The sequence below is a fragment of the Abramis brama genome, assembly GCF_963993115.1.
Source record: "Abramis brama genome assembly, chromosome: 3".
Taxonomy (NCBI): Eukaryota; Metazoa; Chordata; class Actinopteri; order Cypriniformes; family Leuciscidae; genus Abramis; species Abramis brama.
The window spans coordinates 34,229,351-34,373,529 of record NC_139965.1 but is presented as its reverse complement, the minus strand read 5'-3'; the positions used below and the strand labels follow the sequence as shown (position 1 = coordinate 34,373,529).

The 144,179-nt window shown below is 38.3% G+C and overlaps 1 protein-coding gene across 2 annotated transcripts; it reads left to right on the top strand.

Moving 5' to 3' along the window:
* Positions 1 to 42,762: 42,762 nt before the first annotated feature.
* On the top strand, positions 42,763 to 134,140 carry cdh8 (cadherin 8). 2 transcript variants are annotated; one of them, XM_084109454.1, is made up of 12 exons: positions 42,763 to 43,055; positions 44,547 to 45,038; positions 77,211 to 77,505; positions 109,459 to 109,578; positions 112,176 to 112,343; positions 112,973 to 113,160; positions 118,092 to 118,339; positions 123,045 to 123,181; positions 124,801 to 124,922; positions 125,510 to 125,621; positions 131,566 to 131,817; positions 131,981 to 134,140. In XM_084109454.1, the coding sequence occupies exons 2-12, from the start codon at positions 44,781 to 44,783 to the stop codon at positions 132,472 to 132,474; spliced, it is 2,394 nt and encodes a 797-aa protein (XP_083965580.1). In that variant the 5' UTR covers positions 42,763 to 43,055; positions 44,547 to 44,780; the 3' UTR covers positions 132,475 to 134,140. The 2 variants fall into 2 exon arrangements, with proteins under 2 accessions (XP_083965580.1, XP_083965581.1); XM_084109455.1 differs by lacking the exons at positions 42,763 to 43,055; positions 44,547 to 45,038 and adding an exon at positions 105,465 to 105,586 and having other exon boundaries at positions 77,393 to 77,505.
* Positions 134,141 to 144,179: the final 10,039 nt, after the last annotated feature.

Below are 144,179 nucleotides of genomic sequence, written 5' to 3'. Positions count from 1 at the left end.
CCTATTGTTTTCGGTAGGATTATTAGGGCCCAAGCCCTGAAGGGGCGAAGGCCCTATTGTTTTCGTTAGGATTATTAGGGCCCAAGCCCTGAAAGGGCGAAGGCCCTATTGTTTTCGGTAGGATTATTTATTATTATTATTTTTTTGTCAACCTTTCGGGCACTTTTGGGGCCCTTAACATGCTCGAAAACTCTTGAAACTTTGCACACGGGTCAGAACCCGCGGCCATCAGGGCCGGGCTGAAGCTGGTACCCGGGCGTGGCAGGGGGGCTCAACAGCGCCCCCTTGAACGAAGTCCGAAAACTTGGTCCATGAATCAGACACGCTTGCATGTAATAATATGAAACTCAGTACACATATAGATCTCATCGGGCGGAACAACTTTCGTACTTTTACTTTTTACGCCAGCCCAACAGGAAGTCGGCTATTATGGGTTGTTTGGAAACGCATGCTGTGGATTTTGATGTACTCCTTCTAGGAAATTCATCCATTCGCCTCCAAACTCGGTCAGCATGAAGTCAAGACATTGAGGATGCTAAATTGCGAACGGATTTTTGATATCTCGAACGGTTTGGCCGTGGCGAGGAAACGAATTTATGGCGAATAATGGAAACAGGAAGTGTGTTATAACTTCTGCATACATTAACTGATCTTGATGAAACTTCAGCAGTGTGTTCGTTGTAAGAGGCCGATCACATGGATGTGACTATTGTGAGTCAAAGTTATAGCGCCACCAACTGGCAGCAGGAAGTTTGTCACTTTCAAAATGCTTTGAAATCACTCTCTTATTTTTACCCGATTTGCTTCAAACTTTATGTGTATAATGTAGACACACGGCAGATGTAGACCTGTGAAAGGATTATTGATATCTTAGATACTGTTGCCGTGGCAATGCTTCAAACTTTAATATTCTTTTTTTAAGCTTTTGAGACTCTTAACATACTTGAAATTGCATGAAACTCGACAGACACATCACATTTATTAGCCCGTAGACATGTGCAAAGTTTCAGAAACGGGCGTGGTGAGGGGCTCAGTAGCGCCACCTTTAGTCATAAGTGGGGGGGTTAGTTTTATCAACAGCAACAAAACTTGGTATGTGTATTGTTCTCATCAAGACGGACAACTTTCTAATTGACATTAACTATCTCCGACCAACGGGAAGAGAGATATTTTGGTTTGAATGTGGATTTTCTGAAGAATTTTCTCTCCCTCTTTCTGTGTCTCTGTGTGTGTGAGGGGAGGGGGGGATTTGACTATTGCTTTTATATTGTTAATCAAGGTTTCAGGGGCTTTTGGGGTCCTTAACGTACTCAAAAACTCTTGAAACTTTGCACACAAGTCAGAACCCCCTGCCATCAGGGACGGGCAGAAGCTGGTACCCGGGCGTGGCTGGGGGGCTCAACAGCGCCCCCTTGAACAGGGTTCTAAAACTTGGTCCATATATCAAACACGCTTGCATGAATTAATATGAAACTCGGTACACATATAGATCTCATCGTGCCGAACAACTTTCCCCCGGTCAAGTTTTACGCCAGCCCAACAGGAAGTCGGCTATTATGGGTTGTTTGGAAAACGCTCGCTGTGGAATGCGAAGTACTCCTCCTAGAGAATTCATCCAATCCCCACCAAACTCGGTGTGCATGAAGTCAAGACATTGAGGATGCTAAATTGCGGACGGATTTTTGATATCTCGAACGGTTTGGCCGTGGCGAGGAAACGAATTTATGGCGAGAAAAGAGAAACACGAAGTGGTATAACTTCTGCATACATTAACTGATCTTGATGAAACTTCACCAGTGTGTTCGTGGTAAGAGGCCGATCAGATGGATGTAACTATTGTGAGTCAAAGTTATAGCGCCACCAACTGGCAGCAGGAAGTGTGTCACTTTCAACATGCTTTTGACAAAAGTGGGGGGGTTAGTTTTAACTACAGTAAAAAAAAAATAGTTTGTATATTGTTCTCATCGAGCCGGACAACTTTCTAATTTACATTCATTAGCTCCGGCCATGAGGAAGTCAGATATTTTGGTCTGAATGTGGATTTTTTTGCAAAATCAGCCTCTGAATTTTTAGCCACTCCTCTTAAAATATTTATTTTATTCCCACCAAACTTTTTCAACATGATGAAAATACATTAAAGATGCTAAATTGTGAACGGATATTGAATATCTCAAACGGTTTTGCTATGGCGAGGGATTAAATTAATGTCAAAAAGGAAGCAGGAAACATCTCATAACTTCTAAAAATGTAATTATGCACCATTTATTTTTATATAAAATTATACAAATATTAGAACTAAACCCATTTTATTCTGTTTTTGCAATTCAAGAAGTATGAAAAAGTTATGAACAGGCTATTTAGTGCTATTTGGTTCAACAAAAAAAGCAAACATAGGGCTATACTGCCCTCTTGTGTCCAAAAGGATATCAAAATAGTATATAAAACGTTTTACTAGGTAGGCCTATTGTATTTAAATATAAATTTATTAGGTATATGACTGTGAGGATATTTTCCCATTGGTTAATCGATGTGTGACACGAGCGGGTGCTTTTAAATCGCTAATATAAAAGTGAAAGTAAAGACATCCGCACAGACATTGATAATGGTGCATACACGTTGGAAAGAATGATACTTTTAAACATAACACTAAACCGCCATTAGGTGTCGCCAGGCGATCGTCTTAATGAGCGAGTCATTAATTCATTCGTTCAAACGATTCGTTCGAATGACTGAGTCATTCATGATTGAGACAGATGTTTATGGATTGGTCATTGAATCTTTGAGTCAACCGATTCGTTCAAAATGCTGAATCATTCAGTAATGAGAAAACAAGTTGCTGTGAGATGCGCGATGGTTCTGCTGTGATCTTTGTTTAACTATTTTTGCTGCTGAAACAGAACAAAAACAGTCAATATTGCATCTAAAATGTAAGTGACTTAATTGTAACTGTTTATTAACCTGTTGTATGAAATCAATGTCACAGTTTCAATCGTGATTGTATTCAGGAAATAGTTGCCTACTTGTCAAGTGAGGTTGCTTAACTCTATCATATGTTATAAAATATATAAAAACTCCATATTTGTAATTTTTATAGTCAGTATGTTGTTAACTGGGTTGCTTTTTTGTGTGCTGCGCTCATTTGTTTACAATTCTCCTGGAGAAGCTGCATGAGCCTCAGCAGTGCAACCTTGTTACCATTGATCAGTAATACATTTATTATTAACTGCTGATTGCAACTTAAAATGAATGCAATGAAATTAGAATAATCTCTCGTTTTAGTGATTCCCAAGTTATTTTTTTGTTATTGACGTTCTAATCAGGATATACTCTGGTCGGGCAAGTAAAATTCTCTTTCAGGTAGGCCTATTGTATTTATATATAAATATATTAGGGATGTGACTGTGATCAAATTTTCCCACCGGTTAATCGACGTATGACACCGCTGAGGGCTTTTAAATCGCTAACTATAGTATACTATATACTAGTAAAATACAGACGTCCGCACAGACATTGATAATGGTGCGGAGTAGAGCGAGCATTTTCAATGTATTCCTATGGATGTAGGAATTAACTAAAACATTTTATTTATGTTTTTGTGTCCACTGTTCAACCGCAACCGCGTTACACACACACACACATTCCAGAATTGCAATCTTGACATCGCAGCCTGTTTATTATAGCCCTAATACAATATAATAATAAAAATAGTCAACCTAACATAAACGAATTACACTGCTCTGTTTAAAGTCAGTAGTACAATTTGTACCATTCACAGTAAGCAGAGCTCCACTGTGATGTTTCCAAGCACATTTTTGCGCGTGTGAAGAGGATGATTTTTTTCCATCGATATTGGAACACGAGTGAAGTACAAAGCCTATAATAAAGAATAGTTTAGCATCCAAATACATCGCAAATATTGAAACTTTTTGATTCTAATGAGAGGGTTACGTGAGACCAACACTGCTTACTTTTGTTTTTATTTTTACATTAAATTTAAAGGATTTGTTGTGGAATATTTTGAGTGTATCATAAAATCAGAATAAGGTAAGACAAGTAATATTTTCTGTCTTATATATATATATATATGTGTGTGTGTGTGTGTGTGTGTGTATATATATATATATATATATATATATATATATATGTGTGTGTGTGTGTGTGTGTGTATATATATATATATATATATATATATATATAAAAATATAGCTGCGAGCAGCGATGGAGGGCCAAAGCCGGCGGCACCGCCATCCCCGGTGCCACCGGCTTGGGCCCGTAATCGCTGCTCGCAGCTATATTTATTATTATTATTATTATTTTGTCAACCTTTCGGGCACTTTTGGGGCCCTAAACATGCTCGAAAACTCTTGAAACTTTGCACACAGGTCAGAACCCGCGGCCATCAGGGCCGGGCTGAGGCTGGTACTCGGGCGTGGCAGGGGGGCTCGACAGCGCCCCCTGGAACGGGATCCGAACACGTGTCCATAAATCAAACACGCTTGCATGTAATAATATGAAACTCGGTACACATATAGATCTCATCGGGCCGAACAACTTTCGTGCTCTAAGTTTTACGCCAGCCCAACAGGAAGTCGGCTATTTAGGGTTGTTTGGAAACGCATGCTGTGGAATTTAATGTACTCCTCCTAGAGAATTCATCCAATCTCCTCCAAACTCGGTCAGCATGAAGTCAAGACATTGAGGATGCTAAATTGCGGACGGATTTTTGATATCTCGAACGGTTTGGCCGTGGCGAGGAAACAAATTTATGGCGAAAAAATGAAACAGGAAGTGTGTTATAACTTCTGCATACATTAACTGATCTTGATGAAACTTCCGCAGTGTGTTCGTTGTAAGAGGCCGATCACATGGATGTGACTATTGTGAGTCAAAGTTATAGCGCCACCAACTGGCAGCAGGAAGTGTGTCACTTTCAAAATGCTTTGAAATCACCCTCTTATTTTTACCCGATTTGCTTCAAACTTTATGTGTATAATGTAGACACACGGCAGATGTAGACCTGTGAAAGGTTTATTGATATCTTAAATACTGTTGCCGTGGCAACGCATCAAACTTTAATATTCTTTTCAGATGCTTTTGAGACTCTTAACATTCTTGAAATTCGATGAAACTCGACAGACACATCACATTTATTATCCAGTAGACATGTGCAAAGTTTCAGAAACGGGCGTGGTGAGGGGCTCAGTAGCGCCACCTTTAGTCAAAAATGGGGGCTTAGTTTTAAGTAGAGTCACAAAAATCGTTATTTATATTGTTCTCATCAAGCCGGACAACTTTCTAATTTATAGTCATAAGCTGTGACCAACAGGAAGTGAGATATTTTGGTTTGAATGTGATTTTTTGGAGAATTCTCTCCCTCTCTCTCTCTGCCTCTACGTCTCTGTGTGTGTGAGGGGTGGGGGGATTTGTCTTTTGAGTGAGATTTGTTTAAAATTCCTGTTTTTCAAGGTTTCAGGGGCTTTTGGGGCCTTTAACGTGCTCGAAAACTCTTGAAACTTTGCACACAGGTCAGAACCCGCGGCCATCAGGGCCGGGCTGAAGCTGGTACCCGGGCGTGGCAGGGGGGCTCAACAGCGCCCCCTGGAACTGGATCCGAACACTTGTCCATAAATCAAACACACTTGCATGTAATGATATGAAACTCGGTACACATATAGATCTCATCGGGCCGAACAACTTTCGTGCTCTAAATTTTACGCCAGCCCAACAGGAAGTCGGCAATTATGGGTTGTTTGGAGAACGCTTGCTGTGGAATTTGAAACACTTCTCCTAGAGAATTAATTAAATCGCCACCAAACTCGGTGTGCATGAAGTCAAGACATTGAGGATGCTAAATTGCAGACGGATTTTTGATATCTCAAACGGTTTGGCCGTGGCGAGGACACGAATTTATGGCGAGAAAAGAGAAACACGAAGTGTTATAACTTCTGCACACATTAACTGATCTTGATGAAACTTCAGCAGTGTGTTCGTGGTAAGAGGCCGATCAGATGGATGTGACTATTGTGAGTCAAAGTTATAGCGCCACCAACTGGCAGCAGGAAGTGTGTCACTTTCAAAATGTTTTTGACAAAAGTGGGGGGGTTAGTTTTACCCACAATTACAAAAATCAGTACGTATATTGGTCTCATCATGCCGGACAACTTTCTAATTTACAGGCATTAGCTGCAACCAACAGGAAGTCAGATATTTTGGTCTGAATATGGATTTTTTGTTAAATCAGCCTCTGAGTTTTTAGTTACTCCTCCTAAAAGGTTTATTTTATTCCCACCAAACTTTTTCAACATGATAAAAATATATTAATGATGCTAAATTGTAAATGGATATTGAATATCTCAAACGGTTTTGCTATGGCGAGGGATTAAATTAATGTCAAAAAGGAAGCAGGAAACATCTCATAACTTCTAAAAATGTAATTATACACCATTTATTTTTATATAAAATTATACAAATATTAGAACTAAACCTATTTTATTCTGTTTTTGCAATTCAAGAAGTATGAAAAAGTTAAAAACAGGCTATTTAGTGCTATTTGGTTCAACAAAAAAGCAAACATAGGGCTATACTGCCCTCTTGTGTCCAAAAGGATATCAAAATAGTATATAAAACGTTTTACTAGGTAGGCCTATTGTATTTAAATATAAATTTATTAGGTATATGACTGTGAGGATATTTTCCCATCGGTTAATCGACGTGTGACACGAGCGGGTGCTTTTAAATCGCTAACTATAGTATACTATATACTAGTAAAATACAGACGTCCGCACAGACATTGATAATGGTGCGGAGTAGAGCGAGCATTTTCAATGTATTCCTATGGATGTAGGAATTAACTAAAACATTTTATTTATGTTTTTGTGTCCACTGTTCAACCGCAACCGCGTCACACACACACACACACACATTCCAGAATTGCAATCTTGACATCGCAGCCTGTTCATTATAGCCCTAATACAATATAATAATAAAAATAGTCAACCTAATAAAACGAATTACACTGCTCTGTTTAAATAGTCAGTAGTACAATTTGTACCATTCACAGAAAGCAGAGCTCCACTGTGATGTTTCCAAGCACATTTTTGCACGTGTGAAGAGGATGATTTTTTCCATCGATATTGGAACACGAGTGAAGTACAAAGCCTATAATAAAGAATAGTTTAGCATCCAAATACATCGCAAATATTGAAACATTTTGATTCTAATGAGAGGGTTACGTGAGACCAACACTGCTTACTTTCGGTTTTATTTTTACATTAAATTTAAAGGATTTGTTGTGGAATATTTTGAGTGTATCATAAAATCAGAATAAGGTAAGACAAGTAATATTTTCTGTCTTATATATATATATATATACGTGTATATATATATATATATATATATATATATATATATATATATATATATGTATATGTATGTGTGTGTGTGTGTATAAATATATATATATATATATATATAAGACAGAAAATATTACTTGTCTTACCTTATTCTGATTTTATGATACACTCAAAATATTCCACAACAAATATATGTATATGTATGTGTGTGTGTGTGTGTATTAGGGGTGGAGCCGAACCCGAATACGGTATTCGGAAAGGCACAAATAGTGTGTTTTTTACGAATACTTATTTCGAACAAATACTTTAAAAATATTTGTATTCGGGAACAAGAAAAACTTTATATCAAAAAGCTGCGTTTCCTCATGAGACATGGCGACCGGCGGTGCTGCTGATGTGGTGGCTGTCCACTTGTTGATAAGAAAGGAGGAAAGAGCCACATATGGAAATATTTCGCTCACATAGCGCGTTTTTTGCGCGTGCAGATTTCAAATGTAGGCGCGCGGCAAGCGAGCAGAGCGCTCGTTTTTCCAGGCGCGCCTATGTTCACGGTTGCATAGCAACGACAAACGCCACGAGAGAACAAGCGCTTGTGGAAAGGAGAAAGCGGTGCAAACTGCGCTCTCCGTGATGACGAGGAAGTATCAGCAAAGAATTAATTGATTTCTAGCCCTTGCATTAGCTTTAGATATATTTATGGAGATGAGAAATGAAATAAAAAGCCGTCATTATGTCATTAATATCAGTCCGTCAGAAAAGCAGTTCTAGGCTTATTATTGGCTGGATAACTCTTAGCAGGTTTAAAAAGCCATTTTAAAATTAAATATGAATGCAGTTTTGAAAAAAATATTTTACACATTGCATATCTATATTTATTATAATAGATATAATTAAAGAATACTTACACTATAATGTAAATTAGAAGTGTAACGCAAAAAAACTGGATTTTTACACCTATTTTGAATTTTACTCGAATACAAATACAAATACAAATACTTTTCCCCCCTCAACAAATACAAATACAGATACAAATACCGGCTGCTTTGCACACCCCTAGTGTGTATATATATATATATAGATAGATAGATAGATAGATAGATAGATATTTATATACACATATATATATATATATATATATATATATATATATATATATATATATATATATATATATATATATATATATATATATATATATATATAAATATAGCTGCGAGCAGCGATGGAGGGCCAAAGCCGGCGGCACCGCCATCCCCGGTGCCTTTAGGTAACTAAAGGCTCCGGGGTTGCGGTGCCACCGGCTTGGGCCCGTAATCGCTGCTCGCAGCTATATTTTTTTTTGTTTTTTTTTTTGCTTGTAGCCTACTATGTGTATTTAAATATCAGAAACATAAAATAAACCTTAGGCTATATGGTTGAAAACAATGAACTGTTGTGATCTATGGTTGTGATTCATGACAGGTGAGAAGTTTAGCGCCAACCAAAGCGCAAATTTAGCAGTTGATGATGTGCCGCACGGATTGTTCTAATCACACCCGTGTGATCGTATTATGGTATCAAATATAAATATAGCCTATAAGCAATATCACACTCGTAGCCATGCGATATGGCTCTATATCAGCACGGCTGTGATTCGGCTGAACGCAATGTATGATATGGCGTTTAAACAGTTCGATGGCACAAGTGTGTCAATAAATAAGAAACAACAACAGAGTGTCTTTAAAATCACCACCATGGATTTAAATCTCAAGTTGACAGTTTAACAGTTGAGCCCAAGCATCCATTACTAATTCGAAAACGTCACTTTAGAACTAATAATGCATGAATGTTGAGTTGCTTCAATGAAGCTTATTGTAGTATGTAGAGTATTATGAAAGAGAGATTGACAAAACGAGTGCATTATACCTGCATCTAGCTGATATTCTTCAGGACAATCTTAAATTCATAATCACAAAATCACTGAAACCTTGTTTCAGTCCCTTTCAATATAAAAGTCTTTGCTACTGACTCACTTATAAAGATCTAATGGTGTAATAATGTAACTTTCACTAAAGTCGAAATCACAATCACGAAAGGATCCTTTCTCAATAACAATTACAGCATGTTATTTATATAAAAAATACTATTATTGAAAAGTAATATTTAAATACACTTTATTAGCCTTTATAAAAGTTTAAGTTTTTTTACAATAGGAAATAAACTCAAGCAAACATGTTCAGTTGAAAGTACAAAAGCAGCGCTAGTTATTACAGGTTATATCAGTTAAATAAAAATGTATGAAAAGTAATGAAACTTAACTTTGCCCTTGGCCAAATCGTTTTTCTCTGGAACAAGTTATAGATAAATAAGACCAAATATCGCCTGATAGATATACCTAAAATGAATTATACCTCAAACACTATCTATGTAAGAGCCAGCGGCAAATTCCTGAAGGACTGGCCGAGATAAAGCTGATCTCGGTGGGTACATGAGCGCTGAATGGCCGCTGATAGCCTGAAGCTTGCATATGTATATAGTATATACTAATTAGTGGTCGACCGATATTGTTTTTTTGATGGCCGATGCCGATATCTTAGAGAGCAGGATGGCCGATGGCCGATATAAAGCCGATATTTTTATTATATACTTTATATTTATTTTAATCAACATTTTATAAATTTTAAATAAATTAGAAAACAAATCTTTAAAATAAACATGCTTATTACTTTAGATGGCAACTTCTTGAATCTGCAATCCTATTACAGTATTTTTCACAAATAAAGTAATTGTTTAAAATTATATGAATTTGTGAATAAAAAGGAAGTACACTGTAACATTGCACTCAGTAATCTGGTAATATTGTGCGCACTGGTAATCATCTTTTTTCAAATAAAGGTAACGCTAATATTACATACAGCACACAGTGAAAACGATATGAATATGACACAGTGGGCAACTGGATATAGCACAGCATATTTTAAAATGAAGGATTTAAAGTTTTTCGATCGCGTCTCCTGAAGCTGATCTTCTGTTCGCGTTCACTCACTTCGCACGGACCGACCGTCACAGTAATGTGTTTATGCAGGCTACAAATGCACACTTCACAAGATATCAAAGCTGGATTCAATTAAATCTGCAAGGTTTGTGAAATTACATGTTTATTAGATATTCAGAGATTTGTTTAAATGATGTAGATGCGCATTTGCTGAATGTTGACAGTAAATGAGAAAGTATTTTACAGGGTTCCCGCGGGGTCTTAAAAAGCCTTAAAAGCATTGAATTTATTAATGTGGAAATAATACCTTAAAAAGTCTTTAAAAAGTCTTGAATTTTGATGTCTGGGTCTTAAAAATTGTGCTGTATGTAACTTCTCCGTATTGTATTTTTCCTCAAAAGTTTCATTTGTCAACCACGATTATTTTGATTAAATAACGTAGTATATATAAAGAGTGGCGGAACCTATAATTGAGAATGCAACTCAGCCCCGGGTCACAGTGCACAGGACTGTGAACACGTGATGCCTTCAACACAACACAAGTTAGCCTACAAAGCGGAGCTCGCTCGCGTGCTACCAGTAGCCCGGGGCTTGATATGAGGTCGCTCGCCAACAGGCAGTTCACATACCGCGTCTTTTTGCGTGCTCAAGTTTATTAAAATGTGGGCACGCGGCACGCGGCAAGCGCTATTGAAGCAGCGCGCAATTTTTTTCCACCCGCAGCCAGATGGACAACATCTTCCTTGTTGCTGTGGAGAGTGCGTTGTATGGTTGCTTAGCAACGACAGACGCCACAGGAAAATCAGACCAAATGTTATTAATAATATTAGATAAGCGGATGTGCATTGTACATGTAAGTAATTAATCTTTTTTGACTCATTCTTTTTATAAAAAAATATTTAAAGGCTGAAATATGTGAGGTTTATCTTTTTATAAAACCATTTTTGTAAAAACTTTATTTGAACTTGTACATATTAGTAGATAACATGCTGCAAGACACTCCTTTAAAATCTGGCCATCATTTTTAATAGTATTTTGATGTTTATGTAAACAAAACTTGCATATTGATAATTTTATTTGTTATTTGCGGGGTTTCGACAAACTCTGTAAATTGATTTCATAATAATCGTGAAAATAAATGTTCATGCCATTTCATCTCTAGTTATGATCAACTAAAATAAGCTATAATTATTTGTTTTTAGAGTATATTATGCAAACTACAATTTTCTAAAATAATCTCTGAGCCTGTTCAATCTCTATTAGGCTATTAATATGCTGCTTCGTAATGTAAATAAATATGAGATGAAATATATTCTATTAGAGGGCAAGTTTGTTTTAGCTTATTTTCATTTTAGGCCTAAGGTTTTGGGCATTTGGCATGTTGTTGGGTGTGGAAGGTTACTAATGTGATTGCTTTGTCTGTAAATTAAATTAATGCTTTTTCAATTACTGAATTCATTGAAATAAAAATATTTTTCTCAGAATTCTTTTAATTAAATTTTTTTTGGTTATGCGCCGTGTAGGTCTTAAATTTCAATCTTTTTGGTCTTAAAATGTCTTAAAAAGGTCTTAAATTTGACTTACTGAAACCTGTAGGAACCCTGATTTTAGCCTAATTGTTTGCCTTTTCTGTAACAAATAATATAAAAGCAACACTTTACTTTTTCGCATACCATTTACTTTCTTTGTTTAAAAATTCTGTCTAACAAAGTATTAGATATGACTGACAGAGATCGTAAACTAATGAAGACGGAGAATGTGAGTGAGCGCTGTGTGAAAATATCGGCCGATATACCTGCCTTGGCGATATATCGGTCGACCACTAATACTATTTTTTGTCTTTTGGAAGCTGCATTCAAAAATATGAGGGGCCCCTTCTGTTTGAATGGGCATGATGCCTCTGGGAATACTCTTAATTTTGTTTTCCAAAAGACACAGCTGTTTCATATTCTCATTGGTTGGTGAATGGCTTCGTCAGAGCGTACAGCAAAAGTCAAAACTTTTGGTTGCTTGATAGATCATTATTTTTACAGACCCTTACATTTTTCCTTTAGGCACATTGAAATGGGTTTGCATTGTTTTTTGACAGTGTGTAAACTAATGCGTAGTCCCTTGTGTGGGAATGCTTTCAATTTTCAACAAGATATATACTGTTTTAGAGGTTTGTGGAGCCTATGATTCTTTTCAGTGAGTAAACGTGTGCCACTACTGATTTGGGCTAATAGAAATGTACATACTTTTTTTTTTTTTTTTTCAGATAAAATACTGTGGAAAAGTATATGTATAATTCAATTTGTTTCAGGCCGTAATTGGAGTTCTCTGTCTTTTGTAATCTGGCAAGTTTTGCTGAGTTAACACGGGTTATCATCCTTTCATTAATAAGCTACTTGTGATTGTTGGGACTTTTTGTTTGGTTCAGAAACTTTCTGCAGTTTGGAAAAATGACTTTTATTTTGACAGCAAGAGCACCTTGAATCAGGAAGGCCTACTGGAGTCTAAAAGCCAAGCCATGAAGTAGCACAGCAGCATGCATGTTAGGAGATCCTGTTTGAACCAAGCGGAACATTTGGGGGATTACCTGTTTCAGAGGAGTACCTGTTTTTGAGGAGTGTTTTCAGATTTAGTTTTTTTGGTCTTCTTGAAGTCGTTTATTGATTATTTGCCAATCAAAAGTCATAGTTATTATTAGTGATGGGAAACGTCTCAGTTATGTATGTAACCCTCGTTCCTTGAAGGAAAGAACGGGAGACGTTATGTTGACGTGACACCGTAATTGGGATAACTTCAGGGAGCCCTATCATCTTCGATTGTCTACAGAACGAGCCAATGAACGTTGGCGTGCATGAAACGCGTCACACGTACCTTTGTTTTTCGCTGAGGAGCCGAGGTCATGACGGCCGTGCAACGATGGTCAGCAACTTCAGGGAACGAGGGTTACATACGTAACCCTTTCCAGAAGAGAGGGACGCTGCAATGCCCCCGAAGGGAGGTATCGTGGAGATTACACATATGGACTGGACGGTTGGGGGCAGTACAACATATTGGAGTGCCACTGGGGTGGCTCCAGCCTGAGAAGGGGGAGACTACACCGGACAGTGATGGTAGAGCGGGCTCTGCCAAGGGAAAGACACAGGCTCACTGTAGGGAGCTGATCGTGGAAGAATACACATATGTGATTGCTGAAGGGATCACAACATATGGAACCCAGCCTAGCACAAGTTACACAAGCATATGAGCACTAGGCCCTGCTACGCTCTGCTACTTCCGACTGCCGAAGGGTGCGGAAGAACTCTACAGGGTTTGCCTATGCGCACGTATCCGTTCCATGTGGAGGGGAGTGGCGCAGCAAGCCAACACTAGAGCGGGAACTTCGGTGTTACCGGCTGGTTGAAGCGAGCACACGGGAAGAAACCTAGCGAACGTGTTAGGTGTCGCCCCGCCCACAGCTCTACAGATATCTGTCAGCGAGGCACCATGTGCCAGCGCCCAGGAAGAAGCGACACTCCTAGCGACAGAGTGGGCTCTCAACTTGAGTGGGCAAGGCACGCCTTGGGCTTCATAAGCCAAGGCGATGGCATCCACTATCCAGTGGGCCATCCTCTGCTTGGAGACAGCCTTTACCTTCTGCTGGCCTTCGTAACAGACGAAGAGCTGGTCTGAGATCCTGAGGCTCTGCGTTCTGTCCACGTATAAGCGCAGACCATGAACGGAACAGAGAAAAGCCAGGGCTGCGTCTGCCTCCTCCGAAGGCAGCGCTTGCAGATTCACCACCTGGTCCCAGAAGGGAGTGGAAGGAACCTTGGGTATGTATCCGGGGTGGGGTCTCAGGATCACGTGAGAGTTAGCCGGGCAGAATTCTAGGCACGATTCGTTGACCGAAAATGCATGCAGGTCCCCTACCCTCTTGATATAGGCCAATGCCACCAGGAGTACTGTCTTAAAGGACAGAATTTTTAACTCTGCTGATTGCAGAGGCTCAAAGGGTGGTCTCTGAAGTGCCGAAAGGACCAGAGACAAATCCCAAGAGGGTATCGAGAGCGGGTGAGGCGGAGGCGGAGGGAGACTAGCGGAAGTGATTATGTCAACTACCACCTGGGGAAGGTCACCTAGAACCTCCGCGTCCCGTCCAGGGACCAGACATGGAGTTTCCAGAGATCTGGACCATAAGGTGCCCCATCTCTGAGAGAGCAGGTCCTCTCTCAGAGGAATGGGCCAGGGAGGGACTGTCACGAGGAGCACTAGTTCGGGTAACCAGGTCTGGTTGGGCCAATACAGCGCAACTGACAAGGCCTGTGCCCGGTTGCATAAAGCACCTTAAGGGTAATTTTCCCTTAAGTTCGCCCTTATGTTTCCCTTAAACCTAAGGGTGTTGCAGAAAAAAAACCTTAAGTGTTACTTAAGGGTTTCTTTAAGTGAAACGTCATAAACACTTAGAATTTCCCTTAAATGCTGTTTTTTCACTTAAGTAATCCCTTAAAAAGCGTAAAGTGTTGCATAAAACCCCTTAACGGTCATTTCCCTAAGTATAACTTAAGGTTTGGAAATCGTAACCTTAAGAGTAACGCAGACAAAAATAAGACGACATGGCTGAATTTATGGAACCAGCTGAAGATCATTATGTGCCAAGAAGAATTTTTAGGGATAGGGAGAACCCTTTGGACCATCTTAGCGATGAAAAATTGTTGCAAGTATACCGATTTGATCGACGTGCAATATTTGACATCGCTAACAAACTAGACGGCGACCTTGACCATTGTCACACATTGCAACCACTCTTTACCTGCGGTGTTACAACTGCTTATAGCACTGCGTTTTTTTTGCAACTGGGAGTTTTCAGTAGTGGGAGATGTTTTCCACGTGCATAAATCGTCTGTCAGCAGAGTGGTTCACCGGGTTGCGGGGGCTCTTTCCCATAATTTAAACGCAAAATTGTTTTTCTTTTATCATATTCGTCAAGAAGAATGCATTTCTCCTCCTCTGTCTAATTAGGCTTTCTTTTTTTGTTTTCTTTATCCATTCCGATATCTTAGCCTACTTTATTTGATGAAACTGCAAAATTGCTAGTGTTAGTGTTTTGCGTATCTATGGCAACAACAGACTTTTATAACGTGAATCCAGGATCGCTGTCGTGAAACACTTAAATGTTTCCCTTACCTAAGAGAACCGTTTAAGAGATTATATGCAATACCCTTAAGTTATTTTCTTAGGTAAGGGGAAATCGCCCCTTAAGTATCATACTTAAGGGAAAAACTTAAGGTGCTTTATGCAACTGGGCACTGCTCCTCATCCTCCCTGACTTTGCTCAGGGTCTGTGCTAGAATGCTCACTGTGGGAAACGCATACTTGCATAGGCCCCGGGGCCAGCTGTGTGCCAGTGTGTCCATACTGAGGGTGCCCTCAGTCAGGAAGTAGAACAACTGGTAGTAGGATGTGTCCGGGGTGGCAAACTGATCTACCTGTGCGGTCCCGAAGCGCCTCCATAACAGCTGGACCACCTGGGGATGGAGTCGCCATTCTCCCGGTAGCACCTGCTGCCGTGAGAGCTTGTCGGCTGCATGGTTGAGCAGACCCGGAATATGAATGGCACAAAGCGACCTCAGATGCTTCTGACTCCAAAGGAGGAGATGGCGGGCAAGTTGTGACATGCAGCGGGAGCGTAGACCACCTTGGCGGTTGATGTATGCAACGGCCGCAGTGCTGACCATACGGACCAGTACATGCTTGCCTAGTAGCGGCGTTTTGAAGTGGCCAAGTGCAAGGTGTACTGCTAACAACTCGAGGCAGTTGATGTGCCAATGCAGTTGAGGCCCCGTCCACAGACCTGAAGCTGCATGCCCGTTGTACGTGGCCCCCCAGCCGATGGCAGAGGCATCTGTGGAAACCACAACATGCCTGGACACGTTCTAGGGGAACACCTGCCGAGGAAACGAAGGGTCCGAACACGGGCTGAGAGTTTGGCGACAGTGCAGAGTGATAGAAACTCGGCACAAGCCCCTCTGCCACACCCATCTCGGGTCTCGATCGTGGAGCCAGTGTTGAAGTGGCCTCATATGAAGCAATCCGAGCGGCGTCACTGCAGCTGCAGATGCCATATGCCCCAGGAGCCTCTGAAATAGTTTCAGTGGTGCCCACTGTCCTGCGTCTGAGCCAGTGTTCATTTCGTTAACGAAAACTATGATGAAAAATGTTCGTTGACAACCTTTTTTTCCCTGACTAAGATAAGACGATGAGAGACGACACCCACGTAATTAAACAATAACTGTGACTATATCAACACATGCAATATTGTTGACGAAAAAAGACGAGACTAAAATGTGTTTAAAAAAATAAACACATTTTCTACACTGTTTCTACACTGCTGAAGAAGCGCGGATGATCTGAAAACACAAACAAGTAAGCTTGAGTTCAGCGATCTTCATTTGAGATTTTCTATTTAAATTAAAGTGTAGTTCAGTCACGTGTTCTGTCATGAGCCGCTTGTGCTCTTTTTGCGACTAAATCTGCGATAAAAATGCAGGCTGATATCCAGCAGTGTTTTTAATGTTTATCATATTATACAAACAAGAATGCAATGTTTCCTGAATATCCACACAATTTCAAATGTGACATTGATTTTATACAACAGTTCAAAAACAAAAGTGTAGCATCAAGTTATATACTAAATTTGTGATAGACAAATTGCTGTTTAACCCTTATGTTATGTTCGGGGTCTCTGAGACCCCAGTTATAAAACATTATTAAGTGCAATAGAGGTGTGACGTGCATTCAGTTTCTGCTCTCTCAAAATAGAGTCGTTTACGTGTCTTGATCTCCTACTGACAGCCCTCGAAGTGACAGGATAATCATTTCCCTTTTGTGCATCAGGTGGGGTTTTAAATTTTGTTGCATGACGTTTGAAGCTTCAAACGTCATCAGTCACGTGGTATTGTCATTTTGATACAAGCATCAGTACAGTGTGTGATACAATAGTGCTTTGAAAACTGCGTCGGAGAATCGGAGCCCCGACATCAACCATCCCATCGCTAGTTATTATATCAAGTTATTTTTGGTGCCATTGGTCTTTTAGCATATTTGGTTGATTGGATGATGGTTCATACACATGGACTGTTTGATCAAGAACCCTAGGTTAAGTGTTTTTTTTTCTTTTTCTGATTTGAGTTATCAATATACTTTGTGTGTATACTTTGTTAACCTGCTTATGCCTGACTTTCCTTTCTTTCAAGCATTTATGCAGCTTTCTTACCATTCATTCAAGAATTGTGAACACAGTAATTACTGGTTTACAAAAGCTGCATGCCAAGTTTGTTACCTTTTAATGTTTATTTATTTATGTATTTATTAAATGTATTAGTTGTTGTTGTTGTTTTTTTGTTTTGTTTTTTCTTATCCAGTTGATGATTTTTAGATTAACATAGCAAATATGCACAGTACCCAGATAAAAGTTTGCATAGTAGCTGCCCTGCCTTGGTATTTGCAATTATTTTTCCATTCTGTACTGTAATTTCTAACATTGAATCTTTTTAAAATATGATATTATGATAAAAGTAGATATTTGGGAACTTCTGGAACTCCTGTCATGTCAGGGCCATTATTAGCAGTAGTTTGCAGGCAAGACTAATGCAGTATATATTGAGCCATAATAATAATGTTTATATTAGGTAATTTAATTGAACATTTATACTTATTCTTCACATTTGCCTTTTGTTCTTTTATAATATTATGATGACATTTTCGTATAACTCATGTATGATACCCTGATTATAGGATGTTTAAAATGGTGTGCCTCAGCAGAACTATAAAGTAGAATAATCCTTACAAGATAGTCTTTTATATGAAATGTCACACATCAGGGTTTTACATTAGGAACAGGAAAGTGGAGAAAACCAGTGTGAAGTTTAGTATTTCAGCTCCCCATTTCACTTTTTTCTTATTTCACTTTCTTTCTCCTTATTTTTGGTCTTAAAATTAGGGACAAAAATGGACTGCAATGTAACATGCTTTTAAGGGAGAGTTGAAAGTCAGCGGGCGGCTAGTGTTTGCTGTGGGAATGCAAAAACAATAAAGGCTCCTCAAATCATCCACTGCTTCAGTGACAAAAGAGGCTCATGATTTTCTGTTTCTTGATATGTAGTTTCACCACACACTGCGCATCTGACTTTGATGAGCTTAAAAAAAAAAAAAAAAGTATAAACTCAGGGCACGTCCTGGGGAACTCTGAGACATTTAATCTGTGGTGGAACTGATCGCAGTTGACCAAATAATCTGCCAATTCCCTTCACCGGACTGCAACGGCAACAGAGGCTAAGTCCCTGGCCCTCTCATCCCAGAGAGCTTGCTCAGCACTATAAAGAAGTATTAAATCCCATGAAGAAAAAAATGCGAGGTTTCAAAGTAAGAAGATGATGAGTGGACATATACGTTGAGGCAAGGTTTTCTATCTGGATATATTATAGCTGTCATAAACTTTCTCCCAATCTCTCGGGGAGAATATTTGGCAGTTTTTTAGGTTACGTATTTGACATTTGGGCACTGGGCTAGTATGATTGTGATGATGATGATGATGATGATAAGAAGTACATGGGAGGTTGTATTGGGAAATATGTACAGTACATATCATCTACAGCTGATGACAGCTAAAACACTTGTTACATGTTGCCAGGTCAGGGAGAAAGTTGAATAACGGGGATGATAACTGCTGCTCACCCCATAATATGGATTATAAGTGTTTTAATTAGTGGTTTTCTAATTAATTTAGAGTGAAAATGAAAGCAAGACAACAGTGTAGACATACTGTAGGTGTGGAGCTATTTCTCCTTCCTCCTCCTCCTCTCTCTGTTAATTTTAATATGCACAAATACTTAAAACACAAATATCCAAATATCCACAAGCAGCACACACTCATAGGCCACATTTATAGAGTGAGACATTCTTGCCAGAAGCAATGACAATGTAGTCCATATGGAGTTATTTCACTCTACTAAATAATGACAAATTTAATGTGAGTTTTATTTTAATAGGGATTTATGTTTGTTGAAGGGTTTATGTTTGATAGTTTTATGTTTGTTGAAGGGAACTATCATGTATTATTTAAATTTAAACATTATTATTTTGTTTTGTGGACTATATGTAAACACATATTATGTGAAATAGCTTATTCAGGAACAGTAGCAGATATAAAAAATAAAAATAAAAAAAAATAATAATTTTGATTATTCCTCATATTTTGTTAAAATTATTAATATTCTGCCAATTCTGCATGTTGCAAATATTTGTAAGTGCATGTCTCTCAAGGTCATATATAACGTATTTTGAATTACCTAGATAGACAAGGTACAAGTTTTGTACAAGTTAGTGTTTTTTTTTTGTTTTTTTTTGTGTCCTTCCCTCCTTCATGAAGTGGTACTTGAGTTGTGTAGCTACATGTATTAAATTGACTGAACAAAGACTCCCCACTCAGCTGCCTGCCACAGGGTAAGTCATTCAATCCAAAACGGAGACATTGTGTTTCCTGGATTTTGTTGTCATCACACACATGTTCTAGAGGTAGCTGTACTGGTTTCTCTGAGACTTTGTCACTTCTCCTCTCTTACTGTGCTGGCAGTTGGAGTGGGACAGCAGGCACAAGCTGGGAATCATTCCAGGAGCCTTTCTCATGCTGAATATTCATCTTCATTAGGGCATCATCACCCCACCACACTCCAGTGCTGATTCCTTTTAACACTGAGTGAATGTGCAAAACGGGTGCTGGGCGAGGTGACATGATGGGAATGAGGCTCAAAGAAAGGTGGAATATTGAATGAGTGACAGAGCTGGGGAGGACAGGGCGAGCTTGAACAAGATTATGAAGGACACGCTGATCTCACAGTTCAGCTTCGGCATTGTGCCCCTTGAACTGATACTGCCAAACTAAAAAAATCCTAAAAAATGTCCTAGTGTTTAGTTCCTAGACGATTAATGAATGGGCTGATCATTTATAGGTTTTCTTGACACAGATTAATGTGCACCTCTAAGTGAGTTACTATATATATACAGTATATATTATATATACTCATATTACTTTATTTTATTATTATTATTATTATTATTTCAATTTAGATAAATTTGAGTGCAGAATCTTCTGTCTCTTCTGTTTTGTTTTTTTTCAGTGAAAAAACTTTCTTTCAATGAAGTCAAGTAATCATTTATGAGAAACATGGCTTGAAGCAAACTCTATAGCTGTGTTTTACATTAACTGATACATATTAATAATACTAATGATGCATTTTCATCTATCTCATTCATTCAAAGCTGATTGTGTTTACTCTCTTGATAATGAGTTTGCGCATTGGTGAATTGGTGTGAATTTTCTAGATGCTTAAAATACAATTCAATTTACAACCTCAATACGTATGCTTCATACACATTATACTATCAATCCCATGTTCCATTTTACTTGATTTCTAATTCATGCTTCCTGGGTTTCTACTGAAATTGATGTATATGACAGAGAAAGATTTGTGCTAAACATGCAGATGTATTGGTAATGGTGACCTAGGTTGGAGGATGTAGATTCCACTCTTTTCTTTAGGATTGAGAGACATTCTATTGAGTTATTAGTGGAGCTTTTTGAGACCGAGCCGAAAGTGAATACAAAAACAGATAATCTGGGGCACTGGGTATTAAAAATCAGCATTACCAGCCAATTACAGCACTACATTATGGCTTGTGGGCTTTGGGATTCCATGCTGTAATCAGTGATGCCTGTCAGATCCTGTCTAAAATGTTAGAAAACCTTCCAGAAGGGTATACATTAAAGCTTTGTTTATAGTTTTCTACTCCTGCATTTGCTACTAAATATCCTGTATGTGTCATGAGACATGTTCTTGTATGTATTAATGTGAATAAAACTTAAGAGTATTTGGAGAGGAAATTGGCATGGTATGAAATACTCATAGTTAATTTGATTTTGACATGAACAGTAGTACACCTCTACTTTTGCTGCCGTGTCTTTGTCTTTGAAGTCTTTGAATAGAAAGTTCAAAATAACAGCATTTATTTGAAATAGAAATGCTTTAAATGAAATATAACATTACAAATGCATTTACTGTCCTTTCTGAACAATGTGATGTGTGCTTTCCAAATAAAAGTATTAATGTCTTACAAAAAAAAAAAAAAAAAATACTTTGCATGGTAGTGTATAATTGTAATTTCATCTGTGTATAGCTTCTTTCTAATTGTTAAACTGATGGTTTTACACAGCCGTGCCTGCTCTCCCCAGGGGGAATTTTTTTAATGTTTAACCTGCAAAAATCGACCTATAAATGGCTCACTTATAATTTGTCCACAATTAGCAGGGGAAGAAAAAAGTATTTTAACATTGAAAAAAATCACCTTTAACATTTAAACATTTATGCTTTGAGGAATATGTATATAGAACTGAAACAACTGATCCTGCAGTGCATTTATTTTAAAAGCCAACACCATTATGAAGTCAGGAAGAGTTCAGGCAGCACCTTCTGTCGCTCCCTCTGTTTGTCTACCTCCCTTGTGTTTAATATCACTCCATCACTACGGGCATATATCACCAGTCCAGTCAGGCCATGATGCTGTGATAAGCAGCCAGCCTCCCTCATCAGGTCATGAATTTCTGGAGCTGGATTTCTTCAAGTGTCCATATTATCATAGCACTGAATCTGATATTATCATAGCCCTCAAAACTGTGTTTTTCACCTGTCACATGTCATCAATGTGATGTTGGCACTGACTGAAGCAGATCCTGTCCTGATGAATTCAGTTCATGGTACACGTCTTGTATAGTGCCGTTTAAGATGAGGGTCATAATTTGAAACCATAAACATCAGTCAGAAGAAATATTCACAGTCAGTCTTGTCTATGACAGAGTCATGGGATTCTCATGAGCTCCAGTCAGGTGGTGTTTTATGGGTTGTGGGGAACCCTTAGGGAATACTTAATAAACAGCCATAAAACTGACCAATAAACATGCTTGACTAGTCTCCCAATGGGCCAGTGGCATTCCTGTAAGGGGGAAATACTTGAGGGGATGATGTTGTAAAGTTATTTTCTGGTTTCAAAACAAGAGGAGAAAATAAAATATCTGAAAAAAAAAAAAAAAATGCTTTATGGCTGTGCTTTCATTTTATGATGGATGGTTGGAGACATCATGCGCTCGGCTTAGCTGTAGGATAATGTAAGATGTCAGTTTTACCTTTTGGACCGGGCTTGTTTTGAATGTGTTACACAGACTGCTGGTTTCATAAACCTCCCCTGAAATCATTTGCAAGTCAGTAATATCTGGACACACCATGCTTTCTTTCTCAATTTGTTGCTGTTGTGTCCAGTGTTTGTGGTTCTGCTTTAGCTGCCAGAATTCATTATCTGCCCTGCTAAAAATATTATAGATTTGTCCTGAGAACGGGTATCAGAGGGGCAGAGAATGGCCAAAAAAAAAAAAAAAAAAAAAAACTGGCACAGTATACAACTGTCCAGGCAAAATGAATAACCTCATACCCAGATTACCCCTAGTCAAACGAAAAGCAGCAAAGGCTTAATAAATAACTCACTGTCCACAGGCTCACTGCTTGCATTGATGTGAAGCAAACTATCAGGTTTGTTTGAAGCCACAACAAACTTCTCACTGTACTATTGAAATGTATAAGCTCACTGGAAAATGTGCCTCTACCTTAATTTTTGCAAAACTCAAAAAAAATAAACGTACATATACACATCACTGCAGTTTCCACTACACTAGTGCCAATACAACAACGAGATTATGTTTACAGGTGCAAATTACTAATGAATAAAGACTTATTTTCGCATGGTTCCTTGCAGGATAGGGTACAACAGGGCTAAAGGCGTACCGGTGTAAAAGGCACATTTTATTATCTTAACCACTAGATGGTGCAAAACCTTTCCGCAGCACTTTCCTAAATATTCGCTTTGCAAGATGCACATGGAAATTTGGCCAATCGCGGGCAGCAGCACAAAGTTAATTCTGCACTAAGTGATCTAATATTTAATGTTTTTTTTTATTTATTTTTTTTTTATGTACATTTAAGCAGCAAATGAGAATCAATAAAATCGTTTAAAAAAATATATTTTGAGTCAAAGGTCTTGTTAATGATTTTCAGTTTTGTTCCTGGTAAGTAAAGCAACAGTTTTGCAATAATGGAAGAATATGTAAAAGTATAGTATTTTGGGTAACATCTGCTGTTGGGGCTAAAGGCACAATAATTAACATGATAATAATAATCTGGCTGACTTTTCCATTTGTTGACATGACTCAGATGGTAAATATCATATTAATTTGGGTGTCCACCTTATAGATAATCAACATATTTATAATTAATCCATCATATTTAGAAATGTGATATTTATCATATTATATAATACAATATTGTTACTATTGTAATGCTCAGTATGTTTCAGAATGTTTACTTTTTAAAATAATTGTATTTAAATTATATATACATATTATACATATGATATATTTTTATGTCAGTGTATGTATTGAATACATTTTTTTATTTTTTTTTATTAATCAAAATAAACAGAAAATGGTACTAACTTTGCTTAAGTGATTTGTTTTGAACAACTATTAACTTTGTTTGTTTTTTTATTTTTTTATTAGCTAAACTATATCAATATTTTGTGCTGTTTGCCCCATGCTGGTGAGCCTTTTACCCCGTGTGTGGGTATATATAAATATATATATTTTCACACAAAATCTGTTACTCCATCAATGTTCAATAAAAACATTCATATTTTTTCTGTTGCCATACATTATGGGCGTAGTGAAAAGCACATTTTTCTTAAGGTGTGCCTTTACCCCCGTTGTACGCCATGACCTCAAAACAGAGCATTGCGTTACAGAGACTCAAGCTAGAATGGCATGGTGGCGTCAGCAAATGCGTTTTTATCTAACGTTTGCTTTTGTTGCCTATTGGTTAGGTTTAGCGTTGGGTTTAGTGTAGGTGGTACGTTATTTTCAAAAGCGATAGAGAATTAAACCTTTAGCGGCACTCGCCGGGCATTTCATTTCTGAACCAACATAATAAAACATTGCCAGATTCAGGTTCATCTGTTGTGGAGAAAACTGAAAGTGATTTTGCCACTCACTGGATATCTCACTTTTAAAGTGTCCCAAAACATGCAAGCAGCAACATATTGTTTTGGTAGAGATATTTTCATCATTTTCATTGAGGTTGAAAATACTTAAGTAGCTACTGTATGCTCCTTTTGACGTTTCCTCACCCGTATGTACAGAGTTAAGTCATGCTGATCTGGATCTCAACAGGGATTTTAAAAAGGTAGGAGTTCATAATGAGGCATAAGTTGTGGTTGTTAGATATGTTATGCTCAATCAGCGAATATGGCCTCTAGAGCCTCTACATCCCCCCCAGGCACTCTCCCCCACTTCTGACAGATCGCCACAGCCTCAGATACTCTTCTCTTTACAATTAAAGATTAATGGGAGAAAGGGATTTCAGATCACAGAGATTAATTGCATCCTCTTTTTCTTTTCGTCTTTTTACAACTCTCTCCCATCATTTTGCACCCACACATAAAACTAGTGGTGATTTTTTGTCAACATGAACACTGAGAAATGAATAGACCATTTAGTTAGATTCCTGTGGGATCTTGCCACAGTGCTGAAAGGGGACAGGTTCAGGCTGAGTTGGGCTATTTTATCATTCAAACCTTCTTTCTTCTTCCATTTGCCTGCTTTACTCTATTATTTTCACTTCTTTTTAACTTTGTAGCCTGGCAAAAAGTCTCTTGTCGACTAAAGGGGTCAGTCCCTTGTAGGGGTGTCACAATATATCGCAATACAAAAATGCAACTATGTATCGTGGATAGTGACTATATATATTGAGTATAGTTCACCCAAAATAAAACTTACTGTGTGAGAAAAAAATTTTTTATCAGAGTTTTAGTGTCAGTACTACTTTAAACTACTATATATAATGTTGAATAATGTAAAATAGTGCAATTGTGGAATATTTTTTTTGATAATGCCAAATGTCTTATGTTACCAGTACAAAGCAGCCTACATTATTTTAAATATATCTAGCCAGTGACAGAGTTCAAGCATATTCCTCTAAAATAATTTTGTATTTTCAGCTTCAGAATCATGAATATTTTTTATTCTGGTGTCACTATTGCCCTGTGCATTGGGTTTCCAGCACTAAGACCAAGCCTATTAATTTACACTCCCAGTGTAATATATAAAAAATAAATAAATAGCATTTTAATCAACAGTACATTTTTTGTTAACTTTTTATCATATGTCTTGGAGTATCGCAATAATATCGCATTGTGAGTTCAGTATCATGTATCGAATCGTGACATGAGGGTATCGTTACACCCCAGTCCCTTGTACTGATGAGAGAATTATCTGGCCACTAAAGCTTGAAAAATTGTGCACCGTCTTGTATGAATAAATCATTATATACACTATAGATCCTTCAGAAATCATTCTAATATACTGATTTGGTGCTCAAGAAACATTTATTATTAATGTTGAAAGCGGTTGTGCTGCTTAATGTTTGTGGGGTGGGGTGGGGTGGGGGGTAGTTTATGGTAGTTTTTCCAGGAATCTTTGATAAATAGGTATTTGGGCTTATATTATTGAGCAAGATACAAACACCTGAGAACAGCTCATGCTGCTGATTTAATAGTGTAACGATCACCAGTGAGAGTGCCCGGGATAACCATCAGGCACGCCAACCCGGACAATCACCACACATCCACAGACTCCATTCCCCATAATCCTTTGTCCAGACCATCATCCATTATCACATTCACCTGTGTCTCATTATCTTGTTTACTCACCCTATATAAGCCTGGTTCTTTCTGTCATTACCTGTGAAGTCTTGTTTAGTGCTTCTACTGTAATCCTGAGCATTCTCTCTGTTCTTCCCGTGTTATTGGGTTTTGATCTTTGCCTGTTTCTTGGATTCCCCTTTTTGCTTGTGTCCCCTGCCTTTTTTGTTTGTTTGGACTGCTTATTTTGTGTGTATGATCTCTTGCCTCTAATCGGGATTATGTTTTTGGATTACCCTTTAAAATAAATACTGCATTTGGATCCTCAACCTTTGTGTCTAAGAGCAGTGTGTGGCAAAGAGTTTCTAAAATTAAATAATACTAATATAATTCACTTCATGACCTCATATAGTACCAGTTTACAGCAGCTTCAGCAACCAAGTCTTGAAACATAATTTATATACACTCTCAGAAAAAAAGGTACAAAAGCTGTCACTGGGACAGTACCCTTCAAAAGGGTTCTAATATGTACCATTTAGGTACTAATATGTACACTTTTGGTACCAATATGTACCTTTGAGGGACTAAAATGCACTCTTTAGGTACAAAGGTGTACCTTTTAAAAAGGTACCGCCACAGTGACAGCTTTTGTACCTTTTATTCTGAGAGTGTATAGGCCACTTTCTAATAATGTAAAGTGCAAGGCAATAGTAAGAGGCTTCAGTTCATCATGTCCTGCACTGTAGAGTTTGTGCTACAATGCATGCTTTGAATCATGTTCTGCAAGAGTCTTGAATTCTGCAGTAGCATTTAAAGGGTTTCTGCTGCTTTTGATACCTTGTAATATTAAGAACTCTTACTTTCACTCAGCTCTGTGTGGCAAGTACAGACTGGCAGTTTGTGTTTTGATTGGTTCCTGTTTTCCTTTGTTCTTTTCCCGCCACTCCTTCGTTTCTATGGTTACTGTCAATAGCCGCGTTTCCATTACCCTTCAAATTGCGCAAATTGAAATTGCGAAATAAAAATACGCTCAATGGAAACACGTCAATTTCGCAAAAACTCCCGTTTATCGCAAAAAAGTTTTTACGCTCTCATGAGGTGGTTTTTCAGGCAATTCGAAAAAGGAATATTTCGCAAAACTGCAATGGAAACAGTTTTTGCGCATTTACAGTCACCTGACTTAGAAGACGCGGTGTGTTTGAGGTCTATGTATAGCTACGCAAATAGGCCTAATAATTATTTTATATTATTTTCTTTTAACATTTAATAGGCTATATTTAGAAGACGCTTTTATGCAAAAAAAGAACAAAGCTGAGTGTGGAGCGCGCACTGCATGGCACGGAGGCGCGGGCGCATCAACAGTGGAAACAACTTAAAAATACTCTATCATTTCTGGTCATACAGAAAATAATAATACATTATTCTCAACTACTTTTATTTGTGTAAACTCACAATAACAAAATAAAACGTTGTGCTTTTGTAAAGTAAAAGAAAACAATCAGACGCACTTTCATGATCTCCGTAAACTGGAGCGTGAGAACTGAAACAAAATATAGGCTAAAGCTTGAAATGTTCACTTTAAAACGAACAAATTCGAGTCGAAGGCTAATACCTTCTGATTTTGTAATTCGTATGAAAGGTGCATTTCTCTCTAAAAGCGCATCTGCCAGCGGAGCGGAGATGGAGATGTGATTTTAGCCAAAACAATAGTTTATTAATAATATTAATGGCTCTTTTCATTCAGCACTGCGGGAAAACATCAATTCCAGGTTCTAATTTGGTCTTAGAAAACCAGTAAAATCGACATGTTTTCCATATTAATTTGTGACTATTTTAAATGTTAAGGGGCAAAAAGAAAATCTGAAAATTCGTCGATATTTACTTTTTTGCGCAGCAGCTGGTGTAGCCAGTTCAAATTAAAATTTTGGTGTTCAACTTTGCGTTTTAAAAAGACAACCGTTAATTTTCGTTTTTCAATTACGGGTTAAAAAAGGAAAAACGAATGGACACAAAATAGCCTACATGGATCGTTTGGACAGAATACGAGACAGAGTTCTTTATTAAATTCATTAAAAAATAAATAATTAGACTAGGAATACTGGATTCTAAATCTCAAAGAAATGCCACAATTAAAACCTCGGAGCAGAAATGAGGGCGAAACACCCAGAAACTCCATGTGTCGTTCGCATTATAAGGGTCTTTCCCTGCCATTAATGCTTGGATAACACGCCACGTGTTAATAATGTTCCATTAATAATAATAATAATGTCTAATGCGGTGGCTGTGATATTATATAAACCAACGTCAGTTGCCGTGATTTTTGGAATGACTTATCGCGAGAGAAAAAAGGACGTTTTAGTCGCATAACATCGGTTAATGGAAACGCCGTCATTTCGCAATAGTTTTTTATCGATATTTAGATAATAGCGCAAAACATTTGCGCAAATCTCTAATGGAAACGCGGCTATTGTCAGTTCAGTTGTATCACCTGTTTAGTCTATCATCGTTATCTGTATCACCTGTGTTCTGTTAATCAGTGTCATCTGTGTTTGTATTTAAGTTCCGTCTGTCATCGTCCGATCTCAGTTACATTTAGTTTGTGTTGCTATCTGTTCTGTGTTTAATTACATTAAACCGTCGCTTTGGAAAATATATTCTTGTCTCCGTCTGCCTTCCTCAAACCACCCGTGACACATATACTTTAAAAAATCCTCAATGGTGATCTTTTTGGGAATTGTAGGTATTGGCATGTAACGTTTACACTGGCATTTTGACATTCACTGAATATGAAAATATTGACAAAACCTTTAGAAAAGTACAAATCTTTATGAATCATTTTGTATTGTTTATATTTATTTTGGATGGCATTGGACATTTAATGTATGAAAATAAAATATATTTACTTGCTTATTAACAACTACATCAGTCCAAGCTCAGGGCAGCTAAATGGAAAGGGAGCAATTCTAAAAATGCTGGTGATTTGAGTAAGTATCAGTTTTTGTCAACTTTACCACTGCCAATGCCGCACCATGACAAGATCGACATGACTTTGAAATCCCACCACCTGTTCAAGACATCCAATTCTCTTCTCTGCCCTCCACCATCATCACCACCTTACTGAATGTTGAGGACTTTTAATGTGATACATTTGTAACAAACAGCAGCCACTTTTCACACATTGACAAACTCCACAAACAACTGCTTTTCTTCAACCCCAAATCCACTTCTAAAAGGCAACCGTCCTCTCAGCAATCGCACAAATCTGCAACACATCACTTGACACTGGCATCTTTCCCAGCACATTTAAGCAGGCTCGGCTAGCCTTACTACTCAAAAACTAGTGGAAGATTACAGACCAACTCCTGGGGCCCGTTCTTCGTACGTTGCTTAAAACATCCGAGATCAAATGAGACATCCAAGATGATAGCATCGTGCTTATCATGATCCGGCTAATTAGGTTCTTCGAACACACTTGCAGGATATGATTAGTATAGCTGGATTGAGTTATCTGAGATAATTGCGCGTTCATGCGAAGTTTAAAAGGGGATATGTATCGATAGTAGAAACATTGATCAGCAACGCTGCTATTGGCTGCTCAGCGTGGCCAAAGAGCGCGCTCAGTTTTTCTCCTCAGCAGAGCATGAACTAATAGTCGAAGTTTATTCTGGAATTTTAATGTTTAATCAAAACGCCAGGGAACACCTCAAAGTCTGCAAAAGCCAGGAGAGAGGGCTGGCAAAAAGTAGCAGACAATTTAAATCCGTTAGAATTGGCCATGTTAGATGTTTTTATCACTCATTAGCCTATATATTTGTATTTTAATAATTGAATAATTACTTTGTTCATTGTAATGTCAGAGTCACCACACGAGAACATGGGAACAAATAAAAGTGAAGTACAAAAATATTCTACATAATGGTAATTTTTAGTTATAGTGTCTTCTATAAAAGGCACTGTTAAATAAATGGTTGTCTGTTTATAAAAGCAACCAAGAAAAAGGCTGAAAAAAAGAAAAGATCTTAGTAGCCTACACTGTAAAATATTTTTTGCTGCATTAAATTAAGGCCGTATAGTCATTTCAACTGTTAAATCTTGAGTAATGATGAATTGCTTTGACTTGTGAAAGTGAAAACTGATAAACTTATGTTAATGTAAAAATATTTTGCTATGAGTTATTGATCACATTTTCCCGAGTGTAGTTCATTGTAATGACATTGTGTTTTCCTCTTTTGTGCACTTTTACATACACCAACACTTGTATCTGTTCCAAAGAAAGTGGTGGCTGAAATATGTGCAGTAAGTGGACATTTTCTAACTTTCCAAAGGAAAGAAAGTATAAGACTTTGTAATGTCTATTTGTTTCCATTGCACTGGACAGTGAATAAACCCTCTCAGATAACTGTCATATGGAGGAACTAGCCTACCTGCAAGTGCATAAATAAATTTACTTAATTTATACTTGTATGCTTTATGGCTGCAATATAAGTTTCAGGATTCCACATCTACAGAAAGGCCTACAGAAGAGTCTGCACAGACAGAGGAGACATAGGCCTACAGGTGGGCAGTGTATAGCCAACTTTTCCTTTTTATTTGTTGCATGAGGCATGTGTCTAATATCTCATGTTGCAGGCACTTGACCACTGGCTTTTCTTTACAAAGAACAATTGAAATAAAACTCAAGGAACTAAGCATATTTGTCTTTTATTAAACATTTAATGAAAAGTGTTTTTTTTTTTTGTTGTTTTTTTTTGCAGTGTTGTGTAATATGGCACATGCAACAATGACACAGGCCCTGTCAGGTGTGCAACCCTCAGACTTTTCAGACACTGAAATCTTCCCTTTAGTTAGCCAAAGTTCATTTCATTGTGTGCCCTTGCCCTGGCTAGAGCTGCATTGTAACTGGTTTGGGTCAGGGAATGGGGTCATAAAACACCTGTCTGCAGGCAGGAGCATGTCATAATCACCTATGAAAAAATGCAGTTCTGTTAGGATCAGCATAAGTGTATGTAATACAGTGAGCTTGATATTTAATTGTGGAACTTTTCTTACCACTTTCAAATAATGTGCATAAATGTGAATCTCTGAAAATTCTTAAGTCATGCACAGATCCTGGCCATTTTGCTTTCACATTTGTGATATGGAAGATTTTAGTCAACTGTCTTTTTTTTTTTTTTGATATAATATTATTAATCTGGAATATTAAGAATCCCAATAGTAACTGGGCTGCACATTTACATTGTGAACCCCCTTTCTGTTCACATAATCCCCTTAATTGAGGCCTTGATGGCAGTCTATGGTAGCCTATAGTCTATGGTACCAATCACGTTAGTGAAGCCTGAGTGACACATACTGTAATCGGCATGGTCATGACTGCATGATCTTCATAAAAAAATATGATAGCCTTAAAAAAAAAAAAAAGACTTCTTTAAAAAAAAAATGCTTTACAACATTGGGTCTTAAGTGGCTTGGAAATGCCACAAAAAAATCTAAAACTGTTTTTTTTTTTTATCTAAAAGCGCCAGGTAAACTCCGAATGACACGACAGATAGCACTTTCCATCAAGTTCTCCGCATCTCCAATAGTGTAAAGGAAAGAGCCACTCGCAAATAATCTTAGGGCAATGCAAACAGTTTGTGCTGTAGTTAAAGCCCGACTCCGACAAGTCGAAAATAAATGTGCGTTTCCAACAATTTAATAATGTAAACGACAATCTCACGAGTCACGAGAAAAAATATATATCTCAGAAAGTGCACTATCGCGCTGCGCTGGACTTCCCGTATCAGCTCCGCTTATGAAGCCGGGATCTAATCCTGTTTACATGAAATAAGCCTGCTCCCGAGCAGGATTAAGCTTACGGACCTGTTGCTATGACAGCAAGTCCAGGATGAGCTTCGAAGAACCAAACAATCCAAGATCATGCCAAATCGTCAACAATCAAATCCAGCTAACTGAGTTAGCGACGTACGAAGAACGGGCCCCTGTTCTTGGCAAAACAAAAACACTTGAACAAATTATTGTTAGTAAGGTCTCTCGTTTTCTTTCTTTGAACAACCTGCTGGATGACAAACAATCGGGACTCAAAATTGCCCATTTCGTAGAGCTCTTGGTGAAAAACCCTTTGAGTGGTGAGAAGTGCTCCCAAATCATCTGTCCACACTCAGCTGGACCTGTCTGCCATCTGAGCAGTACATCAGTGTATGACCCTGTCTACTCTTGAATAAATCACAGGAACCGCACTTGGTTTGAAACCTACCTCAGATGTCGATCCTGTCAAGGTAACTTGACCGTTTGTTTCAGAACCTGGTCCATTTTCTCCCTTAGTTCATTTAATTTAGGCATATATGAACACAGCAATTGCGCACGGATCCACACCAAAACAATCGCTCCAAAATCGCCTGAATAAGGGGGTCTCGGCCCGATTAAAAATTAACTCGGGGGTAGTTCGGATGAGGTGAGAAAGGAATACGACCCAACAGATCAAGCGTTATCATAATTGATAACGGTAAATGTGTTATAGGAAAAAAACAGCAAAAAAAAACACCAATGTCTGATTCTGATGAGCACATTAGTTATTGCAGTTTATAACAAAGAGCACCTCTTCATCTTAAAATGTTGTGTATATATATATATATATATATATATATATATATATATATATATATATATATATATATATATATATACAACATTTTTATTTTAAATATAATTGAATGTAGCTCACGGAGTGAATTTGTCAATCCATCTTGATGGGAACTCTGACCAATAAGAGTAGTTTACTCACATGTGTAACAAATTAAGTCCATTTTTTTGGAACAAAGCAAACGATCTACAGGTCTGAAAACTTCTAACCACTTTAGCGGTTGGCCTCCTTCTCTCAATTTATCCAACCTCACTCGGTCCAACCATTCAGACACACTGATTGTCCACCTATAGGCTGATGACATGTAGACCTACCTGTCATTTCAGTCTGACAATCACAAAGTGTCTGTAGGGGCAGAGTCACAACTCTCTTTGTCTTGCTCCACTGGATTCTAGTAGCTGCCTGCATCAATTTCAAAGTATTGGTGCTTCTGTACGGCCACAGAATGTGTATACTACACTTACTGAGGCTGATGGGCTCCTATTCCTTTTCCTCTTCATTTTCTTTCAGTGGTAGAACTTTCCTTAAAAGTTCATAATCTTCAAGAAACTGAAAACAGTTCTGCATGCTCTTGATCTGGAATCACTTAACACTTTTTTCTATATATATATTTATTATCCTTTAAAATTTAGTATTTGCAACTTGAACAATGATGAATATAATGCAGAAAATCTCCACCTTCAACCTCAGCAAATTATTTGAATGTACTAAAGAGACTAAAGAGTTGAAGAGACTAACTGATATCTGGGCATTTAAAATCCCACACTGAGATACATTCTGCTATCAAAGATACAAAATCTATTTTTTTATAAAAGAGGATTATAAATAAATAAAGCAATAAAGTACTTATAAATATAAATAAAGCAAATTTAGTACTTTACTAACTATGAGCAACTATGAGCAACTAGAAGGAACAGTGATGGGCATGCTATATAACTAACAACTATGGGCTAATCTGACTAGTAGTTTCACATGCCCTCTGACAAACCTTCCCTTATTTTAGCATCAGCCTCTCATCTGGTTATGTGGCCTTTTACACAAATTGTTGCACTGTGTTTGAATGTCAAGGGTTGTTGCAGGCATTTTGAATCTGCACTGATGGATATTGGCAAACAGTTTGCTTTTGTGAGTAAGGATAACCTTCCATTTGATCAATCTTGCACCTGTCACAAAGACTATCCCCCCCAATAAATCAATAACTCACGTTTGTTTGTCCCAATGCTTTATATTCCTTTCTCACCCTCTTTCTGCTTATCTGTCTTTCTCTCTCCTCTTTTGTTCTCCCACTTTGTCTAGTGATAATTCACAGCATATACACTTACCATTTTATTATGTAATTTAGGCTGTCACTGAGGTTGATAGAAACAAGAACATTTTGATGTTTAGTACATGCTAATTATTACTTCATCCTTATCCTTATAAAATGAAGGGGTGAATTAACACAATAACTTTTCATGCAGCCTAATAATCTAGACTGGTTTCCTAATGACTTTCACAATCAGACTCAGAAATACCTGGCATATAAAGTGTTTCTTTGGAGAATAAATAAATGAATTTAAAGGCATATTATAAACCAAATATCGCATCCATTAGTAAGAGAAGCTCTTAATGCATCTGTTGTATTGTTCTTGGTTTTCTTACTTTCTGTACTCTTTTCTTGCATACAACCTTATGACACACAACCAAATGTGTGTCATTCTAAAACATCCCTTTCCAAATCTATGCATGCCTGCCGGATTTTTTGCCCACAAATTTTGCATTCATTCAGAGATGTTTAGTTATTGGGGGAAAGGGAACTGTGCACATATGAACTGTTTTCGTCTGATTGCTGAATTTAGGATACACATAAATGGTGCTTTTGGAATCTGCAAATGGATTGGATTGATTTCAGATGGAAGAAAAATCTGTGCATGCAAACCACCTATAATAGATAAAAATCACACTTCTGAATGTTCATCCCACGTAGAGTATAAAGGAAATTGGTTGTCTCTGCAGAACGGCCTACACTGTCCTTCAGAGAAAATGTTTATGGAATCTCCCTATGGATGGTGGCACTGCATATATCTGGAGTATCTGGATGTGTCTGACAATGTAGACCAATGGGAGTTTTAATCACCAAACAATTGCAATTAACTTTAAAGCTGAGCAGGACTCCTTGCTTGACAAAAAAATTGTTCCGTTAAGATTATCTCAGCTCACAAAAAAGTTATTTCCTTTTAATTTCATGTTCAAACTGAGTCATTATGTTGTAATGCTCACAGGAACAAGTCTGTAGATTGTGCAATTACATTTCTAGAACAAAACGCTTTTGGTGCAGTGGTGCATTCCCAGAGGCGTCCCGAGATCCTTGGTTGCAATGTTAGAAGGGGCTGTTCTAACGTCTTTTGTACCAATCTTATTGGGTGTAGACCACATAAACCACTTATTAATTAGAAGATAGGAATCCCACTGTGGACTTTTTTTTTTTTTTTTTTTTGTGAACGTGAGGAGCCTCAATCCCCATCTGCACGGAAAAGTCCCGCTTAAAGCTTTGTGTAAGCACAGCAAGCAATCTCCGCACATGGCTGAATCCTCAGTGTGGGGGGTTCACAGGATAATATTCTCAGGGTGACTGTCATAGAGGATTAGATGTTCAAAATGGTGGCACTGCAGTGTTTCCAAGGTAGTTGTTTCTTCTCTGCAAATCTGCAGTCCTACAGAGTATGTCTCATGTTTTTTGTTTTTTTTTTTTCTTGTTTTTTCTTGAATGCTTAGAAATGGCTGAGCTGTCCAGCAGAGTTGATCTAAATATGTTAATATTTAGCACAGAGAAAGATTGATAGATCCACTTCAGTCTCTGTTACAAAACAACAGCTCATAGTCTGTGTGTCTGTCAAAAATAAAACTTCCACAAAAAAAAAAAAACACATGAGCAGGAGGCAACAACACTGTTTACACTGTCAGATGAATAACTGTCTTTGAGCATGTCAGCTTGACGTGTTTGTGGCTTCAGCCGAACAATGACATTTGATAAAAAATGTGCTTGTCCTAAAATAAACTAAGTGCCAAGGCTTTTGCACTTGCAATATAATTAAAATGCAGGTCTCCTTTTAAGTAATGTAGTGTAATGTATATAAATAAACATGCTAACACTTTAAAGTAAGGTTCATTTTAACATTAGTTGATGCATTAGGTGTTAATGAACACTATTTCACCTATCCTTGTTTATTTATCCATGGTTAATATTAATTTATTCATAAACTTTTTAACATTTTCAAGTTGTATAAATTCACATTAGATGATATATTATTGAACTTTATTGTACTGTGTTGTGTTAATATTAATGTTGATGTTAATTGTATGAACACATACAGAGATCATTATATTTTTAAATTCTGTTTCAATATTTGAAAGGTCCACAGTGCAATTTTGTTTGTCGGTGCATCTGGTAAAAGGTTGTTGTTAAAATCTTTTTTTTTTTTTTTTATAATGAGACGATTTATTAATTGACTTAAGTTATTTAAAACATTCTAATTTCATCTGAGGATAACTGCATATTTCATAAAGCTTGCCATTTTTAATGACACACACATCAATGAATGTCTGATCTAAAAATAGTCCCTGCTAATCTCTTTGCTATAGACAATCCATAAACTTAAGTCATCATTTCAAGTTTATTCATTCGTTTTAACACATGCCACTGCAATCGTCTTGTTAGTTGTCTTGCAATACTTGCCCAAACACCCACCCACCCACACACACACACACACACACACACACACACACACACATACATTCACACACACTCTTTAGAGTCTGAGTTGTGCATGCGGAGTGATCATAATGAGCCTCCTCTCATCTCCTCCCAAATGGAGAAGGTGTCAGTCTTAATGAGCGCTATTAAAGGTAACTTGTGCCATTATCACGCCACCTCTGTTATTTATGGCAACCATCAGAGCCTACTTTTAGAAGCCCAGCTCAAATTGGATCATGTTAAATGGTTGTTCATGTCCAGTTGCTTCCTTTCATGATGGGAGGTCTGCTACTGTATCCTATTCTAATCAACTTGTACAACTTATTAAGACAGGTAGACGGAGCAGCTTTGCCCCGAGGAGCGCTTCATTCAGCCGCATGACAGTTTATGAATCTTGGTGCCAAAGAATGAGCACTTGGCTCATGGCTAAATGTGAGTGAGGCTTGTGGCCCACCGTATGCTCATACTAATTTGGTTCACATCATATCACATTCTAGTGAAGTTCACTGCCAAGATATCATCATGTGCAAAATGCACGTTTGTACCTGGTATTCCCAGCAACCTATTTGACACGGGTCCATTTGTGTGCTTTAAGTTTTGGAATTATCGGAGGACAATTTGGGTAAATGTAAGTGGGGAATAATCTCAGTAAATGTAAGTGGATGTAAATAAATAAATAAATAAATAAGTTAAGTGTAATTAATTGGAGGGCCAATATGAAACCCATGATAATCAAATCTGGTGTGTTTTTCAATTTGCGTGATTAAGATCTTAGTAGGGTTGTTCGTTTAGAATCCAGGTTGTTCATTCTCAAAATGTCAACATATCAAAATTCTGAACACTGCACTTAATTATCTGCAGAGCTTTAAAATCATCAACGTAAAAACTAATTAACTTTAATTTGCTACCAATTAAAATTTGACTTTTAGGAGTGTTAATATGCTAATCATGGCACTAAACCTATGCTGGAAACTGTTTACACATCACAGGTCCCCGAGGCCATGAATGGAAGCTTGTGTGTGTGTGTTTGTGTGTCAGCACAGAAAGATGGGGAAGCGATGGTGGGAAGTCTTGTCATAAATTTGTAAATCATTATTCATGCATTTGGAGTGAACTTTGACTATTCAATTCCTTTGCTGGATTGGTGAGCGACCTTTGGAATTCTGGTGAACAGATGTTATGAGTGCACACTTGATGGCTGTATGACTAGATTTTCCAAAATAACATGGAGAAAACAAGTCAACATATTGTGGGACTTTTTTGACAGTGAATATGTAAGTGATTACAATGCTTGATATGCATTGCAATGCAATATTTTTTTTTGTGTTGAGCCCAAACTTAATGACATAATGAATGCATTTAAGCTCTTTTGTAGATGTCATCTTAGTGTGCTATCTATTTTTTGTATTTCTTTTTGTAAACTTTACAAAATAAACGTAAGGAAGGATTATAGAGTATGTTTGAAAACTACCTATTAACTTAGATTTTGAATGCTGAACATTATAAATGGTATGGTCATACTTAGTCTCACGTAGCCACTCCTTCAGACTGACTGCAGAAGGTCTGGGCTCCATAGCAGCTTTCATTGGCTAAGGACCGCCTAGAGGCCGTCTGACTGACATGAAAATTAACTAATCACTGCTCGTTTTGTTCAGAATCGTGTTTAAGGGCGTGAACATTTAATGTCGATGTCTCTACAGTAACAGACCGCCGTGTAAAACTCTTGGATGTATTTTAAAGAGTCTATGCTGTGAACTTCAATCCAACAGTTAGTTTATCCTGATAAGTGTTTATTGTCACATTTGTGAACGCAATGACTTTCTTCTTCCATAAGGGGGTTTGGCATCATGACATCTTTGTTTCCAGGCAGACCGTTAAATAATGTGACACACAAGTCTCCTGGAAATCCTGTAGAATTCAACTAATCAGATGACAAGTGCTTCCAATTGTGTGTGCCACATGCATCAGATGTTCAGACAACGTTCCATGGGTGTGACGTCTGAGGCTGAGTCTAGGTCATACATGACTTTTTTTCCATTGATTTAAATGTGAGAGATCAAAACGGTCTCGAACCCTCATCGCTGGCATGCAAGGCTGGTGCACTAACAAGGATGCTAAACAGTAAATAACGCATTCTCTAGCATTCATCAGCCTGCACAACTCTCACTAGCTGGCCTCACGAAATGCAAGAGTGGATGTCTATTTATCGTAGCAGAAGTGAATCAACGACAAGGAAGGACAACAAATGAACATACAGTACAGAAGAGTAAATATAAGCAAGAGTTTGTTGTTAGTTGCCAACAGCACAGCAGCTCCAGACAAACAATGACACTCAAACCCAGAGTTACTCACGTATGGAGAAGAATCAAAGTAACCTCCGCGTCGGTTTTCAGGCCTTCCCGCTTCGCTCTCTCTAGCTCTGGAAAGCTTTTCTAATATTAACGCGGGTCCTAAAGCTCTTTCCTGATCATAACCCTTCATTTTCCAGTGATATTCTTATGAGCTTTTCTCTTTTGTAATGTCTCTCAGCCATCTCTCTTTCTACAGTCTTTCTTCAAATCTCCCTCTTGCTTGTTCTCTCTCCTCCACCGTCACACGCCCCTTAAAGCTGATTGGCTGCTTGTTTGTTGTTGTGTCTGTGCGACCAACTTTCAAACAGCGTTTTTCAAATATTGCTTACCCCACCTTTATCTGTTTAAACCTGCCATTATGAGGCACAGTTACAGTGTAGATCCTTGTGCACAGCTGACAGAAAACAAGACATTTGCTTAATGTCATGACAATGGCAAAGCAGCTCTGATTTGGGATTTCATTTACATAAAATCATTTACACAGAACCAAAGCCAATGAAATCTAATCTTACCTAAAACTTGAACACTGATCTTTTGCTGCTTTACAAGCGTTTGCATTTCTTTCAGGAAATTCAAATTCAGTTTTACTCATCCCCTTAAATAAGTTAGCTTGGAAATCGAGTAATGAAAATCGCCCAACTCGAGGGGCGGCACCAAGCGTGCATTTGAAAATCTCACTGCACGCAATTGGATAACACTACGACGACCAATCACTGCCATGATTGTGCTGTCACTAGCACTGTCCTCATCTGTTTAGCTCCAAGCATGCATTTGAAAATCTCACTGCACGCAATTGGACAATACTACGACCAATCACTGTCGTGATTGCGCTGTCACCCGGCTGTCGTCATCTGTTTAGCTCGCCTCTGGCCCGCCTATATCAGATACACCGATGTGATTGGTGCAGCTCGGCTACAAGGGCATAGTTAATGAGCATCATTGCTTAATGCCAGAGTAACTCACTGAGCAAATTCAAATTGTGCTCTCGCGAGAACTCTGGATTTCCAGGGTATAAATAAGTTAGGATAGAGATAGAAAGAGGTTGCTGTGGGTTTTTTCTAGTGTCAGACCGCGTAACTTTATTTGTTATTTGTGTCATAGAGATTCTATTACACTGAATGAACACTCAATTTGCAGGGATGGAGAGTCATCCACCTGAAACCCTTATTATACAGTTGAGACTGCTCTTTAAAGAATAGTGTGTCGTTCTTGCTTTGGTTGAGGTGAAATCGATAAACACAGACCATTATCTTCTTGTCTTGTAGGATTGTGTTTTGAATGGAGAGTCCAACGGTGATGCTTATTTACCACCAGAGCTGTGGAAAAGTTAATAGTTGCACAACTGCACGTCATTAAATACAGCACATGCTTGAACATGGGTATCAGACATTTCACAGTTACATCTCAGATATGAAAAAGGGCATTTATAAATTCTATGTGTATTTATTTATAATCTTTGCATGCATTTTTAGCATCTTTGAAGAGTACTATCAATTGCTTCCTATATGCCATATTGGAAGAAGCATGAGGGTACAACATATTGAGACATGCCAACACTATGATTTATGAATCACAAGAGATTAGAATGCTTGGCAGGCAAAAGTCTTCAGTAAGAAAGACAATTGTTTTAGACATAACCTCACATCTATGTGAAACAGCTGGGAAAATCCCCAAGTAATTGCCTCTCTAAATGATTTGATGTAAATTTAGAGACAAATGAATAAATCACGGCTTGTTTCCTGTTTGTTTGCAGAGGCTGTTGTCGCCATTTGCAAATGACAGGGCTGAGGTGTGTGGAGAAGGGTGCCAGCAGTTCACGGCGCACCAGGCCTGTGATTAATTCCACTGACAATGTAGTAACCAATGATCGATTGAGGAAGCTTGGGCTGTAAAGACCGTTTCCCCTTCACTTACTTTGCCTTTTTCAGAAGACGTCTGATATTTTGATCACCGGTAAAGGCTGTGTCAGTGGAATTAATCAATGACAGAGAGAAAGAACCACTGGAGAGCAGCTTGACAAACTGCGCAGCAGAACTGAAATAGAGTTAAATAGGATGTCGGGCATGATGCAAATGTGAGCAGTTTTATACCCATGATCATTTTGGGAGGTGACAACCACAAGTAAACTATAAAATTAGTAAAGAAAAACCAGGGATATAAATGACATTGTTTGGATTGTGATTGATAATGGTGATATTGTGGTGCTCTTTGTGACTTTGTCATCCATGTAAGGGTGAGGAATAAATCTCTCTCTCTCTCTCTCTCTCTCTCTCTCTCTCTCTCTCTCTCTCTCTCTCTCTATATATATATATATATATATATATATATATAAGTTGTAGCAAAGCAGCCCTTTTCAAGCCTTAAAAATGTAGCAGATTGGCTGAGGAATGCTAGTATACTCTATAATATTACTACATATTTGAGTAATATTAAGATAATAGGTAACATGTACTGTAGATGACAATAGTTTTTGGTTCTCAAGCATTATTGTCACCATCTTCAAGATTTGGCATCTGATATATTATGATCAATATCTTGTTTTGTCTATCTGTGAAGGCTGCTGTGACTTGCAGGTGTTGTATGATGGGTGCAATTATTTATATGCATTTATAATTATATATTATTTTTTTCTCAATATCTTGCAGTGAGGCTAAGAATTTATTGAACATCTGTGTCTGCAAGGTTTAATCTCTGAGGTTTAACTGACCTCAGTCAAGAAAACTCCTGATGTCTGCTTGATGTTTGGCCACTAGAGGGAGCCAGTTGAAGCGGAGCTTTGTCTGTATCTCGACCTGAAGAGTCTTCAATTCATGTGGACAAGACACATGTCAAGATAAATCCTGTGTGCACTAATGAATGCTGAGGAGATGGTGGGTTTATTTCAATGCATTTTCTCTTTGAGTAAATTGGGCTGAATGTTTGCAAATAATGCATTCAGCTTATTAGGAGTTGATATTTAACAGAGCTCCTCACAGCATCAATTCAGGGTCTCGTGAAGATACTAAAACAGCAGATTATTGTTTATTTATCCAGTGTGATCAGAAGATTTAGCTGTATAGTTGTAGGTTTAAACATGAAATTGTAAGATTGGGTGACTAATGCCAAAATCTGGAGTCTTTTGTTTTAGATTAGTCGACTCATTTTTATTCCTCATTTTATTCCAAAAAGCTTTGAATTTCATCCCTCATTGCCACAGTGAATCTCTCAAAGTCTCACACATTATAAAATAAAAGAAGATCTCAGTCTAGACTTTTGGAAAACAAGGGCTCTGACTCAGACTGAAATCATGATAAGCATGTATTGGCTAATTTTCATACAGGCCTGGTTTCACAGACAAGGCTTAGATTAAGCCAGGATTAGGCAGGATTAGTTCAATTAGGGCATTTAAATATCTTTTATAAACGTGTCTTAGAATAAATAAAAAACATTGTTTGTTTTAGTGTTTTAAAGAAGTCTTAAATAGGCATAATTGACTGCAGTGGCACCGAATTACAATTAGCGTTGCGTAATGCAAAGCATATTTGCATCACATAAAAATATGCAATCACGCCAACATTTAAATTTACTTTTAAGAATGTGGCATATAGCCTATTTAAAATGATTGTACAATGCGAAAATAACTTAAAAGTGAAAATTGTTTAATTTGCTCACCTGGCCAAAATTAATTGTGGCGATGAGATGCTTAAACAGTATGTAAAATCTCATTGCATTCCATGCACGAGCTGGAATGAGACGGGAAAAAAGAGGACCGTAGCACAAGTGTCCAGACGCGTCACACGTATGGATGCTTTGTTAGCCGAATGCGTTTGATAAAGGTAGGGAAAAACACCAACGCACTGACATAAAAGTTCAGTATTCCCAAGGTAGGGCGCGTGCATTTATTGCCAGGGCTGAGGACCTGCCTCTTTATCAGCCCAATGAGCGCGACAGAGGGGAGGCTCTTCCCACCAAACACCTCTCGTCCATCTCTCCTCACTCCTCCACTCAGCGAGCGGGCTTGCCGGAGCTCACCGACACCTTGTCAACGCCAAGCCACTAAACTCTACGGATCCTAATTGTTCCCAACCGCGTCTGTCAACTTATTCTCCTTATTATTTTCTTGACTATATTCATTTGACAGATAATTTACAAAAAAAGACAAGTACCAGCAATATTGCGAAACAAGTCACGTCTTTTTATTTTCCTTCTCTGATATGTTCTATCCCCTGTGAATGACATGGAACGGACGTCCGGATGATATACAGTAAGTACTAAAGACTTATTAACAGGCGGAGGAGAGGTTTTACACAGTATATGTCGTTTGGCGGAAGGCGCGCGTATTTTTACTCGCCTGAAATACTGGATGTTTCGTTTGATGCTGTTTGCGCTACAGTGATTGATCCGAAAGCGAGACAGATTGACAGCCTGCTGACCATACCATAAGCTCCCGTTGCCCATCATTTGTTTTGCATCGTTCAAGAATGTCGTGCATCGAATTAATTGGGTTCACTTTACAGAAGAACGTGGTCTGTGAACGTCTTGGTTAATCAACTTGGTCAACTCGTCGTGCCATGTGTGTCTTGCAGTTCTCTGCTGCTTCTAGAGTATAATTTTCTGCTTTTAAGTATCGGAATCATGCTTCTCTTACTCATTCGAAAGAGGCAGAAAGCGACCATAAATATAGTAAGCGACTTTTTTTTTTTGAGGAGCTGTCCACTCATGGTGGTGCTGACCGCCAGTGATTTAAGCATCGTCTTTGCTCGCCGAGTCTCTATATGGTGTTAGAGCGCAATAAAGCTTTACTGCTCGCTGAAGTTACACTGTGGAAGAAAGACTAAGCGGTGCATGTTTCAAATGTGTGGCTTGCTTACTAGCAAACAGGTCAATTATTTAAATTAATTGTGTGCACAACTCTTTCAGAAAACAAACATGTACTTGTCTGCTGTGTACTGCATTAAAGACTGAATTCCTCTTAACCTTCTTACTGGTGCCTATTGATGCCTGGGAACATACGAAATAATAGATAACAGAGTTCTCCGGAGGGTGCTGCTTGAAACCATTCAGCTAAATAATCCGGTTTAGTGAAATGCAGATTATGATTTTTGTATGGTCAACCAAAAAAAAAAAAAAAAGACTTGCTGTTTGTATTTGAATTGAAATCAAGTGCATGAACAAATTGCAAAAAATAATAATAATAAAAAAAAAATGTGTAAGTACAGACTCTCTTCTTATAAGCATTGCAGAGTAAATTGTTAAAAATAGTTATATCATGTATGTTATGTTTTCAGATATATAAATCCTGTTTTTTTTAATCATTCCCCAAACTCTAAACTATACCGTATTGTGATAATATGTCAAGGACATTGAAAGCAATTGGTTTTGGGAAATGAAAGCAGCTCATGAGCATGATGAGATACTGTTTTTCTTATCTACCCTGTGATTTTCAAGCATTTATACTTTATGCTGCAGTCATGTGTCTGAAATTATTTTCTTTTTATACCTCAAAATTACTGTAGGATGACTGTTTTCACATAACAAGCATTGCAATCTGAAACATTAACTGGCTTGATTTTATAGTTCCTATATGTTTCCAATAGCTTAGAGAGTAAAAATGTTTGCGTTGTACCATATACTCCTATAGAAGACAGATGTGCATTCTGATGTCATATCACACTGACCTTGACTTCACTCCTCAAGCTTGTCAGTTTTATTTACATGCACTTCCTGTAAGTCTGCATTTGTCTCTCCCCTCTAGATCTCTTACATTGATGAACCAACTAATGGATGTCACATTTTGCAGTGCGCCTTCCTTCTCTGTGTTCTGGAGACAGATCAGAGTACATCCGTGACCCTCCTCACAACATGAACTCAACCTGGGGGATACGTAGAACAAAAGAGTAACCATTCAGCTGTTTGTCAGCTGGTCAACCCCTGAATTTTGGAGGGGAAGCAAAAGAAAAAAAAAAGGCTAAAAGAAAATATTACAAAAATGCTAAAACGAGGAGAGGAGATGCAGCGAGATCTATGGACTTCTCTCCTGCTAGTATGGATTACTTGTGTGCCGTACTCTTCCATGGCTTCGTTAAACAATCAGTCACAAAGTTTACAAACGGCATCAGCCATGATCCCGCGAAACCGGCCAAGCGAAGGACAAAGAATCCTCAGTCGTGCCAAGAGAGGATGGGTTTGGAATCAAATGTTTGTGTTGGAGGAGTTCTCTGGACCCGATCCAATTCTGGTTGGCAGGGTGAGTAGTCTAATTGTCGGCTGAATATTAAGCTTACTTATCATGTGGAAACATTAATTCTGCTGCCTCAATGCCTTTTCGTTTGACATTTTGTGAAGGAGCAATAATTGCCGTGAAGAAGAGGGCAAGGTTGGCATTGCTGACTCTCAGTTCAATTAGGAGAATACAGTTCTGGATGCTAATTTATGCATGGTGTTGTATTTCACAGAGTCTGAGAAAGTTCTGCAACGCATATAGTATGAAGGGTTGCCCCAAATATAATTTTATAGCTGTAATGTGCAGCGTACTGCATGCATATGTGTGTATGCAGAGAGGTGAAGTTTGTATGGAGATAATTAGGGGATAGGAGAGTGACCTGGCACCGGACCTGTGCAGAGAGCTCTGAGTCCTGAGAGGACTGCAGTATGAGCAGGCCAAAGCAGCTTGTTCACAGATCACTGCAAGCGTGAACCTCGCGAGCCCAACCTGGCACTATGCTTGTCCAACCACTTGCACATTACCGTAGCCAACAAGACAATGCTCGTTCCTCAAAATATAATTTAGTTTTTTTCTTCAAACAAGATGAATCTTTCATATTACTACGTTTCATTGACAACAAATTTTTATAAGGTTGATTTGACCTTTCATAGCAATTAGTTGTTAATCGAAAATTCTCTTAAGACATACTTTTTATTTTTTTATATATATATATATATCACAGAGATATATATAACACAGATACATATATATATATATTATACATATATATATATGTATGTGTATATATATATATATATATATATATATATGTATATGTATATGTATATATACAAATATAATTTTATTTATTTATTTTTCTAATTAAAACAATTTTTAATTAAAAAAAAAAAGTTTTCTGTAAGGTTGCATTAGCTTCACTGCACCAAATGAACACCATCTCCACCATCAGTGAGGTGGAAAATAACATCCTTTGTGTGTCCAAAATTTGGCAGGACCTCAGCTAATTAAGGCCTCTCGCTTGAATTCTCTACTGTTTCTGTTCTCCCCCCCTCCTGTCACTCAGGCATGTGAATAAAACATGTGCTCTCATGTGGCCTTTACACCTGTGTTTTCCCAATATCGGCGTGACACAAAAAAGTCCTTAAGAGCAGCATACATTTTTCAAGAGCTGCAATTAAGCAGCCTTTGTTGGATTCTGCCGTAGCTTTTGATCAGCAGAAATGCATAAACAAACACAACAAATGGGCCCCCCGTGATGATCTCCAAGGTATAAGGGCAAATGAATATGATGCTTTCAGACTGTCACTTTCACAATGCTATAGGGCTCTCTGTGTGTGATGGAGACTGCTGGGAGCGCTCAAACGGTGATGTGCCGTTCTGCTCTTCTCTAATGTGTTGTGCTGTATTTAAGGTCATGGAGTACTGTATTTGTGCCGGTGAGCAGAATGATTGTCTGTAGGAGGACAATGCATGGAGAGTTGAGGTGAATGGTTGGACATAAAGGGTGCAGTCTGTACTCTGCTTCATTGGTTGGTCCAGTATTGATTGAGCTTCATTTTTATTGCTGTTTTTTTTTTTTTTTTTTAAACAAACCACAAGGTTAAGTGCTCAAGAGAATGGCTTGCAGAGCTCAGATAAGTTCCATGTTGCAGCGAGATAGGAAGCCATGCTGTTAGAAGAGATTGAACGCTGCTCCTCTCTCTCACCGCCTCACTCCATCACCTAAGATCTGCAATCCTCCCTCACTCTGTCTCTCTAATTAAAAAATGAATCAAATAAAGAGTGGGAGGTGTGTGATTCAAATGGGTCATTCGAATCAGCATGTTTTTTTTTTCTTTTTCCCTTTTCCTGCCATCTCTGCCAGGCATGTGGTTGTGGGCTGATTACCGAGGAACCTCAGGCCGAGATTACACTCATTTCATCCTTTAGCTTTTATTACGTGTCGGTCTGATGTTTAATTATACACCCGGCTCCTGTCTTGTCAGTGCCCGAACTCCCCTTGAGCACCAGCTGCCAGTCGGAGGAGACGATTAGCATACGTGTAGAAGTGGGCATGGCAGGGCTAAGAGAGACAGTAGAGGGGGAGAGAGAGAGAGAGACTGAGGAAGGGAGAGGAAGAGTTAGCTACGGTAGATGACAGCACGCTTCTCACTGTTTCACATGGTCTCGGTGGTCTGACTCACTGGAAATACAGCTCACCATCACCTGGTTCTGAGAGGTGCGGCAAACACACGGCAAACTCCTTTAACAAGACTGTAGGTGGTTGTGGAATTATAGGGGAATCCAGGGCTAGCTGTCACACTCTTTACTCTAATAGTAATTCTAAGGGTTTATTTGAAAGTCAATTTCTGTGTAGACACTTACACTACCGTTCAAAAGTTTGTGGTCTGTAATATTTTTAACATGTTTTTGAAAGACGTCTTCTAAGTCTGCCTTTATTTGGTGAAAAAAATACAGTAAAAACAGTAACATTGTGAAAGATTATTACAATAAGTATAATAACATTTTTATATTTATTCCTGTGATTGCAAAGCTGAATTTTCAGCAGCCATTACTCCATTCTTCAATGTCACATGATCCTTCAGAGATCATTCTAATATGCTGATTTGCTGCTCAAGAAATGAATGTTTCAGAAACCGTGGTTAAAAAAAAAAAAATAAAAAAAAAAAAAATGTTTGATATAGAAAACAGTAGACATTTGCAGTAGACATTTTCTGTAACAAGTCTATGCTGTCACTTTTGATCAATATAATGCCACCTTGCTCAATAAAAGTTTGTGTAAAAGTAAGTTGTGTACCTACCTAGTCTACATTTGGTACACCTTGCGTAGTACACATTAGTACACTACATGGGGTAAGTTTTAACAACCTTCCATTAAATAGACTTTTTAGTAAAATGAATCAGAAACAGTTCAAATGTAATAAATCTAAATGTTTTTGGCCATCAAAAATAATTTCTAATATTTGTCACATTTAAAACACATTTATTTGTATGAATTTTGGTTTGTAGGATACAATTTGCAAAAATTACATGTTATCTATTTTGCGTAATTGGACTATTGAGTCAAAACCTTACTGCATCCCAGTGTAACAACTAGCCCCGGTCTCCTGTTTTGCATTCATAAGCTTTTACCACAAATAAATGATTTCGGACATGAACCAAAATGACCACTGTATTATTTAGCTATAAATCCATTATATCCTTAATATATGGATTGCAAATGGGATTTCTAACAAAGTTGTTGTTGAATTACATTTGAATGCAGGACATTTTTATATAAATACTCATAACAGTGATGGGCAGAACAGAACAAATTGTAGTCTTTGCCCAACAAAGAGTGACATGGATGTGTTTACTTAAAGTATTGTCAGTTTTATTACAGCATATGTCAGTTAGATGCTATCTCACACATGGCTTTGTTCCCCCTCTTTTAGCTGCAGCGTGTTTTGATGGCTAATCACAATGGACATCATCATTTTCTTTGGAGTGCAGATGTACTCTACAAAAATTAATAGCACTGCTGTGTGATGTCTTGTCTTACCATGATGTGCTCTTATCAGTGATGGGATTATGTGTGTTCGTAGCATAAAGAGAATAGATAATATGCGATTCGAATTTAGAAATCCGAGCTCAAGAACAAGATCACTGGAAATGAATACAAGAGAATGGCATTGATTCTTTATTCACAAAAGAAAATGTGTCTGTGGACATTTGTTTGCTTTACAAGAGGGAATGACAACACTTGATAGATAGTGTGCATGAACTGGAAAGCCATCAGCAAGACTTTAGACATTCCCTGTTACTTTTATTATAGAAAGATATATCAAGAAATTGTGTTTTGCTCAAGCAAAGTTGATTTGACACGTCGTCTTTATGCTGATGTCCAGTGTACTGTGAAGCTGATTTCAGCATTAAAGCCAGAATAACTGCTCATTCTATGATTTTGGGACATATTTTTTTTAAGGGGGAGGGAGGAAATTAAAGGGACATTTACCAGCACAGATTTGGCCTACATAAAGGCATGCCTCCATTTTGAGTTTAAACCCATATTATTATCTCTCATTTTCTCCATTCAACACAAATTAAGCAATAATGCATCCATGTAAATAAGCGTGTGAGCACAGTATTATTCTCCAACGCTTCATTAAATGCGAGCCTACAACTTAACCCTGAAATATTCATTATGTTATTATTAATTACATTACAATATTAAATATGAATAACTTTGCTATCAAATATTAATTAGTAGCGCTCTGTCATTTTGTAATGAAAGCCAGAGTGGATTAGTTTCACTGAGCACAATGACTGGAGCTAAGAAGGGATATAAATCTAACGTTGGTCCGCGTTAAAGCTACACTTCTCTAATTCCAAAATAAAATAGCCATTTTACAGTCGAGGGACACTGTAGAAATGCTGGTTTCTAAAAAATGCTTTAGTGGCATTTGTAAGTGTGCCCTATAGCTATGGAGAAAAGAAAAATATTGTGACAGTTTGAATGTAAGGTGCAGTGAATCCCTGAAACGGACAATCGATTCATGTTCTCTGTGCTGCCTGTGATGGGATTTGCTGTTAACTGCCACTTACTCCTTTTTCAAGGAGAGATAATCTCTGTGGAAAACAATATCTCAATGATTGTTTCAGAAGATTTCTTGATGAAGCTGTGGTTGATCACAACAAGTACGTCCTTTTGTATTGCTACAATCGTAATATATGCGCGCAATGAGCAGTTCTCTGGTTCATTCGCTCCTGGTCACAGTCTGTACTGAGTGGTGCAAGTTAGACCACAGAACAGTACTTGCCCTGTTCAACCTTCTTGACACCTCATGAATTATCTATATTCCTCCCACTGATCCACTCTGGAGAGTTACAGCTCTAACTCTCAGCTGTTTTGCTCCGTGTTTCTGGTGCTCTGAAAAATGCTACAGCTTCTCACTTTCAGGTAACTGAACCTGTTTACCAGTCACCTAGCCTCAGACTGCATGCCCACGAACCACCCACAGACATTTTGCATCTGATGCATGTTGAATACAAATCTGGAAAGCACTTTATCAAGTAAATTATATCCTGATTGGATGATTTTACACAACTTGTGAGAGTAAGGTCACAGAGGTGTGTGTGTGTGCGTGCGTGCGTGCGTGTGTGCATGTGTGTGTGCGTGCGTTTTAATCAGTTCTTTTGGAAACAAATGCATACAAATATAGTAAGTGCTTATGAAGATTAAATAATCATGGATTTGCTTGTTTGAGACTTTGAGTTTTGCGTGAGGCAATTAAAATAGACATTCACACTTGAAACTACATATTCTGGATTGATGTATTGATGTGATAAGATGTATTAGACTAGCATTTGGACAATTTGTGTATACTGAAAATTACTACAAAGTATTTCTATTTTGTTAAGTCTGACTAACTTCATCTGTTAACTCCTTTTTGGCTCTTACCTTTTTTATTATTGAATGTATTGTTCACCCCAAAAATGAAAACTGTAATTTACTCATCTTCATGTCATTCCAAACCTGTATGATTTTTTTTTTATCTTTTGTTCTGCAGAATACAAAAGAAGATATTTTGAAAAACCATTGACTTTCATAGCATGGACATGTCTCTAAATTGTGTTCTTCCATGTTTCTCAGTAGAAAGAAAGTAATACAGGTTTGGAACGACATGAGGGTGAGTCAATTATGACGCCATTTTAATTTGTGTATGAGCTATCCCTTTAAGATGTGATGTGTCAGTATTTGTATTGACCTGAAAATTGGTCTTTAGCTTCTCTCTTTAATGTTTGGTGTGATAATCTTAAAGTGATCATAAATGTTACAAGATTATAACCAGTGGGTCCAGGATACTGCTGTGAAGTATGAGCCGGTCCTTCCATTCCATTACATGCTTATGGTGCATCACACAACTTCGTTCCTTGCTTCTATCAGACGAGGGGATTTTTAGCAGATCAAAGGTCCACCTCCTGATCCCCTCACGATTTCCCCCTGCCAACACACAGTCTGATCTGAGACTGTCTTGTGTGTTAATCTGCATTTGCTCAGGTTAGGAAGGAGGCAGCGCAGGGTGTAATGGATATCGAGCAGTTGTGTGTGATTGAAGGCCTTACGAGTGGGCACTAACGAGGGTATTAGTGGACTTATCAGTAACCGAAGTAATGAGATCATCACCACTGGCCACTGCATCCATCTGAAGCTCTTGATCTGACCTGTGATTGGGATTGTGTCATTGGTGATGCAGAAGGAGAGATGAATGGATTGTCTTCCTTTTTGAACTTTGTACCACTTTTATGGACGGGGCTGGTGAAGATAGGACAGGTAATGACAATGTGATCTCATTAGTAATCACAGGTATTCACATTAAATAGACACAGTCTTCAGTGTCACATAATCAGAACTCATTCTAATTTGCTGAATTTATTTTTGTTATCGATGTTGAAAACAGTTGTGCTAATTAATATTGTTGTGAAAACAGTAGTACTTTTCTTCTGGATTCTTTGACAAATAGAATTTTTAAAAAAAACTGCATTTATTTTGAAATGGCAATCTTTTGTAACATTATACATTTATTTGCTGTTACTTTAATCAATTTAATTGTTGCTGAAATATTAATTATTTAATATTAAAATATTTAATTCACACATTTTGTTTTTAAATGTTCTGTTTCTACAGCTGTGCATACTCTTATTCTTAGATGCTGTCAATATGTCCAGTATTAAACTGTATATCCAATTGTATAAACATGTATGTGTAAATGGTACAAATACCTACAAATACCAATTAGATCAAGCTGTAAATAATGAGGGCAGCAGGATTGGACTATGACGAAGTGAAAGCCTAGATACAAATTCATATTTTTTGCATGAGCTTAACCACTGACCAACTCCTGCTCCGTTTTACTGTTATCAAAATAAATATCTCAAAGTGGTTTACATATCAGTGCAATATTATCAATAAACATCCAAGAATCCTTCAGCGCAGCTCCTCTTTTTCTCATTGCCTCACCATTAAATTTAGCACATTTTGTTCTGTACTTTCTATTTCATGCCTCTTATTCAATGTGTTATTTCACCCAAGAGCTGTGGGTCCTGCGGGCCTTTAAAGCCATTGTACCATTGCTAGGTGAGCTGAGCAAAGTCTGTTGTCTCTCTGTCTATCACATTGTCTCTCTCTCTCCGCACAGTGCTGTAATAAAACACCAGAACCCTGCACAGCGTCCAGCTGAGCTGTGGGATCACATTAACACCTCTCGGACCAGCCCGACAGCTTGTCTATAGCTCCGTGTTGTTGTCTTTGTCCCCATTAATAAGGTCTGCTTGTATATGTGTGTGTGTGTGTGTGTGTGTGTACTCGTCTACCTGTCTAATAGGGGACTTTGGTGCCGTTACACATTCACCAACAGGGGACCACCGAGCCAAGTGGGCTATTTGTTCAAGTCCCCCTGTAGGCTGGAGAAGGAACTGTAATGTGTGTGTGTGTGTGTGTGTGTGTGTGTGTGTGTGTGTGTGTGTGTGTGTGTGTGTGTGTGTGTGTGTGTGTGTGTGTGCGCGCATGTGCGTGCGATTGCTACATGTGTGTGAAAAGTTTTAACTTGACAGAAGAGCATTTCTTGAGCTAAGCATATTTCCATTACAACACGAGGTCACTGTACAATCGCAATTACAGACAAAAGGCCTTTTCCATCTGCCTTTCAGCAGGTGCTCTTGAATCATTAAATATGTATACTGGCCAGCATTTAAATAAATAACTGCTGGCATTTTATTTCTCTCTCCGATTGCCATGTCTTAATACCCCTCGCAGCATCTCTGCTCTCTCTTTCTCGCTCGCTCTCTCTCACACACACACAAACACACACAGAACATATGATATACAGCTCCAGGAGGTGTAATGAGCCAGTGTGGCAGAGGTGTGACAACACCAGAGCACCTTTGCAGTGACTTATAGGGTCTGGTCGCGGCAAGAGTTGTTTGAGGTGTAAATCCCACATCCCTCGGTGGTAACAAGAACACAAACAAACATAGGCACACTTTGTCCCTCTGCTCTGAATCCTCTTCCTAAGTGACACCAGGGCTTGGGATGAGGAATCTGCATGCCTTCCTCATCTGTCCTCCTCGGGATGTTGTGGGAATCCACAATGAATGCTGTGTAAACCGTTTTTTATTTTTTGTTCCCCTGCTGCGTGGAAGAGGCAGGAGCGAGTGCGGTCTTATAGTCTTGCCAATGAGGAAAAGTGAGATTACACGGGCGGAAAAAAGACAGACTCAACCAACTGTACACGGAGACAATTTTATTCACGCTGTCAGGTAATGGCAGCGTGTATACTGAATATCCACAGCCATCTTTTCTGCTCATCGCTGTTCATTAAGTGAAAAGATATCATCTGTACAAAGGCCGCCAACCTCGATTCGTACAGGCGAGGAAGAAAATCCATACATCGGCAAACCTTTTATAACCGTCTTTCTCTGTGGACCAGATAGTCACATGCTTTTTGTTGCCTTGCTTTAACCTCAGAGGCTGTGGTGGATTCTATCTCGTTTCTGCTGTTTGATTAAATTTGTGCATGCTCAGGTTTGAATAAAACATCTTAGGTCAAGTATTATAGCCTCCTTTAGAGGAGTTATGAGACACTGATCGTGATCTGGCCTCGAACAGGATGGTGGAGACGGCCTATACCCACCTGGGTACTTCACATACCTGATGTTACCTTTGTTTGCCAGCAGTCTATGGGTTTTGGCTGTTGAGAGAATGTGGAGGTGGTGCATGTAGCTGCTAAATGAAGGCTTTTGGCAGAGCGCCTTGAACTCTGCGTGGACTAATCACTGGAATTAAGTATTTAACCTTTACTGTGTCGCCTGGGCTCAATCTTTCACTGCTAAAGCGTGTTATATGGCCCTTTCACTCAGCGCTTTGAGAACCTCTGTATCACACTGTGTTTACGGTAGTCAACTCGCTATACAAACTGACCGAAGGTATTATGAATGATTTTTTTTTTTTTTTTTTTGCTAAGTCATTGCTGGAATGAGCATTTTGAATGTGTGTATTGCTATGCTATGTGTATTGCCAAACATTTTAATTAATGAAATATTTGATGTAATGAACTGAATGAAGCAGAACACAACTTAGAACTCACATCTAGAAGGAGAATTCTAGAAAGCAAATTCTAGTCAGAATGTCATAAATACATGGTTGCATGTGATATAGTACATTCCTAAACAGTCATATCAATCACTGGATACTTAACACTGCCATTTAAAAGTTTTGGTGTCAGTAAGATATTTCACATTTTTGACAAGAGAGATTAACAAGTCTCTTGTGCTCACCAAAGCAATTGAAAACATTAAATCAATAATATTGTGCTTTTGAAAAAAAAAACAAAAAAAAAACGTTTTATTTTACTGTATTTTACAAATTCCTGTGATTGCAAAGCTGAATTTTCAGCATCATTACTCCAGTCTTCAGTACCACATGATCATTGTTCAGAAATCATTTTAATATGCTGATTTGCTCCTCAAGAAATAAGTGTTTTCATTGTTGAAAATTGTTATTACTGTTCAATGTTGCTTCCTGATTTTTATTTTTATTTTATTTTCTTTTTTTGTAGAAACTGTGATACATTTTGTTCAGGTTTGAATGAATAGAACCTTCAAAAGAACAGCATTTATTTGAAATGGAAATTTGTTGTAAGATTATAGATTTGTATTGTCACTTTTGATAATTTTATCATAAAAATATCCATTTAAATTTAATATTGCACACTTTCACTTGTTTTCAATTCAGAAACACTTACAGGTTGCATTTTATGTTGATATATCTTTAGTATATTTTATATAGGCTATCCTTTAAATGTTAATTAGAAATGCCATGTTTGATCTGTTACAGGACATTATTGCCTGCTAAAATGTTATTTTCATAGACTAAAATTATATGTAATATTTGTCAGAATAAAATGGACTATAATTAATGAATAACACTTAAATAATGACTACATTTTGTGAGGCTTTTTCAAAAAAGAAAAGAAAAGAAAAACAAAGAAGAAGAAACACCACTAGTTATAGCTCTGCTTAAAAAAAAAAAAAAAAGAAATAAAAAAGAAAAAGAAAAATTCCCACACAGTTCTGTTGGATTAAATCTGACCAGAACAAAACCGAACTACATGTAACTGCTCTCTTGCTGAGAGCACGTGGTTTAGTTTAAGCTCTGGCAGCTAGGCTAATTTCTCCATCATTTTCGGATTGCAATTATTCAATCCTGATTACTTTAACACTTGATTATAATTATTTAAACCTTCTAATTGCTCACTGGTATAGTCATTGTGGGCTGCTAAATCGTCATCCAGTGAGTCAGTGGATGCTTGGCAGGGCTGAGCAGCTCGCTTCTGCAGACGGCACCCTGCGTCAGGGGAACTGCAGGCGGAAGGGCTTATCCCAGGCTCCCTCATCCCATGAAAAGCCTAGGAGCCAAACTGGGAAGATAGAGTAATCTTGTTGAAAATGGATGTCGCTATTGTGCTTTTTGATGTGTAGTTGGCCGCATGGTTAACTGGGAGCAAACGTGGGCAGGCGAGGTGTAGACAATGGGAGCGGGTGGGAGGAGAGTCCTATTTTGAGATCTTTAAAAACAGCCACCATTCACTGCTGCCTGCCCGAGCTCCAAAATAACAACAAAAGAGGAAGTAAACCCCTTCTTCCGGTGCATTCTGGCATTGTTGGACCTCCTGTTGTTGATGTCAGTTACTGCTTGCCAGCCATTTTGAGGAGAACAAAAAGTAACCATGGTGAATCGATTGCCCCCGGTTGTCTCAGTGACACACCTGCGAGATTGTCTGGGAGCCAGTAAAGTGTGGCACTGACCTTTATTGAAAATTAACTATTTTCATTTAATGATCCAGCTTGAGAGAGCTGGAAAATAACCCAGAAAGTAAGCAAAGACCTTGTGTGACGTGCTTGTGCATGTGAATCAATAATCAGCATGTGATATATTGTTTCACGCCATTGTGATTCTGTGTAAATTAAGCCTCCTTTGTGCTGCTTTAAAAAGTCTGCGTAAACACAGTATGTTTTCCTGCTTTTATGCAGATTGTACAGCATGTAGATCAGCGATTCTCAACCAGGGGTCCAGGACCCACTATAGGGGGCCTTAGCAAACTGGGCCTCAAGATGACTTAAGTCAAGATGATGTAGTCAATCATTTTATACCTTAAGACTCAACTTCAATCAACACGAACAGGATTTTATTTATTTTTTTTACTGTGAAGAAATGTTTTATTCATGCCTTAAAATAGCTTAAATGTAAGTATAAACCCTTGTTTCATCTATATGTGGATTCATGAAAATGCAAATGAGCTCCACCTCCACTCAACCGCACAAGCTAAGAGATCCACTCGCTTAACTTTACTGTAGAAAATGCTGCAAAATGGCAAGTGGAAATACTGGTTTAATTCAGCCATGTATGTTTGATACAGAAACTGATTCAGAAGTAGAGAGTGAATTATACAGGGTCGTCAAGTTCATGTTTTAGAATGTGATTGTGTTTTATGTATCGCTCTTTACAACGTCAGACACATAACAGTAACTAATATGATTAGCCTTTTGCTTGACTACTTTATCAAACAGCTAATAATGTTACACAAACCATGATCCCATCTCAGTCAAACAGCTGCTTTCCAAAAATCAACATCCTTAGAAACACTTTGAACAACTTAGAACGTCAGTAGAGAAAGGCATATAGTTCATCATAACATTGTAATATACATCACATAATTCACCCTCTATATTGCTAAATGTACATGATTTTTCATATCAACAGAAAAATATACAGGGATAACCGCTAGCTTCTCTTGAGACTCTCCTGCTTCACAGCACAGTAATGATGTGCTAAAGCCTGCCCGCATGTTGACATGATTGGTTACAACATACATTTTTTGTGACGTAGAGACTGTACAGTTTTTAAGACTGTCTTTGGTTCACTGCAGTTTTTAAGGAGAAAATACTCAGCAATGGAGTTGACTTATGAATTAGCACATGGCTTGTCTTAAAGCATATTAAAAACACCACAGACATAAACAACATTAAAATGTTCAAATTTCAAATAAGATAATGGTTACTTAAAATCTTAAAATGCCATGTGCATTTTTATCATTTACTATTTATGCAATGCTCTATGATAATTAAAAATTGTGAATAAATGTTTTGTAAAAATTGTTATTGTTAATACGTATCTACCAAATCATAAGTGACTGGAAGAGTCATATAAATTAATCGGTAAAGAAGAGTGGGAACCCTGAGGAACGTGCAGCTCTTAAAGAAATGTTATTTTAATTTGGTTAATTATAGTTATTTTAATTATTTAATTAATTTAAAGAAAGTAGGCCCATAAATTAATATGTTTTGAAATCAAAACTCGGGCCAGGGAGCTATTGAATATTGTGGAGGGCAATGGGTGGTCTTGGACAGTAGGTTCTACAGAAATTGTTAAATGCATGCAGGTTTGTATCAACATGAGGATTACCTGTATGTAAATTATGAAAAAAAAAATTTTTTTGGGTGGACCATCCCTTTGACAATAAAATAGTCTCATAACGCTGCATATAATCAGGCCATATGCCATTATGCACACATACACACTCGCTCACACACATATCAGTCGCAAATGACTTTTCTCACATCTCCATCCCGACAATGTCCAAACATGATCCATTCTAGTCTAGCCATCCTAAAAAATACTGATTAAATCCAACAAAACGAAGCAAATCTCGTCACAGATCCTGTTGTAATAGTAAAAGGTTTTAACATGTTAATGCGCTGGGTGGGTTTTGCAGACAACATTTCATCTAATTTCAATTCCACTTTTCCTCTTCTTGGCATTGAGAGGTTGCATGAAAAATTCAAGCCGTTATAATATGAGATCCAGATGAATCATGAATCCTTAATGGCTATCAGGCTTGTATAGTCCGGCCTCTGGAATTACACTCAAAGAATGATGACTTTTTTTGTACTGGGTCAGTCGCCTGTGTCTTTGTATATATGTGTGTGAGGAGTATTGTAGTGTGAGGAACAGAACAAGGTCGTCTGTTGTGCCGTTCATGCAGATGTGAGCTTACAACTGCATGCTATAGAGACAGAGAAACGAATTGGAGACACGCTACTCCACATGTATCGTTTTTTTGTCTTAAAGGTAGGCCTTCATTATGTAAGATTTTTGTAAAAACCACTTGCACGGTGTTATATATTTTGTTCAATTGCATACTTACATTATCCTAAATATTTCCAAGAATTTGTAAATTCAGAGAAATTCACGATTTTAAATAGTGCCCGTCCCTTGTCACTTGTCGCCTGTCAATGACGTAATATGTGCGTTATCCCTGGTTTCCACTTGTACTGCCACAGTAACCATGGCAACAGATGTGGACAACTGCATAATGTCTAGTGGCACACTGTTGTTGTTTCGTTCAAACATTAAAGACCATGGAAAGCAGACTTTGGGACAAAAGGATAAATAAAACGAGGATAAATATTGACGTGGCATTTTCGAGATGCCGAGAGCTTCCCGACAAACTTCGTCTTGACAGAGATGCCACTCTTGCATGTGCTTTATTAGACAGGTGAGCAGATGTAAATAAAACAAATCGATGTTATATAGCTCAACATGAGGAAATGTTAGAATATAATCAGTTTGATTTTCTAATGTTGATCTAGCTTACTGCTATAGTCTCATACAGCCAAACAAACTAACACATAGAATAGCATTATAACTTTCAACACACTCAAATGCAGTTTAGTATGATAGTGGACCAAGTGAAACAGCGCTGCGTTACCTCACAATTTTAATTCGTCAAATAAACTGACCTGTATTTAGTATTTCAGCACTTGCTGGCAAGTTAGTTCGGTAGAATGAAATGTCCTCATTCTTTTATATTCCAGGGACTCGCGTGTGGCGCTGATATCTGACTCTCATTAGCAATCGTGCCCTGCTTCATACCACAGTCCTGTTAAAAAACATGAATTTATTCACTCATCCATAAACATTATTTCCCCATAAACATTATCAAATCCATCGACATGATGAAAAGTTCCATGATTCCACTCTCATTCACTTAGTCATCAATCTACGCCTTTGTTATTGTTTTGAAGAGGTTAGCGTCTCTTAGCAGCAAAAAAATGCATATTGTACATTTAAAGTTCATTAGCTTGTGCTGCCGTAGTGGACGTGTATGATGGTGTGAAAAGATATATAAAGGAAGTGTGGTCTCTCTCTCTTTCTCTCTCTCTCTCACCTCCTACACTTATGTGTCAAAAAACAGAGATGTCAAAATCATTAGTATCTATGATTACTGTTATTTAGGACTTTCCAAGAATCACATTTTCTATTGAGTTGCCAAACTGATTGGTTACAACATTTAACAAAAACGGTTTTCTGAAAGAACACACACATGGCATGGCGTTGAGACACATTGTGCAATTTCTCCAGATGGTGTATGATTTCCTCAGTGTTAGAGAGCTATCAGCATTTTCAAAATGATATTGGGTATCTGTTGTATGTCCTTGCTACAGGAAATTCATATGTGTTTAGAGTGCAAATGCCTTCCTTTTTTATTATAGCATGCTCTCAGGCAAACACAAACACATACGTAAAGCCTGACGTGCAATCACACAGGAACATGAACACATAAGTGGAGACAGACTGTGCGCCGGAAATTCTTGGCCAATAACACATCTGTGATGTCATGCCAAACATTACAGGTGCTCACATTACAAATGCAAGGTCACTGTCGTGCTGCCGCTGTGTATTTTTATCTATGTGGAGGAAGCTGAAAACAACATGTCAGGTAGTCTTTCTCATGCTCGGCTAGCTGTATGGCTCAATATTTTCACAAATCCTGAAACTAAGAACACTTAGTCAAAGGGGATGACCAGGCTAGCCAATTGCGCTCCTGCAGATCGATGCAATCTCACATTGCCATGTTTCAGCCCATTTGTCTGTGTCTCTCAGACACTTTTAGAAACGTTCCAGGGCATGTTTCTCCAGTTCAAGAAGGCATTGCGGTGTGTTGTTTTTCCTCCAGACCTTAACCGCGGACTGCAGTTAAATGGGAATGTAAGTTTTGCTTATCAGTCGGTTGTGGGCGTGCCGTGTCTGCTTGCCAGGAATCTATCTCAGAGACGACCCGCCCGTGTGCATGACCTTGTTCTTTTGTTAACGCATAGAGTTTTCATAAATACCGTGCTGATATCGCAGGCTTTATAATCACTACGTTCCTTCACACCCGACCTCTTTTATTAGTTTCCTGACAATGGGCTACATCGTTGCAGGGCCAAAAAAACTCACTCCCCCCTGCCTCTTCTTAGGGACACTGACACCCCCTCCCTTGACATCTGAATATTGGTAATAAAGCAAAGAACACATGATTTTAAAATATCACTCTCAGAGCTTAGTTTGAAAAACAGCATCCTTTTAAGCACTACAGACATTGGGTCTCATTCACTTATATGATACGCACATGTAATTTTGTGCAAATCCCCACAAAGTTGGTAATATCCGAAATCCTTGTCCTTGTGGGGACATTTTGTGATCTCCATGAGGAAAACATGACTTTGTCTGAAAATGTAAAAAAAATTGAAAGTTTTCTGTGATGGGTAGGTTTAGGGGTAGGGTTAGGGATTTTTTTTTTTTTTTTAATTATTATTATTTTTTTTAGTTTTTAAGTAGAAATCGTGATTTATCACATGATTAAATTAATTTGGATCTTTAGGATTACACTTAGAACTAACTGAAACACATTCACGCAAATTACGGAACCCTGGTGAACATGTGAGAAACAGTTATTTTAGAGTAAATTGTAATAATATTTCACAATATTACAGATTTTTTTCTGTATTTTTGATAAAGAAATGCAGCCCTGTTGTGCAGAAGGACATCTTTTAAAATATTTAAAACATCTTACCGACCCCAAACTTTTGAACTGTAGTATAGATTTTAAAAGTAAATAAGGAAGTTATGCTACATCTTATTGCAAAGTAATATACATGATCTGCAGTATATTTGAATCTATACCTCTATAGATGTTAATTATGTTTTACAACCTATATGCACAATATTTATAAACATCTGAGCAAGGAGACGGTTATGTGTGCACTTCTTGAATCCATCCATCCAAACTTTTTTTTTTTTTTTTTTTTTTGGCCACACATTTGTAATTATTAATAATGAATGAGATAGAACTATGTCCTTAAAATTTGTGTGACTGTTCATACATAATGGAGAACTACAGTTAGCTCTGCATCTGCAGGCTTATTCATTTACTTGTCATTCAAAAATGTTCAGTTTTTTTTTTATTAAAAAAAAAAAAAAAAAAAAGAAACACTTTTTTAATCATCAAACAATTTATTTCCCTTCATAAAAAAATAAAATGTGATTATTTTTTTTTCAGCAAAATGTAATGTTTAGAAAAAGAAAATACATTTTAGCAGCATCACTCTATATGCTCTGTCCTTGCCTATACTTGAATCGGTAATACGCCTATCAGGTGAATATGATGGAGAAATGACGAGGAGGAAAAGGAGATTACAGCAGTGATGCTCAGGCTGTTGGAAGGGCCTGTACACATGTTATTGGATTCTTTGGGGTCTCTTGCCAGGAGTTTGTCCTTGTCAATACAGATCACACTCTATAGGTCAGACTCTGGGGAATAGGTCACAATGTGGTTTGATCTGAATGAACTGAGAGAGAGAGAGAGAGAGAGAGAGAGAGAGAGAGAGAGAGAGAGAGAGAGGATTTAACAAGAAAAACAACTTAAAAATATAGTTATATTGGTTTACTGCTCCTCTCAATATATTATATATGGCAACACTTTATAATGGAAAACTAACTTTTATTTTATCACATGTGTGAGTGATATCAGTGCTTGGTGATAAGGACACATCCTGTGTGCAGGAGTACAATCTGGACCCAAAGAGGGTGGATGGCGATGGGAACTAACTACTTGCGTGTGAGAGGGGCTGAGTTGGATGTGTCTGTTAGGGAACATAATTACTACTAATGACCATTAGGAGTTCAGTTTTCACCCTCCAGGGATTGGTGAAAGGGCTTTCGCCTTATCAGTTGATTAGTGCAAATCGAGGAGGCCGGATCCAGCATGTTAAGTAAACGGGACTGAGAAGTGTAGCATTATCTGGGGAAGACTAATGGAGCAGCGCAGAGTTCATCCTGAGCATATACGGAACCACTTACAGATAATATCAAAAATGTAACCACCTCCCCATCCCACCCCAAACACCACATATCCTCGGATCCACCACACACATCACTTTCCTTATTACTAGGGTTGCAAAATTCCGGGAATTTTCAAGGCTGGAAACTTTCCATGGGAATTAACAGGAATATATGGGAATTAACGGAATTAAGACACTGATGCAACAGCAACCAATCAACCAACCAAACTATCAAGTAGCACAACTGTTTCCAACATTGAAAATAACTGAGTATCAAATCAGCATATTAGAATGATTTCTGAAGGATCAGGTGACACTGAAATAAATAACATGTGCATAACAATTGCTGCTATAAAAATACATTTTACATACTTACTAAATTAGAATTAATTGGAGAATATATCAATATGCAAAAAAAAAAAAAAAAAAAAAAAACTAACAACAAAATGTTTATATTTATGTTTTGTATATGATACAGTTTATATAAATTTCCACAAATTTCCAATTAATTTCCATAAATTCTCTAAAATTTCTGTTAAGTTTCCAACTTGGAATACTGTATTTCCAAAATTTAGTTTCTGAAAATTTACCGGATATTTTCCGCCCCAAGTCGGCGCTATAGGATTGCTAGTAACGTTGTTGTTGTTTTTTTGTTTGTTTTTTTGCTAGGAACTTGTTTTTCTTTCCTCGTGGAAGTTTTGTGTTTCATGAGCTAATAAAATATTAACACTCCGTCAAATCAATATTTTGTTATTTTGTACAGTTGTTTAATTAGGCCTATGTTATCCGGTATGGCGGACTCGCTCTCTCTTGTTTCATACAAATGCAGCTGCTGCCATTTTGCGACTATTGTTTTGTACACTGTAATGGATTATAAGATAACAAACCGGATTGTTAAAACAAGATTTTAAAACCGTTTCATCAAATCAATATATCTTATCCCCATAATTATTTATGTGGCGAAATGCTGTGTGGTTTGACAGTACTTTATCCCTTAAATGTCCGTCTGGTTTTAACTTGCCGCTTGAGCAACAGTTTATTCTGCTGAAGCTTTACGTTTAAAGAGCTAATAAAATCAGATCAATATTTCATGTGTCATTTCATATTCCTCCGCATTGCATCGGGGTCCTGATCACCCTATTGGGGTTTATTCTGCGATAACAACCGGCTGGATGTACATTATCCCTTACTCATAACGCTGCTCATGTTGCTTTTCCACTAGCCCTGCTTAATTTCATATGCAAATGAACTATATATATATATATATATATACATACATACATATTTCTTTCTTTCTTCTTGGATTTGACCTCTTGTGAAGGAAATTACAGCCAAAGCAATTAGTTGTTGATGGAGCAGTATCACCGAAAAGATCACATGAGGTACACACAGGACCACTTTTGATGTGTTCTGATTAATCCATAATTGGACAAGGGCTGGGAGGGATAAGACCATGTCATACACGCCTGGACATGTTCTCTCGCCTCTGGTATGCTAATGGCGTAGGTTTAGCATAAACCATATAATCGTGTTTACTGGGTAAACTCACATTCAATTTCAGGCCGAGCGGAATGATGGAGATTGAGAGATGAAAGTGGGTGGATGATGAATAATCTTGTGCGTCACATGCACCGCAGATAACTTATCAGACATTTATTGATTATTCAATATTTGTACTCATCAATCCTTATTTTGAATTATTATATCTTTAAAAAGACAGGAGGTAATAATCAGTTTCGTATTGATTGCCATATAAACCAAGCTGTGAGATCCTGTTAAACAAACATTGTATATTAGTTGAGAGTCCTTGTTAAACAAATATCTCAGATTGGCTTATACTGTAGATATACACAAACCCCATAATTACTCATTGAAAAGACAAATTGAAGCAGACCCATATGATGATGCATCTTCTGCTGTACATGTGTGAATAATAAACCAGCAGCTGTATTGTAAATATGTAGGCTTGTACTGAATGAAAAGACAGCAGGTGGTTTATTGCCCTACAACTTTATGTCTGTGCTCTCATCCATGTGTCGGATAGAAACATGCCATGTTAAAAAAATAAATTAAAAAAAAAATAAAATGAATGCCTCCGTACTGTAGTACAGATATATCGAGAATGCTATTTGGAATTAGTCTTTGGAATACAGACGCATTATTATAAAGTAACACAGAAGGTGTTTTGAGTCTATATATATATAGTTTAATGGCCCTACTTGTTTGATTAAATAATCAAAATATGAGGAAAATATTATAGATGTTTTAAATATTTTAAATGTTAAAAACAACCATTGAACCACTTTGTTTATCTGACAAATATATTTGGCAAAAAAAGGCAAACTACAGCTAAAGATTTTATTTGACTATGCAAAAAAAACAAAAAAATGCATAGAAAAAACAAAAATCTCAGAGGAAAAAAGCACACATTGACTACAACATAATCAGTTATTAATATTCCGGATCTCTCAAGCACAACTATGCTTACACAATCTTTAAAAACATTTTTAATAATATTTAAATAAAGGGTGAAGATGTAAATATTCCTTGGCCAGACATCATTTTGGCCACTACTGTACATAATATTACATTCTTTATCCCTTCTGGACTAGCATGTGTATCATCATGCCCAAACCATAAATGGAGAGCAACAAAGAAAGGGAATACAAATTGGTGTGTGCAAAACATCTTGCTTTGAACGGGAAAATAAAAAGCCATTTAAATGTATTGTTCACCCAAAATTAAAGTAATGACAGCATTTACTCACCTTCATGCCTTTCCAAGCATCAGGAAAATAGCAGATTCTGCTATAAATAACTCCTAGTATTTCATGAAAGAATGGAAGTCATACATCAGGGTAAGTAAATTATGTCAAAATGTTCATAATGAGGGAACTGTTACTTCAATATGATTCTATGACTCTGTCCTGTAGACTTCTGTCCCCTTCAAATAGCTCCCACTGATCTAATTTCTAATCCCATTATATTATGATATTTCCTCAAGTGATTTATTTTTATTTATTTTTTCAGAATTTGAATTCTCTCTCTCTCTCTCTCTCTCTCTCTCTCTCTCTCTCTCTTTTATCTTCCTGAGTTGGAGCATCCCCCAAATGTAGAAAAGAAAATAAGTGAGGAAGAAAGAGATGAAAAAGAAATAAAAGTTGTGTTGCAGCATTTTTGCCTGTGCAGTGGAATCCCTTGAAGGGATTTCATTTTTATTCATCTCCTTGGGACCACAGGACCTTTAAACAGAGCCATGCGCTGAAAGAAGAACACAATTATAATTCCGATATCTTGTACAGTAAATGTAAACAGATAGCAGTCTGCCTCTCTGCCCTCCTCTGTCTCCCAAAAGGCAAGTAATGAGGTAGAATAGATGTGATCGTCTTGAGCAGCGGCTTTTTACCTCAGTGATTCTTTTTCTCAAATTGAAAAGTATTGGCTGGTCTACGACTGCGAGGCAGAGAGATGGACTTTAAAAATTTATGGGAGCACTGAGATTTCACCGTAAGCATTAAAGTGATTTGTAAACAGTATAATATATGACTGCTTATAAATGGAACAGTCTTTTTTTCTTCTTTCATCCTAACAAAGGAGGAATATCTTAATTTCCTTACAAGAGCTGTGTTTTGTCGCCAGCTTAATTTCAGGGTGGTTTTTAAAGTGCCAGGCTCAAAGGGGGATATAAACAAACACGGTCCCCCCAGATGCCCTCACAAGAGCAAAATGGTGGAAAACTTTGATTTGATGTATTTTGTTAAATTTGTGAATCTGGAATTTTTTTCTTTTTCTTTTCCCCAATTTAATTTATTACAGAATATTTTGAGCTGCATATTGTCTTGGGGCCCATATTTGTCTTTCTTGTGTGTGTTTCAAAGCTTCTAGTGAGCAGAAACACTTGTGATATGCTTATCATGCTATTTTAGGCAGCAATTTTAAATGCATTATTGATCTTTTGCATTATTAATAGCATACAGTATTGAGATTTTTGCTCCTTCACCTCATTTCTCTCACAAACCGGCTTGCAACTTCAAAATGCAATTTGTTAGAGTGCATTTTGAACGGACTCAAGTCCTTTTTCTATGAGCTCCCGGACTGATGTATCTCAATGGTTTGGCATCAGGTTTATGCATTAACAGACCGTCCTTTCCCCTACGTTTTTCATTAGTTTTTTTTCATTCGTTTTTTTTTTTTGTGTGTGTGTGTGTGTGTGTTGTCCTAAATCACAGCACTGTTCATTTTAAAGTCACCATGAAATCATAATTGACAATTTTTGTCTTTTGTGTACAGTAGTCAACATTTGAAGTGGGATCACAAAAGTTGTCCTAAGACAAGAATGGGTATTGTTCAAAATTCATGTATAACTTTGATGAAAGGTTTTGATCCACTTCAAATGTTGACTACTGTATTATTGCAATGTTTATTATATTTGATATATCCATGTACGTCATTATTATTTTAAAGTACGTCAGTCACATGAGATCACAGCAATTAGAAAACGACATCTATCCAACAATCCAATCAGTTCCTGATGAAAAAAAAAATAAGTTCCTCCCTACATAAAGCCATTTCACTCAGATATACATAGGAAAGAAAAGACGGTAACAACTTCCGTTTCATGCCGACTTTAAAGCCTGGCTTGGCAAATTATAAAAGAAAAATCCTGTAATTTGAAACCAAATATGAGCTCATATCATCCTACAGAGCCTTGCACTCACTCCATGTATTTTTTTTCTTTGCATGACATCCCATGAATGACTTGACTGACAGCTCAGAGTCGACACCTTCCACTCCATAGATTTTACATTGTCTGTGCATCACTAAGCGTGTGGAGGATTAAAGATAAGGAAAAAGTTAACCCCCTCCCCAAAAAAGTGGGAAAAAGCTGGTTGTGCATTCCGAATTCTTGCCTGGGGACAAATTTTACGGCATCAGTGTCACAACAGACGGATGACTTGCTACAGAGTGTCTTCCCAGTCTTTTTAGACAGTGAAGACAGACTCTGCCTGTGACTTCCCTTCACGGCTCCCTCGCTGATTTACGTGTGGTGGGGGGCGGGCCATCTGGGATCGTCACATTTACTGCCTGCCCGGGCTGGCCCCCACTAAATGACTAACTCCATGAGATTGAATTTGTATGCTAAAGGTCAGAGTAGTAGATCAAGACTGCATATGGGTGGAGAAATACATTCTGGAACTTAAGTAAATGGATAAACTTGCTATACTCCAAGGGGTGCTTCCAACATTTTGTGTTTTAGCCACATTGAGAGTTCTGGTTTAAATCTATGAGGAGATGCTTGTAGATAATTGACGCTTTCGCATTTTACTGGCCGTATATGCGTGTGGTCCAGGCGGATTCACTTGTCCTCATGCAAAACACAGCTGAACTGCTGTGTCATTACAACTGACCTGTTTATGCTTCATAGATGCCCAAGACTATCCCCTAATTCTTCTCTGAAAGGATAATGTATTCTAACATTTGCCCTTGCAATTTTTCTCACTATTTTTTTTCATAATTTCTATTCAAGCAAAGAAAAGTGAAATTTCTTTCAGATAATGATACGTTTAATAATATTAAATGCCTGAACACGCTTCACGAAAGTACAAATCAAATCTATGCCGAAGTCCATTAATACTAATCTTATTGCAAGATGACAGTCCATGCAAGAATTACTTTACTTAAATACTTTTTTTCTTTTTTTGATTGTCCTCGTTTTTCAGTCAGATGTTCCAAGACAGCCATTTTGCATCAATACATGTCACCTTTTTTTTCTTTTTTTTTTTTTTTTTTTGTGTTGCTGGACGAAGATTATAGGTTTGAGACCACTGCAATGGCAAGGTGGTTTGAGGTCTATTTAGTGACCCATTTTTCAGGAAGGGTTGTTGCTATCAGAGCTTTTGTAAGCTATTTTAATAAGGCTTGGTGACTGTAGATGTAAGTGTGCTGGGTTACAGTGACACTAATCAAAAGCATCACAGTGTGAGTGACAGAAACAAAGTGAACACGTACAGAGGGGAATTCGCTGACATCCTGTTTTTCTGTAATTAAATATGTGTGGGAAAACACATGATTTGTCCATTCTGGCAGAGAACAGAGATGCAAAAAGAAAAAGGAAAACAATATGAAAACAGATCTGCATCATCCCTTGGGTACATTATTTTTCTTAGTGAGAGAGAGGACAAATTATGAGAGATGGGGAGCGAGAAAAGTCCTCTCGTGACATTTGCATCTTTTCATAGCCTGATAGTAGATCAGTACCATGGAAGGTTTCTTGGCTATTACTCTCTCATTCTCACTTTCTTATTTGCTTTTCTGTTACTCAGGTCAGCGGATTAGTGCCCTGGTTCTGTGGATGGAAGCATTTTTTCTCATGTTGTGACTAAATTGTTATTGGGACCTGTAAGAGCAAAGGCAGGAGCACAGGGCAAAAGTGAGATTGATGAGTGTTTGGGCACTTTCCTCGAGACCCCTTCGCATCTGGCAAGAACAAAGGCAGGCGAGTGTGACAGCCAGCATCCATCTCCCAGTCAGGGGCAACATGAAGGGGCCGTGCATACAGGGACACCCCCAACCGTCCTCCTTCCAGTTGGCCTTCATTGTCAGGAAGGGCCCCATGTGTTTGAGTGGCCTTCGCTGTTAGTCCCTTTTATAAGAGAAGGGGTTTCCAATCCTGCTCCTGGAGGGCCAATGTCCTGCACAGTTTAGCTCCAACCTGCCCAAACATACTTGCCTGTAATATATATATATCTGTCTGTCTGTCTGTTCTATCATTGTTTCGTTCCGTCATTTTATTGTTCTGTTTGTGTGTAACTAAAGCTTTATTTCTTGAAAATAACAAGGCTTTGTCAAGCCAACATTCAAAGTTAGTCATGGCGTACTTTGCTTTTCTAGTTAAACATAAGTTATATGAAATGAAATGAAATTTATTTCTATACTGTTACTTTGAAATTTGACATAATTCAGATTTCAATATAAGGAAGTTTTTTATTCTGCATCCTGTTTACTACCTCCATTAAAATTCATTTCAAATTTGGGAATCAAATTGGGATTGAAAGGACGTTCTCTATTTAATCGAATGCTGCACAACTATGCTGATCCAATCTAAGAAAAGCCATTGAAGAGAGATTTTAAATTATTTTATTTACAGTGAAATTCAAAACAGGATTTTTTTTTCATGAATTTATACAGTGCTATGCATAAGTTTAGACACCCATGCTAAAGTTGACTAAAAAGAGGAATAAAAAAATCATCTTTTGGAAATTGAACTTAATGCCTTAATTAAAAAAATTAGGAAAAGTCCAACCTTTAAGGACACCAATTTTCTTTGTGAATGAATAATGTATCGTAAATAAATAAATGTTCTTCCTTAAAATACAGGGTGCATAAGTCTGGACACCCCTATGTTAAATTCCCATAGAGGCAGGCATATTTTTATTTTTAAAGGCCAGTTACTTCATGGATCCAGGATACTATGCATCCTGATAAAGTTATGGCCTTTGGAATTAAAATAGCCCCACATCATCATATAGCCTTCACCATACCTAGAGATTTTTTAATTAAGGCATTAAGTTCAATTTCCAAAATATGATTTTTTATTCCTCTTTTCAGTCAACTTTAGCATGGGTGTCTAAACTTATGCATAGCACTGTATATAGCCTAAAAAACAACAAAGACTGGAATCCACCCCACTGTTTTTTTTATTTATTTTTTATTTTTTATTTTTTTTTTATCTGGAGCCTGTAAATGGGCAGCCTGACTTTATGGTGCTGGGCCTAAAAGCAGGGAGGCAGTGAATACTCTTCACAGTGGTGAGTAGATGACACATTGTTCGAGTTTTCAGTCATACCAGTCCATTCACCAGTACTGCTAATCGCACTATGCATGCACTCTGATGTAAATTGCTGGTAAGGGGGGAAAGCTGCTGTCAGCTGATGTGCCTGCAGTGCAGCATGAAATCTCTGTTGACACTACCAATGGGCATTTCAGACAAAGAATAAAAATGGATGCATAATTTGACCGTGTTCATTTGAAGGGACCATTTTTATGTGTTTTTGTCTTCTCTCCATCAACAAGCACTACATTTGTCAAGAGGTCCAGCTGAACTTTCAGGAATCTGAATTTGTTACATTTAGTAATGGGTTCTTTTCACAATTGATGTATATGTTAATTAAACAATCTCGTAATTTCTGCTTGAGTTTAGTATATTCTTCAGGCTGTTTTTCACAGTGATGATGGGTTCAAAAGTAATTCAAAAGATAGAGATTACCTCTATATTTGTCTTCCCAAAGAAAGAAGATGAAAGTAAAATAAATATCTGCTGTGGGAATTTATATGCTGGGTAAATTGCTCAATGTTGCCCTCGGCACACACCAAAAAAGAAATTCTAGAAATACAGGTGCTAAAACAGTGCAGCAAAACAATGATGTTTTGGGACCTGTGAAATTTGTAAGATGCTTTCATCATTTAGTATGGCTTTCATGAAATGTACCCTACACCTTAAGGGGAAAACAAGAAAGGATGCACCCTTTGTATTCATGTGTATGAAACTACCCCTTGTCTCTTGCCTGCTGGTTTCTAAACTTGAGGCTTAGTCGCACATACGCATTTGTGCACGCGCACACAACAGGCGCACACATATTCGGTTTGCATGCAGTCTTCAGTCTGTGAGACAAAGGAACTGCTTGTTGCCACATCTACTCTGCCATGATGTGACATGTTAAAACAGAGTTCTCTGTAATTCTACATTAGAACAGACAGCGAGCATAGCTAGTGCTGCCTGAGCACTGAACCCCCCTCTGTCCCTGAAGCCTTTTTGTAGGGACATCCAATAGACACTTTAAAGAAAAGAACATGATAATTGCAGCTCCTATCAGTCCATTGGTCTCTGCCAAGGAGAGATGGATGAGTTATTTGCATGTCTAATGACTCTGTAGTAACTTCATGGCCTTAGGGATATGCTGGAAAATAAAAATGAACATGACATAGTGGCATGTCATTTTTAGGTCAGTGTGATGCTTACCAAGGCTGCATTTGTTTAATCAAAAAATACAATTTGATAAAAATAGTACTATATAAAATGACTGTTTTCTATTTGAATATATCTTACAATGTAATTTATTCCCATGATGGCATAGCTGAATTTGCAGCATCATTACTCCAGTCTTCAGTGTCATGTGATCCTTCAGAAATCATTATAATATGCTGATTTGCTGCTCAATAAACATTTATTATCATCAACAAGCTTGAAAGCAGTTGTGCTGCTTAATATTTAATGAAAACTGTCATACACATTTTCTTTATTATTATTATTATTTTTTTTAATGAATAGAAAGTTCAAAAGAACAGCTTTTATTTGAAATAGAAAACTGTGGTCACACTTTAGATTAGAGTCCAATTCTCACTATTAACTAATAATTAACTATGACTTTTGCCTCAGTAAACTTCTAATTAATGCTTATTAATAGTTAGTAAGGTAGTTGTTAAGTTTAGGAATTGGGTAGGATTGGGTATGTAGAATATGGTCATGCATAATAAGGTATTTATTAAGGTATATGTGCTTTATAAGTACTAATAAACAGCCAATATCCTAGTAATATGCATGCTAACAAGCAAATAGTTAATAGTGAGAATTGGATCCCAAACTAAAGTTTGACCAAAGTTTTTGTAACATTGTCTTTACCGTCACTTTGATGGGAAATTAACGTGGGTTTGAGTGTCATTGTTTGTCTGGAGCTGATGTGCTGTTGGCCAACTAACAACAAACTCTTGTTTGTATTTATTCTTGTGTATGTAGGTTCATTTTTTGTACTTCCTTGTCGTTCGTTCATCATCTTCACTCTATTTTTCATGAAGAATTGTTTTGTTGCATTTCTGCTACGATAAATAGACATTCACTCTTGCATTGCATGTGTAACAGAGGCCAGCTAGTGAGAGTTGTGCAGGCTGATGAATGCTAGAGAATGTGTTGTTTACTGTTTAGCGTCCTTGCGATCAGGGTTCGGGACCGACTCGGAGCAGGGCGGTTAGGATTGGAGACGGAGCAATGAAGAGAGGGGTGTGTTTGTTTGGGTTGATTTCATATATCAATAACTTTCAGCAACGACTTTGAGAAATAACATAATGCACCTTTAATCTTATCACACCCACCTGAAAGTGACATTCCAGTACTACTATAGTATTAGTGATACAGTTGACAATTTAATTTCATATTTCAATGTAGTCAGTTTATCCTTGATTTATTTACTTATTTACTGATTTATGGACTGTGGATGTCTACACGATGTACAGTATATTATCAATTCACCTTTTTAAACACACTTTTATAATAATAATAATAATAATAATTATTATTATTATTATTAGTTGTTGTTGTTGTGCAATGTTAATGGTTGGCAGATCTTTGAATATCAGATCAGTTTTTAGCACACCAGAAGTTCAGAGTCACAGCCAGTCTTAAACAGGAGCCGTCCCGGGCCAGACCTGACGTGTTGCTTGTGATGGTGTTACTTGTGTGAAATCAATGCATGTTTTAACAGGAGAATTGGTAATCACATCCTGTAGCAGTCCACGGTCCATTCAGCCACTCAGTAAATGAAGTGGGGGAAAGAACAGACTACACTGAAATATGAAATTAGAATCTCAATGTCTAGTATCTGGACACAAATAAAGCTCCTTTACAGAGTCTTGTATCTTGATCTGTAGCTGGATCTTCTTCATGCAAATCCATCTGTTTTTGATTTGATTACATTTGCTTTGCGTGGCAATAACAATTTCTCTGTTTGGTTCCTTCTCAGCACAGTAGGAATAAATCAGGAGCACGGGAAGGGTAATCATGTACCTAGGAAGGTTACGGAGAAAGCCACTCCATTCAAGGCACCGTGTGGTATTCATTAGTCAAGCATGCATGCTTACTCTCATTGTTTTGCATCAGGGCATTTTTAATTTTCTCTGAATGTAGGATTCCTGTTTTATTGAATGCATCCAGTATGAAACGTAATAAAAAAATAAAAAAAAATAAAAAAAAATATATATATTGTTTGGTGGAACCTATTAAACGTGAAACAGGTTTTTATTGGCAGAACAGTAAAGGTGGCACCTCTTTTGATAAAACAATTCTCAGTGGGTAATGCAAGAATATAAGAATAGACTAATCAGACAGCATGCATTCTTTTTCTTAAGGAAAGTATTTGTATTCAGATTTAGGTGTCATTCATCCATTCATTTTGTAAGTATATCTACACTTAACTTTTTCCATACTGCCCATTTTCAATGTCTGATACAGAATGAATTCTATATGAGAAGGAGAAACAAGTCTTACATTCATGCTTATGCATAAATAATGCTAAATAAAGAGTTATATTAAAAGGTTTTGAATGACTGATAACATGAAATACACTTTAGTGAAAAAAAGACTTATAAAAAAAAGAATTAATAAATAAAGTATAGTGTTGTTGAATGACATATTATTGCCGTTATTCTTAGTTTCAGTTTGTGAAAAAACATAGCAGATGGTGAAAGTAGAGAGTTGAGAAATAATAAGGGGAAGAGGGAAATGAGTATTGGACGCGACACACGACTAGATTTGAACCTACATCTCCCACATGAGCACCACGTGCCAAACACAAGGGCTGTAACTTCATCTAGATAGGCAAAATTAAAAGATAATATAGTAGGGAAGGCGTGTTGCACTACATATTGCCTATTTACAGTAGCATTGACATGAATTATAGCGATGCTGATAATGAGCAGAAGTAATTTAATGTCATTAGTGGCTGTTAAAATATAGATGGCATTGCTTCTGAAATCCATTACGTGGATTTACTCTTGCGACATGCATGATCTCCACAAACCCTTTCAGTTGGCACTATGCACAAACTGTGGTGACACTTAAACCATGCCTAATTGACTGTTGAGATGGTCCTTGGGTTGGGGCTCCACTGACATTTTTTAAAGCTGAGTGACACCATATCTCTGTAGGTGATGTGAATCTTCTCTTCTAACTCACGTCATCTCTGCCAATTGCCTTGACAAGAGGCAAAATCATTAATTTGCAATGTCCGGCTTAACGCTCCACTTTAGTGTGCAGCCAGTAGGCGGATCGAGGGGTCCTCATTACGGAGCCGCTGATTGTTCCACACGCTACTATAAAGGTTCATCTCCAGCAGCCACTGACATATTTTCTCCCGAACTGACAATAAAAGTTGTACTCCACGGCAGTGGTACAGAGAGAGACGGGTGTAAAACCAACCGCTGTTTCTCTTCGGCTCCAGTCGGCCAGCTCTGAATGCTAATCCACACAAGTGTGCTGGCAGATTTAAGATGGCCCAGGATTTTACATATCCCACTTTTACTGTTATATTTTTCAGTGTCATACTCAAAGTTTTCTGTTATGAGTTTAACAAAACATTGGTATGTTGTTGTTTTCTTTGACCTTCTTTCACCTTTTTAGCTTTAATGGAATGACTTTTCTTCATTTGTATAGGAGTATTAAAACAAAACTATTCACAAAAACATTACCAGACCATGTGTGTTAAAAGATTTGACGGAAAAAATATGGACGCCGTCAGATGTTAGTGCACTGGTGTTGCCTTGGCAACCTGGATAATAACAGACTGCCTCCCCTCCGCAGCCGTATTTTCAGTCGATTGTTTGCACATTGAGATTAAGCGATCACTCGTCAGAATGGTACTGGTGTGAGCACAAGCTTGCAATGTTGTCTGTATACATAGGGCATAGGGGTGAACAAATGGAGGAAGTGAAGTTTTGCAGCCGTGACATTTTGTTCATTGCGGAAATCCATACTAATATTTATTATCGTTAATTTTATTGAATGCATGAAGTGAAAATCACTGAAAAAAAAAAAAAAAAGTTTCCCATCAGAAAATGCACATCATTAATTTAGGCTAATTCAGGGGTTTTCGTAGAATGAAGACTGTTGTGAAGCTGATGTGTTAATGAGATAGATATTTCATGTGGAATGATAGGACAATTAGGAGAACAAAAGTGCAAGGTGTGACAATTTAAGTGTGTGTGCTTTGTCAGTGTCTGGAAATGGCACCGCTGAGACAACATATGCATAAAACTATAGTTATTAAGCAGTTGCTTTTTTTTTTTTCTTGAAGTCTGCATTTCAAAGCTCACGCTGTCCTTGTTACTGCATTCTCAAGTGTACTTCCACCTCACACCAGGCTGTTTATATATTACCTCAATAAATGGAACTAAAGTTTCTGTATAGATGTGTTTTGGGAGGAAAAATAATGTTAAGGCGATGGTTCACCCAAACTGAAAATTCTCTCATTATTTACTCACACTCATGTCATTCTGAACCCATATATTTTAATTATTATTTGTGGAATACAAAAGAAGATCATTTGAAGGCTATTCAAAAGTTTGAAAGAAGTTGCCCGCCAAGGTTGCAGTTATTTTATCAAAAATACAGTAAAAAAACAATATTGTGAAATATTATTACACTGTAAAAACGTGATCTAACTTGAAAAAATAAGGCAACCAATCACAGTCAACTTAAGTTACCTCAACTAATTTGCTCCAATCACAGTCATTAAAAAAAAAAAAAAAAAAAAAGTTCATCCAATGAGTAACAGGCAGTCATTTGAATTTAAATATTCTTGTCCAGGCAGCTGAAGATTAGAGCATTTAACAATGCAAGGGGCTATAATAACTGTTCTTTCATCTCCATGTTTGATTTTCAATGTTAACTATATGATATGAACATTATTTGCCTCTTAAAACTAAGGGCAAACATTTTACCATTTTAGGCAAATGTATTGCATATAAACGTTGCAATAAGATACACATATTCTGTACCTCAACAATCAAATCTCAAACATGAACTCTGAGAAATATGACAGCTAAATAACAGTGACCACAACAGCAGCAGCATTAATAAAGCCAGTAATGCAGAGCAATTATCATTTTTAAATAATAGTTACAACTTTTCTTTTTTCTTTTTTATATATTGATCAATGTAAAAATATTTTGTTCAGATAACTCTATTTGAAAAGTTGGGACAACATTTGGTAATGTTTTGAACAAATACATGAAAATCTAGGTAAGGTCAACAAAACAACTTTTGTTAGAAACACATTTAGAGAGTATTCTTGTTTAGTTCACTCAAGTTAATAAACTGACTCATCCTTCTAAATCAGATTTTTTTACAGTGTACAATTTAAAATAACTGCTTTTTAGTATCTTTTAAAATATGATTCCTGAATTGAACATGGTACATAACATAAACAAATAAGATTTGTGAACTGTAGATGATCAGTAGATGATAAGCGATTCAATTGTTCCAGTTTCTACCAACCTTCCACTGATACATGATTTCATGTATCAAGTATAGTGTCATATATATAAAAAAATAAAAAAAAATAAAAAAACTCAACGAATGCATTGTAAAGAAAAAAAATACAACAAACAACAATTTATGTATTGATTTAAATAAATCAAGTGAGCTCAAAATAAAAGTGAGAATTTCTTTGTAAGCTTCTTTCCTTTTTGCTTGGCAGGTATTTGTCCGTCAATTCCCCACCCTCCCCCTTCCTCCTCCCTTTTTTTTTTTTTTTTTTTGCACAGGCCAATTGCCTTCTCGTTCTGGAACTGTGACCTGATGACTGGTTTCAAGTTGGTAACAGGGCCCTGAGGCAGCTGTGAGCAGAACGCTTTGACCTCCACTCTCTACTAGCGATGTATGAAGAAGTGAATGACAGATAGATGGGATACACAACCCAAGCATTACCTGGAAATCCAGGACTTAGCCTGTCCTTTTACCAATTTTTTTTTTTTTTTTTTTACAATTCAGCCGTCACAGTAAAGCACTAGAATTTCGAAGAGACTATGCAGACATGCACTTGGTGGTGGGCTTTAATTATTGTACTCTATGCAATTGATTACAGGCATTGATCTGGTCCTGCTCGAGTGGTATTAGCTACATCTTGAAGTAGCCTCAAACCTCCTCCTTTGTTTCTCTTTTCAGCTCCATACGGATTTGGACGTGGGGAATAAGAACATCAAGTATGTGCTGGCAGGGGAAGGGGCGGGCACCATCTTTGCCATCAACGAGAGGACGGGGGACATTCACGCCATGAAAAGGCTAGACCGGGAGGAGAAGGCCGAGTACACGCTCACGGCGCAGGTCGTCGACAGAGACTCTGACCATCCTCTGGAACCACCGTCAGAGTTCATCATCAAAGTGCAAGACATCAATGACAACCCCCCACAGTTTATTGAGGGGCCTTACAAAGGTTCAGTGCCAGAGATGTCCCAAGTGGGTGAGTGATCTCCTTTCATCATCTCCGGTTGTCTCAGCTGAACAATGACACGAGGCCCTTTATCTCACAGTGAAGCAGACAAAAGCTCTGACAAAATATACAAGTAACAGAAATAAAGACGCCATGATCTAAGAATAGACACACAGAAATAGGAGGTGACAGGAATTTCTCATTACTGTGTCTGAAGATTGATGCAACAATATATGTGTATGCTGGTGTCCAGTCATATTTTAACCTTACAAACTAGTGAACAAAGTTCAGCATTGAAGCATAATGGGGTCCACCACTGAGAGTGTCGAGTTTCACCATAAAAAAGCTTTTTGTTTTTCAAGCTACATACTGTAATGTATTCATACGTTCTCACGCATTTGTAGCAATGCATTCTAATGAATGTCTCCTTAAGACTAGTTTTAAATAGAGCTCATACTCAGTTGACAAAGCCTACGTGAGCTTTCTCCGTACTATCCCGTGCCTGACCTTGAGATGGATCTTGAGTACGTGTAAGGCGGTGAAGGGAATCTCATAATAGTGCCACTAAAGGCATTCATTATAACCCCCATGACATTCTGAAAGCCGTGTTGTGCTGCAATGTGCACTGCATGTTGTGTTATGCTGAGAAATCCCATTTTCTCAGGAAAGTATACAGACGGCTGTTGTGTGTTTTTCAACTGTTGCGCAAAGAAATGGCTGTATAAAGAATCTAAACTCATGACTTGTTTTGTTTTTGCTGTTTATGGTTTATACACAACATGAAGTAATGCTATGCAGACAGGATAACTATATTAATATATATTATAGATGAGAGTACATGGAGTTACAGGAAGTGCCATTAATAAAATGATTAATGGAAAACAGAACTAAAGCTGCCCTGTGCTTCAAGTGTTTTTTAACTCCCAACCCAATGCTTTCTTTTGAAGTGTAGAAAGCAATTGGGGGAATATCGCCCTTCTTCAAGTACATTATAACCCAGTCATGTGTAACACAGGGCTTCCTTGTTTCCTTTAAAACCTTGGCTTCTTCATATGGGCATTTTCTCCTCTGCGTTTGTTCTGTCATATTTTCTGAGCACTTAGAGCATACAGAATTGGAGTTATAGGTGAGAGTCTTTTTTCTCTGTTCTGCTTTCAGACTAATGCACTCAATTGAAATCCTCCGTGTAGTTTTCTGAGGGATTTGACAGTGAAGTGTGGGATACAGCAGACGGTGAGGGTGAAAAGCACAGTGATGATGGAGGAGGGCAGGAAAGGGAATACAGCAAAAGATGCCTGAAGTTGAATTCTTTCACGATTGTTCTTTCCTTTTGTCACTGCTGATCAATTAAACATTAGCTGATGTTCTCTTGTTTGCTTGAAAGGCATTCTCAATGACTTGTTTTGGTCTTATAAAGTATTTATGTTGTGGGAGACACTCATAGAGAGAATCAAAAGCTCTTTGGCTGGGAGAGAAAAACAACAAACAGACAAATGAGGAAGCCTCTTTTATTTTCTGTCTCATGTACACAAATCACAGAAGTTTACTTCTCATCCTCATGTCGCATGATTTGTTTTCTAATAAAGGTCTGACAATAAGTTTTGTGAATAAGTTGTGAGGTTTGTTTGGGTTCCTGAACTTTCGGGGAAAGTTAAACTCAATATTAAAGTATTTGTCTGTAACTGTGTGTACATTAGTCTTGTCAAAATGTTGATATTTCAATACATTTTAATTCAGAATATGTGACCCTGGATCACAAAACCAGTCTTATGTTGCACGGGTATATTTGTGGCAATAGCCAACAAAACATTGTATGGGTCAAAATTATAGATTTTTCTTTTATGCCAAAAATCATTAGGATATTAAGTAAAGATCATGTTCCATGAAGATATTTTGTAAATTTCCTACCTTAAATATATAAAACATTTATTTTTGTGAATGGATGCAGCACTATCACCAATAGAAATGGACAACTTTAAAGGCGATTTTCTCAATATTTAGATTTTTCTGCACCCTCAGATTCCAGATTTTCAAATTGTATCTCAGCCAAATATTGTCATATCCTAACAAACCATACATCAATGGAAAGATTATGTATTCAGCTTTCAGATTATGTATTAATCTCAATTTAAAAAAAAAATTACACATAAGACTGGTTTTGTGGTCCAGGGTCACATATTTGCTTTTAATATTCAATACTTATTTTCAGTGTTGGGGAAAGTTCCTTTTAAAAGTAATGTGTTACAATATTACGTTACTCCCTAAAAAAGCAACTAATTGCAATACTTACTAACGTTTTATTGAATTTTTATTTTGCATTGATTTTTCGCACCTGGGTTGGTCTTGTTTGTTTTTAATAACAAAAACACAAAAGTTCTATTTTTGGCAAATGTAAAGACCCTTTCACACTAAAAGTGAAATGAATAAGCGTCAGGCTGAAGAGCAAATGTGTGTCTGTACAGTAGAGGGCTCAGCTCAAATAAGCCTTTCAGCTGTGCTGCCATGCTGGACCGCAGAAGAATTGGATACAGGAGAAGAAAGTTCAACTCTCTTATTTCAGCAGTAAAAAAAAACACACACACTTGTTAGTATGCTTGAATTGGATCAGCAGCAAAGACACTGGTTAATAAAGTGAGATCAAATACATAAAGTATATTTGTGTAATTTAACATATTTAATGATTATAATTTGCATTTCACTGTTTTTATTCATTTTGATGAATACTGAATCTGTGTTTGTGCAAGTGAGATAAGTAAATGCATGCTAACATTTAGTCAAGAACTACAATAACCATTCTGTTCACACTGTGCAGTGTGCACACAACGCCTCTGCACTTGCTCACGATTTATCTCAACAAATGGACAGGAGAGGTGTCAGTCAATAAAAGGGAAAACAAAGTAATTTGCATTATGTATTTTAAAAAGTAACTCAGATATTTTGTTGTAAAATTAAAAGTAATGCATTGCATTAATAGTTAATGAAAAAAGTTATGTGATTATGTAAATCGTGTTACTTAAATTAAACTCAACACTGCTCCTTTTCAAGTCTCTTTTATTTTCACATTCACATAATTTCCAGTATTTTTTTAGACAGAGCTACTGGGCATTATGAATCTACTTTGTAGAATCTACTCTGTGGTCAAAAGTAAATAATCTTGCCCCTGTGTTATCGGGTATTGAATATATTACTATATAATACTATATAATAGTATTGAATATTGATATTTTTCAAGGTAGTTAAAAAATAAGTTAGAAGTTAAAAAAATCCAGTGTTGTGACAACACTAGTTTGTTATAGTGTTTTTATAATGAAAAATAAACCCACTTAAAGAGAAAGAGAAAGAGAAACCTATGAAGTCATCGCTCAAACTAATGATTGATGGAGTTGTTTTTAGTTGGGTAGTATGAGTAAAATAATGCAATATAATACATATAATATCAGACAAATAATGCTCGGATACTACTGTACTTTGCGTAATGTCATCAGCAATCTCCAAGATCTTTAGATCATCAAAGCCTCGAGAGACCAAAGAATAAATGAGTCGAAAGGCCATGTGAGGCGAGACAAATCCTCCACCTTCTCAACTATAAACATTTCATGAAAGCACATGGATGCAAGTTTTCCCCCTAGAATATTGTATGGATATTCCAGAAATGATCTAATTTTTCAATTTAACTTTGAATAATTTAAGACTATTACTCACTGACGTTGATCTGTCCACAATGGGCAATGATCACTCATTCGCATGGATTGGACAAATCTCATGGATTACGGAGTCTGTTTTTTCACTAATGGGGTCTTTGACTCTAAGGCCAATACAGGCAGGCAAATTCCCCTTCAGGTCTTCAAACCATATGCTGGCATTACAAAGCTCCCTGCCTTCTGCTGCTGACAAGAGGATTGTTACATTGTTGAAATTAGCAAGTCTACTTGAAGTGACTATTGGGGTAATTAACGTTGAGTCGTCCATACCACCTCCCTTCCACGGAAGAAGGAATAATTGCTACAAGGAAAAATAAAGCTGGGAAAGTTGTTTTTGTCATCTGAAAGTCGAGTGTGTGTGAGGCCTCAGCGACGGGGGCTTCATTATGGAGTCGGGTAATAAAGTCGGGAATAGACAGATGGCACATGGCTCCTCCGCCCTGCTTGCTGTGTGCCCGCTCTTTCCTGGCAAAACCCGTGTACGGAGACAGTGCGCAGGAATGTGTCAGGATCTGCTAAATTGGAGTGCTGATATAAAATTGAAGTGACATTAATAGATTACCCAGAGTTCATTTGCATTTTCAGAGTTATTACGAGCTCCGGTAACAGGGCTAACAGGCGAGGGGTCTGTTCTTCTAATAACATTTCTGATTATGCACGCCATATTCCTGGCAGGTAAAAAATAAATAAGGTCTTGTCAGGGGGATTTTTGACAATGATTTGGAAGCTATTTTCTGAGGCATATTTATGGAAATAGATAGCACATTTCCAGCATACTGCTCACACATTTTAAGTTATCAGCCCATGTACATTTACAGTCTGCACACTGCCTTAAATACGCTAAAACGTATTGGAATATTTTTTAATGGGTTTATGTTACAGGTGTATGAACCCTGTGCATGGTTATGGCAAAAGTTTTTTTTTTTTTTTTTTTTTTTTTAAGTTGTCTATTGTTTAAGCTGTAAATTGTCATTATCGGTGTTTTATGGTTATGTTGTCAGTGAAGTTGTAAAATTGCATATAACTTTACACCAAAAAGGTTGGTAAGTGATTTTTTTCTTACACTAAAATCATGTTAATGCACATTTGTACATCTTGTGGCTATGTGGCTATACACTGAAACGGTGAATATTTTAACGATTACAGATTAGCCTCATTCATTTCTATTTTTAGTGCCTCACTGTAACAGTTTTTTGCTTGTTCATGTTTGTGGTAAGTGCTGTGGATTAGGCCTAACTTGTATTAAACTTGGAATATTCCTTTAATGCTTAACTCTTGTTCAGTACTTGAAAGTACAGCTTTTAATGGATGAAGCTCATGATTTAAACATTTACATTTTGAATTACATTCACCCCTGCATCTGACAAATTACTGCCTTCAGAGCAGACTTCCTCAGCTGCCAAACCAGGAGCAAGCAGACATTATGTCTGGCTCAAAAGTTTCTAGATATGCTTAAATCTATCTAGAAATATATCTGTAGCATTAGTTGAGCCTTGATATGAATTGGCCATAAAGGGTGTGCTCACATACAGTTGAACAAACAACTGGGGGAAAAAATATAAGTTCCTCACGTTGGAACTTACTCACGTTGCGTCGAGATTGACGCTATGGGAACGCATTGCGTGATTGCATCATGAAGCACTTGTAAAATCAGTCCAATGGCGTATAGGCGGATGACGTCATGGCAGGAAGCTATAAAGCGCACCCAGACCAAACATTGTCAGCTTCTGTGTCTTCAGCAAGCGCTCTCTGTGAAATCTGTCTCTGTCTATTTATTGTTGTTTGTCCTCAAGCATATTATATATCTAGACAGGAATATAATGGCGAGCAAACAGCATTTTGGATCGTGTGTTCCTCCCCGCTCTCGCTTCATTACGAGTGGGGATACACGCGATTTATGTGTTGTTTGTTTGGGAGTAGAGCATGCACGGTCAGCTCTAGTAAAAGGTGGCTGACAGTGTTCATTCATAATTCCTGACGTGTAACATATGCACTTCGAGAGTTTTAGCTCTGCTCCTGTTGGCTTTCTTCTCGAGGGAAGAAAGTCGAGAAAGATTCTTTGGCTTGGATCTCGCGTTTGCCGAGGCAGCGCGTAGATTAGGCTACGGGTCTGCAATAAAGATTCTGTGACTCGATCTCGGATCTCGCGTGTGCTGAGGCAGCGCGTAGATTACGGGGCTGCAATAAGAATCTAATGGCTCAGATCACGCATTTGCCGAGGCAGCGCGTAGATTATGAGTCTGCATCTCTGCAATAAGAATCTAGTGTATCATATCGCGCGTTTGCCGAGGCAACGTGTAGATAAGGTCCGATATATTTATATACATACAGGGAACTGAGCAGACAGGAATTTCCTTTTCTCTCTTTCTCTTATGATTGTTTGCAAACTAATTATGTGTTTGTAGACTATTATTGTGGTTCTTTTTGTTTGAGAATATAATATGAATTTAATTTGGAGAAATTAAATATTTGTCTGGCTTTGAAAGAAGATGTATGAAAATAATATATTCTATTTTTCATCCAGACCAAGTTCTGTATTAATACACTAAATTCAGCCTTTCACCTACACCGTTTCTACTTGTCTGGTTGACATTTGGCTGCATTTAATTTTTGAGAAAATTAAATATGTACTTATCTGATCTCTGAGGAGTTGGATGTCTATATTAATGTAGTATTCAGCATTTCATCCAGACCTTTCTACTTGTCTGGTTGATATTTGGCTGCATTTAATTTTTGAGAAAATTAAATATGTACTTATCTGATCTCTGAGGAGTTAGATGTCTATATTAATGTAGTATTCAGCATTTCATCCAGACCGTTTATACTTGTCTGGTTGATATTTGGCTGCATTTAATTTTTGAGAAAATTAAATATGTACTTATCTGATCTCTGAGGAGTTAGATTTCGGTATTAATATGCTATTCAGCCTTTCATCCAGACTGTGTTGATTGTCTGGTTGATCTTTGGCTGCATTTAATTCTGAGGAAATAAATGGTGAAATTCCTGGGGGGAAATTTATAACACCTCATTATACGGTGCCCATCTCCCTTCGGTGCTCTCAGGGGCCGTTCTGCCAACCCCATCATCTCGTGTGCTTTGGGGCAGTCTCCAGTCTCCAGTGAATTCTAGTCTCAGACGAGCCTTTATCTCACTGTCTGCCCGGAAACGTAGCGGCGCTGGGATTCTTGCCCCCTCCGAGGAGGGTCTCAGAGCAATCATTTCGGCTGTTCCCTGCCGGTGCGCCGTTTCAGGGCAACGAATTGGTCGCTTGAGTAATACCAGAGACCAGTCTTGAGAGGCTGGTTCTCTTAATTTCCAGGGGGAAGTGGTTAACACCTCACTATACGGATCCCATTTCCCTTTGATGTCTTCGGGGGGCCGTTCTGCCAACCCCGCCACCTCGTGTGTGTCGGGGCGCAACAGTCTCTGACGAGCCCACATCTCCGTGTCTGCCCGGAAACGTAGCGGCACTGGGATGTTCGCCCCCTATGTTGAGGGTCTCAGAGCAGTTAGTTCGGTCGTTCCCTGCCGGTTTGCCATACAGGGCACCGAATTGGTCGCTTGAGTAACACCTAGAACAGTCTGGAGATCTTGGTTCTCTTATTAGAATTTTTGGCAGCGTGGGAACTTCTGCCAAACATATCTCAACAGAAACAGAGTGTTTGCTCCTGATCCCCCACTAAAAGACTGGGGTTGGGTTGGCACTCTCAACCGCAGCCTACAAGGGGTAAGGCGGATCTGAGGACCGTTATTATTTCCAAGAAGGCTGTGGAGAAAAGGTCCTGACGCCCGAGGGGTCAGGCCAATGAGGGCAATCTCCTCTGAAGGTAAGCGGTTAACACATCATTATACGGTGCCCGCTGCCCTTCGGTGCCCTCAGGGGACCATTATGCTAACCCCGCCACCTTGTGTGTTTCGGGGCTCACCGGTCTCCGGCGGCACATATCTCAGGGTCCACCCGGAAACGTAGTGGTCCTGGGATGCCCGCTCCCTCCAAGGAGGGTTCCAGAGCATTCAGTTCGATCGTTCCCTGCCGGTTCGCCATACAGGGCACCGAATTGGTCGCTCGAGTAACACCTACACCAGTCTTGAGAGGCTGGTTCTCTTAGTAGATTTTTTGGCAGCGTGGGAACTTCTGCCAAACATATCTCAACAGTAGCAGAGCATCTGCTCCCGAGCCCCCACTAAAGGACTGGGGTTCGGGATGGCACTCTCAACTGCAGCCTTTAAGGAGTAAGACAGATCTGAGGACCATCTTTATTTCCAAGAAGGCTGTGGGGAAAAGGTCCTGACGCCTGAGGGGTCAGGCCAACGAGGGCAGTCTCCCCCGAAGTAAAGCGGTTAACACCTCATTATACGGTGCCCGCTGCCCTTCGGTGCCCTCAGGGGACCATTATGCTAATCCCGCCACCTTGTGTGTTTCGGGGCGCAGTGGTCTCCGGCGAGCACATATCTCAGGGTCCACCCGGAAACGTAGTGGTCCTGGGATGCTTGCCCCCTCCGAGGAGGGTCCCAGAGCAGTCAGTTCAGTCGTTCCCTGCCGGTTCGCGTTACAGGACGACGGACTGACTGTTCAACAACAACTAAATCCAGAAGCCAGTGTCGAGAGGCTGGTACCTCTGCTAGAATTTTTGACAGCGTGGAAGATGCTGCCAAATATTTCTTGTTGGGTCCTGCAGACCATAGAAAAGGGTTATCATCGGGTCTCGCCCGCCCAGGTTTATGGGGGTCCTATCCACCGTGTTGGGCCCCAAGCAGGTTCTGGTAATGGAACAGGAAGTGAAAACCCTGTTGGAGAAAGGGGCCATAGAACATGTACCTCCCTCCAGCAGGGACACCGGGTTTTACTGTCGGTATTTCATCGTTCCAAAGAAGGATGGGGGATTGTGTCCCATTTTGGATCTGAGTGTTCTGAACGAGTCAGTCATTCAGCTAAAGTTAAAAATGTTAACACTGAGACAAATCATGCCACAGATCAGATCCGAGGACTGGTTTGTCACGATAGATCTCAAGGACGCATACTTCCACATTTCCATCCTTCCATATCACAGGAAGTTCCTGAGGTTTGCTTTTGGGGGCAAAGCATACCAATATCGAGTTCTTCGTTCGGCCTAGCACTATCACCCCAAACTTTCACGATCAGTGTCATCAGTTGGCAGTTCGGCATCATGATGTCGATCTCGCCCACAGGAAGGAGTTGCGGTTACGGCTAAACGCCAAAAATAGTGTGCTTTCTCCACTACAGAGGACCACTTTTTCTAGGCGTGGTTGGGACTTAATGTTGATGCAGGCATACCTCTCACCTGCACGCATAGAGTACATCCTGTCAGCTGTGAAAAGAATAAAGCTAGGCCAGTCACTCACTGTGAAACAGTTTCCGAGACTGTGGGGTCTGATGGCAGCAGTGTCCAACGTGATACCTTTTGGCCTGTTGTACATGAGACCCCTGCAGTGGTGGCTCAGGACCAAAGAGTTTCCCCGAGGGGCAACCCCTTTCGCATGATCAGGGTCACGCGGCGATGCTTACGTGCCCTAGTTATGTGGAAGAAGCCTTGGTTCTTGTCCCCAGGATCCTGTGCTGGGAGCTCATTGTCGTCGCTTAACGCTTACGACGGATGCTTCCCTCATGGGCTGGGGTGCGATCATGGATGGTCGCTCGGTGCCCGTGGACGGGTCACCATCTCACCTGGCACTTAATCACCTGGTGATGATGGCTCAGGCTCTACATCCCTGGGCGTCAGATTCAGGGAGCAGACATCCTGTCGAGGCAGGGGCTGAGGCCCAGGGGAGGGAGACTCCACCCCGAGGCGGTGGAGCTCATATGGACTTGCAGACGTGGCAGTTCAGCATCTGTACATGGTTTCCCTGATTGTTCTACTTCCGGGAGTTGTGGAGAACAGAGTTATGGGAGTGTGGGTTTGGCCCCTGAGGGGGCCCAACTCATAGACTCGAGTCTCTCAACTGAGGTTGTTGAGGCCACAATCTCTCTAGAGCTCCCTGCACAGGAAACAAACTGGTTTCCTCCGTGGTGCGTTGGAGCAGCAGTAGTATGGCGGCTTTGTAGCCTTGTATTAGGGGTATCCCTACAAGAGGTGTGTGATGCGGCGGGCGGTTCCTTTCCGCACACACTCATCGGGTTTAAAACCTACTTTTGGGCTTCACTCCTGGGTCCCAGGTTATTCTGTCTTTGTTGTGCTCACCTGATTTCACACAAGAAAGGCAATGGTCACTATGGTGGCGTTGGTATAGACGTTCCCATAGCGTCAATCTCGACGCAACGCGAGTTCCCTTGAAAGGGAACGCCTCGGTTACGACTGTAACCTCGGTTCCCTGAAGAGGGAACGAGCGTTGCGTCACCTTGCCATACTTCCGGCGCGCCTGTGATCGACTTGCTTCGACCTATCAGAAGTTGACAATGTTTGGTCTGGGTGCGCTTTATAGCTTCCTGCCATGACGTCACCCGCCTATACGCCATTGGACTGATTTTACAAGTGCTTCATGATGCAATCACGCAATGCGTTCCCATAGCGTCAATCTCGACGCAACGCTCGTTCCCTCTTCAGGGAACCGAGGTTACAGTCGTAACCAAGGCGTTTTATATAAGAAATGTGCAGGGCAACATGTCAAGGGCTTATTTTATTAATATTGCATCTAAGTTTGCATCTAAATCACCCTGCTTGGATAGTTTAAACATTCTGCAGATAAAGCCATCCCCTTTTGTAGCCTCTCTTTAACACTCTAGGGCAGCTTGAGTTGTGATCTAATTATACCGAGGTACATGCTAGATACATTCAGTATCACGCCAAATAGAGACTGCTTGCACATGAAATTGTCAGAGCCATAGGCAGTACGGGATTTTGTACAGTAATTACCAGCTTCTAATTATTCTATTTTGCTGTCAGTATCTCTAATGACTTAATTCCTGTCAAGACCATGAAAATACATGATTGCTTGGCCAAATTTTATATATGTTATGTTCTGTTAATAAGCCATGACAGATGTAGAGTATATTTGTTGCTCATTTTGGGCATATAGGGTAAAGACAGGGGTGCACGTAAAAATAAAATGAATAAAAAATGCACATAGCACTGGTGCTACAGGGGTTAAGTGTAGATAAGTGTAGAAGTTAAAGGTACAAGGTTTTATTATGAAATATTAAATTGTTATGATAAAAATTAGTAATTTCTTTATTTTTGTCAAATCTTATGCATTCACTGAGAGAGAACAAAAAACTACTGTACACTTCTCTACAATGGAGAAAAATGTCTGTTTCATTCATACTCATTTATGTTTCATTTATTTATTTTGTCAGTTCTGTACTCTCCATTGACAGCTTCACAACTACCACTATGGCGCTTCAATCCAAATTGTGGTTTAATCCAAATTTTCTGAAGAGACACAATCGCTTTATATGATGTACAAATTTAATTTGGGCTTTTATTCACATATAAATATTGATCAGCGAACATAAATAGAAGCTCAACCAAACCTGCTTGACACGTGAGAACAAACCTCTTGCGGAAGCTCAAAAATGCTGCGTAACAAACGAGAATGAACCTGGGCTCACAATGAGCAAGCAAGCATGTTCGAGCTTCTATTTATCATAACTGATGTGTGCGTTGATGAATATTTATAAATAAAATATTTATAAGTAAATAAAAGCCTAAATTAAATCTCTTCAGCATATAAAGTGATTGTGTCTCTTCAGAAAATTTGGATTAAACCACTCAATTCATATGGATTAGTTTTACAATCTCTTTATGAACTTTTTAAAGCGTCAAAGTGTCAGTTGCGTAACTGTCTATGGAGGGACAGAAATCGCTCAGATTGTATTAAAAAGATCTTCATTTGCGTTCCAAAGATGAATGGAAGTCTTATGTGTTTGGAATGACATGAATTCAAATTTTTTGGGTTGAAACCTTTTAACGTTTGCATAACAAAAAAAAAAAAAAACCTTTATAAAACATTTAAAAAACTTGATGTTTTGAATGTTTAGAGAACATTCAGAAATTTCAGAAACATTTTCATAGCTCAATGGGAACATTAGCAAAATGTTGTCATAACACATTTTTGTTAGCTGGGATATTTCTCTGGTATTTTCCAACGGTTTACGGTTTCATACTTGAGCATGTAATGTGGTTTGTGGCAGTGGCAGATGGAGGAGGAAGTAGGGGGTGCTGGGCCTTTAACATGGTGTGCAGCTGGGCCGCTGCGGAAGCACATCTGCTGGTCAGACTCCACGCTGAGGTTTGCCCATGGCCTCAGCTGGGTTTTGAGGGTCAGTGAGTTAACCCACTGCAGCCAAACCACATCCAGCCATCTTCAGAAAAGACCATGAGGTAGTGGTCAGCAGAAATGTGTACTACTTCTACTCTGAAAGTGTGTGTGTGTGTGTGTGTGTGTGTGTGTGTGTGTGTGTGTGTGTGTGTGTAACTGTAAATGTAAATGTAATATATATATATATAGTAACGTAGTTAAAGAAGTTAGATATTTTCACAGAGAAAGGATCATTATAGCAGAATATACAGTATATATATCATATGATAGGATATATTCTGTTATAATGATCCTTTCTCTGTGAAAACATCCAACTTTTCCAACTCCTCTCGTTTCATAGCATATTCAGAAACAAGCTGTTGCTATTACAACGGGGCTGGACTTCTTTTTGCATAAAGCCTGGCTGTCAGTTACTATTATATTTATATTACTGACTTATAAATCCACAGAGGTTTTGCAACAGGTGTGAGTGAAATGGATTTTCAGTTGAAATGGCCTTGGTGAATAAGATGTAAGCAATTCTTCCCGTAAATGTGCTACTGTAGTACTGGTTTCAGCACATTTTCTTTGAAACCACCTCTCTCGCTGCCTGGACATCAGTGCCATACATAAAATGTGAATCATGAAAAAAGAGCTTACAAAATGATCCTACTCCACTCCACTGACTCTGCCCCTTATCCTGCTGCAGTCATGTTCAACTGCTCATGAAAAGAGATGAAAGTACAATAGACAGTTAAATCCATTTCCATCAACTCTCCTTTTGTATTGTTGGATTTTTTATTTTTATTATTTTTTTTATTTTTGATGAATACCAAGTCTTTATGAAAAGCTAACTTCATCTATATGTCTTTCCATTTTTGAAGCATACATATTCACTGTAATCTCTGCTATAATTTACATTTTTACATTTATATGATTAATTTAACACCAAGACAAAATGGTGTACATGTTTTTTTTAAGGTTTAAAGTGAGCTATTAGTGTCTAACTTTCTACCCATCAAGAACTGCTTAGAATAAAACCAGTGCAGTATTCATGTACTAGAGCTCAAAAAAATCATGGAAATTTTATTTTATTTTATTTTATTCATTCATATATATATAGTATGCTTTTCAAAAGTTATCCCTTTCACAGAGGAGAACAGCAGAAAAGAAGTAGGGGTGGAAATAGACAACAGGCGATGAAAAAGGAGAGGAGAGAATGTTTTCGCAGTTGAGCAATGAGGAGAGCCCATAAATAGCCCAGGCCACCACTAATGGGCCCAGGGGGGTATTGTGTTGGCTTAGAGAGTGACACTGATGCCATATGACAGTGTAATCAGCACTGAGGTGGACACTGACATTATCTGTCTCTCATGATAAGGGAAAGCATGGAGGTGAAGCTAACCTCACATCACTCAGACCTATCTCCCTCATCCTAAACGTGAGCTGAATGATAGATACATGCCATTTTTCAATGCTCCAATATGAGATGGAGTTGTCGTTGCAGTTTCAGTAGCCCTAATTGACCTGATTCACTGCAGATTGGATATTATCTCAGAACAAAAGCCATGAAATGCAGCCAAGAACCTTCAAAAACTGTTGAAGCTTAACGAATTTGCAGTAGCTTCTATTCAGCTATTAAATCGCTTGAACTATACAATGATATATTTGACTGAATAGTGCAAACACATTCATGGCATGTCTTAAGAAATATGTGGGATCCAAATTCGTGAGATTTTTCAAATTGTATTTTAAAGGGGACCTATTATGCCCCTTTTTACAAGTCTCTGATGTCCACAGAGTGTGTATGTGAAGTTTTAGCTCAAAGTACCCCACAGATCCACATATTTTTCAACGTACAAGTAAGGTGTTTTCTGTGAATGTGCGAGACTTCCGATTTATTATCCACTATTGGTAAATAACGAGAAGAATATATCAAATTCCAGAAAAATGTAAAACGTGCGCTACAAACAAGCATGTTTATAATTAAGACACTACATTATAATAACATGGTAAGAAGTATATCATGCAGCATAACAAGCTGTTTTGTACAGCTTAAAATAACTGGAAGTGAATGACACCTGAAGCCAGACACATTAAAATTACAAATGGGCTTGCCCGATCTTACCTGAAAAATAAGGTGGATTACATGTTAAAATAACTTTTTCGGAGTGTCCCTTTAAATGCAAATGAGCTGGTGCTCCTGGCCCCCTTTCAAGAAGAGGGCATTGCTTCAAGTGCCGGCATACAGGCAACAACAATACAGGACAATCTCACGCACTGAAAATGTCAGTAACTGTCAGTAGCTTGTCGCATTCAAGTGGTGACTTCAAAGGGCGTTCATGTGCAATTTTTAACTAGGAAATTCGTTTTTACAATAATTCTGATAGCACATGAGGGCAGCATCAGCGAGAACAGGCAGAGACAATGGTAGCTTTAGCAAGATTAGCCGTACAGAGTGCCAACAAGCTCTTTTAGAAAGGCAATTTGGAAGGACAACATATGACGTGTGATACTTTGTCTGGGTCTGAAGTTTGACTTTGACATTGACTTGTGAATTTAACATAAAACAGCCGTCATAATAATCACAAATACACTTACATTGCTGTAAATGAGTTTTATGAAAGAATGACTTGCTCTAATTTTGCTGGTCTTCGTCTACAACACGCGCTTTTGCACCATCTGATGGTGAGGTCGACTAACAGCAGATGGAGAGTATGCTCAGCAATCTTCTGCTTTTCCTGCAGTTCCTGGACGTCGATGTTGAATTTACTGTCGAATTTGAACCACTGAATTTGTGGAAGCGAATTTGCAAAGCGAAATAAAATGGACCGAAAATTGCCTTGTTGAATATTATAGGTTGTATTTTTAAACAGTTTGAATATTTTGGAAGTGAAATATGAAAGGTGAATATGGATTATTGAATTTTTAATAATGAAAAGGTGTTGCACAGCTTAAATATTCAACCATGTTGAATTTCAGCCCATAAAAATGCAAGCCCTAAAAATACAATGCATTCAAATGCAAGCATGGTTAATGCAATGCCTATTTTTTTCAAGTAGTGCAATTCAACAGGCTTTTTATTTCAAAAACATTTGACATTATTTTACTTCCATAGACAACATATGACGTGTGATACTTTGTCTGGGTCTTTGCGCACAAATTGTTGCTATTGACCCATCTTTCAGAATCAACCTTTTTGAAAATCCAGTGTTGAAAAGAACCCTTGTTTGTGAAGCAGTATGGTACAAAAGGATTGGCGCCAAACTTATGAGACTTTAGCGGTTTTCTTTGGGACATTTCCTTTTGAGAATGAAATTTATCCAAAATGTACTCAGTGACTCGAATGGCGGGAGTCTATGGAGATTCTTATCTGCATTGGTACATCCCAAAACACAACACTTGTAATCCCTCTTTTGCGCAGACATTGTACAACAACAGCTGCTACAGCGAGGATACAGAAATGGAGGACACTGTGCTTCTGACTCAGGGCTGTGGGTGCTTCTCAATATCCCTCCTCGCTCCTCAGTCCTCCATCCTATGACCTGGAAACCGTCAGCCATCTTGAAGGACATCTCAATTCTCTAATTGCACCGCAAGGAGGTGAGGATCGAGGAATGAGGAGTGAGGAGGCTTCCAGAGGAGTTATGAGCGAGGACACACAGGTGTATCCTTTGCAGAAGTGTTTTATCGACTAAACGTGACGCACGTATAAATTATCCTCCCCCTTCACATCTGTCAGAATAATTGTAATTTATACTTTACCTTTGCAGTTTAAATAAACCACACATCTCACATATTTCAACAGGGTATCTTGCTTTATTATTTGCTATGAATTTTGTAAATAACCAAACTTTAACAACATAAGCGCAGATCCTTTGAGCACTGCTGATGACGCTGTGAAGTGACGCTCGAGTGATTAAGTATTCCAATGTATAAATAAGCTTTCCTTCGATTCCTCCTTCCTCATTTTCTTTCCTTGCAGCCTTCCCTCACATCCGACAGGGGGTGGATATGAGACGCGAGGAAAGGAAACGAGGATGCACAAATAAGAAATGAGAAGCACCCTATGTCTATGCTAATAGGGCAGATCATCACTGGCTGTGGGTGGGGCTTCTCTTGATGATGTCATTGTAGGGAAGAATCTGAATCAGCTCGTTTGAAGAGACTGCTTTTGATTTAGGGGAATTATAAATAAAAATGAGTTAGTGGATTTTTACCATTTATAGGTTGGTTGTTCTCACACGCTGCGGACACACACCGGTGTTCAAACACCTTATAAAAGTGAATTTTGCATAATAGGTCCCCTTTAATTAAAAAGATTGTATTTGGAGGCAGTGGTCAGCAGAAATATTTACTACTCTCATTCTGAAATGATCTGCATGTATGTACAGTATATGTAACGTGTGTGTGTTTGTGTGTTTCCTTGAACACAAGCATTTAATATGTTTACATACTGTATGCATTTAATATGACTGAGATAACCACATCAGGTTACACTGTAGAACTCTTTGTCAGATCCGATATAAATAGCTCTGTGTTTTAACAACTAGATAGACAGACAGACAGACAGACAGATAGATAGATAGATAGATAGATAGATAGATAGATAGATAGATAGATAGATAGATAGATAGATAGATAGATAGATAGATAGACAGACAGACAGACAGACAGACAGACAGATAGATAGATGACAATTGAAGGAAAATATGACTTCATAAAGTTTGCATGGTCACAAAATTGCTTATTTGATTTGTGATCTCGAAATGTCTCATAAGGTAATGTATTTGTATTAGCTGTGTTAAATTATATTATAATGTTATTTCATTTAATTAGATTTATATGTTTCTTATTTTACATCACTCATTTTAACAACAATTTAAAATTTGTATAATTTGTCTATGGATTTCTGTACCTCTTTAGATCAGACTGCCTTACATGAGCAGCATTCGGTAGAGGACAGCTGAGATTTTGGTGAATGCTTGAGTGTTCTAATCTACACTCTTGCCGGTGGCACTGCTTATTTATATCTGATATGACGCCTGGCCGCTTTCTCACAGACGGCCCTCTGTTCAAAATCTCCTTCGTCTATTAATTATGCAAGAGACACAGTGTGGATATTTAATGTTGCGTCAAGGCTTTCTCTTTCACTCCTCACCCTAGGACCTTATTTCATTGTGCTCCTATTTCTACTTTTCTCTGTGTTTTGCTCTTGATTACCATCATCTTCCTAGTACAGCGATAAATCCACAGTCTCTCTCTCTCTCTCTCTCTCTCTCTCTCTCTCTCTTTATGAACGTTATTAAGCAATGGCATAGCAGCAGTATGTACTCCCCATAGGCATTCAGCGTTGCCCTCCCAAATTAAAAGCACTGATTGCATCCTGTGGGCAATGTGTTTTTATTTGCTCTTTATAGTCCTTTTATTGGTGTATATTCTGATGAGCGGCAGTATTCAGAGTAAATGCACAACCACAGAGAAGCATGTGATCAAGATCTCTCATTGCGCCATTACACATAGGCTTTTCAAGCGAAGGACAACCAGAGCTCAAACACATTTGTGTTTCTTGGGCTAACCGGGATGATGTGTCAGGAAAAAAAAGGTGTTTGAGGAAAGGTCTCCATGAAAGGTCTTCTTACAGGGGTCGCACAACAGAAGATTCATTGGTGGCTGTCTGGGTTGGGGGGACATAAATGTGAGGGAAATACATCCATCACACAGCGCAGATCTAAGCTTAGAGGAGCATCCAATCATGGCTCAGAATAAAAGGCTAGGCATAAAAGTCTGCACCGCAAGGTCATTTGAAAAAGAAACAGATAAGATGGAGAGATCAAACGGTAAATCTCTACTGAATGAAGTCTTTGTGGTTCTCACAGGGGACTGTCCCATTAAAGCAGGCCTGTGCTCCAATGAACATCTCCTCTACTTATGAAAATCACTGTCATCTCCCCCCTCCTGTCCCAAATAGCTATACTCCAAACATTTAAAAACAGGTTTTTGTGATTAAACCTGTTGCATCATTCAGTTTTGTTGAAGAATTCAGATTTGTATTGCAATCCAAGCATCTTTGACATCACTTATGTTTGGCTCTTACAAGAGCTATGGTGTCAACTCAGGTCTTTTGGCTAATTGAAAGCACCTATGGCGAAGAGAAACCTTTTTAAATGCCACACTTAATCAGATACTTAAGAAAACCCATTCATTTTCTATGTTTTTCTTTCTTTGTATCCATCATTTATTTTAACAAATCCCTGCAGGTATATGCGTGTGCAGGTGTGTAAACTGGTGTATATGAGAGTATGTGTGTTCCCTTTGATGGATTGCTTGTCAGAAGGCACCAGGAGCGCTTCCTATGGCTGACTGAAACATTTACTCTCCAGTCACGTTCGCTGGGTTTGGTCTTACCTTTGAGAAGCTCTCAGCAAATGTGTTAACCCTTCTCACCCAGGCCATTTTGTCTGAGGCCAAAGGTTTGGTTTGTGAGATTCCCTTTTCCCACATACTACCAGTCAGGGTGTAGCCGAAGCCATCACTGCATCCATATCGTGTGCAATTGTCATGTCAGAGGTGCGTTTGGTGCCGTTACTATGGCAGGGGATCAATGCCTTCGTCCACTCCCACGTCCTCCCAACTCCTTTGACCATGATGTTTTTCATCCCTGTCTGACTGCTCTGCGCACACCGTGATAGTTATATGTCAACTTTGATGGTCCCATCATGCTTACAGGAAGTCAGACACACCGTTAGCTCATTGCCTCACCTTTACACCACACTCACAGACACACATACCCTTTTCCACCTGCTCAGTGCTGCCATTTATCACCTATCCTTTCCTCTTTTCACTTCTTCTGGTGAGGGGGTGCAGACTTGGCCGGCGTGTTTTGTGATGATCACAATCACTTCAATGTGTCATTTATTCTCCTGAGTGCTTCAATACTTATCTCAGTCTAGACACAGCCAAAAACTGAGCTGTACACCCAGTACGTCAAGCCAACTGGAGGGCCAGAAATATTCCCTTCGACCACATTTATGGCATGGCTTACAGTATGACATTGCCACATTCCAAATAAATACAATTAAATATCAAATATCACATAATAAATATAAAGATCACATTATGAAATAAATATTTTTCTCCAAAACATGTTGGGAACAATTATTTGCCCCCTTTTATTAAATACTTTGGTCAGATGAAACAAAATAAAATAGCTTTTTTGGCAGCAAACACTTAAGATGGGTTTGCTTCACAGGGATAAAAAAGTAGCCCATGTGTAAAATGAAATACTCTGCTGTATCTTTAATGCTTGTGGGCCTAATTTTTTTTTTTTGCCAGAGGTCCTGGACATCTTGTTCAGATACATGGCATCATGGATTCGATCAAATACCAACAGATAAAAAATCTAAACCTGACAACCTCTGCTAGAAATCTTATAATGGGCCATGTTCAGATCTTCCAACAGGACAGTGATCCAAAAACAAACATCAAAATCTAAACAAAAATGGGTCACTGATCACAAAACCAAGCATCTGCAATGGTCATCCCAGTCCCTGACCTGAACCCTATAGAAAATGAGTGGGCTGAACTGAAGAGAAGAAGCGCCAACATGGATCTGGGAATCTGAAGGATCTGGAGAGATTCTGTATGGAGGAATGGTCTCTGATCTCTTGTCAGGTGTTCTCCAAACTCATCAGGCATTATAGGAGAAGACTCAAAGCTGTTATCCTGCAAAAAGGAGGTTGCAAAAAGTATTAAGTAAAAGTAAAAGGGGGCAAATAATTGTTCCCAATGTGTTTTGGAGAAAAACATTTATTTCATAATGTGATTTTCCTCCCAAACGCATCTCCAGAGCGCAAACGGAACTGCTCGTGTGCGAGGTAAAAGTGTCTACGGGACAAGCCAGATTCCACCATATGTACACAATAATAATCTTTTACATTGTAATCCTTTTCATTTTAATATTTGGCATGTTTGTGTGCTGTGTGTTTAATAAGCAGAATGTACGTGCGTTGTGGACCCACCTTTAGACGCAGGACTTGAAAATGATAACTGCGTCGGACTGAAACTAGCAAAAAACACTTGCATCGCGCTTGGCGCTGCATTGCGCCGGGTGTAAGATAGGCCCCATCATCTTCGTCTACCTTCATGCAATCACCTGTGACAAAAACAGCAATATTGTGGAATACTATTACAATTTAAAAAAAAAGTGTTTTCTATGTTAATACATTTTAAAATGTGATTTATTCTTTTTTTTTTTATTGCAGAGCTGATATAGCAGCCATTACTTCAGTTTTTAGTGTCACATGGTCCTTCAGAAGTCATTCTGATATGCTAATTTGGTGCTCAATTCTTATTATTATCAATGTTGGAAATGTTTTCATGATTTTTTTTATTTTTTTATTTTTTTTGTGGTTAAAGTGTATAAAGGCATATGACGATTATAAATATTTTCTCATGAAGCTATTTTTTAGTATGTGACTTGTTTACTTGCCTTTCTGTCATTTGCTTTTTTTTTCTAAGTGAGAATGAAACAGAAGAGAGCAGAACTCGAGGCAGATCTTCTCTGGCGGTATTTTTCTGGTTTGACAGCACATGCCACCGTTCTGACATGCCTCATGTCTTACTTGTTATATATTTTCAATGCAACTAGATCAACTTTATTTTTATTTGACTCGTTCTTACAAACAGCGCTTGGAATGTGAGAAAAAATGTCCACCTTCACCATGTCCTCTTGACTTATTGTCCCTCTCAGTGTAACTTATAACTTACTCTGTCTTGTTTAATTTTGTTCTGACTATCTAGGGGACAATTAAACATGTGAAGTGTAGCAATTTGTCTATCCCCCACACATTTCCTAAGAACTAATTAAAATGAATCAATGACATGGCACTTCAAAATGGCTGCATATGTCAAAGCCATCAGCAGCAAGCAAAGGACACTCTTAATTGTTTTTTTCCTGTGGTTCTTGTAAACAGCTTGTCAAGGACTGCACTCAAGCATCCATGTTACACAAGTCTTTTTTTTTCTCCTCTGCCTCAAATGCCTTTCACAAACACATACTTTACAACCCTTGCCGCCCTGCTGCCACATTAACTTACCCCAGGCTGGTAGCATGTTGTGTTAAGTGTTGGTTGTCTTGCTGTCTCATCAAAGGCCATTATTGTGGCACCAAAGCGATGGTCACTTACACTACATCAGCCTTGAGGCCTCTTCTCCATGAAGGAATCAGATTTCAAAACATTGACAGCCGTAAGTAGAGTCTCTCATGTCTTCCTCGCTGGCCTTTTTAAAGCAACTAGTCATTCCTTTAGCTGGCAAAGCCTGTCATACGATAAACAGAATGCAAGATTTGGCTAAATCAGATGTGCCAATATTTTCCCCTTTATACAATCCAATGTTTTGAGTGTGAATGTGAATGAATAGCCGTTAGGAGAACAGATCAGGTGGATAGAGTGCTAGATGAGACTATTTTATTATTTATAGTCTCCTTGACTAAGCCTCTCAGCAACATTCATGTCCCTTGATAAACAACACAGAGAAAACACCCTTTTCAATTATACCTCCAGCTGTAAATCATGCAGGAATGAGTGGCGGCCTTAAAATTACACCCTTCCATATGACAGGCGGCGATGCACACACCTTGATATCCTTCTCCTGCTGATAGCTTTTAGCTTTTGTCGTAAATGTCCACCTGTATCGACAATGAGACAAGCATTGCTGTTATGAGCGTAAATTGGCCTCAGTCCTGCATGTTTCAGCGGACTCTAGTGGACATTTTGACTTGTCTCCTGTACCATGATTCACAGTTCCTGAGCAAGCCTGAGCTATTATCCCTGCCAGTTGGTTTAGGCCGCAATTTGAGGAGAATGATGGCTCCTTGATGAGAGCCTTCAAGACTGGTAATACATGTCTGACCAATGCATTTCAATCACAGGGGTCAACTTGACTCAATCATTCCAGCTGCTGGCATGGGTCTGTTATTTTAACATTCACATTGTATTCCACGAGTCAAACTGACTCGTTGGCTCTTTATAATCTTTTCCAAGAATTGTGTCCTTTTAAAATTGTATATTAAAAAATAATTAACAGGGCTCCAGACTAACACTGGTTCCCCATGTTCTACAGATGGTGGCACTAGCAGGGGGGCCATTACATAGAAAAATTAAAGGAAACCAATAATATCAGTCACATTGTTATTGTTTTTTTCAAATGCAATTAACAATAGTATTGCATATTTTGTACTCTCAGAAATAGATATTATATTTTTACTGTATATATTAGTACTTGATACTGATTGGTCAGTGCAGCATTGCTGTGGTTGTTCTGTGATATAGTATTCATTTTTTACCTGTTCACCACTGTGCACCCATAATGGATTATTTTTTTTAATTTATTTTTTAGCATGCATAGCAACATTATTATTTTGCGAATTATGTAGGTTTTAAGGATTATTATTATGTTATATTATTAATTTGTAGTTATAAACGCAAGTTTTTATTGCATAATATGGTACTATACCTTTTAGTATGTACTATACCTTGTACTTGTTATACAAGTCTTTTTGGTGCCAAATTCTGAAGCCATTTTTTTCTGAAAGTTCCCGTTGTGATCCCATTCCAGATGCCACAGATTCAGCAGATGACATGAGTAAATAGCTTTCAGCAGGAAGCTGAGTGGTACCATGATGGGATACCCATTTTTCCAGCCACGGATCCTGCCAAGCTCAGCTGCACACCCAAAACAAGCCCATTTTAGCCATAGAACCACTCATTATCCCAGATCTCTTTGTCTGACATTGCTTTGAAATGATAGAAACTGTGAAGAATTTCTGTGGATATGGGAATTGCTACATGAAACATATGCCAATGAATTTTTTAAAAGGTCTATGATTCTGTTTATTGATCAGAATCTAGATATTGGCCAGAATCCTGATGTTGGTGTGTGACTGCATTCCGAGTGCTCAAGTCAAAGACCAGAATCCTCTTTAGACCTACGTTGGTTCTTGCCAGCTTCATCACATTCAGTCACTGCACTGATAGTATCTGCCTCAGACAGCATGCCTATGGACCTCCAACGGTCCTCTAACTGACTGTCTGATGCACACAAAACTGGCAAACTCTAATCTGATTGGCTGACTTTTCTGTATTTCCTGGAGTAAAGACAAACAGGTGGTGGTGTTTTTTTTTTTTTTTTTTTTTGCTTCCTTTTTCTTTCCCCCACCTGGAAACAAAGTCATGTTTACAAGGTACCAATTTGACACAACAAGTGTTTGAGGATGAAGTTATCACTGGATCTGCCAAATTTTGTCAGATCCCAGTAGATCTTTGAAATATTTTTAGTTAACTAGATGAGCAGACTGGTATTATTCTGCTTTGTTTTCTGGCATAAAACTCTCGAATGAACGGATTCTTTCTAAAATGACTAAAATTCTCCAGCAAAATTTCTCAGAGCAACTGAGTAATACACACTTTTTATTGAAATTGTATTGTTTTGCTTTGTTTATTCTGTAACACTTTATTTTAAATGATTAACTGAACATAGTAAAGACATATTAGCCATTATCTATGAATTTGTTAATCTTTAACAAACCAGTAATTCATAATTAAAGGGGTAGGTCACCATAAAATGAAAATGAAGTCATCATTTATTCACCTTTGTGTTGTTCTAATGCCATACATTTATTGTATGGTGAAATATCCCTTTTACTGAACATGTATTAAGGGCATGCTATTATTTACAACTTATCAAACATTTGAAGGACAGATAAGCAGAAATAAGCCAATAATTCATGGTTAACTAAATGTATAGTAAATGCCTTTTAGGTTTACACTTTATTTAGTCCACTTCAGACATTCTACTAACTAAAGTAACTTTGCCACTGCATGTCAACTAGCTCTATCTAGAGTATTTAGACTGTAGTAGACTAGACTGTTTGGTTATGGTTAGGGTTAGGTTTAGGGTTAGTATAATAAGTTAATAAGGCATGTACTTGCAAAGTTACTTAAAGTCAGAATGTCTGTTGGGGGAGCATCAAAATAAAGTGTTAGCAGATATTAAGCAGACAGTCTACTCTAATGTCTACTCTCAGAAACTCTAATGATTGCTAGTTGACATGGATTTGCAAAGTTACTTATAGTCAGCAGAATGTCTTAGCCGGGTGCACACTGTGCGATATTGGCTATGATTTGGCTGTCTGAGACAAATTTTGCAAATCCTAAAAGATTCCTCTGATCCTAGGCTAAAATCTGAAGTATTCTGAAGTGATCGTTAGTTTGATATATTTACCAAAAGCTGATTAATGACCGTTGCAATCAAATTGTACCTCCGATGAAATCCTGGTAGTGTCAGAAAATTTGACTCGCAGTCCTGCAGTGTGACTTCTCCTATGACGACCATCAAATTGTCTTCGTGCCATGACCAAAATTAACGTTAGAGATTTATTTGTAGCCACCATCTCAATCCCGCGTGTAATGCAGTTCACATCACCGAACCTGTCATTGATTAATGATGTAAAACTCAGGACAAGTTTTCTTGAGTGCATCCGTTTTTAACGCGTCTTGACTATCGTACACTCTGACATTAATGACAACTGAGATCCTGTGTTGCATGGCTTACAGCGATGATTATGTTCGTACAGTCTGACAAGCAACAATCGCAAAGGACTATTATAAATTGCACAGTGTGCACCCGGCTTAAGATCAAGGAAAGATTTTTTTCTTAATTCATGGCCCCTTTAAATGGTTTTAATGCACGCCTCCCAGCCATTTAGAATTGAGTATTCAGAGAGACCATAAGATATAAAAAAGACATTTTTAGAAAAAAAAGTCAATGGTCTCTAATGATGTTTGTTTCCAAACATTGTTCAAAATAACTTATTCTGAGTTCCACAGAAGAAAGAAATTTATATTGGTTTGGAATGACATGAAGATGAGTAAATGTTGACAGAATAAAAAAAAAAAATTGGTCAAACAATTCCAATAAACAGTGATTTGAATAATTTCCATGTGCTGGTTTTGACAAACACCTGCAAAAAAGTGAATATTACTTAGCAATAATATTCTGAATATTCAGTAACAACTAAAGCCCAGATAGTGATGTATGTGTGCTTTGAGCTATATCATGTAGAGACCACAACATTTAAAGACATTCACTCAATAAAATGAAATGACCTGACAAGTATAATATAATTTTCCTACTTCGAATTGATTCACACCATTCGGTAACTGTTGGCACAGAGTGTGATCGCGCTAAAACTACTGTGGATATGCCAGCGTATAATGATGCCACCGCAGACAGAACCACAGAGAAGCGCAGCATGGCCCAGGGCTATATAGGAGCAAAAGCACTGAGATGTAAACAGCTTGGAAGTGGCCTGGCCCGGGGACATGTGGTGGCCTGCTCAGGGTGATGCTTCCCCCATATTCCTCAGTGACTTCATGAATATACATGAAACCCCACTCATGCAGGGGAGGGAAGTTCATGAATGGACACCTATCTAACAGAGAAGATTCTGCTCTCCCAAAACTCTGCCATAGTACAGCTGACAATACAGCACATCAGTGGTTATCCACCGCCCACCCAAAGCCCACTTCATAAGGAGGTTTGGTATTGATTTTCTTTCACGACATCCATGTATGCAGTAAGTACAAAGAGCAGTTTCCCTTTATTTTTTCATTAGGCCCAATGCCCCGGTGCAGTGTTTCAAGCATGCAGTTGACATTTCTCCAGACACAAATACGATTTTTATGGCTGTTCTGTTTGAGATCCCCAAACATCTCCCATGGCTGGAAAAGCAATGAAGCATCCTTGATTTCCCAAATGCGATGGAAGAAATGTCATAATATTTAGATTAATGTACGGCAGAATTGCATCAAGCTAAGTATTATCTCCGACTGGGTCAATGCGATCACAACTCTTTGTATGGTTTGTCAGGGACCCTTAAAAAGTTTTGTACTAAAAGAAAGAATCTCGCTCATGTTCACTCATCTTTTTTAGATTATGCAGATAACATCTCAAAATCAAGTTTCCACAAGTTTCCACTGCCCAAGGGTGTCACTGACCGGTACCCACGAGTCTTGGACTTTCCGGTGCAATACATTGCAAGGACAGGCTAATCTGTACTGATTTGGAGCTCAGCCAGTGGAAGGCTCCTCTAATCCCTCATTCTTTTTTATCAGAGGAGGAGAGGCAAATTTCACTTCTGCACAAGAGGGGGAAAGGAGCTATTTCATGCCTCACTGACTCTACTGTTTTTTTTTGTGTGTGTGTTTTTTTTTTAGAATGGTTGTCTTCTCTTTTGTAGGCCTTATTTTATATGCTGCATCGCAGCATTCTGTGAAAAACTTGCTGTATGTGTGTGTTTTTTTTTTTTTTTTTCTGGGGTTACAGAGATATTGGAAAGACACCTTTGCCAATTAGCATATTGGCCCTTAGTTGTACTGTGTTAACACCGTTGCTCTTTCATAGAAAAAAAGGAGGTCTTTAAACTTATTAATGCAGCATTCAGCATGTTATATGCATTACAAAGTAAAGACATTCATTACAAAATTCCATTACATTGTTTTCAGTTGGCCTCCCATTCGTAGCAAAACAGAGTGTGGGCTGCCTCCGCCGCTCTGCAATAGTAAAACAGATTAAAGACTGTACGTACCTGTTCGGATGGTGTGCTTGATGTTCCTACTTTGAGTTTTTTAACAGCTGTCCGGTACAAAGTAGCAAGAGGAAGTGACAACTGCGGTATCAGGCAGCTTTCAGCACTCCACAAGTCAACAGTAATGTCTTTATTAATCTCTCTGCCTCTAAGGCAGCTTTGAGAGGAAACACTGAGAAACAAGAGAAATATTCCAGTCCTGGATAAAGATAAAAGGATTGCTTTTATCAAAACATGAATCAGCTGTTTTACGCGAAGGGAGCCATAGAGTACCTCCCCAGGGCCAAACAGAGAAAAAGATCATATACTGTTAGCAGCGTTCGGGATTGAGATAAGGAGACTATTGTGCCATCAACATACACATGAATTCTGAGAACACAAACACTGATATTCATTGGTAATGTAATTAAAGCATTTGATAACACAGTGCAGTATGTCACAATCCTGCTAAGTGAAAGGAAGTAGTGCATTAGTAACAGATATCCTGTGGGTTGAATCGCTCATATTTCCCTGATCATGTTTCACACGTACTGTATCATCCGAATACATACTGTACACACTCAGGGATGTAAGTAACAGTCATCAGTCATTGAGAAATGCTCAGAAATGTGTCTAACACAAACTTTCTGACACATGCAGCATTCCACTGGCAGCATTTGTCACGTGTAGCATACAAAGTATTTATTTTAGTGTTGATTTCAGTTATCTTTCTTAACATTAAAATATTTATATCATACAGCGTGCTGCAGGGATAACGTATTTTTGTTGACCAAAACCCGGAAACGACTTAGCATTTGAGCACATACAGTTCCATCTTCCCAAAGTCAATGGGTTTTTTCAGTGGGTTTTTGGTTAAATGCCTGAAATAAGGTCTGTGGTGAAGACAAGCAAGATATTGTCACATTTTATTCAGTGACATTTTTTTTTTTTTTTACAAGATTTTACTTGTATTGAAAAAAGGTGGTTGCTAACAAGTGGCTAAATGGGATTACAGAGGTTGTTGGGGACATATATACATGGATGTCTCGTTGTCTGTTTATATGAGCTACTAAATGTAAGCTGTCCACCATATTGGAACGGTTAAATCTGGTCTGTGACCAACAAGAGCAAGTTGACTGTGCATCTGCAACCTAGTTATTCACATGTATGAATATCTTTCTGCAATTGACATTACAAGAGGACATCACAGCATTTAGTATATCGTTAATGTAATAATTCTGCATATGGATATTGTATAGTGACTTATAAATACACAAACCAGCACATTCTCACCACTGAAAGGATATCCCATTTATTTCTGGAATTTTTCGCTCGTGGTTTTTACAGCCATGGGCTGCACAATGCTGTGACATATTCAATGAAAATTCCTTAATTTATTACAGTGATGAACAGCATCTTGTTAACCATTCCAAGATGGCGGACGCATCGACATGTCTTGATCGCTCAAATGTGGAATCTATGTATACATATATGGTCGGGACATTAAACATCATCAGCCGAACAGGTAAACTAATTTACTCACTAGTCCGCTTTCACAGCCTCTTTGTGTTTATAATTGCGCTCTTGCAAACTATTCTAACTCAACCTTTCAGAGAAAATGTTTTTAAACAAAGACTGAAAGTTCTTGGAAGCTTACTGATGGTGCTGTGAAGTCATGTGACCGTGGTGTAGTTATTTTATAGCCTATGATTAGCTTTTGACTACTACGATTGTATTTACGTTAAAATATCATAAATGTTGTGTCCATTTGTGAATATTATCACGATGAACAAAACATAGAATCGTAAGCTTTTGTTCCCTTTCAGCTGTTCACGTTCGACGTAGTCTACGTCGATTGAATGGGATCACGCTTAGGGAGCCTGTCATCTTCGAGTACTATTGAAACGACCCAATGTAATAGCCGTGCATGATTCGCATCACACACTCCGCCCCCGCGGCGCAGCATAAATACGGAAGTGGATGCACGCACTAGTTGCTTTTTGCTTCGGAGCCGATCGTCTTTGATGTCTCTGAAGAGTACTGTTGTATACAACGAGCGAGTGTATCGGTGTTCTCCTAGAAAGACTCTCCCGGTGCTGGTGGTTTCTACAGTGCAGTGCAGCTGTGGTTTGAGCTTTGAGCTCTTAACTGCTGTTTTAACAGCAAGCAAATTTCTATTTGTGTGTGTGTTGACGGTTGGTTGAGGGTGGAAAAGTGAGTGCTTCACTGTTTCAGTTCGCTGAAATAAGTGTTGCCGCTGTCATTCCCTGTGTGTTCCGGCACTGGTGACGGGTCCCATTTTCTAAAAGAGCAACACGGGTGCGTTTGCGTCTTTTTCAAGATGCCATTCCATCCGTGCGTTTCTGTGTGTGGTAGGGCTCTGTCCCCCTCATGATGGACCATCTCAGTGTTGAGGTCGAGACTCGCCTTTGTTCGCGAGGGTGAAGTCTCCATCCCCAGGCCCCGCTCTAGTGTTTCTTCTGGCCTACCTTCCCAGGAGAGGCCTGGAGTGCTGTCTGGGCTGGGTGACCTGAGGATTACAGTGAGGGGTAATCCGCCGGGCAAAGCCCCGTGGATCCCTCACTCCTCTTTCGCACCGCAGCTGGTGGAGCTCCCTGATGAGCGTGCTGGTCCCTCTGTAGTGGACCGACCAGCTGTTTCATTCGGGGCCCCTCCAGAGGACAGGATGTCCATCGCAGCATCGGAGGGTGAGCTGGCCTCTGGAGATGATGACTCGGCTGCGCTGCCTCCCTCTGGGAGACCAGCGTTGCCCGAGCCGGATCCAGAGATGGCAGCTATGCTTAAAAAGGCCGCTGAGGCGGTAGGGCTCGAGTGGAACGAATCACCGTGTCCCGAAACGTCTCGGTTGGATGATTGGATTCTCAGAGCGGGTCGGTCTGGTTCTCAGCCCGCCGTTCCGGTACCTTTCTTTCCTGAAGTGCATGAGGAGTTGACAAATGCATGGACGGCACCTTTCTCTGCCAGAAATCGCCTGAGTAGCTCCTCCCCCATCACTACCCTCGATGCCGGAGCGGCGAAGGGTTACGAGGCGATCCCTCCAGTGGAGCGGTCTGTTGTGATGCAGCGACCGCTACCTCAGGGAAGGGGGATCCTCATCTCCCCTATAAGGCCTGTAAGTTTTTGTCTGTTCTGACGGGCAAGGCTTACAAAGCCTGTGGGCAAGCCGCTTCCTCACTGCATGCCATGGCGTTGCTTCAGGTCCACCAGGCCCAGGCACTCATGAACATGCACAAGGGTAGCCCAGACCGTGAGCTCATGGGTGAGCTCCGGACTGCAACCGACCTTGCCCTCCGGGGTACTAAGGTTGAAGTTAGCGCAATCAGTCTGGCGATGTCCACCCTTGTGGTACAAGAGCGCCATCTCTGGCTCAACCTGGCTGACATGAGAGAAGCGGACAAGGTTCGATTCCTGGACTCTCCCATTTCACAGGTTGGGTTATTCGGCGATGCGGTAGAGAACTTTGCCCAGCAGTCATCTGCTGCCCAGAAGTAGACAGAGGCCATCTGGCACCCCAGCGGCCTGCTGCTGCCTCCACCCGCCCGCCGACGGCAGATCCTCCGCTTGCTCGTCGCCGAGGGCACCCGCCTGCAGAGGTGCTGCCAAGCCAGGTGGCAAGCGACAGCGAAAGCGTTACTGAGCGGGCCACCCAGGGATGGAGGAATGCTCTTAGGAGATGGTCACTGATCCACTCCCTTCACCCGGTGGAGGGCCGGGTGAAGTTTTTTGTTTTATGTGTGTGTCTGTTCTGCCGCTGGATCCCAGAAAAGCGGAGCCAGTGGTACCCACATACTCAAAGAAAGAGCAATTTCTCTGTTCCTGGGCCCCAAGATGGTTAGTCTGGTGGTCTGTGACCCTGCAAAGCCTTGCACCCTTCAGCCCCCTCTTATTCGCCAGCCGGCAGCTGGGTGCGGTTTGAGGACCCGGTAATCCGCCCTTTCTCGCATCCCCTGCCACTTAACATCCGCATTGCACACTCAGATCCCGCTTTGGGCCGCCTTCGTGCCTCTCAAGCTGGTTCCCTGTCCTCCACCTCGCTACCCCACCACGGGTACGTCTGTGGTCCCCTGGCCCCTGGCCCGGTTTTGTGGAAGCCTAAAATGCTTCCCAACCAGTCCAGCTGGCCCCAAATTGTACCGTCAGACTCGGCTTGCGATTTATTTCGCTCAGCTTCCGCCCAGGCTCAGTGATATTCATCATACCTAGGTGTTGAGCAGAGATGCTCCTAAAAATTAGTGAGATTCATCACACCTAGGTGTTGAGCAGTGCTCCTGTCCTGTGTGTGCACGTCGCAGTCCTACTGGCAAAGGACGAGATGTAGCTGCTCCCTCTAGCCGATGGAAGTTAAAATCTTTTTTTTTCATATTGATTAATTTTTAAATGGCTTCTAATTTAGTAAGTATTAGGTGAAATGAATATAAAACTCATTTGCACCACGTGGTATTTACAATCTTTAAATTAAATAGTGTGATGTGATATATCCACCATCAGCCACTCTGCTCTCTAAGATATCTGCATCTGCCATCAAAAAATCCTTATTGGTCCACACCAATCATTTAATCACTAGTTAGTTGTTTTTTTTTTTCACATTTGCTTTTTTTTTTCTTTTTTTTTTTCTGTTTTCTCTCAAAGAGAAGTTGCAGTACACCATATTCCTCACTGGAGTAAATACATAAGGGCTTCACTTGTGTTGCTCCAGGGAGACGTGGAGATACACCTTTACTTAGGTCTGAATCAAGCCGTGCACATGGCAGTACTCACAGTGGACGTTTTTCCTGCTGCTTCCGACAGCTCCAGATACCTGTAGTTGTAGCACAGGCACGCTTGCTGGTCAGATGCTTACCAAGCTGTCAATGTGCTGTGGAACATGCTTTACAAACAATTACCACACCATCTGCACTGTCAGTGAGCTGTTTAGCATTAGCGTCTCAGTTTCTCTCGCACTCTCTTTTGTGTGCCTTTCTCTTTTGTGCTTCTTAGTTTTCCTCTTTCTTCTCAATTCATCCAAGCCATGGGTTAATGAAGAGGAGGTTAGGAGAGCAGCTTGGATTTTTTGTTTGTCTGACTTTCTTTCGTTTTGATCTTAAGGCTTGAAGCTGTGATGTTTTTTCATCGTGGAAGTCTCACAGCACGAGCTAGCGCTTTTGCACATCTGAACAACAAAACACACTTTTATGAGTTTATTCCAGAGAAGCTCTTATACCATGGCCGGAGGTATTATTGAAACATTGGTAGGGTGAGAATAAAATATTTGTTCTCAAAGAAAACAAGTTCAGAGCATGGACACAGCGGTGCGGTAAATGGAAACAATTGATTTATTTGTTCATTGCAAGTTATTTTTGTTTATTGAAGGTGGTTGTTTTCTCTTTTGCTTCACAGGTACATCAGTAATGAGAGTAACTGCAACGGATGCGGATGATCCGGTGTATGGAAACAGTGCCAAACTGGTATACAGCATTCTGGAAGGCCAACCTTATTTCTCCATCGACCAATCCACTGGTAAGTTAGCTACATTAAATCCAAAAAGTCGACCCACAATGACTAGATGGTCATGAATCATTAAAATTATTATTATGATTTCTATGCTTATGAATAGCTTGGAAATAGGTGTAAGATGAAGCAGAACCTGATTTCACCAAATACAACATGTTCCTGGATCAACATTCCAATCAACCAATCAGATTTGAGGGACCAGTTTACAGTTTATGCTTCCAACCAGAATTAGGTGCTTCTACATCAGTGTTTTCCACTTATCATTTCCCTCTGATTTTAGGGATAACTTATGGGTACGGTTAATATGTTAATATGTTGACCCAGGAACACGTCTAACTCGGCCAATTCAGGACGTGCGTAAGATGAAGGTCCCTCCGTTTACCAAGACGAGTTTTAGGTGATAGATCATTTATTATTATTATAATCATTGTTATTATGATCATCATTATGGGAGACAGGAAAGAAATATTAGAGAAAGACCAAATAAACAAGATCATTTTACCTGAAGGACATATGCAGATGCTGATTTTGTTCTGTAATAGCGCACAAAGCAATTTGCAGCTTCTGATTTAAATGACAGGGCTATCTTTGAATTCCATCTGCATTCTGCTTCCTTTTCAACCTTGACTTTGTTTTTTCCCTAATTGCATTTTCAGCTGACTTGTTAACAGTGTGTCTGTAAGCAACATGATTAAATAATGGTGAAATTACATTAATAAGCAATGAGATGGAAATGAACAGCTCGTAATTTGGAAAAACAACAGACAATAAACAAGTCTTTAAAAGACTTGTTTAAGTCTTTAAACAGACTTTAAATATATATATTTTTTTTTTTTTTTCTTATGAGAACACCTCTTTTGGTTCATAACCCCATGCATTTCAATCACTCACTGTAAGCTTTGTCTAAGAATGCAAATGGTCGAGAGAAGGTGCAAAAGCCCAAATTGAGGTGCCTTGTGCATGGTTTGTGTGATTACTGAACACATGCAGATGGCTTATTCAAGTGAGCCAGATGTTTTAATGAATGTTAATGAAAAATAAGAGGTAAAGGGAAAACAACCATCAGAAACCATTTGACACTTCCAACACCTCGTAGGAAATGAGACACACTTGATAAATAAGTAAACATTATGCACCAATTCATTACTTGGTTAATGGCTGGCAAAAAAAAAAAAAAAAAATGTAAATAAATGAAAGGAAAGTAAACCTTCAAATACATATGGAAATTAATGTTTGCGTTGCCTCACTTCTGTGATCATCAGGAATTCATTTGAATAGATAATGATAAATCAGGATGACAATTGAATGAGTATTGCAGTGTGCGTTTGTGTGTGTAAGAGCCTCAGATTCAGTGTTGCACCACACGTGGCGCACACACAGCACTCAGGGCGGTGTGCATTTCCATATTCCTATCGACAGTCAGAGCACTTCACTTCTAAAAATGCACATCCTTAGTTCACTGAAATTAATGTGGTCTGTTGGTCTCCATGATAGAACAAGAAACAAAGACATGTAAGTGCAGCATGAAAAGTCTAGAAGACAATGCATGCGCTCTGTGAATTATTCATGTGTAATGGAACTGGAGCTGGTCCTACTTATCCCATTTACCTTTCTTTCCATAAAATGTTTTTGTTTCCTTAGTTCTTTACTTATGTTATTTGCTATCTCTTTAATGTAGGTCCTTCTTATTATAGCATTTCTCTTTCTTTACACAAAATTAAATGTCTATAAAGGTTCTCAGTCATCCAGAAATTGCATAGCATTTTTTTTTTTTTTTTTTTTTTTTTACGATATTTTGTCACTTCCCCAAGTGACTTCATCAGAGTCATAGTGATTTCCCTGGATTTAAGCTCATAACACACCATAACATCATAAGACTCGCAAATTGCTGTGGGAATCTCCTCCACAATGGTAAAAATTGTGATCGCAGTGTGAATTGGGGTGAAACATCTGTAAAGATGAAAGGATAGTGTTAAATGTTAGAAATCTCAATATGCAACCAATGAAGCTTTGTGAATGAATGGCAAAACACCTACAATAAATGGGGAAAAAAATATGTCTAGAAGATTTCAGATTTATTAACATGATAAACTGAGACAACCTTTTATTTAATACAGAGGGCTTTCATTTTATGATACTGTGGGTTCTGTTGTTTGAGTAGATTACCTGTTATCGTATTGGGGATTTATTTTTTATTTTTTAGGCTGAGTCAATGATAGTGCATGCAATATTAAAGATTATAAGAGACAGACAGCATAATTCACATTCAGTCGGAATATAAATGACTCCAGGTGCTGGGACAAGTCCTCGGCAAACAAACAAGCTAATTTGCAATGCCAAATGAAAGCAGCACAGGCAATGCATGGCACACACTAAGCTGGTCGGGGTGTCAAGGACAGGGGAAGAGCTAACAGATTTGGCAGGCAGCACACCTCAGAATCTACAATGGCTTGTTCATCTAGATCCTGTTCAGTATAAAGATGTGGCATATTCTTTTTTTTTTTTTTATAGATATTTTCTTGATGCTTTTTGTAATAGTAGTGTTCTTTATAATATCAATTAATTATATATGTAAATTAATATATTTATTGTGATTGTTATAGCAATCATTAGGGTGGCTCTGGCAGGGATGGATCGTGAGATGAGGGAAGAGTATCTTGTTGTCATACAAGCAAAAGATATGGGAGGTCACATGGGTGGGTTGTCAGGAACCACCACTGTGACAGTCACTCTAACCGATATCAACGATAACCCACCAAAGTTCGCAAAGGGTAAGAAGGACTATCTTTTATAAACTATATCTACACTACCGTGCAAAATATTGCAGTCAGTAAGATTTTTTTTATTTATTTTTTTTACTATTTTTATTCAACAAGGATGCTTTAGATTTATCAAAACTGACAGTAAAGACTTTTAAATGTTACTGAAAATCGCTGTTCTTTGAACCTTCATTCATCAAAGAAAAAATAATAAGCAGCACAATTGTTTTCAACATTGATAGTATAAGAATATTTTTCTTGAGCACCAAAATCAGCACGATTAATGATTTCTGAAGAATGTGACTAGAATAAGGCTGATGCTGAGCAAATTGTGATTAATCGATTTGACGACACTAATTAAAATAGAAAAAAAAAATTTATATTGTAATATTTAAAAACATTACCATTTTTTCTATATTTTTTTATCAAAATAAATGCAGTCATGGTGAGTGCAAGAAACTTATTTCAACACGTTTCAAAACCTCACCGACCCCAAACTATTGAATGGTAGTATCTACTGCATACTATATACATATATAAAAGAAATGTTTTTGTCTAGCATTTTAGTTGTTTTATTGTTTCTCTGAGTGCTATTTGTCACCTGATAGACCAGATCTTCTTCTTGTACCTCATCTCTAAAGGCTCTTATGAGTTCAATATTCCTGAGGATCTTGGCATTGGGAAGCCTGGAGGAAGAGTAAAAGCGAATGACAGAGACATCGGGGAAAATGCTAAATCAACTTACAACATCATAGGTGGAGACGAGAGGGATGTCTTTGAGATTGTCCCTGATGCTCAGACTCAGGAGGGAATCCTCAGACTCAAGAAGGTAAGACCAGAGAACTGGGCTTAATGTGCCAAAGGGACTCTCTAACAGTTGTAAACTGTCTGTTACACAATTGTCACTGAGCTGCATATTGTGAAAAATATGAAAAGTGGCTCATTACTGATGACAAATGACTGCTAATATTGCAGAGACAGAACCTCTCAGTGTGTATCGCAGGAGTCGGAAACCTATTTGACATGGCGTGCCATTTTAAATGTAATTTTAAACACTGTGCCATACCCTCCAAAAAGAAAGAATTAATCATGCAAATTAATTAATTATGCAAATTACTGCCTCAGTGTTTAGTGTTTTACGTTTTGTAAGGTTTGCTACATTATTTTCACTGACTGGTGATGTGTTTGTTGTTCCCTATGAGTTATGTGTCATGTGGTGATAAGTTGAGTCTTTTTCTATAATTATATAGTTGTTAGTCACCGTCATTGTGGTTTATGTGTGGAAGGGGAAGTATTGTGTATGTCTGGTTGGTAAAAGCAGTAACTTCTTATTTATAGCAAGTATTGTTCTGAAACCAAAACGCAACACATTCAACAGAACAAACTGTGGCCTATCATCCAATCAAATAGTAAAGAAATAGTGTTTAACTTCCCATTCATCTCAAATCTGAATAATACAGGATGAAGACTGCAAGAGTTAGAGTGGCATGCATGTGCGAGGGACTTAAATATTTCCAAAATGCACACCTAAAATATATGTAATAAATTCCTAAAGCGTTCAACCCCTGCTGATTTGTATAATCTCTTTTCCTGCAATAACTAGATTTTCTTAGAGATACTTTTAGTTTTACACAGCTGAAAATCCACACTTAAAGTCCCTGTACACCTAAAATTGGTGGTAAAACTGCAGTCCAGGTGTTCTGAGGTTTGAGAACTACTGTAACTCTGAACCCCTCGACTTTCTATGCTCAATTCTCAGCCCTTGTGTAGCAGTGTATATTTGCATATGGAATGGCCATTGTATGCAAATGAAGAACCCTTCACAGTGGATAAGAGGACAATGAAGTCATTTTATCTTACAGGAACATCTACAGTGCAACTGTGTAGCAACAATGCAGCACAAACAATGTGACAAAATATGGGAAAATGTACACAATAAGTGTGTCACTACATATTTGAAGCTGTGCATATTATGCATTTGTAAACAACATGATGCATGTCATGTGGGATTAGTCTGGGGGACTTGGGCATGATTGAGTTAAACGAAATGTGTGCTTTAAATAATCTGCATTATTGAACAGCTTGATACACCATCCTCAACTAGTTCTCCATAATCAATTTGTGCGCAATCAGATTGTCTTTTATTTTGCACAGCACACTGAGAAGCAATATTTAAAGCCAATATTTAATAGGTATCACTTGTGACGTAGTTGCATGTTACATGTACGTATTATCGTAATAATAGTAAATTATGCATTACTTACTAACCCTAAACCTTATCCCTATCCCTATACTAAGTGCATGTTTTTAATAAATATTTCTCAGTAAGTATTTGTTACAATGTAATTACATTGTAGCAATGTCACCTTAAAATAAAGTGTAATAATAATAATGAAATTATATATACATAGTAATGGCCTATTTAATATTAGAATCATGAAACAAAAGAAAGACAAAGTGAGGAATAAAAAAGTCATTTGGTTTGTCCCAAGTCTCTCACAGCTGAATGTGTAATGGCATGCCTGTTTTTCCTCGTCTTCTCATCCCATAGCACTTGGCCTGGAATCTGTTGTCTGCATTACTAATAGCATGATGGATGGCATTGCATGAGAAAAACAGGCAATCAACAGCCCACTGCCTGCTAACCTCTATACCTCCAGACGGTGCTGGAGTTCAGGAGAGCAGAACAAGCTTGTAAAGCACACAACCCTTATTTTTCCTCACTTTTTTTGCACCTGCCACTGTGCGCAGACACACGTTTTCCCCAGGTGCTGGGGTTGAGCCAGTGTGCGCCAAACATCCTCTGCAGCGGGTCGGTCGATGCAGCCCTCGCCAACAATTAAAATTTGGTTTTACTTCTGCTAAATATTGAATGGGCATGAGCCTTTGTAGCAAGGTTAAACATATTGATTTGAGTGAGATGCCACAGGCTCAGACAATCAAGATACTGCTTTGTTGTAAAGGGATGCACGCTTTCATCTCCTCTCTGCCCCCCTAGGCTTTTGTGGTGCTGGTGATGGTGGTGGAGAGGGATGCTGTATTTCTCCCGCTGCTCATCTTTGATGCTTCTAAATGCCCCTGTAAACACACACTCTTAAACCATGCTGGGATTTTTTTTTTTGAGTCAGCTAGGTGCTCTAAAATAGGCATGTACGTGGTAAAAATCAATTGCAACAAGGTGGATCAGTATGTGTTCAATGGACACATGAAAGCCTGAATTGCATCATCTGCAAACGATGGCGGTCAAGTTACAGCCATAGTCATATTCAGACCTTTCTGAACAATGAGTACCAAAATGGAGACCCAGAGGAATGCAAAACTGCCAATTTCACTGTAGAGAATCAAATGGCATGCATGACTATCAAAAGAATGAGGTGTTGGCATGATATTTTTAGATGGAACAGATTTGCAGTGTCTGAGATGAGAGGAGCTTGTTTCAGTCTTGCCAATATGCAAAGCTGCGCTTGAATCACGTCCTCAAAAACCTCAACTACAATTAAATGGTAACATTTCTAGCATGTTGTCTTTCTTTCTTTCTGTTGCTGCTTTATTTACCCTCTTTTTTTTACATTTAAGACATAAAACTCTATGAACTGTCACCAAGATTCAATAGTCTTGAACAGCACTGACCTTTTCCAAAAGCAAGCAAGGTGCAAGCCTGCAGCTTGTTCTGAATTTTACATCGTAGGGAAACCTCTGGTTGTAAAGTCTCGGAAAGTGCTCTGTTATTCTCAGCCCTAAACCATTTCCTCATTTTACAGAGTTCCAGATGCTACACAGAAATGTTGTTCTAGGTTATTTATTTACTCATCAGCACTGAAACCTTTGTTTTATTTAGATGCTTTTAACCTTTTGTTAGATAGAAATAGTAATGAAAAAGACAGGAAAGTATTGGGAAGAGAGAGGATAAATAGGAAGAGGTCAAGGTGTCTTGAAATGCTTATCCCTCAAAACTTTTAACTTTGAAGGAGCTATAGAGTAGATAATTGAGTAACGGTGCAACGGAAGTTGACAGAAAAAAAAGTCTTTACCCAAAAAGTACTTTGTCACAGCACATCTGAAGTTTGCCAGAAAGCCTTGTGGCAGATATGAAGTGAATTAAACATTTGTGTGATTTCTAAAGACTGGTTGGACTCATAGTGTAATGTTGGGGCCAAAGAATGCAGAAGATGAGGCAGATCTAAGTGCAGGAGTTTAATGAAAATACAAACATAAAAACCAGGAAACACAGGGAGCATAGAGAACACGTGCATGTGGGGAACACCAAACATCGACTGACCAAGCACAAGAGAAACACAAGGGCTATATATACACAGGGGGGTATACAGTTATAATGTTGTACATTAATTACAAAAGATTTATATATATTTTTTTTTTAATTGTTGTTCTGAACATTCTATTGATTATAGAAACCTGGACAAAAAAAAACCCAAAAAAACATTTAATCAAGGTCCACTAAAATGTTAAGCAGCACAACTCTTCTCAATATTGATTATAATAAGAAATATTTCTTGAGCAGCAAATCAGCATATTAGAATGATTTCTGAAGAATCATGTGACACTAAGACTGGACTAATGACTGCTGAAAATTCTGCTTTCCCTGTAATAATATTTCATAGTATTACTGTTTTTACTGTAATGGCCTCTTGTGTTTTCCACTCCATCCTGGCTTGATGGTAGTAGCATGGGAAGGGTGAAAATAAAATCCTCCCGAAAGCTTTTGTGGACTGCAGCAGACATGGGCTGTTCTCTTCCGCATGCCCTGCTGTCAGCCGCACTGGCTTCAAAGCGTGCTGATAGAGGAAATCCAGCTGCTCTCCTCTCCCAGCTGGGGCTGCTCTCGGCCCGGCTCCAGTGTCCGCCTGACCTCCCCTGTGGGACAGAGGCTTTTTTTGACAACATAAGCAAATTCTTCATTCTACCACTTCTCTTAATTCATAGAGCCTGTTTCTTTTTTATGTGTACTCCAGCGGTCAGGTCTAGTTTATTTTGTTGTCAATAAAAGAGCAAAGGGAGGACTTCGAGCCCTTTATTCAAGTTAAATTGAGATAGAGAGAGATGTGATTCAGAATACAGTGGTATCAGTACGGCACAGTCATGGAGAGAGTAAAAACATTTTTACTTAATGAAAAAAATGGCCATAAAATGGTCTGCTGTGTCAGGTTATCTTCGTGGTAGCTTGTACTTACAAAGGTGGGGTGAACACTGGGTCTTTCCTTGTACACTGAAATCACAAATATTTATCCTGGAGTAAGAATAATTCCCAAATTGTATTTTATCTGCTACTTCAATAACGTCTCACCATTGGATAATTGCCTCAGAGAATACATTAACAATGTTAACGTCATGGTATTGTGGGCAAGGATTAATTTTGTTTTCAAACAACACAAACATACAAATTGTATTTTTTTATGATTTCTTAACAATTTGCAATGCAGTCCTTGTGCTTCCATTAGATTAACCTTATTTGCAGCCTCATTTAAATCCCAAACACATGCTGTCTCCGCCACAAATTAATAACACATCCCACGCTCCAGGTGAAAGTGTGGTTATTGCTACTAAATATTATTTTTTTGTTCACCCTGCAATTGGGCTCACAGCAGCTTAAATCTTAGCCACTGCAAGGTGGGAGGAAGTCGGTGCAATTACAGCCAGACCTGCAAGCCCAGCAAACTGAGTCCGCTAAAAACAGGAAACCGTTTGTCTTTGTTTTTTTGTGCCCATTAATAATAAACATCTCTCTTTCTCTCTGTTTTCCAGCCTCTGGACTTTGAGTCAAAACATTTCTACAACCTAACAGTGGTGGCGACCAACATACGTGCTGATTCGATTACGGGTGGGCCCTACATGGACCAGGCCACGATCAAAATCATTATTGAGGACGCAGATGAACCCCCTGTCTTCACAAAGTCAAATTATCTCTTCGACGTGCATGAAAACGCTGCAATCAACACGGTCATAGGAGCGGTAGTGGCCATAGACCAGGACGCCCCACACAGTGAAGTCAGGTAAAGGCTATCATTTCTAGCCCATATGACCTTGATGAAAGAGTTATGGTGCTCTGTTGTCCTCCTTGGCAAATTGGGGCCAAAACTTCATTAAACCATGAGAAGATCAAGCTCAAGCTTCTACATCAATCTAATATCCAAGTACTCCTTCACCGCTGCATCCTACCAGCCATTAAATGCTGCTGATGAAATTGCCTGTAGAAGTGCATTTGCATTCAGACTAAATGGAGCTCTTACCTCCACAAAATTTGTTATACTGTGAAAGAAAGAGAAGGGGGAAGAGAGATAGGACAGTGACACAATAGGATTCCTCCCCTTCCTCCAACTGATGTATTTTAGTTCTGTGACTTCCTTCTTGAAAAATTGCAAGGGCACCTTCAGTATAGGTTATACAGCCAATTTCTCTCAGTCCGACCTAGCATTCCATTAATTCTCCAGTGACTTGCGATGTTTCCGGGACAACACGCAACAGGTTGTGTAATTACACAGGAAACTGGGAGCAGGGGAGAAATCAGAGATTGTGTTTCAATGCTCCAATGGCGTTTATACCAAGTGAACTTTCTCATCCGTGTGATATATTTATTCTTGGGTTTAACAATATATTAAAATCAAATAAAAATTTTGAAATGTGAATATTACATTACAAAGGCTGTGATTAAAGTAACACTTTATTTTGGTGGTCCACTTTAGACAAACTATATAAGTAACTTTGCAACATATCAACTAACTGTCATTAGAGAGACTGTAGTAGACTGTTAAGCTATTGTTAGGTGTTAAGGTTCAGGTTAGTAGAAGCTGAAGTTGTAGTAACATGTAGTTGCAAACTTGCTTAAAGTCAGTATGTGTGTCTGGAGAGCATCAAAATAAAGCGTTAGAAGATATTAAGCAGACAGTCTACTAGTACTCTAATGAGAGTTAATTGACATGGTTAATATGGTTAATAGAATGTGTAAAGTGGACCATCAAAAATAATTGTTACCAAAATAATTTAAATAAATACGCGTGCAACCTGTTTCAAAGTTAAGAGTGTTTGTTCACACTGTTCCTTTACACTCAAGCAACTCATGCAATTGACAGTAAATGCTGATCCACACAAATCCATCCATTTTATAGTATTATTGAATGGGTAAAAATAAACTGAGAACATAGGTACTTCTCTACAAAATCATCCTAAACTTCTCTACAAAATCATTCTAAAATCATCCTAATTTATTTATTTTTCCAAATAGAGCTATTCAAGTATTTATTTAATTTATTTTTTTATTGCAATAAACAAAATTCGCAATGGCTGGGGGTTTTTTTCAGTATTGTACAGCCCTAATTTATTAATGCGAAGAAATCCAGTGTCCATGTCCTCCTCAAGTGTATGTCTCTCTGTTGAACAAGAAATGTTTATTTTATATTGCTATGTACTTTGCATTACATAGTTATTTTCTTTGACTGTCTGGCTTCAAAATATGAGATATAATCATTTCCGTGTAATTTAAACATTACAGCACTGACATCTGTGCATAGTGATAGGAGTTTAAGACTGCATTATTTGGAAGAAAATCTGTTGCATTTGCTGTTCCCAAGGTTGGATGCTTTGTTTTTTTTGTTTTTATTCGCCTTTCTGGGTTGGAATTAATTTTCCTTGCTGTCATTCGCATTTGTGCACCCATTGGTCTGACATTCAGGCTTTTCATATTGATGCATTTGTGTTATTTGGAAGATGAATTACTTCTATCCTGAGGCCATCGAGTAGATTGTGTTAAGCTATACATGACAAGGTCCACTTAAGCATTAAAAGATCTTTTCTAATGTGATCAAATGATTTTTGTTGTTGACTTTTTTCCTGAATTTTGAACCATAAAGTGGTAAAGCTGCGTGTCTTACCTTGTGGACCAGAAGGGTTAAACTAATTTTAAAAGGTAAAAGCCTCTTAGTAAATAGAAATCCAGATGAAAAATGATGACTGACTTTATCTACCAAATAGCCCATGGCAATTTTCATAAAAACTAAACCTCACCTCAAATGACAGAATTTCTGCTTGAATACAGCTAATTGTGCACATCGGTGTGGATGTCACATCAATAGAAGCAATCAAGGTGAACCGAACAAGAATAAAAAAAAACAAACAAAAAAAAAAACTGTAATTGTAGCTTTTAAAGGGCTCTGGTAAATTTAAAATGTCCGTTTTAATCGCAGCTTGGCATGGAAACAGTCATTTAAAAAAACATTGCTCCTCGTCAGTCTGACCTCTCAGACCACCACTACCTTCCTCATCTCTCTCTCTCTCTCTCTCTCTCTCTCTCTCTCTCTCTCTCTCTCTCTCTCTCTCTCTCTCTCTCTCTCTCTCTCTCTCTCTCTCTCTCTCTCTCTCTCTCCTCTCTCTCTCTCTCTCTCTCTCTCTCTCTCTCTCTCTCTCTCTCTCTCTCTCTCTCTCTCTCTCTCTCTCTCTCTCTCTCTCTCTCTCTCTCTCTCTCTCTCTCTCTCTCTCTCTCTCTCTCTCTCTCTCTCTCTCTCTCTCTCTCTCTCTCTCTCTCTCTCTCTCTCTCTCTCTCTCTCTGTTTATAACCTTTCTAAAATGTATCTTGCTATTGTGAAACTGGCATGCATCAAATGTTGCAAGCTGTGTCCAAGTTCAAATTAGCCTTGTTAGAAATATTGTCTATCTGTCAAAAGAAGTGTGGTTGTAATCAGTGGGGATATTATAACCTTCTCTGACAGAAGTCCCTCTGGCTCCAGATCTTCTTGTGGCACCTGATATCTAGCATATGCTAACACATGGTGTGACTGCTCTGATGGTGATTGTGTTATATTGATGTACGCTTTACTTATATAGAGGAAGCAGAGTCATTTGATTTGGTTACTGCCCATTTACAGAGTGCAGCCTACTGAAAAACATTACAGTAGAATAAATTATGCTTCTGTCAAAGTCCCCATAATTACTCTTTTACTCAATATATAACTTGAAAGCCCTAGAGAATGTTCTATTATGCTTCTTTTTTTCTTTTCTTTTTTGTAAAAAGGAATAGATTTTTAGTTTTTAATATAAAAGTTTATTATTTTTTTCTTACATCACAATGGAGAGTGTTTTTTCTTTCTCTCTTTTGCCATTTTCATTTGCGTAATGTCATAAAATGGTCACACTTCAGGTTACAGTATAATTACATTAGCAAGTAGAGCTCAAGTAGATCAATACTAATCAACAACATGCACTTTATATGTTATAATTTTGTGGCATGACTTGTAATTAAATGCTGTTTTTGCTACCATAATTAATTAAATTAACATGTAATATATGGTTTGGCTCTTAGGTTGATAAAAGAAGGTGGTATTGTTTGATTTATGTTGTTCATCGTGTGTGTAAAGCATATCCTGTAAAATAAAAATGTAATGTACTTAATGTAGTAATAATGTCTTAAATTATTTTACTCAACACACATTTTTTTTTTATGAATAAATTCTAATTTATATAAATTAAGTGAAGAAATTAATTTCTTAAAGTAAAAACAACACTTTTTTTTACATGTGAGGAGATGTCTCGCATTGAAACAAAATAATGAGATACAAACATTCCACATGCAAAATATCAAAATCCGAGCTACATACTTACGATAACCCTGAAGAGATGTTTCTTGTTTTTTCTTTACGCCCCCCTAAAAAAATCCAAGAATAATTAATTACAGATTTGATTGTTTATTTTTTTTTTTTCTCCCACTCCATCCCCCACAGTAACTTTGTCAGTTTGATTGACACATAGCAGAACATTTCAGGGTCTGTCTCTCAGTGGTACGTGGAGCTGTCAGAGCCTGACTGAAATCCACTCAGCCTCCTGGAGACTGATCCCAGGTGGGAATCCTGTCTAGCTGCCTGCACAGCAGTAGAGCACTCCTCCTGGACTTCCACCCTCAGTCTCTGGATGTTTCCCACGGCTGAACATTTTCCTCACGTTCACTATCCAGACCAATGAATTATTTCTATTTATTTATTTTACAACCCATTCTTCATCCATAGGGCTTTCTTGACAGTTACACCTCACACAGATTGTTTTCGAGACAATGCCCAAATAGACATCACCTTGATGATTCAAAGATTAGTCAATTGTAGGTGCATATGCTTGAAAATAATGAAATCTCAGATTTGTTTTTCTTTTTTTGTAAGCATGACAAAAAGGCATATCTTCAGGAAATAATAATTTCATTTGTGATAATCATGACATTTAAAACCATGATGCTAAAAAAAATTATTTTAATGTCATATTTTGTGTGCATTTTTATTGTTGGTAACACTTTATTTTGATGGTCCCTTTTGAACGTGCTGTTGATTATAAGTAACTTTGCAACTATATGTCAACTAACTTTCATTAGAGTATAAGTAGACTGTCTGCTTAATATCTGCAAACACTTTATTGTGATGCTCCTCCAACAGACACTATACTGACTATAAGTAATTTTGCAACTACATGTCAACTTAATCTAACCCTAACCCTACCAGTCTATTAATACTTAACTAACACTCTAATGAGAGTTAGTAGACATGTAGGTGCAGCGTTACTTATAGTCAACAGAACGTGTTAAAGGGACCATCAAAATAAAGTGAAACCTTATTGTTTTTATTTTGCCACTGAATTCTATGAAATGCTTTTACCAAAATATTTGGGTCATTTTACCTCATATACTAAGGGATGTTGTTTTGTTCTCTCTCTGTTTTCCTTCTACAGGTATTGTATTGATAGACACACAGATTTAGAGAGGCAGTTTAACATTAATGTTGAGGACGGGAAGATCACATTAGCTAAACCTCTGGATAGAGAGACGGATATGTGGCACAATATCACTGTGACAGCCACTGAAGTTCGTAAGTTCAATTTCCCTTTCTTTCCCTTATTGATTGAAACAATAAGTGTTTTGTGTTTCAGAATGCTTGTATAACAATTTCAAATAGATCATTACAGTAATGTGCAAAGAGATCTTTAAAATCTGTGTAGAGGCACTTCAGACCAATACAATTTTCACATCACAATTAACACCTTTTTCTTTTTTTATTATGTCATAAGATTTACAATAGAGAAACACACGCTTGTATATATTCATCAACATCTCAAAAGGCACTAAGATAAAAAGACCAAAACCTGGATGCTAACTTTAAATGAACCATAAGAGCCAATGCAAAGTAAAGCTTGTCCTAACACCTCAGGTATTAATTTACCATCGACAGATTTTAAGGTATAAAAGTTTCCTCTCAAAAACTGAAGACACTGAAATTTTACTGAATTAAACAGCACAGCAGTCAATTCATGGACATCTAATGAGTAATTTCTACTCATGCCAGAGCTGTTTGCTGTACATAACAGATAAAAGAACATCTGTTGACTGGATAAAGAACTTATTAAACACAAGCTGTGGACCAGAAATAAACACTGCACAAGCCATCCATAAACCTCGAGATTCATTTTGATTGGCATGTACAGCTACATTATTCGGATATTGGAGCCAAAAATTTTCCCCTGGAGGAGGAAAAAAAAATACTGATGTTGTCATATACAATTAACTTAAAATGTCTAAGAGCTCAAAGAGTAGAATAAATGTAATTATTTAAGGGCTGTTTGAAAAATGTTTGTCTTTTTCAGTGTTTTAACACGATGACCAACAAATCTGGATTATTTTTTGGCTGATGCCTTTGCATGGTGAAACATAATTTGAACAGAAATATCCACACAGCATGGCTATGAATATGAGTCTGTGCTATTGCATTATGTTGAAACGTCTGTTCTAGGCGCAAATATTTGTTTCTTAAAGGGCGATCAATGAGGGAAATTAATTGACAGGTCAAATGCATTTCAAATGCTGTGTGCTGTTCTAAGTGTCACACATTACAGCAGTATGCCCTGAATTGCCGTGCACTAAAGCCAAACGAATAGATAATTGCTTTAAAAGTCAGTGGTTGCAACCCTAATTAAATACAATAATTTACATGGGTCCTCAAAAGGGACTGTAAATTACTGCCAATGGATAATTCCAATGAAAAGTTAATTTAATTAAATTGCCCTGTATTGTCTTCTAGACTTCATCTGCCACCGTTTTATTAATATTCATTTTTTTAACCTTCATTTATAAAACATGCACCTGTACAGGGGATTTCAAAAGCACTTTGAATGTGTTGTTTTTTTCTCCACCGTAATCCTGTTTTGCATACTTGATGATGTCTAAAGCTCAAACGGATGATGCGTCTCATCTGTCTCTCCATCAACCCGGAGGATGGGGGGTTGGGGGGAGGATGGGGGAGAGATAGGGGAGAGATGGGGGGGGGGAGAGAGAGAGGAAGAGAGAGAAAGAAATTGGTGTGAGGCAGAAAAAGAATGATAATACAGTAACTGGGTCATTTTATTTACCTGGGATTTGAAATAGCTCCCTTCTATACTTGGCCACTGTACTTCTATTTTCATTGCTTTAATAGCTTGTCTCTTTTTGTATTAGAAAACAACAGGCAGATTTCCAGAGCCATCGTGGCAATCAAAGTGCTGGACATAAATGACAACGCCCCTGAGTTCGCCACCGAGTACGAAGCCTTTCTCTGTGAGAATGGCAAACCTGGACAGGTAAGAGGGCATCAATCTGGCCCGCCAGCAGCATCTCCCTCTCAAAGCTCCTCCGTAACGGTCAGCTACGGTAAATTAAAGCCTATTGATTTAAGAGAGAGAAGTAAGCGACACCTGGGTGGCCCTTTTTTAGCTACTCTCTCCCTCTGCAGAAAACGAAAACAATCAGATCCATTCAGGCCCAGTCTGAGCCTGCATCGCTCTAGCCGACATGCAGTGTCTGTGACTAACAGTGTTAGTATGTACTTCCTCATCCTCCGCCCTCTAACACACTCACCGTGAGAACGTTCTCCATCCATGTGCGGAAAAGAATGACCGGAATGATGACGGCGGGGTCCTGCTTTTCAGGGAGCTGTTAATCATGAAGAAAAATAACTTGTCTTGAACGGGGTGGCAGATATATAGATGGACTTGGCACAGAAAAGTGGGCTGCCAAAGCCGCGCCCCTAAGCTTAGGGTCTCTACTTTTATGAGTGAATGAGACAGATTTTTCATCCTGTGTTGTCTGCTGTCAATGTCTGGCCCCATATGATGTCAAAAGTGGAGTAATGGATGGCCGGTCCCTCTCTGTGTGTCTGTGTCCACAGGTGATTCAGACCATCAGCGCTGTGGACAAAGACAATCCTTCCCAGGGACACACTTTCCACTACCGCCTGGAGGTGCTTAACAATCCCAATTTCACCATCAAAAACAATTTAGGTAAGACAATATATGACTATAATTGATGAAGTGTGCAACATCGACATTGAACTAACTCAAACTAATGGTGTCTTCTGTACACTGTAAAATCTAATGAGTTAGACTTTTTAAAAAAAGCATGCAAACCGATTGCCTTAAAAAAAAAAAATGAAGTAAAGTGAAATAGGAATAGTATGTTGTACTGACAAATGCTTGGTTAGTATAGTTCACTTACATGAGAGTTCTAGTAACAAAAAATAATAATAAATCAAATTTAATTGTTACCATTGTTGTGTTTTGCATGCTGAATGTTGAAGTCTGTGTGTGACTCAACATTGGTCATTTGCATGATATTGTCACAAATATAGAGGTATTGTATCAACCCAATTAAAGGTTTCGCAATGTGTTTATCATTATTCGACGTGAAAAATAGACTAGTTAATGATTCATTAGAAGCTATAGGTCACCTATTTATTACTTCCCTTCCTTTGAAGGGAACTGATTTCTTGTTGGAATTGCTGCATCAATAGGAAGAGAATTACAATAAAATAAATGAAGGTCCAAGTGCCCAACTAAAGGGAACACTAATCACCATAATGGTGAGAAATAAACAAAAACATTTGAGGAAAATCACAATCAATGTGTTGAGAAATATGAACATAAATGATAAAATCAGATGTCACATAGGGCAAAATGTACTAACATTTTAAGAAGAATGCTATGCAAACATACTAGTTTTGCATCATTTGAAACTGCTATAGCAGAGGGGAAGATGTATGGGCATTAAAGGGATATTTCACTGCTGGAAAGATGAATGTATATTTAAATAGGGTCATTTATGTAGAAGAAATGTGAAATTATTTTAGAAGTTGGTGCCTTCTAGACTGAGAAAAGCCAGAAAATGTATTTTTGGCTCATGTGGATGAAAGACAACAACTCCCAGAATGCACCTGCTTCGCTGCCCTACGAGGCCACTCCCAAGCCACGCCTACCGGTTACAGAGGGCAGTTTTAGAAAAAATGATACAACTAGCCTACTAGTTGGCTCGAAACTGAAAAGATGCCGTTTTATCGTGAGATCCTACCCCCTATGGGCGGGTTGAAAACATGCGGAACTGTAGTCTCTAGCCTCTGGCCAGAAAAGCCTCCGGCCAAAAAAGCCTCCGATGACACAAAATGACAATTTTTGCGAGTCTTTTTCCAGACACACAATACAGAAATCTCTCGTCTCAGGGGGACATGAGGGAGGGAAGCACGGTCATTCGAAAATACTACTGTGTTTCTACTGATACAAAGCTTAATGCTAATCGGTGAAGTATCCCTTTAATTTGCGTTATTTTATTGTTATATTTAGTTTTGACCAAAAACCTACCTGCTTTTGTAATGAAATTTTGTGGAGTAAAAAGGACAATATCATGCTTTGGTATGTAATGAAGTACAAGTAAAAGTATTCCAAAATATAAATGTACAAATACTTTGTTACTGTCCAGCAAATGTGTTTTTATCCAATGTTGGCTTTAACACTGTTGGTCAGATTTAGTGAAGGTGGCAAGTTATTTTTTTTTTTAAATGCAATGGAGCAATTACGACACGTCACTTCATTCCCAAACTGCCACGATATGTACATAACCAACATAATCACGTTAATCTCTTTTGGATAAAATTAAACACGCCTTTAGAGCCACTCACTGGACTTTTCACTTTTAAGGTCTTTTCATTATCATTAAGGTGTTTTTTTTTTTAGGCTATTTTTTCACAAATGTCGCCACAGGCATGTTTTTCCATTGAGTCCGTGTTAGAATTAATACTGAACTGACTTGAGCTGAATAATGACACTGTTGTCTTTGTGGAGCTGCTTTACAGCAGAATTTAAATGTGTCTCTTTTTTGGTGAAGTTTGCATCATTGATTCTGTTATTTTAGTGTTTATTACTGTGAAGCTGCTTTGAAACAATTTGTATCGTATAAAGTGCTATATAAATAAAGGTGACGACTTGACTTGAAAGAGAGCAGGGAAATAATAATAATTATGAGAGAGAGAGAGAGAGAGAGAGAGAGAGAGAGAGAGAGAGAGATAGAGAGAGAGAGAGAGGGAGAGAGGGAGAGGCATCCTCAAGCGCAAACATTGTGTGTCAAGTGCAGTCCGGAGGCGTGCGTTTGAAGGGGAAATCTGGAGGAATTAGTGTACCCAAAAGTTAGCAGATGCACAATTGTCTGGACATCAGCTATTTTGTACTCCCCAGTGCATTTTGAAAGAAAGCAAATGAACAGAATCCAAGCCGAGGTTTAGCGATGCAACTCGATGTAGGGTGACTTACTCAAAGTTGAGGCTGTGCAGCAGATGGTTCTAAATTTGTTTGCTAAATACACTGATTTTTTTTTCTTTCTTTTTTGTATAACCTATCCGACCTTCCTTTTCACACTGTGCTCCTGCTGTTCTCACTGCACAACCTAGTATTAGCACTATGCTTTCGAAGACTTGAGAGAGAACTGTATTGATCTAGTTCCATTTGGCATGTGGTCTTATGGCTGACCGTTGAAGGAGCTGTTGTTTTGGCTGCTCACCAAAAAGAGGAAACGTGATATTTTTGAACCAGACAGATCAGACGTTACATCAAAAGAGTTTTGCCTTCCAAGGGACAGTCATGTTTTGAGTTAATATGAAAGTAAGAAAGAGTGTCAAAAGGAAAGAAATTGTGGATCTCCCTAGTCTCTGTAAAGAGATTTGAGTTTGACTGAAACGATATATAAATGTAATTATTATTATTATTATTATTATTATTATTATTATTATTATTTTTAATGTGATGGATCTTATTAATTTAATAATTATATGTAACACTCTATGGTGAGTTAGCATATAAATAAAGCATGTAGAATTGTTTTTATCATTATAATAAATATTACATTGCAATATGTTATAATTTATTATAATAAATGATAGTAAATATGTTATGTCTGTTATTAGAATGAAGAAGGAATCCACAGAGAGCATCGGTAATAAAAATGTTACAAGGGGAAAAAAAGAAAGATGAAAACAATGATTGGAAAAGCATTGAACAATGGACTAAGACAAAGACAGACCTTGAGAATTGTAAGATGAAGCAGACAGGCGGAATGTCATTAGTGACAATCTCAGTGATATCTTGAGAGGCAGCATGTATTATGAGTCAGCCTGAGTGAGTTCAGGTTAAAGATGGCCACTCCATCACAGAGACAGGAGAAAGCTCTGTAAGGACACCAGGCTTTGATGCACAGCCTGAGGCGTCTGGTGCACTAAGGCCGCTTTCTCATCTCTTCTGCTGTGCGCGAATGTGAGTGTATGAGTGTGCATGTGTGTTTGATCGCGCTTGGCATCAAAACTTGCAGCGATTTGACAACATGTCCAAATTTGTGCTATATCCTGTTTCTTTTCATCACAGTATATGTTGTTACTTGTGATTCATGATTAAAAAGCAAAATGTTGTGTACTGTTAGAGTCCCTTAAAAGGATAGTTTATTAAAAAATGAAAATGTTGTTATCATTTACTTATTTCAAACCTGTATGCCTTTCTTTTTTATGTGGAACACAAAAGGAGACATTTTGAAGAATGTTTCAAAAGTTTTGTCTATATAATGAAAGTCTAAAACAGCACTGACTTTCATTGTATGGACAAAAAAAAAAAAAAAATAGACTCTATTTTTTTTCCAGATATCTCTTCTTTGTGTCCAAACATACATACATAAGGTTTTTAGATACTGTACATTTACTTTTTTTTCTGCCTATGCTCTACATACCTTCTGAGGTAAAGTCTAAAGTCACATTCTCTTCTAGTCATACAATTATAAATCATATTTTCCCTATGTACAGGGAACTTACCATAGAATTATGGGTGCATTTTTTAAAGTAGCAGTTAATTGCATGATTATCCATCCTGAAGTCTCGTCTCAAAGATCATGTGCAATGATCTAGATATGCTCATCACGGAGGCACACATGCGGTCTTTGATGGTTCCCACCTGCACACGCCAGGCAGGTTGTCTGAAGCACACCTCTGGAGCTGAGCTGAGGAGGTTTGTTTGTGATGATAACTGTAATTGCAGTGGATGGTGACACGGAGAGGCCGATATGAGCTGGGAACTACCAGCAGTTATCGTAACCTTAAAATTTGTGCTTCAGGGTATTGTGCCGTGAAAAAAGAGATTGAAGACTTGAGCACAACTTAATAGCTCGCATATACTGTCAGAATATTACATTAGTCTTCATTTTGCTATAAATGCGACTAGTATGAAATGTTCGAATGCACTTGAACCTAAGAAGATTTAATTTGACCATAACTTTGTAGACACGTTAAAATATAGTCAGATAATCATAGCAACGAATAAGGACTGCATATCAGTGAATATTCTTTGGAGAAATAAGATACATTAGTTCAGGACCATGTTCTTCACACATATTGACACATAAAAATAAAAAAAAATGGAACTTTAATTACATTGATAAATCATCTCACAGCATTTGCAGATAATTGCTTTGTGATCTCAGGGAAACAAAAAGAAAGCCATATTTACATTTTTCATTAGCATGTTTATGAGCGGAAATTAAATTCCGACCCTGTTCAGCTATTGATATTTGTTCCAGTGAGTTCCGTGAAGTCCTTTTATTCTGTAGTTTTAAATGATGAACTTCCCATTGTTCACCCTCATGAGAAGCAATAAATAAATACATACATTAACATTGCCCTGGTTGCTCCCAAGACTCTATTAAATGATAAAGCTTTTTCCATAACTTGGTTATTTTGGCATGGAAGCATATGGGTAGCAATATTCAATTTGAAATGTAATATGTAAAATGGCAATGCATTTCTGTATTTAAATTTATATTTTCCATTACATTTGTGCAACGTTTGGTGCAAAATGAAAATGAAAATTCAATTTGCCATTTCATACACTAGTTTTAATATGTAAATTGAATACATATTTTAACGCTTTATAAGTTGCAAAATTAAAATGAAAATGTATTACAGAAATGATTAGATATGTTTAACATGTTCAAACAAAAAATGTAGCAAAATGATCATTTAAATGTTATTTTTCTTAATTGCATTTACACTCACAGTTAAGACACTTGCAATTGCATTTTCATTAAATGTCCCACAACGAATGTAGCAAAATTCAGTGTGCAAATTGAAAATGCATGCAAGAAAATTAACATTTAAATGATCATTTTGCTACATTTTTTGTTTGAACACGTTAAACATATCTAATCATTTCTGTAATACATTTTCATTTTAATTTTGCAACTTATAAAGCATTAAAATATGTATTCAATTTACATTTTAAAACTAGTGTATGAAATGGAAAATGTAAATTATATAATTGAATTTTCATTTTCATTTTGCACCAAACGTTGCACAAATGTAATGGAAAATGTAAATTTAAATACAGAAATGCATTGCCAGTTTACATATTGCATTGTCATTTTGCATATTACATTTCAAATTGAATATTGTTACCCATATGCTTCCATAATTGTGTTGCATCCGTCTGAGGTATTATCTAAACCTTTCACTTAGTAGCTGATTTTCTTTTCTTTCTTGAAATAAAAACTGAAGGCTTTTACGGAGATATTGTACAGTGTATCAACTGAAGGAGCTCCTTGATACACTGGAGAGCTTCAACATATGCGTTGAGGTATGAGGGGGCAGATAATGAAGTTACAACTTCAGAAAAGAAGCACCAGTGGAGGCTCCAGTACTTTGCTCTTTTTTTTGTCTTTTTTTTTTGTCTGCCTTCCTGATACACTTTCACTACTCCCGTAGCCTTTGCAAGAGATTGACAGCAGAGATGAAGCTATTTATATCCATCTGTTTATTTATTTCTAGAACTGACATTGTCTTGTAAATTTAATAGTGTCGTTTCCCTACCATTTACTTGCATGGATTGTCTTTGATTTCATACATCACAGCCAAACTTTATCTCTCCCTAGATAACTCGATCAGCGTTCTTGCCAAGCACAATTCCTTTCGGCGTCAGAAACAGGAGACGTACCTACTGCCCATCGTTGTGTCTGACGACGGAGAGCCTCCAATGAGCAGCACAAACACTTTAACTATCCGAGTGTGCGGCTGCAGCAGGGAAGGCATTGTGCAGTCGTGTAACGTCGAGGCTTTTGTTCTACCCATTGGTCTCAGCATGGGAGCTCTGATTGCTATTCTAGCTTGTATAATTCTACTTCTCGGTAGGTCATTTCAGCTGCCTCTTTTAGTCCTTACTTATTTTTTAATTTATAAATTCACTTTGTGATTTGCATGTAAAATCTGATTCTAAAAAGCACTTGGTAAAAGAATAACTGCACAAGGCAAAGGTGGAGATCACTAAGTGGATGTTCTTGTGTCTTTCAGTTATCGTGGTCTTGTTTGTGACATTGAGGAGGCACAAGAACGAGCCTCTAATCATCAAAGACGACGAGGACGTGAGGGAGAACATCATCCGTTATGATGACGAGGGAGGCGGGGAGGAGGACACGGAGGCCTTTGACATCGCCACCCTGCAGAACCCAGATGGCATCAACGGCTATCTGCCCAGGAAGGACATCAAGCCTGACCTGCAGTTCATGCCCAGACAAGGTCAGCACTCGGGTCCAAACGGAGTAGACGTAGATGAATTCATCAACGTACGGCTTCACGAGGCAGACAACGATCCCACAGCTCCGCCATATGACTCCATTCAAATCTACGGCTATGAGGGCAGGGGCTCTATTGCAGGCTCATTGAGTTCCCTCGAAACGGCCTCTTCGGACTCCGACCAGAACTATGACTACCTTAGAGAGTGGGGGCCGCGCTTCAGAAGACTGGGCGAGCTGTATTCCGTGGGCGAGAGCGACAAAGAGACTTGACCTCCAAGCACTACAGACCTTTTGCTTTCATCCACATAACGTGTGTATTATGCTACGGGGATGTTAGACACTGCTGTTAAAAAGGGGGGGAGGGGGGGCGCGCCTTTTTAAAAAAAACTTCTTAGCGAGACCTAATAGCATTAGTCATCTACCACATCAGCGTGCATCGTAACGTCAGAACTTAACAGTGTCTGTAGTAGGAGGTCAATGATTCTTGTGGAGTGTGAGTTTAGATTAACGTCACTGAGTGTCTAGCAGTATTTTGGGTATTTGTTGTTCACTGTGACCACCAGAGGCATCAGAACTTTGATTCTTGGTAGTCGCTTGAAAAGACTGGATGGAAAGAGGACAATTGGGACACCTTGTAGCCCACCGTGGTTGGGAGAAACAGGACTGCAGAGGCCTCAACATGACACTGCTCCCCAGCGACAACAGATCTCTTGACGTCATTTAGCCAGTCAGATAAAGGAACATTTAAAAAGAAGGTAAACTAAATAGCAATATATTGTCTACATTACTTATGAATGTATTTGTGATTTAACAAATGCGAGTGCAATGAAAATACATCACACTGGCTTTAGGATCTGCCTGCTGAGATAAGATTCGACCCTTTGATACTACGTGGCCACATTTCTTGAGTAAACTGGAAAAGCCTTGAGGCTTGCTTTATACAACCCTTTGTATCCATATGCTTTAAGCGTGATTCACACTCAAAGATGATAAGAGTGTGTAAGACTGATTTGAGGACAACAAGAGAATTGTGGGAACAATGAGGCCTTCGTTTTACAAAAGCAAGCATTAAATACAGTCGTATTCCAATGTTTTTTGGAGCATTGATGTGTTTCTTCATTATTGTGTATGTTTTATATAAATATATAAATATTAATCGCCAGTCGTCTGTTTTGTGCTACAGGTTTGAGTATATTTGTACTTTTTATTTTATTTATTTGAGTGAAATTGTTATTTTTTATTAACTTTTTAATTTAAAGTTTCCAGCTTTTCTTCTTCAGCTTTGTTTCATTCTGCTCCATCACTGTTTTTTAAAAGCTGAACTGAATTTCTGTACTGAAATTCACATAGTGAGATTCATTAACTACACTGAACTGTGAAATCCACAGAGGATTTGTTCTTGACCAGGAAAGACAAGTCAATATTTTATTGATACTGTGTGTGTGTATATATATATTCACATACTATATACAGTGATATCAGTGATCATTCTAAGCACAATAGCTGAAATCATCTAGTTTATGCTTATATTTGACCCCTGCCATTTTTTAAATCAAAAGTCAGAAACCACTGAGTATGAAATACAGAAACAGACATGTGTAATGTGCTGCACTGTATGATATTAGAGCAAAAAGAAAAAATATGTACATAGAGTCATTGCTGATTCTCTTAGCTTTTCTTTGAAGTGATAGGTTTTGTCTATGCACGTTAGCTATTGCACATGGGGATCTGGCACTGGAGCTGCGTGCATATTCTGTTTGTATCGATGCGATTCTCTTGGATGGACAGTATATATAAAATAGTCTTTCATGCAAATCATATTTTCTACTGTGCTTTAATGCTCATACACTTGTATGTTTAATTAGCTACTCTATGTAATGTAATCTAAGATATCCATGTATTGTTTCCTACTTTGTGAAATATATTTTTATAAATACTTATGGGTGTAACATTTCTTAAGCCAAGTATGTCACCGGTCCTGAGACCTGTACACCAGATCTCTTTCTTGCTTTTATGTTTTCATGAAAATGACTTTCCCATTTCACATAAAACTAGGGCAGTTGATTAAGAATTGAAACTAAATTGATTACATGAGATGCTTATAAATCAAATGAATCGAATCTATAATTTTTTTCTGAGAATTATTATTATTTATTTATTTTCGCAGACGACCAAAGCATTGAATAGACATCACAAAAAAAGTAACTTTAGAAGTCAATATTGTTTGTTGGATTTCAAAAACCCATCACAGGCCGACAGTCAGCGGTAATCCATTATGCAGTTGAGTTTGTCAGTCATGTCCTAAACTTATAAATTTGTTCAGGATATATTTTTCCATTACATCTGTATTATTGTGTGATAGTTGGTCTATGAAAACATGCATTAGAATGAATTCTTTGGCCAGTTTTGATGGGTTATTTTCAGCATCTCGTTCTCATGCCAAGAGACTGTGTCAGGTTAAAAACTTATAAGGTCTGGGTGTTTCTTTCCTTTGCACTCCATTTAGCTGTTTCCTAAGACAAACAACACGTCCTGTGTGACCAGCTTCTCACTCATTTTGTCCTGTCTGCGTCAAGTGGTTTGGCAAGGCATGCTGCATCAGGTACATCTATTTTTATAAATAATGCATTGTATAAAATGAATATGTTAAATTGACAGCCCTACATTAAAACAAATGAGAAAAAAAAAAACTTTTACTATGGTTAGGAATATTTTGCTAAAAATGTATGCATTCGTTGCCTTTTGTGCTTGATCAAACCTCCAGTTTCCTTCACTTACAGTACCAGTCAAAAGTTTGGGAGCATTACAATATATTAATGTTTTTGAAAGAAGTCTTATTTCTCACCAAGGCTGTATTTATTTGATCAAAAATAGTATTATTGTAAAATAGTATTAAAATTTTAAATAATTGTTTTCTATTTTAATACATTTACAATTTTAATTTATTCCTGTGATGGCAAAGCTGAATTTTCAGCTCAAGAAACATTTCTTCTTATTTTTTTATCAATGTTGAAAACAGTTTCTGCTGCTTAACATTTTTGTGGAAACAATGATACCATTCAAACATTTGTGGTAAGATAAAATAAAAAAAAGTATGAGAGAGAGAGAGAGAGAGAGAGAGAGAGAGAGAGAGAGAGAGATTAATACTTTAATAATTGTATTCAGGGATGCATTATGATTTGCATTATTTATGATTATTATTGATGACATTTATAATGTTACAAAAGATTTATATTTGATAAATGCTTTAATAAATTTAATAGATACATTTTAAAAAAATGCAAATAATTGCTGTTCATTGAATTTTCTATTCATCAAAAAATTTCCACAATGAATTCCTTTTATGAGAGATGCTGATAGATTTTAATGATCTATCCCCCACAGTGTTTTCCAACAAAGTGGAGGGTTATGAGTCATAATCTGCTTCCATCTCTCTTGTTCCTTTTAAAAGATTTGAATTTATCCTCTAACCTATCTGATATTAGATTGTTTTCATGAATAACAAAAGCTCATGATCTTGTCAATTACTGTGCTGGAGTGGATTTGTCATTTGTTACACTGAAACTAAAAACAACAACAACAAAAATCGGTAACACTTGTAAGTAATTTATAAGTGGTTAGTTAATGATGAACTAATCATTTACAAAACATTCATAAATGATTAGCAAGTGATATACTAACATTTTATGTATTTTTTTGTAAATTCCGTTACAAGTCATCTACAAGTGATTAGTAAATGATTAACTAATCATTTATGAAACATGACTATGAGTTCATAAATGATTAATAAGTAATATGTTCATTATTTTATGTATGTTTTGTAGATTCAGTTATAAGTCATTTACAATTGATTTGTTAATGATTAACTAATCATTTACAAAACATGACTACGCATTTCATAAATGTTTAATAAATGATGTTCAATTTGTTTTGTATGTTTTGCTCACATCAGGTGCACAGTGGTTAAAGACTCCATGTGTTTCAGAGAAGACAGCTGTCTATACCCTCACCAGTCAGCACTTACACTGCAGTACACACTACACTACACTACACCCTACACTACACACTACAGAAGACAGCTGTCTATACCCTCACCAGTCAGCACTTACACTGCAGTACACACTACACACTACACTACACTACACCCTACACTACACACTACAGAAGAAAGCTGTCTATACCCTCACCAGTCAGCACTTACACTGCAGTACACACTACAGTGTTCAACACCTGTTATAGATGATGTGTAAACGCATGAATAAATCATTTACAACACTTTCTGCATCCCCTAATCTAAAGTGTTAGATCTACGGATCTAGATCCACATCTACGAATGATGTGTAACACATTTACAAGTGATGAATAGTTTATCACTTGTAAATGTGTTACACATCATTCGTAGATTACCACTTCAAGAATCAATGAGGCATAAGATCCAATGAGTTATCTACGAATGATGTGTAACACATTTACAAGTATTCATGTTTTGTAAATGATTAGTTAATCATTAACTTATCAATTGTAAATGACTTATAACTGAATCTATAAGACATACATAAAATAATTAACATATCACTTATTAATCATTTATGAACGCATAGTGATGTTTCGTAAATAATTAGTTAAAGGGATAGTTCGCCCAAAAATGATATTTAAGCCATGATTTACTCACCCTCAAGCCGTTCGAGATGCATATTTCAATCTTTTTTCAGACGAACACATTTTCAGTTATTTTAGAAAATGTCTTAGATCTTTCAGTGGTTATAATGTGAAGCAATGGGGTCCAGCAGATTCAAGTCGCAAAATGTGCATGCATCCTTCACAAAAATTATCCATCCGACTCCAGGGGGATAAACGAAGGCCTTCTGAGGGTAATCCGTGCAGTTTTGTCGTAAAAATATACATATTTAAAACTTTATAAACGAAAATAACTGGCTTCCGGTGGCGGTCGGCGCGCGTTCATGGAGATGAATGACGTCGTGACGTAGAGCGAACGTAGAGTTTTGTTTTGCTCTGCTCTCTGGCTGCGCTGTCACGCTCGGTCTACGTCACGACGCTTCCTGCGTTACGTCCTACGTCATATGCCAGCAACCATCTCCATGAACGCGCACCGACCGCCACCGGAAGCCAGTTATTTTCGTTTATAAAGTTTTAAATATGTATATTTTTACGACAAAACTGCACGGATTACCCTCAGAAGGCCTTCGTTTATCCCCCTGGAGCCGGATGGATTATTTTTGTGAAGGATGCATGCACATTTTGCGACTTGAATCTGCTGGACCCCATTGCTTCACATTATAACCACTGAAAGATCTAAGACATTTTCTAAAATAACTGAAAATGTGTTCGTCTGAAAAAAGATTGACATATGCATCTCGAACGGCTTGAGGGTGAGTAAATCATGGCTTAAATATCATTTTTGGGCGAACTATCCCTTTAATCATTTACTAATCACTTGTAGATGACTTTACAAAACATACATAAAATGTTAGTATATCACTTGCTAATCAGTTATGAATGTTTTGTAAATGATTAGTTCATCATTAAAGGTAGGGTATGGGATTTGCAAAACGGCCAGCAGATTTTGAAAATACACAACTCAAATGGTCCTACCTTCTTTCCTCCAACGCTGGCCCTGACTCCACCCATTACTCTCTCTCTGTCTCTCACGGTCACGCACGCGAGAGGGATGGGGGGAGGGGGGTATGGTTCGACCGTTTGATTGACGAACTTACTGTCCAATGATTCTAGGTGGTCTTGGAAATTATTGGCTGGAGTTTTTCGAGTCCTGCCCGTTCCACAGATGATTAAATTGCTTAATTTTCATTTCAGTGCTTCTAACTCAGTGGCTGTAAGTGGGTTAGGAATAGGATTTCAAGTGATTTTGAAAAAATGGACAAAAAAGAGAATCACATACCCCACCTTTAACTAACCACTTATAAATGACTTACAACTGAACGTTATTATAAAGTGTTACCAAAAAATCCCTACAAGATTACTGTGCACCATCTCAACTGATATGCACCCCTACTTTTTATTTTATTTTTATTTTACTTTTATGCCCTAGGTTAGAATTATAACATCAAACTTAATATTAGATTGTTGTTGTGGTTGTACAATGTCCTCAAGTAGGTTCAGGCAACACTGATGAAATACAGAAAAGATATAAACAGTGTTTTGGTGCATGAGTTTTAAAATGAATCAAAATAATTCAATAATATCTTCAGAAATCATTACAAATTTTGGTTAGTGGCTTTAACTGTTGCACCCTTGAGCATGGCACTGAATCTTTTTCTCTATCTTACTGGAAGTGTACTGTATATTTCTCTGGGGGAAAAAAAGCATCTGCCAAATTAGAATTAACCAAGGAGAGAAAGAGAGAGAGATAAGTATGCGGTAACAATCTTGAATTTTTGGAAATCCATGTTTGAGTTTCATATATGATAAATGTAGGTTAGAAAGTAAGTTAGAGACAAGTAAAAAAAAAAAAAAAAAACTCAAGTTTTAATTCTGCTCTATTTTCCGTTCTATGCATGAGAAGCAGGCTGGTCAATTAAAAATCATTTAATTTAAGTGGGTAATACTGTATGACTTCAGATGTACTCTCTGCATATTCATCATTGGCATTTTCTATGCAGACTAGGTAATAAATTGGAAAATGGCATATGTCCCCATTAAAAGGACATCTTTATAGAAGTCAAGCGAGTTGGAACAGGCCATTACTCTGAGTCTCCCACAGATCACTGAAGCAGTGGAAATACACAGGCGCCATATGACCACCCTGACACATATATTAATATTGTTGACAACTTTCAAACTTCTGATATGCCAGAGGATTTATTCTCTGATCCTACAATGTCTTTGTGCCATGTGCTGATCCAAGCTAGTGCTTGATGGTAAAAGTTTCAAAAGTGCCAGTAATATCAGAAAATGAGAGAAAAAAAAAAAAAAAAACGGGTTACACTTTATTTTAAGGTGACCTTGTTGCAGTGTATCTATACATTTAAGTACTTAGTAATATTAATAAACTGCATGTACTTACTATAGGGTTAGGTTTTGGTTTAGGGTTATTTGCATGTAATTATGCAATTTATTTGTTATCACTATAGTAACTACATATAACATGTAACAAGGACACAAAAACTAAAATAAATTATGCAAATTACATGCAAATAACCCTAAACCAAAACCTAACCCTATATTTCAGCATTTGTTTCTGTGACCAAACTTGACAAACTTTATTTTTTATTAATTTCATAAGTTGAGATAATGATATTCAATATTATATAATTGTAATCATTTATTATTTCTTTTTTTTAATTTCATATTTCTAGAATTACTTTTAATCCAAAACAAATCCAAAGTCTGTCTGCTGCTTCTGATGTATTCGGTATACATTTCTAAAAAGGGCTGCGTGTTTGGCAGCTATTCTATTTATTTCCAGTTCCAGACATGAGAAGAAAAAATTCCATAATTCTCTCTCTGTCTACATCTTTATTGGACTGAAACAGCTTTTTCTCTGTGTTCCTCTCCATCCTCCCACAGACATGGTTTCTTTTGGGAGACCTTGGATATGACTCAGCAACACTTCAAGTGTCCTGGTTTGTATAAAACATCTCCTTCATATTTTTAACATATTTATAAATTTATATATATATACTCTACTTTGTGATAGCAAGTTCACAGTAACTCTTGATGGATCTTGGACAGTTATCGAGGTCAAAACTGAATGATGATTTAAAGTGACTAAATAACATTACTGGTCCGTAAGGCACTTGTGGTATATTCATGCATATTCATCAGAAATGCAGATAGGTTTGATGCATTGACAATTCTAATTAAAGCAACCATGATGAAAATTAGACGGACATGACCAAATGATGATAGACGTTGATGGTGGGTAATAAACAACAAGACAACTTTTGTGGGAAAGAATCTGTCATATATTCCTTTAACGCATGCCTCGGGTCTTTAGTGACCTGGGACGTCTTCCACTACCCTCCTCCTCATTCATTTTTTTAAGTTGGATAACAACCTTCTTAGTATTCCTCAATCAATTCATTATAAACAATGTAACAAAACAAAAAAAAAATATATATATATATATATATATATATAAAAGGATGCCTGTGTAACTGTTTTGTTTCTGTTCAGCCTTGTTAGTCACATGTATTTTGTTTTCCCGCCACTCATCCGTTGCCATATCTACCATCATTAGTTCATTATCATCACCTGTGTCTTGTCAATCATTTTCATCTGTGTCACCTGGTTTATGTTCATCAGTGTCTGTATTTAGTTCCCTCAGTTCAGTCAGTCTTGGTCCGTTCTTGTCTATGTAACGTCGTTACCAGTGTGTGTATCCTGCCTATTTGTATCGCTTAAGTTATATTTGTAAGTAAACACTTTGTATTGGAGCCTTCTGCCTTCCTCGTCTTCTTCTGCCTGCACGCACCCTGATAGAAGAACGGACCTAATAACGGGACCAGATGGGCATACTCATCACCCCTGCCAACTCCACCAACGGTCTTCTGACCTGTTTCCAGGACGGCCGTCACCTAGAGGAATATGTTGCCGAGTTCCTGGAGCTCTCGGAAGGGGTAAGCTGGGCAGATGATGTCCAAAAGACTGTTTTGGTATGGGTTGGACGATCATCTGCACCAGCATCAGCGATCCCGGGGACGTTCGTTCGTTATCTGGATTACGTGCTTTTGTTGAGCGGCTCAGCCTACACTGTGGGTGAGGCTGATGTTAACATCGCCGCTCAACCACCGTCACCAGCCTCCGTCACCACCCGTCCTGAGTCTCATTCCGCCGAGACCGCCCGTCCAGTGTCTCCTGTTCCTGTCCTCGTCCAGAGTTCGGACGAGAAGGACTTAATTTACCTTTTTTCTGAGCCTGCACATCACGTCAGTCATGCCGAGCCTGCGCATCACGTAATGCCCGCCGAGCCAGAGACTGTACACGTATTGCCAGCCGAGCCAGAAACTGTATATGTCATCCCCGCCGAACCTGAGACAGTTGACATCATGCCCACTGAACCTTTTTCACCGCTAGTCCCGTCCAGCCCAGAGACCTTTTCACCGCTGGTCCCATCCAGCCCAGAGCCTTTTTCACCGCTGGTCCCGTCCAGCCCAGAGCCTTTTTCACCGCTGGTCCCGTCCAGCCCAGAGACTTTTTCATCGCTGGTCCTGTCCAGCCCGGAGCCCGTCTTGACACCAGAGCCTGAATCCCCACCCAGCCTCCCTATCCCACCTCCTCCCATCTACCACCTCTCAACCCTTCCACCACTGCCTGTCAGCCCCTCTGCTCCTCTCTCCATCTTCTGGGAGGTGGAGTCGCCATGGGTCTGCCAGCCTACAGCTCCAGCCTGGTTGGTGGATCGCCGGTCTCCGCCTCCGACCTCTGTCACCAGAACTCCGCCTCAGCCCAACAGTCCATTGACGTCCCCTTGGCTCTTACCTCCTTCAGCTCCACCGTTGCCCATCAGTGCACCAGTTCCACCAGGCTCCCTCGTCCCCCCGGATCCACCTTGGTCGCTCGTCCACCTTCCCTCACCTCTGGACTGCACTCCTCTGGCTTCGCCTCGTCCCTTCGTCCCCCCGGCTCAGTTGGACTCCTCACTCCCTTCAGTTCCTTCTTGGTCCTCACTCCCTCTGTCTTCACCGTGCCCTTCTGTGTCCCCGCCTGCACCTCAGTCGCCTGAGCCGGCGGCCCCGCCATGTCCCGCTGGATCTTCAGCGTCGCCTGGGCTCGTCGGCTCTCCGGCTCCACCCTGGTCTCCTCTCCCACCTACTCCGCACCCGTCAGTTGGCCCCCTGGAGTCGTCATCCCTACCTCCACCATGGCTCCTCCCTCCATCTGCTCTGCCCTGGCCGCCTGCTCCCCCCTGGTCCCTCTCTCCCTCTGCAGTTGGTCCCTCCACGGCACAAGGACGCGCCTACCGGGAGGGGGGAGTACTGTAACTGTTGTGTTTCTGTTCAGCCTTGTTAGTCACATGTCTTTTGTTTTCCCGCCACTCATCCGTTGCCATATCTACCATCATTAGTTCATTATCATCACCTGTGTCTTGTCAATCATTTTCATCTGTCACCTGGTTTATGTTCATCAGTGTCTGTATTTAGTTCCCTCTGTTCAGTCAGTCTTGGTCCGTTCTCGTCTATGTAACGTCGTTACCAGTGTGTGTATCCTGCCTATTTGTATCGCTTAAGTTATATTTGTAAGTAAACACTTTGTATTGGAGCCTTCTGCCTTCCTCATCTTTTTCTGCCTGCATGCACCCTGACAGCCTGTTTTCCCATATATTTTTTTTGTACAAATTGTATAGGATCGCTAACAGAGGTGTGTAAAAGTGTAAGTGTATTTTTATGCACAACAAAAATTGTATCTTTGATGGCTGAGTAAGTGCAATTCACCTGTCTGTTCAATGTCTGATACACAATGATGAACTGATGTTTCACTCAAAGTCATCACAGGCAGAAACCAAAAGAATAGGAAGTATCATCAGCAAAACTTGAAATGGCGCAGCAATTTACTGCAAGTACTGAACGCAATCAAATATTAGTGTCACTGTCACTTGATGGTGGATCTGGTGAAGAAGCTGTCAGCGATCAAAATATTAAAGTTGAAAATGATAGTTTTGAGAATATGTTTGAGACTGTGCTGAATGTACTGGGAAATGAGCTCTGAGGACAGTGATGATGGTATAAAACATCTGCTCAAACTGAACCCTTCCAAGTTTCAAAAACTAAGAAAATATGCTTTATTTTATTCTTCTGTAATTGTTACTCAAATATTAAGACAGTTCTACATTATCACGATAAACAGAGATCCATCCGTATTAGATATAGGTTTGGGTATACTTGGATATAGTTTTTAGTTTTTGTTTACTCCTGATATTGTTTTTAATTAAATACTGCTAGAGGAAAAGTTACTTTGCAAACTTTGCAAGACAACAACACAAGTGCTCAGAGCTGTGGTCAGTCCTCTGACTAAACAGCCATTAACATCAACAACTCAGCTCTGGATGGCGAGAAATGTCAAGCTGATGAATTATACAGCAGTAGAGAAATATGAAAGCACTTCGAGACTAGTGCTCCTGCAGAGAATCAGATAGAAGGCAAAACCTCTTTTGCAAGTGCCGTATGTAGAAAATCAATGGGATCTGGTCAGAGGCTCTTCACCACAGTACCTACCCCATTTCAAGAGCTCAGGCGCTGTTAATGATAAGACGAGGGCGCACAATCAACCACAAGCCATTTCACATCTCTGCCTCTGTGGAAGTTGGGTCAGCTTAGTGTCAACTAAGTCTCCTCACAGACAAACAAAGAACAAAGAGAGCACAACATTCCCGAGACCAGCCACAGCTGATCAAATTAGGTATTGACCAAATGCCAAGAATTGAGTGCTAGATGCCTTTTTGAGCCAGAGCCCAGTTAGTCTTTACCAGAATCCTTGTCTGTGTAGTATGAAACGACATTAGTATGAATTATACCACAGTAATACAACATGCTCTTCCAGTACAAAGCACTTACCCGTTCTTAGATTATTTGTATTATACATACTAAACAAGATCGTATGTACAGTCAGCTGGTCATTAAATTTAGACAACTATCCAGCTCATTGTATTTTATTCCACCTTTTCATGGCTATTACTAAATTGTCATAAATTATTGGTTTCAGTTTCATTTATTGTATTATGAAAAAATATTTGCAGAACATGTTTCTTCAGCACTCAATAAGTGTATTTGAATGATTTCTGAATGAGCACTGACTGAATATTGGAGTAATGCCTGCTGAAAATTCAGCTTTACAATCACAGAAATAAATTTCATAATAAAATATGTTAAAAATACAAAAACAGTTATTTTAAATTGTAATAATATTTCCCAATATTAATGTTTTAATTAATTTTGTTTATCTTTATTTGTAGCCTTGATGAGCTTAAGAAACGTTTTTCAAAAAAACTTGAATGCATA

Bases quoted from the DNA above. Each gene is read 5' to 3' on its own strand.
- cdh8 (XM_084109454.1), top strand. From the start codon at position 44,781: ATGCTAAAACGAGGAGAGGAGATGCAGCGAGATCTATGGACTTCTCTC. The intron at 118,340-123,044 runs GTAAAGGCTATC...TTCCTTCTACAG, and splicing joins GCCCCACACAGTGAAGTCAG to GTATTGTATTGATAGACACA. The intron at 124,923-125,509 runs GTAAGAGGGCAT...CTGTGTCCACAG, and splicing joins AGAATGGCAAACCTGGACAG to GTGATTCAGACCATCAGCGC.